The sequence below is a fragment of the Cydia amplana genome, chromosome 3 (assembly GCF_948474715.1).
Source record: "Cydia amplana chromosome 3, ilCydAmpl1.1, whole genome shotgun sequence".
Lineage (NCBI taxonomy): Eukaryota > Metazoa > Arthropoda > Insecta > Lepidoptera > Tortricidae > Cydia > Cydia amplana.
In genome coordinates, this window is record NC_086071.1 from 5,142,325 (window position 1) to 5,270,381 (window position 128,057).

The window sequence follows — 128,057 nt, forward strand, 5'->3', positions numbered from 1 at the left end:
TATCGTTGTCTGAGAACCCACAGCACAAGCCCTCTTGAGCTTACTGTGTAAGAATGTCATATAATATTTATTTATTTTATCCGAAAATCGGACATACAATTAAAGTTCGGAAACTATGGGAAAAAATAAACAATAAAATGAATAATTTAAGAGTATTTATTTGGCTCTCTTAACTATTTATTAGGTTAACAATATTAACATCACGCAATTTTTCGTCAATGCATTTTTGGAGATAAAAACTACATAGGTATAAAAAGCATTTTGTTGTGTATTCTATATATCACGATCGTTTTACACTGAGATTCCATCTCCAAATATACGTATACATTTCAATATGGAGACCCCACATTTTTACTGTAAGTACCAAGAACACAGACCATTTCGCTTTTGCACTAACAGATCTAAATGAAGTATTCCTATTCAAGTTAGGTCCCCACTGAAAATCAGCGTTGCGGCTTACCGTACCATTACTCTGAGTGGGGGGTCCTTTTTAACGTCCATCTCATCTATGGCTTCTATGTAATTCTGGTTTGGTTTGACGTTAATAAATGTATTTTCTTTCTTTCTATTAGCTCTCTCAAACACTCGGTGAAAGTAATGGGACTTTTTTCCAATAATAATTACCTCAACAGGGACAAAAGCGGACATCTGGTAAATGCGTCCTCTCTCTATCTCCTTTCTGTGTGAATAAAATATGACGTTTACTGTGCAGAGTTAGATTAGACGGACTCTAGAGTTACGATAATTTGGCCCATTCCGTAGCGGAATGTCTTCACCATGGACGCAATTATCCCGGCTAAGCTAAACTCTAACTCTGAAGCTTAAACAGTATTTTACAGCACGCACCAGGCATTTGTATAATTTAACAGTAGCAGTAGTGGGAATAGAGTAGTCTAACGAATATAATTAGATGCGGATATCTGAACTTCACGCGCAGATGTGTTTCTACTTAATCAAAATATATCTACACATAACAGGTAACTCAGGGCAAGTGGAATAAATAGTTGCTACAATTAGGTATTAGTTGCTAAAATATATTGTTATAATTTACTAATAAATGGATGTTATAAGTACAATGGTGTATCAGAGACCAATTATCGTCATCAGTCATCACACTCACAGTCATGTAGTTATAAACTATTTTATTAGTATAACACCCATTTCTATTAAGTATCGTAAACTCAATAAATTCAGACGCAGAAGTGAGAACAGAAAATGATTTGTTACCTTAAATTCCAAGCAACATATATTTACCTACTTCGTTTAGAGTCGTAAAATCAACTTCAATATAAAAGTAGCTTCCATAGCTTTATTATTGTTTACAAAAACTGGATAGAAGTCAAGTACCAAGTATTTCGAAACCTTAACAACCTTCGAAGAAATCATATTAACCGCGACAGTTGCCGATTGTTTTAACAACTTGTTAAGGTATTGTTTTGATACTGCCTTGGCACGCTAATTGGTCCCCGGGCGCGCGTCAGTCGTGTCATTAGGTATTGCGCTCACACTTTGTACGCGTGAGATACACTGCGGCACACTGCTGTCTGCGAGCTGTCTAGGTCGTATCATAACAAGATAAAAAAACCCGGCCAAGTGCGAGTCGGACTCGCGCACAAAGGGTTCCGCACCATCAACAATAAATGAGCAAAAAAATCGTGTTTGTTGTATGGGATTAAATATTTATTTTATTTTATTTTTAGTATTTGTTGTTATAGCGGCAACAGAGATACATCATTTGTATTTCTATCGCGGTTCATGAGATACAGCCTGGTGACAGACGGACGGACGGACAGCGAAGTCTTAGTAATACGGTCCCGTTGTTTACCCTTTGGGTACGGAACCCTAAAAACTATAACAAACTGTTTAATTGGCTACTTTCCTACTAGTCAAATCAGCTTCTTTTTTAGAACTGTCAAAATAATTTTCTAATATGGAATTTATATGAAAACGTGTGTAGTGACGTGAGGTTGACCGTGAGGTCAACTCACCTACTTTTTATATTTCAATCCGAATTATTAAATAGAAATAGTATTTAAAAATAACTGATGACTATGTTTTTCTAATAATTATCTGGTGCTTTATTTCGTGCACGGTGTGAAATAATTTATTTTAAGTAGAGGAAAGTACCCAATTAGACTCAGCTTTAGATACTTTTATCCTTATCAATGCAAATATTTTGTCGTTGAATGAAGGGAGTTTTAGCTAATAGAGTTGTTGTTTAAAAGCGGCGCCGAATCCTCCGACTCTGACTTTTCACTGTCACTCGTCACTGGAAAAATAAAAATACTATAAAAGTAAATGTACCTAAATATATATAACTAATTATATTGATTACTGATTAGTAAGCTCATGCAATAGGAAGTTAATAATCATGCAAAAACAAGCAATAAACTAAATACAAAAGAAACCCAACAAATAAATATACTCTAGTTAGTCATACGAAGTACTCTGCGTGTGACATAGATAAAAAACGTTGGCTCAATACTGAAAAGGTTCTCACACACCTAGGACCTACTTACTAAATTACATTATAGGTATTTTCTAACATCATATTCTAAAGAACGTTACTAGAACTAAGCTCAGTATATACATAAAAATGGCTGTCTTACTTATTACCAAACAGCATTTGAACAGCCGAAAAATGTGACCGTATATATGTATCTTTTCTTTTTTTTTTATTAACCAACGATGTGGTTAAGTATGATCTATTTATTAATTCCTTAGTTTTAAAAATGGTGAATTTTCTTAGTTATATTATAAGCTTTTCCCACCTGTGGGCAATCTCAGGCAATTATAAAACTGAATCCAGTAACGTTCTCAGATTATATAGCTGTCTTAGCAAAGTGACTAGCGGTCCAAAACTCAAAACACGAAGTGCAAAGCGATAACTCCACTGACCTTGCCCGTCGTGTAGTGAACAACGATCCAACTGGGATGTGCTGTATTTCACTACTATTTTAGGGGATTTCTATATAAAGTTTACAAATATATATCATGTGTTTACCTAGCATAAAAGGCGCTGTAACTACTCTTTTATATAATACTCTATTATCCTGTACCTATTAAAGTAGGGATTTCTGAGGGTAAAACAATGATATTATGTAGTCATTGCTTGTTATTTAATTTGTCATTATACTTCAATCTCGAAATATTGTTGTGCTTGGTGTGCTTGTAAACATCAAGTAAACATACATAGACACAAATCACATACAATTGAAAAAAATATTTCAAAGTAGTGTTGTGAAATAGAGGACTACAATGAAACAAGACTTAAATATGTACATTTGCTTATATTTCACATAAAAAACACGTCATACGATACAGCCGGCTCGTGACATTACACAATATATAACATATGTATATACAGTTCTCCTACCTACCGGAACAAGCTTGAGCGACCCTGCCAAGGGATCCGATTTTGTCTGTAACTCTGTACATAACTTCGCAACCCTAAATGTCTTGTCCGTACAGAAGACATGTCAGTTATAAAGTAACAATACCTTTGAAAACAATAACCAATAGAACACTAACAATGTGATTCTACTAAAAATTCTCACAACAAAAAGCAATAGCCCGTTTAGCGCTATTGCAACAACTGGTAACACAACTTTGATACATTATCAAGTAAAACAGACTTGGACAACGCTTGGTAATAAAGCAACCGACTAACCTCGAAATAAATATCGTAAGACTAGACAGAGAATGGACTGAAGACCTAATCGCAAGCTGCACGCACACATTGATGCTGGCCTCGATAATATAGCGCTATACATATATATAGAAGTGATAATAAACACTTATACAAGCAAAAGCTGTTTAAAGATATTATTTACACACTGAAGTTAAGCAAATTATTCGAAATAATAACGAAATTGTGTGGCAACCCTTACGCTTAATGCCAGGGCCGGAAAGGAAGTGTAGATTCACTTGTATGCGTGTTTATTACGAGGGATGCAGCCAACACCACAGCGTCTCAAGTATTAATTAGAAGATAGAATAGCAGAGAAATGTCCGCGTCCTCATTTTAGTCATTAACTTGTTCGATGCGGGTATTAGCTTAACTGCGGTATTGACCATATTTATACGGGGTCGAGTAGACCCCGTACCGCAGTGAACGTTTCTGGAATTAACAATGAAAGCGCGAACATTAAAGTTAGTTTAGCAACTTATAGGCTAGAATTAGATAATTTACAGGCATTTTCCTAGGTCACTCTCGTGAAATTATATGTAATTACCTAGATAAACACAAACAACAGGGATCTACCTATTTAGATAGCTTTTGCAAGAATATGATGTTACTAGATTTAGCGTCTAACTAGCCAATTGACTACTTACATATAATTAGCTAGAATATAGACAGGTCTGATTTTTATTGTATTCTTTAAGGTAGCAGTTTACCTATACAGTTATGTCTAACAACATGTTAAGTTTCAGCTAGATCACACGCACTTACTGCTCGTAGCTCCCTATGAATATTTCGCAATTACTACCCTCTACCCGCTGGATATCTAAAACAACCGTTCAGTGTCAAAAGCTTACAATAGAGTCAATATTTCTCAGCATATATCTCATGACTATACACCCATGGACAAATTTAGAGGAGCGCAAAAAACAGTTTAATAACTCATTTTGAAATTACTTTAGTGATTAAACCTTTTTTTGCGTTCCTCTAAATTTGTCCATGAGTATATTTTCTTACATCTCTTCGCGGGATTACTTAAATTATTTTACTTCAAGATAGATTTTCCTTGACAATGAAGACTACCTAACTAAGGCTAATATCGTTTGAAAAAGAAGTTGCTTATAACGCTCTCTACGTTTAATAAAGTAGGTATTTACAGCTAATTATACAAAAAACGACAATGTAAACATCAACCTACGCTCGTTCGGCTCGTAGCAAAAATATTTGGATATTTTAATTTATCGACTATCTAATATACTTATGATAGGTATATACAGAGTCTTCCGATCTACTGTTTTAATAACCGTGGACTCAGAGAGCATTTGAGCGAGGTAGTTCACTGTGTTGCTAGCTGCTATTGTTTTTCAGCATTAAGGAATAAATGATAACGTATTAAATTATAGTTTCACTAAGTCTCATTTTAAAATTTTATTTAAAAACTTGTGTTCAAAAGAAACAAAATATTGAAATGTTTACACTATTCGGAATAAATTATAATGAAATCTATAGATTTGACAATATCTCCAAACGAACGATAGATTTAAACTACATCTTTTTTCCTAAGTACGTCACTAACATATATCTGGTCTAATGATACAAAGGTACACGTATTGTATAGCTAGTTATTGCTATAGAGTTGTGCATAGTTTGAAACATTCTCCGTCATGCTTCAGCTTAGGATCGGGATCGAGCAACTGTTTTGGTATTCTATAAGTAATAAATTAAGCATTATAACTAACACCAATATTGTCGGGTGACATGACCACCCTAGGCTTAGATCCAGAGACCAGAGGTTAGACAAAATAATCACGTAAAATGTTGCTAATGTACAGACGTAATTAGCTGTGGGCTAATGCGTGCTGCCTTAGAGGATATAACCAAACGGAGTAGCCATTAACCTTTTGGACGCCAATGTCCGATATATCCGCACCGTAGGTTCAACGCCAAAGACCGATTAATCGGTCACAGACCACAGAGCAACATCGACCTACGTGCATATACATAAAGTTGAACTTCAGTTTTGACACTTCAATGATGTTGCGTCTGAGTGACAGCTTTTGTGTTTGACACGGCGTGGAAAAGGTTAACAGGCGTTCCCATCTGTCGAAAATAGGCGGCCAATGGTCATACAAAATGTATGGACAGACGTTTATCTGACATGGTTATTTTGACGTTACGCATACAGTTGAGGTGCCCCTCCCCCGCAAAAATAGGCAGACTGTTTTGTACAGAAATTTACAGACAAGGCGTCTCCGTTTGGTTATATCCTCTAAGCGTGCTGCCCTCGTTTTTTGAGTATTATATTTTTGTCTCCGATAACGCGATATAACTTGGCGGTTTTTCTACCTGCATATTTTCTTCTGGGACTAAATATTACTAGTTTAAATCGACTTTAGATTTTACCATAATGATTTTCGCTTGGCGTAAACGTGTAACTGGTGACTGATGCTTTTATAATAATTTTTCATGATATTTATACATTCTCTTTGGCCGTGTTATTGAACTTGAAAAATTAAACTTTCAACTCGTTTTGATGACAGATTATGACGATCGAATAGAGTCCATCTAAGCTAACTCTGCACTGATTTCTCTCACACACTGTCACTGCAAGTCTGTGCTTACAAGCTAAGTCCGACTCCAGTCTAAAATGTCATATAGATCGAAGTGGCAATCTTTAGGTCCGGCCGATTATGGGCGTTTTCTAAAATAAATATTGAAAACCCGATTCTCCCAGATCCTGGTGTTTTTGGGTTCTTTCAACTCAGAATCACTAGCATATTCAATCCTGATGATAAAAAAAATTGTCCCAAAATTTTGTATGAAAATTGTACATTCCACTACGTCACGTTACATACAAGTGAAAAATTTTCTCATACTAAAAACGTGACGTAATGGAATGGACATTTTGGGACATCTTTTTTTAATGGTAGGATGGAGAGTGCTGTCGATTCTGAGTAGAATGAGCCCAAGAATGTTCAGATTTGAAAGAATCGGGTTTTTGATATTTATTTTAGAAAAAGCCCTTATACAAAATAATGTCATTAAGTATGAAAAAGTAGCGCACCGCAACTTCTATTATACAGTAGCTACCCGAGGCCGATATCAACGTTATAAACGGGCGAGACTGCAACGCCCATCGCTGCGGCGTGCGGTGTTAGTCAAGGCATGATTTAAGAACTTTAACCTACATTTAACTAAACCGATTAAATTCGACAGGCAGAGCGGAGGGCGGGTGAGTGAGTAAATGTGGGCTTTGCAACCAGCCTCGGATGGATATTATTGTATTTAACCAGTTTTAATGGCTCTAACAGGTTCTAATGAAAAATTTTAACCCAGGACAAGATTTAAAAAAAAACACTATTCAAGCTCCATTGCCATTTCTAAATTCATAAAGATACTTAACCCTTAAATACATGATTTTTTCGTTTTGCCCGAAATTAATATATATATCACATAATTGTTTGCCGTTTCTAGGAAAAATAGTAAAAAAAAAATATCATCGATTTTCACTGGAAAATCAGTGTTATAAGTTGCATAGTCTAAATCATATTTTTGGAAATATATAGCTATTAGTAAGGGGTATAGGAAAAATCTTAACTGCCAACAGAAAGGTACACTATTTGTGATGTTCCTATGATAAAATTTGTAAATATAAAATAATTACAAACCCCGAAAAATCTGCCCAAAATCACATACTAAAAATCATCAACTTCCAGGTTTTTCCAAGTTTTCCGACATTTCGTCTATAAACAAATGTAACTTTTATAAATTAAAATACTGCGTAAATTTATGTAATAATTCGGAAAATTTATTACTTTTACTATTGAAATAATATACAAGAACAAATAGAATTTGTTTAATAATGCATAACATTTGACGTTTATGTTGTGTGTATAAATGCATCACTATGCATTTAAGGGTTAAGGTAGTAGATGGTATCCTACAAAGGGTTGAAATTGAAATGGAAAGGTTTTACATCAAGCCGTTAGGCCCAAGATACACTTGTAAGTTTTACTTACGTAAGTAGGGAAAAAGCTATTTGTTAGAATGAGATAACGATATTTATCTCTCATTCTGCAGTATAGCCACACGGCTACACGGCTACGGCACGGCTAGTAGGGACACCCCTACTTACGTAAGTAAAACTTACAAGTGTATCTTGGGCCTTATAATATTAAACTTGGGCACTGACAATCCAACCTCTAGACTGAGCTTAGGCCAATTCTTTCATGAAACCGATGCTGCCAAAAATACGGGTGTGCGGGGGGACGAGGTGAGCGAATCCCGTGCCGTGATTGGCCCGTTCAAAGACACGGACCAATCACGGCACGGGATTGACTCGAAGATGGAGTAACGCTACCGTATGTGTGGCAGAGGGGGTAGCGCGACTATGCTATGTCTAGAGGTTGGATTGTCTGTGAACTTGGGCATCCGAGGCTTGTTATTTTATTATTTACCCCCGCACACCGCAACGGGCGGCGTCAATATCAATTGAACACGAGCCTAGACTCTAGCACAAAATAGATACAGTACAGAAGTCAATCACATGTATGTACTTCACTTTTCATACCTACGCTCGGCGGTCGCTCTAGGGTTGTCAACTATGATTTATGCACAAAAAACTATCGTGATGACTCGTATCTAGTAGTGGCCGGGGCGGGGTGCATATCTACCTACCTAACTGTTCTGTTTAACGTTAAAACGAACCATCGAAATACAAGCAGATACCTACTTACCTCTCTGAAACCACTGGTAGCTTAAAAAACGACAATTCACCGTTTAATGTTGAATTTAAACAACCGTCCACTGAACAGTTATAATAACTTTTTTTTTTGTTTCTCCATTATTGCACAAAAAAATTCACAGACGCGTGTCTCAAGCGGATGGCACTCGCGCTCGCACTGGTCCCAACCGGTCCGAGATATCGTGTCCGTGAGCAGTGTCTATGTGTGCGTTGCTCGAGCGCACTTTGTATGTAGATTGATTTCTGTACTGTATCTATTTTGTGACTCTAGTGCGTTCTACGAGTGTTGTGTTCTCTTACGCGCGGACACGCGGCGGGCCGTACCGTTGGCGGGGGCTGCGGGGGCTGCGGGGGGTGCGGGCGGGGGGTGGATGCGGAATAGCGCGATCTTCAGGTGCGCGCAGATCTCCATGCAGACCTGCCCGCAGTAGCGCACCAGGTCCACGCACACCCATATCTGCAACGAACGGTTCATTTTAACCCTTAAATGCATGATTTTTAGGGTTCCGTACCCAAAGGGTAAAAACGGGACCCTATTACTAAGACTCCGCTGTCCGTCCGTCCGTCCGTCTGTCACCAGGCTGTATCTCACGAACCGTGATAGCTAGACAGTTGAAATTTTCACAGATGATGTATTTCTGTTGCCGCTATAACAACAAATACTAAAAACAGAATAATATAAAGATTTAAGTGGGGCTCCCATACACAAACGTGATTTTTGACCGAAGTTAAGCAACGTCGGGCGGCTCGGAATAATAAACCAACAGGAACCGCCATTAACAGGCGTTCCCCTCTGCCAATAGTCGGCGGCCGCCGGTCAAGGACGTTATATAAAACTAGTTGCCATACGTCATACGCCATTCAGCAAACGTCAGTCTAAGCGGAATATTAGGAGCAGAAAATGCCGAATTGTAGCGTTTTCTCCTGTAAAAACCGATCGGAAACATCTAGCGTACTTAAAAAACACGTTTCTTTTCATATGTAAGTACTATTACATGTAAATATTATGAAATAGTGCACTAATTTAGCAAAAAACTAAAAAACATTGTCAATCTGAAAGTGATACCACTTCATGGTACTAGATCTAATTTAGGGTAAAATTTAAAGAAGACTTTCTAAATATTCATTCATTAGGTATACCTAACTTCTAATTTGTGTTGCTTATTGTTGTATAATTTAATTTATATAACACCTTATTTTTATATCAACATAATCCATTCAATGAAATAAATAGTATAAATCATAAATAACGTGATATTACCGATATAGGGTCATTGTGCTAGTTTCCGTCCATGCTCTAGTCTCTAGTTTTCGTCCACATGACAGATTAGCAAATAACATATTTGATATTTAATTTGCTACTTGCCAAATACATTTTTTATGTAGATAGATTTATTGTCTCGACATTAAGGATTGCATTAAGTCCAAATTTGTGCAGCAATGTAGATTTATATTCAATTTCGTCAAGTGGACGAAAACTAGAGCTGGACGAAAACTAACGCACCTACCCTACTACTGTTTGAAAATTCATTTTTGTCTTAGTTTCTATCGTATATTTTTTATTTGACATGTCCAATGTTTGTATTGTAATTTATTTATTTTAAGGTATTTACTGCCGTCATTTTCCATAAATAGGCACTTTTAATTTATTACTCTGGTATCACTCTACCATAGTTAGTGATGGGACACCATAAAAACCAATATCGATAAAATCTATATGAACATTATAAATATATTGTTTTTTTGATTTATTTTTTTAGATTTCCAAAAGATGCAATAAATTTTAAACATAAGTAGTTTTCAGCTTACCAAGCCATCGAAAACCTAAAAATATTGCAATATCAGTCACGTTTTAAATATCTAAGAACTGCATAAGTATACTTGGTCAACCAGATCTTGACAGTAGAAAAAGGCGGCAAATTTGAAAAATGTAGGCGCAAAGGGATATCGTCTCATAGAAAATTTGAATTTCGCGCCTTTTTCTACTGACAAGATTTGCTTGACCATCTATAAGTTTGTAATTCCATATAAATATATGCTATTACAACGTTACTGTTGCAGTTCCTACAAATAGTAGGTAAAGGTACACTACGATGTATGTACGATGTGAGTATGAATAAAGATGTGTTTAGCTATGATATGTGTATACATATACTTGGTCAACCAGATCTTGACAGTAGGAAAAGGCGGCAAATTTGAAAAATGTAGGCGCGAAGGGATATCGTCCCATAGAAAATTTGAATTTCGCGCCTTTTTTTACTGACAAGATTTGGTTGACCAGCTATAGTATGGGTATGAGTACCCGAAAGAAGGACTGTCTACAAAAAGAGATGAGATCCCATCAAAAACATTACATGTAAAAAGGCGCAAGTCTCGCAACGCTTTTACTACAAAAAAGTTTTGAGATGTAATGTGAAACCAAGTCGGTTATTTTAATCAGTGCCAGGGGGTGTTAAAACCGTATCAATAAGATATCTTTAATTTGTAATACATATAATGACTTGGCAATCGCACATAATGCTTTACTCGTACCGTACTCGTAAATATGTGTAATGCTCAAACTGCAATTAGCGCTAGCGTTATGTTCAATTAGAATTATTTTTAATAGGTGACGATGATCCTTTTGTCATTATGCAGCCGTGCGATGGCCAAGTCATTATACGTATTACAAATTAAAGATATCTTATTGATACGGTTTTAAACGTCCCGCGCCGAAAACGGCAGAATTTTTCACATAGAAATTAGTGCGTGTCACCACTCCATATTGGATTATTACTCCGAGTCGGGCGGGGTCAGTACTTGGATGGGTGACCGTTTTTTTGCTTGTTTTCTTGTTGATGGTGCGGAACCCTCCGTGCGCGAGTCCGACTCGCACTTGGCCGGTTTTTCTTTTTGCCCGAAATTAATATATGTATCACATAATTGTTTCTAGGAAAAATAGTAAAAAAAATTACATCACCGATTTTCACTGCGATATCAGTGTTAAAAGTTGCATAGGCTAAATCATATTTTTGGAAATATTTCTATTAGTAAGGGGTATAGGAAAAATCTTAACTGCCATCAGAAAGGTAAACTATTTATGATGTTCCTATGATAAAGTTTGTAAATATAAAATAATTACAAACCCCGAAAAATCTGCCCAAAATCACATACGAAAAATCATCAACTTCCAGGTTTTTCCAAGTTTTCCGACATTTCGTCTATAAAGAAATGTAATTTTTATAAATTAAAATACTGCGTAAATTTATGTAATAATTCGGAAAATTTATAAGTTTTACTACTGAAATAATAAACAGGAACACATAGAATTTGTTTTACCTTTAATCTGTGAGCTGTCTAATGCTTGGTAGACATTTGGCAACACTATGTATTTAAGGGTTAAATTTAGTTATTTTGGTCCACTTGCAGCAATCAGTAACAACAGTAACCGGTTAAACCGAGAGTTACCATGGTTACCAGTACAATTTGACACTGCGTTTACGGTTTAACCGCTTAACCCCGGGTTAGCGAGACGGTGCAAGTGGGCCTTAGACGCGTACTTTATTTTTATGTACAGAATGCCTTTTATCGTAACATGGAATTCATAAAATGTGGAGAAATAGACCCTAAATTGGATCGTAAAAGCAAAAATAAAGGATTTGCACTTACAATAGAAAATGATACGTTCAAATCATGACTAACTGGAGTAGATCCCGTATTTTGTATCAACGACATTACCCCATTCATGTCAGTGAATGAGTAAATCACCTGGTGATTTTTGTTTGTTGGTCATTCTGCGAGCGATGGTCCTAGTTATTTAGGCTTTCCGAAAGTCGTGCGGTCCTAGCTCGTACCAATACCATTTGATTATGATGATAATCACTTTTTCAAGATGTATTTGAGCCCGCTTTGTGTCAGCGTGTGTAAGCCCAATCCCTCTCGTGTATGAGAGGTCTGTGCTCAGCAGAGGGACGTATATTATAACCTGAATTTGTTAGCTCACCGTGCAAAGCCATAGCACGTAATACTCGGGTATGGCGTTGTTGAAGTACTGGTTAAGGAACAGCATGGCCGGGCCCAGCAGCGACCAGTCGTATAAGTCCATCTCGCTCTTCGTCATGTGCGCCACCTGTGGTAGAAGGAGACGGTCGATTAACATGCATTTCTTAAATACCAAATTCACAGAATCGAACTCGATAACGAGTTCAAAAGGGCAGTGTATTTTTCCAAATATAGGTGCTTGACAATTTCAGTAGGCACTAACAACTTCTCATCGTGTTTGAAAAATACAATAAACCATTTTCAATCGGAACCGAGTTTCAGTTCTCTTGTTTCGTTCTATTTCAAAACAAGAGAAAATCAATCATAATTTCTTTCCTATATTTCTATTGTACCAATAGCAACACACTTAACCGTCCATCGATGGACCTTATGCCTTTTGTAATAAGGTTTACGGACTGTAAGTTAACAGTGTGGGTGATGGCAAGATAGGCCTTCGGCCATTGCGTGACCGCTAATAAGGGCTGATTTAGACGGCGCGCAAACTGGCATGCGATTTTAGTTACATTGCTGACTGTTGGTTACGTCCAATTCAACCGACCGATCAAAACCCGCAATGTAATGAACTCGCATGCGAATTCTCGCATCGTCTAAATGGGCCAAGTAAGAAGTGACTCACCACCAATCTATTAGTGACCTTGGCGGCCACCATCCCAAAGGCAAGTATGTAGAGCGCGGGATGGTTCTCGTACACGTGTGACTCAGACTTCTGGAAGATGATGAAGGCTGGCACCACCACCAGCGAGAACGGGATCACCGGCGACAGGATGCTCGTGCCCTGGGGGGTGGCAGAGGTGTACCGTGGCCTTGGGGGGGGAGGGGTGCGACATAGTACTAGTGATCATCTTTCGCAGATCTCAACCAACAAATTTAGTATTGGAGCGCGACCGCTCACAAATATCAGTTGTAGAAGGCTTTCAAAATATATTTAATCTTCATTTTAACTAACTACATAATAATAAAGCTTTATGCGAAAAATAAATACATTGCAATATGATATAGATAAATAATTACGTAACATTCAATAAGTAGTTAATTTAACATAATTAGATTAATTAATTTACCAAAATAGTTATAATTGATTAAAATTTAATCTAGATTAATTTTTGAATGGACCCCCTTTGGGTAAACTAACTACATACACAGATGTATATATAATGCGTGTAACTTTCAAGTTATAATTAATTATATTATACTTAGAATTTAAAATGCGATACATAATTATTTATAAAGAATTTTCGCACCTGGGAAAGATTTGCAGCTCTAATCAAGACCACATCAATACTAAGACATTTAAAAAGAAATTAAAAATTGATAGTAACTTTAAATTCAGGGGATCAATAAAATAACTTATATCTACCATGCATTACTAAACAAAATCATGCGATTAGAAGCAATGGTGACGGCGGGATGAGTAAGCGACACAACGTTATTGACGACTAAGTACACAACGTACTATGTTCGAAGAACCATGGTTATATATTTGCTACGAGAACTAGATACACTAACGACCTATTCATATATTTCTACAAACCAACTTATTGTACGAATTTGTCAATGATTTCTTACAGTTACTTACAGACATTTTAGGCCTCTACTAAATAGCTTTAACTAGATAATGAGTATAAATAGAATGATAAAATCGTGAAAAACATCGGCTTTCAATAATTTTCTCAATATTTTGTTGGTTTTGTAGAATAAGTATGACATTCAAAATGAAATGCACGTTTACCTCGAAAAAATTTAATAAATAAAATTATAAAACTACGGTAACAGGCTTTCCAACTCGTATCATGCAATGTTAGAGCGAATAGGCTACATTCCTACTAGTCAAATCAGCTTCTTTTTTAGAACTGTCAAAACGATTTGCTAATATGAAATTTATATGAAAACGAATGTAGTGACGTCACGGTAAACTCACCTACTTTTTATATTTCAATCCGATTTATTAAATACAAATTGTGTTTAAAAATAGCTGCTGTCTATGTTTTTCTAATAATTATCTGGTGCTTTATTTCGTGCACTGTTTGAAATAATTTATTTTAAGTACAGGAAATATCCCTATAGGCAAAACCGTCATCAAAAAAATATAACCATGGCCCATGGACCCTAACCAAATCGCACAGCCGGAGTAGCAAAAACAATGAAAAACTCGTGCCGTGAATTTTCCCTATTATTTACGCATATTGATAGTAGCTTTTTAATTTATACATTCGTAATACATAGTCCCAGATTGCAATAAAATGCATTAAATGAAATCTTCACGGCACGATTTTTAATTTGATTTTAGCAGACCTCTCCAACCTCGGCCCCCAACCGAAGCCCCAACCCGACCTGACAGACACACACACATGAACACAGCACAAACTACAACTAGCCTCGATCTTCGCGCGGTAACAGAGACGAGCCAATAATTCAGACTGCTAATCTTCACACATAGTTGCATCTATTGTTATTGTAGATTGCACATCACTTTGGCTGGGTCTCAACCGTAGATGTATATACCTATTCATATAACGCTATCTAAAATGCTTTATTATGAGGGATACGGAATATGTGGAATCGAGACTCACTAAATTAAAACCGTTTAGAGTCTTAATTTGAGGATTCTCACCACGCAAGGTGCAAAAACATCAAAAGTTTTATGGCCAAGACTTAAAAGGGCCTTCTAGTGTTTCTGTGTTTCATTACAATATAATCTGTCATTCCTGATACAAGTATTATTAACTTGATCAAAAGTCTTGGGTCAAAGTTTAAGGATTGTTTTAAACTATTTGCATAAAGTGTAAAATTCTTAAAATGTACAATTGATGAAAGCCTCAATATATTTATTGAACTGGTAATAATTCACATCTTACTAGCCAATCACAGCACTGACACTACTGACAGTTAATTAATTTTGACAAGTCAGGGAGAGTAACAGAGCTCTGGTAGGTTTAATGGCATTTAATTAAGATTTTGGTTATAATAATAATGAACGCAACTATGTACGGAGATAGGCACGGTTTTGTACGCACATAGCTTTTAGGCTTTGGTCTTCCGTTGACGCCGTGCGTACGTACAGCGTTCCTTTCTATACTAATGTTGTCTCCCCATACAATGTGACGCTCTACACAGCGTACGCATCAATCGGACACTGAAGCTTATAGGCCTTTGGTCTCCTATTGACACCGTCTGCTGCATACGCCGTCACACTGTGACAGCAACAGATCTACAATGGCTTAACGATAATTGACGCGTGCCAAAGGGAAGCCATCACGTATATGAACACTTAATGAGTGCAAAACAGGCAGACTCCGCAGACTACAAAGAAAAAAATGTGACCGTTTTGAGCCTCATAACGGCTGCTTGGTAAGGGTAAGGTTGGCGGATTGGAAAATATAATATTTTGCGTAATTAGGTATATGTTATTCCTGAATTCAATGATTCGAATGGCACTTGACATCATTTCGATTTTCGTCGCACTTTTGATATTTGACACGTAATCTTGCACATTGTAGATCTGTCTGTCACATTGTAGTCAGGGTCAATGGAAGACCAAGCCCGAATTATTCCTCGAATCTGGCGTTAGTAAACAAACTGTGCGCTGTTATGATCGTGTTAACAAGGCGTAGTGATCAGTCTTACTGCAACGGTGGAGCCGTTTTTCCCCACTCCGCCCCTCATAATGACATTAATGTATCCCAGTATGAGGTAGAGAGACATTAGGACGACCGCGATATTGGAGGCCAGACGCACGTCGAGGCCCAGCGGTAACTGCGCCATGCGGCCAGGACAGAAACAAGATATAGAACATGCGTTAATTATTGGGCCTTTCCTGACTTGTCGGTGTGGAATCGGGGGGCTAAAAACATTAATTTTTACGAAAAAACTATCAACTTTTGGGTTTTTCGACTCAGAATGACGAGGGCATTGATTAATAAAAGTGTCCGAAGTTTTTCATACTATTTTAGGTGTCAGTTTTGTCACTTTCAATACAAAATGTACCTATGTAAAAAGGCGTCACAAAACTGACTTTTTTTTCGAACACTATTTTGTCACTTTTTAAATTATTAGTCCTCGTGATTCTGAGTGGAAATAACCTAAAAATTCATAGTTATTCGATAAAACATAATGGTACAGATGCGTTGGAGTACTGCATTATCGGCAATCAGGTAGCATTACTGATAACGTACCGATTCCTTATTATTCCCAAGTCAGGGAGGTCCTTAGACTATCGTCGGTACAATGTGCTGTCTTCACTCATTGTTTGCTTAAGCGCCTTTTGATATGGAGGTATAAAATACGAACAAATGATAAGAGCACGTGCACGTTGGCGTTTCTTTCCAGTCATTATGTTTAAAGCACTGGTGATCGATTTTGCATGGAACCATCGCAGCGCCGTCATTGAGAAATATCACTCACAGCATCTTAAGAGTCATAAGACTGCTACTCTATATATATATACATTGCGTTATTTAATAACTTATTTTTGGCGTTATACACTACGTAGGTATACTGTACCATCTAGTGAAAAACTGAACATTTTCGAGAAGTGTCACCATGATAAAAGAGATCGAGCGCTATAAAAATACAAGGAGCCTGTTATAGTCACGAAATTTCTACTTCGGATCAACGCAACTTTGTGTACAGATTAGCAGTCTTCATTTCTTATTCGTCGCTGTAAGAACCGTAATGTATTTACCTTATAAAATATCCCACGCTTGGTCCATGATTTAGGTGTTTTAAATAAATTGCAAAAGTTCAAATTCACAAAAACCCCTTTGCGCTACATTACATTTGCTACATTTTCGCCCTCCATGACTTTTCCCAGTATATTTTACATGTTTTTTGTACAGGGATTGGTATGTACAAGGATTGCATTGCACCGAAACCACGCGGGCTACTGGCCTCCATAAATACGTATACATCTTATACTGTATACAGGATGTTAACTACCCAAGCACCCAGATTACATTATCGCTTGCTTCTCTCGCGATCACGGCAAGGTTAAAGCAAACCTTGCACCTCGATGGAAGTAATTTTTTAATGAAGGGTTTTTTACTGCCACCGGGAAGACGTGAATTGTGATTTTGCGGGTTTGAACTGCTATATTACTTAACTAGCTAGGAAACTTATACAATTCCCATCGTATTCATTTTAAGCACTTGTGGATAAAGAAAACAATACAAAATATATTTTATAGCGAGTTTAGCGAGCGGTTGAAAAAATACCCCGTAATCATTAATTTAATTTATAGTTCTGAATAATTTATTCGTCGTTCAACGACTGCGTCTTTTATTTATTTATGTAAATTAAATGACGTCCTTATTCTTTATTAAATATCTGCGAGCCGCAGCATATGCCTAGGTCAAAAATAGGTGACCATGGTTTAATCTTGTAGGTATTTATTTATTTGAAAAAGTTTTGTGTAATTAACAGGTAGAAAAGGTGATAGCAAATTATATATGTTACTTCACCGTGCTGTATGCCCGAATGTAGCCGTAGTTTTCTAATAAGCAAGTTTTACTATTTATCTCATGTATTTTTAGTTACTCGCGCAACATGTTTCGAAAGCCTAGTTCTTCACTGACAGTGCTGAGCATCGGTTCTCGGTACCCGCGCGTCGGATACCGTTAAATTAGTTTAATTAATGTCCCTTTTCTCAATAAAATTATCAATAATTTGTATTGATTTCTTTACATATTTACACCGCAACCCCTCGCATCCCTGACCCTTACAGCGACGGTGGATCCGTTTTTCCCCGCGCCCCTCACGCGGAAGGTGGCACCGAAGCCCAGCACAAGGTTGAGCTGCGCCAAGAAACACGCGCTGGTGACTATCAGCGCGCACGGCGCCGATGTATACGGGATCTGCGTCGACCAATCACATGATAAAACGTCATCTTATTGTCTACTCAACTACTGCCATTGGGAAACGGTACGCTGTCAGAGAGGGAATGAAATTCAAATGATTCACTTTTGTAAAGAATGATAGTCAGCGCACACGGCACTGATGTGTATAGGCGACCAATCACAAGATTACGTCATGCTTGTCTGTTATCAGCATTGGTTGCGACCAATCACAACACAATAAGATTTTTGTTGTACTGTATATCAAAAGAGGTGGAGAGAGGATTCAAATGATTCATGTGTAACGGATTGAGCTTTAAAAATTAAGTTAGGATTTTATTTTGTGAATAATTTTTTAACGCCAAATTCGTACATTTAAGGCCAAATATGCTGACACAATCGAAGTTCACTTCACATATATTTCAGGAAAAATGTACTTCCTTCGGGGGGAATACTAAATAATTACCTATGGGAATTCAAATGGTAGACCAAATAAAATGTTACCACATGATAAGTGCAGTAGCAAAGTGCATTGATATCCGTGTATCGTTAGCACCTTGGTGACTAATGAAAACAATCTAGTCAACATTCTAATGACACTATAGATATTGTAAAACCGTTGTCAATATTATAATTAAGTCACATAGGTACTACTTACTTGTGTACTTACTTGTGGACCGACACAAGTAAGTACAGACAGTAACAAATAACAATTATATGAGATCTCTACCAGCTTTCATATTGATTGTCATTGTGACAAGGTACCAAGCGTTACAAAAATCAAATTCCTAGACTTTACCACAGTTTTCAGTTACAGTTAATCCATGTGTTCTCAATGAGTGAAGACCCACAACACAAGAAAGGTGAGATCAAAACCGACGACGCGTAAGTATTATATAAATAACTAACACATGACATTTGAATACCAAAACCTACATATAATGAGTAGGTACTCAGGCATGCCACTACTTTTGACTCGTGACAAAACTGATGATGATGATACAGACGCAGTTCGGTCATGTATCCGATTCGGTAAGATTCCGAAGCACATAGGTACGTTTAGTTTGATTAAAAAAAAAACAGATTTTGTCACGTTTCAAAACATACTTCTATTCAAAAGAAAATGGCTATGGACTAAAGGCACTACTTTTCGTTTGAATAAAATGTACAGGCTAGCCTGCTATAGTGAAAATTCAAATTGTACCTTATCATTAATAACAAACAGGATTAATTTCAACAACCGACATTTGAATTTTCCCTTTAAGTATATTATACTTGCTCATGTTAAAAATCAAAATAACAGGAGCGCTAATAAACCAACTGTTGGACTAAATGAACGGGACATGCTATTAAAAAAACCCACATGATAAGAAGCGATGAACTATAATCTTAATCGACAAATAAAATAAGCGATTCCTAAGATGCCGTTTACACACGAAAAATGTTTTAGTAAGAAATAATTACTATTCACTATGCCTCAGCATAAAACTAGGTTGTTACTAAACGTTGCCGTTACTTTATTTGGTGTGTAAGCGTCAATATTTTAACAAACTAACGTACCTAACTATCCTGCCTAGCTACCAATTGAGTATTAATACGCTATGTTAATTAAATAAGTATTTAAGGAAATAAATTAAACCCAACGCATTCTCGACCTTAGTTCTGATTGGTGGCGTGGGAGATACATGACTTTACAGGAACCACATTACTCGTATTATCTCCGTCCGTCTATAAACCATGCGAATTTGTCTATTCATAGTGTTCGTGAGTGCTGCTGTCCGTCCGTTAGTTCATCCGTAATTGAATCCACTCGTCCGATATCTGTACGTGTGTCCGCCTTTCAGTGGCAGCGCGTCAAACATATCCATAGGCAAGCCGGGGCTAATTTGACTTACATATTTCCTTTACAACTCTGCTCAAACGTTCAAAAATAGGCAAGCCGGTGGGAGTCGGCTTTTATGGACGCGCCGCCACTGCCGCCTTTCCATAATTGTTAGTTGCCTGTCCGTAAGATCCATGCATCCGGTATGTCCGTATGTCGGTCTATTTTGTTCGTCAGTGTCTGTGAGCGCTGTTACCCATACGTTAGTTCGTCCGTAATTAAATTCACTCGTCCATATGCAAGTCCATCTATTTCAACGCGAGTTTATCCGTCCAAATGTGTTCTTGAGTGTCCTTAATTTATCCATCTGTATGTCAGCCCGTAAGTAAATACTTATTTTGCTAAGCTAGTTCGTCAGTCTACAAGTGTCATTCACAGTCGTATTTTTGTAAGCTTGCTTGTAAACCGTATTTTTATGCGATATATAGTCTGCTTACCGTATGTGATACACATAAGAGAGTCCATCTATTACGAATGTACGTCAGACCGTCTGTTTACCTGACGGGATTATGTATAATCATATCAAATCAAAAGTACAAGTTTTACTATAAGTAGTCCAAGTCCAATGTATGCGTCTGGCCTCAGCGTGACGTCATGTATCTCCGTGCCGGGTCCGGAGTAGACAGTAGAGTATGCTCACAGCGACGGTGGAGCCGTTCTTGCCGACGCCGCCGCGCAGGATGGCGGCGGCGAGCGCGGCCAGCGTGAGCGCCACGCCCGCCACCGCGCACAGCGCCAGGCTGTACCGCAGCTCCACGCCGCCCCCGATCTGCACCACCACACCGTCTCTCGAGTGACACGTCACCTCACCCGCTCACAGCGACCCCGCGCGCGAGTATCCACAGTTCACGCACCAAGTCTTACGGGCAGTTGCACCAACCACAATCACAGATCAATGCCGTCAGAGATTACAATTGTTTTGTACTAGTTGTAGGTAATTTCTTATTATAGTCTGTATGCTTTTAATGAATTTCATAGTGCATTAGTCTGTAATACCTACTTACTGTAATAGGTACAATAAAAGTTACCGAACGTTTTAAAACTCACAGACGGTCGGTCTGGTGCGAACGACCCTTATTAGGATGCTTCCTCGAATGTCTCGAATTTGAAACGAAGCTACGATTTCTGGGACTTGGCGCGTGAACGGTAGGCATTTTAACTTTGTAAGAACCGAGGCTCGGAACCGGCATATTTCGAATTTACTGCAAACTTTTTTTGAAAACGCGCACTAAAAAAAATCTTAACTAAATTAACATGTTTATTTACTGATTTGATCTGAATTGCTGAAATAAAAAACTTATAGGCGAGCTTAACAGTTCAAAAATTGTACCGGTATCCGAGCCTTAGTCTTTACGTCTTTAGTCTAAACGCGATCTCATGAAACGTACGTTCCATGGGATTCATTTCGTATAGGCTCTAAATGATCCACTTTCATACATACGGAAGATGTTGTTCTACCACTTGGAAAATCACAGACAATGTTGGCTTTTGACCTAACTTGGAGGGTTCCTTTAACAAAACCTCAATGTTCTGAGACCTAAAATACCGAAGCTCAAAAGCTTGTTACTTGTAATACAAGCGGATGTCACTTTTTGACAGCTTTTGTAAGAAAGGGACTTCCACTTGTATTACAAGTTACAAGCTTTTGAGAAACGGTTTCCAGATGTGACTAGGCAGTGAGGCACATATCTCTTATAAAATAAACGCCGCTTTACCGTTGGTTTACAAAGCTTATGCTTATTCTTATGTTATCTTAAGCTTATGATTTCATACAAAAATGTAATGCTTTTTGGATCAGGAATATTCTGGAAATATACATTTCTAACATTGAACATTAATTCTCGGTTAATAATACATTGTTATAATAATTACTTGTTTAGATTTTTTTAAATCTTTTCACCCAATGGGTAAGAATGTTATTTTAGGGATATTAAAAAAAAAGTATGTTGATCCTTGCTTACACATCAATTTTAAGATGATTTCAATCTATTTTATATCAATTACGGAGTCATGTCACGGATGTCAGAGAGAGATACCTAATGTATATTAATAATGTATTGTTAGCCGGTACTGTAGCAGTTTCTGTGTGAAATGTTACATATCACCTTTATTTATATACCTATCGATTGTGTTACCTAAAAAAAATCTTTTAGCTGTCTGACTATCTAATTAGGATCTATAAATTACTTCAAAGTGTTGCCTAACTTTTCATAAAACACTTTTCCTATGCAGTCAGTTAATATTACTTTATACATATACACATATTAATTTAAGATAGTAACTACTTACGATAATATATTCTTAGTCTGACAGAGTAGGTACGACTATCGTGCTGAATTGTGTATATTAACTGATCTCATGTGGGTATTTTTAAATTAACCCTATTTTGGATATGTATTATAAGTTAACATTTTCGATACACACTTTGTACCAAGTATATTATTAGATTATAAATGATTAAGATTTTTTTTGAAACAAAAACAAGGACATTTCACAAAATCAAAATCTAGTGATGACAATCAATCTATGTGAGATTGACAGTACCTATTAACGTCCGAATTTTTATTCCTAAAAAATATTTGCCAGATGTAACATTACCATAGTCTAATAAAACATGGTCTTCTCTTCCCAGAGTGACACAAGCCTACGTCACAATAACATTGCCACTTTATATAGCGCTATCGCATATTATCATATAGCGCTGTCGCGTGATGACGTAGGCTTGTGTCAGTCACGTGGTCAAGGTCAAGTCGGAAGAGAGTACCAGGCGGAGTATATTATTATACCATGTAACATTACGATTGTCAGATTTAGCAAACTTTCCACTTTGTCTACTGCCATATACACGGACTACGGACGATACCCTCAAGACTTATATTGCTATACCCTTTAGTCTCGTCTCGTCTGTATAATAGTAGCAACTATGACTTTTCATGATTTTATTTCACGGCATTTAGTTTATTTCAAGGATTTTTTTAGAAAAGATAATGTTCAATTATGTTTTTTAATGGAACTTTAAATATGTAGTCATTATTGTTATGATATTTTTGAAAAAGTTAAATGTAAAGTTACATCCAGCAACAATATAAATTAGACACATTTGAAACACTTAAAATGGACATCCCGAATCATCTTGGTGACAAGTGAGACACACACGTTACCTAACTCTGTGTATTCTACGTGTTTACAAAATGGAACTCAAATGGGAGTTTTGACAAATCTAACGTTAGATTTTGGAGTATGTAAATGTCTAACACGAAGGAACAAAGTTCGATGCAAAATGGAAAGAAAAAAGATAATGAACGTGGTTGTTCGATGTTTCATGTTGAGAATTTGACTCTACTAAAGATGCTTCGAGACGTCTTAGTTACTTGTTAGACAGTTATCTAAATTCGCATATAAGGTTTAGTCCGGACCCTGAACCGATAGAATGCTTGAATAGAATTAACAAATAAAATTACCTTTATTAGGTCGTCTCTCATTTTTTTAAACATCAATATAAATACACGTTGTGAAAATAGGTTAAAGTGAATTCGAGCATGCTTGAAGCTCATTCATTCTGGTTAGGAATAAAAATGCAAAAGTAGGGTCAAAACTATGTTATTCCTGACCTACGTAAATACATCATATTTGCTTATCGATTTCAAACTTTCTATCGGTTCAGACTTAAGATTCAGCGAGTGGTGTCATAATATTTTTCAACTCTTAATATCGCAACAATTTCGCCTATCAAATGTCATTTCATTTCATCTTAATTTTATTGCCAGGTAAGGCTTGTTAATGTCAGCTGAATTCGGGCAATAGGTAACGGGTAAAACAGACTTCATTATGATAGTAATTACCTATGAGTGATTTACGAAATTACCCAAATTTTTCAAGTGCTTTTGACCCGAATACACCATTTTTTGTGACACCACAAGCTGGCCACTTTACCAACATTCAAGAACAGGTGTAATCCGAGGGCCACGGAACGCACGCTCGACGCTAAGGTCGGCCTGCCGGCGTCAGCGTCTAGCCTGTGTTCCGTGGCCGACGCGCGAGTGACGTTAGATCAAAGATGTTACATTACCTGCGTGGACCAGAAGCGGGCGCCGAGCGTGGCGGACACGAGGTGGATGGCGATGATGGAGTACTGCGCCTCCGTGACGTCGACGCGGCCCATACGCAGCGTGCCCGTCACGTACGCCTGCCAGTGCGCGCAGTAGAACAACGTCATTGCGCAGAAGCACTGGAATAATCATAATTATCATTTATTAATAGTACATTATTGCAGAGGCCGGGAAAGGGCAATCCGTGGATGAGTTTCGATTTTGTCGGACGACGCGAAGCGGAGTCCGACAAAGAAGATGAATCCACGAATTGCTATTCCTGCCGAGGCATATATAGTGCTTTTCTCCAAACATGCGAGGAAATAAGGTAAAATAATAATTATTTAAGCATCAAGCATGACTCAAATCGAACCTTCACATCAAAAATGTCAAAAACAATTTCCCTCTAAAATTAATTTTTAATAGTTAAGGGCACAAAGTTATTCTGCCATTCAGTACCATTCAATATTCGTTCATTCAATATAATTGTGCAATATAGTTGGTCAAACCAATTTGTCAGTCAGTAAGAACCAGGAAAACTATACCCATCCTTTTCTTTTGGGTACTAGTACTAGTGTAAGACAAAGATAGTATGATTCTCTCTGTCTATGTTTGAAATGAGAAAGTCCTTTGACAAACTATATAAACTTTATGTACACGGATGAGATCCTTAAAAAAATATAAAAATAATCTTTTATTTTATTAAGCAGTATTCGCGCGATCATACACGAGCACAACGGTCTTGTAAGAACGAGACAAATAAGGTCGTTTATCTTACTATCTCACTCTATCCTATAGCTTGAAATGATAGCTGATCGGGTCGTGTAGACGCGGCTCGCGGCTTTAATAATTGGCTGTTAGCGTTTTTTATTTTTAAAATGTAAAAAACACTACAGTAATAAGTTATTACTGTAGTGTTTTTTTCATTCCCGTCCGCTAGAACAGGACAGCGATAGTTTGATTTTTTTAAATTAAAGTTTGACAATAACGTTGAACTTCCTGTACTATTTTTGCTACAATAAGGTGAACATTTCCGAGCATATTGGAGAAATAATACAATACATGTCGTATAGGTGTCGGCGGCCGATCGTAAGATCAGGCATATCGTGAAACGTGAAAATCTTTGACCCGTCCCTGAGTCGACGGAGCCCCGCTACGCGGGGCTCTTATATCTGGGCAGTTTGCCCTTCGGGCATCTAAAGCAACCTAACGAACCTATCCTACCTATACTCGTATATTGGTTTAATGTCACTATCGTCAAAAAATTACACAGGAACATTACGATCTGCCTGATCTTAAGATCGGCCGCCGACATAGGTACTACAGAATGGTATTACATAATATTATTCTTATTCTATGACCTATAATTTTTCTTGGAAATATGTCAAGTTCCTTTTCTTAAATCTTTGGACTCCAAGAACGACTAAGGTCGTGAGTAAAGTAAGAGAGCGGTTTTAATTGCAAAAACATGCAGATGGATGGCGTTACCACTCTTGCTTTTTTGATTTTATAATGTGGCAACATCATCATAAAAATCAAATTTCCTACGAAAATAAACTAAAACGGACTTTATTGCTCAGTATCTTCTTACCTGTGTGACGATTATGTCGAATAAGCTTCATTATCTAATTTACCTGCGTAATCTAGGCCATAACAACCGCCATATAAATAGGTAATTCCGGTTTTGGTAAAAACCAAACACTGACTAATACATTTGGCGGCCAGCCAGGCAAGTTTTCGAAGCACAGTGATAATACCAAGCAGTTTTTTATTTGATGTAGAAGTTTTTCTTAGGTTCGTCTATTAGTGCGGGGACATATATTTTCTACTAAACGTGGTTTAGGTAAACACATTTTTTATTAAATCTAATTATTGAAGCATCTTTAATAAATTTTTAGATCCGTCCAATCCATCTGGCCACCCTGTGTGCACTGTGCAGCGTGGCAGCACAAATGCTCTCGGGCTGTCATGAAAGTGAAATAATATATTACTGTAGTAGTACTTATTAAAAATATTGTACATATAAGGTTCACAAAAGGTCAGTGAAGACTGAAGAGTGTTGCTGTCAGTTTAGAATTTTATGAGCGCGGTTGCTAACATTGAGCTAACACCCGTGTTTTTACATGTCGGAATGTGTTATGTTTTTTGAGTTAAGATGCTGGTTGGTGCCGTTTATACCGCGGCACTGGCATCTGTGCTTGGCACTTGGCAGCAAGCCGCTGAGAAATTTCCAAAAGCGCTCTATTGTGTAACGATTATACTTGCTAGACTGTCTTGAAATACACTGATATTTTGTGCAAATGAGATATAGCTTGCCCTAGCTTCTAAGAGTAGGAAGAAATATAATAAAATATAATAAAATAGGGAAATAAGTATAATAAAATAGGTATTTTTTTTTTTTTTCAATTTTAGTTGGTTCGAGTCCCGGGCGAGGCAAGCGAGTTTTAGAAAATCTTTAAATGCAGTTTTGTTTCTTTTTAAAAATAAAGGAATGTCTCCTTTAAGTAAAATGAGCCAGCTTAAGGATTAAGGTAGTTTCCCTCCAGGGCCCGACTTATCTTTCCACACTGTATATTAGTGTATGGCGTCAATGGGACTAATGTGTAAAGGTTCAAGGAGTTCTTACTAATTTCTGCAAGATGATTATGTTGTTCAACAGGTCAAGCGCAAACAACGTTACCTACTTACCGCTACTTTCAAGAGAATCACCCTGCAAAAACAGACAAAGAGCAATTTCAACGTACTAATGTCTTCAACATCAATATTTCGCTCTCATGAAATAGGGAGAAATGGCATGAAAAGGCTACACACAGAGCATAAACCGCAAATTACGACCAGCATATACAGGGTGGATTTTCTTTTTGGGTCAGTGAGGGCAGCTATCAGATCCCGGACAGCTACGCGAAATTGGTCTTAGGAGACCTTCCCTCGATTTCAAATTGATGAAGATTGCTGGTTACAGATTTTGGAAAAAAACATACAGGATGTGAGAAAAAGGTCATTTTTGATAATCTTTTTTTTTTATGCCAGACGATTCCATTCCTATTGAGGATCAAAAGCTTGTATGGAACCAAAAAAAATTTCCGGCTAGAAAAGCCACAAATCGAGGAAAACATTTTCCATACATTTACTATGGAGAAAACGTGAAATTTAATTCACAGTTTTCTATCTGGCCAATCAGTCCTGTTACATTTAAGAACCATAATACTGTTGTATGAAGACATTGCTGTAGGACTGATGGGCGAGGTAGAAAATTGTGAATAAAATTTCACATTTTCTCCATAGTAAATGTATGGAGAAAGTTGTTATTAATTTGTGGCTTTTTAGTACATTACCGTAAGATGACCCCTAGGAAACTATAGGAATGGAATCGATTGGCATACAAAAATAGCATGTGAAAAATAAAACTTTTCATCTTCATACAAATTGTATGGGAAAAGTTTTCCTCGATTTGTGGCTTTTCTAGCCGGAAATTTTCTATAAGGCCTAGTTTCCCCTCTGGGTTGGAAGGTCAGATGGCAGTCGCTTTCGTAAAAACTAGAGCCTACGTCAATTCTTAGGATTAGTTGTCAAGCGGACCCCAGGCTCCCATGAGCCGTGGCAAAATGCCAGGATAACGCGAGGAAGAAGAAGAGTCGAGATGCCGTTTTATACGAAATAAAATGTTCGATCAAAATATTTCGGAGACGTTACAGACAGAGCAATGATTCCGCAATGCCGAGCATAACATGTAGTTCCCGAATACTACGAGCTTAAATTATTTGTGTGTTATCTACACACAAACAGTGTATATTGGCAATTAGGCATTAGAACACTCGTGTGATCCAACTATCAAAACCCACTTCGTTCATTTCTTAAACCCACACTCCATTATGTAGCATGCCTTTCATTATGTAGCAGTCAACATAAACTACTATTAAAGGACTTGTCCATAAGTTTTAACAAGTGTTATTGCAATCACCACGTGGGTGACTAAAGGTAAAAGGTCATGTGCAAATGAATTAAACAGGCTGGTCGTGGCTTTGCAACCGTTCGAATTACGATCTTATGAAAAGAGAAATAAAGTCGAGATTAGTTCAGGCCGCGTTATAGTAAACACACTTGAAAATTTAAGCATGAATTTGGTCATGAAAGTATGTCGCTCAACACATTACTATAATACATGCAAATTACTATGTACAAATATGTCACGTTAATAGTACAGATCCAATACTTTTTATGACTTTACAGTACATACTTTTCCGCACTAGTGCGTAAAATAGCACTTTTCGTGCGTATGTCGAAACTTTAAAGTGCCATATGTACTGTAAAACGTTGTTCGATACACGTGCGAATAGGTAATTTGCAACTCGTGTCGATTTAAAACACTCCCTTCGGTCGTGTTTTAATTTATCGCCACTCGTTTCGAATTACCTATTTTTCGCACTTGTATCGAAAATAACTATAACGATGCTTTTATTTCCATGGTTCTACTCCTTCACAAGAAGACATAATAGGGATGATGACACATGTTGAATTTTATAACAAAATCTAGTAAAATAGATAGCAGACGAGCAATTTATCACAATAATGTGGATATTAAAATAAAATATTGAAAAATTACAAAATTACAGGACCTGAAAGTTTCAAAATTTAAGTTTTTTTTAACTTCCAAAAACGATAAAAATAAGGGTACCATTCGATTCCTTACATTTCATCCAAAAAAATATTGTATAGCAACTATATACATAAACGCAATATTTCACCGACAAAAACGCAATTTTCTTGTTTTGTCCATACTACAAGATGGGCGATGACGTCACGGCCTCTGGCCGTTTTGTATAGGGCGTTTCGCGAGTGAAGTGCGACTGTCGGACTTTGACTACAATTTCTGACTTTTGTGTTACTTTAATGCAATGGGTCCCATATAGACATTTGATCCTAGAAACAAACCCGATCGATTGATACCATAAAAAAAAATTAGTCATGTAGCCTATTGAACAAGTTACCTGGAAGAACATCCACGTGGGGTATTCCCCCAAGTTGACGGCGGTGCAGGCGCCGAGCGCGATGAACACCGTGGAGATGGAGTCGCAGCCGTGGTCGAACAGCTCGCCCAGCGGCGACTGGCTGCCCGTGCGCCGCGCCTGCTTGCCGTCGATGGCGTCGAGGCTCTGGTAGACGAACACGCCGACCGCGCACAGCAGGCACGCCCACCGGGGCGGGTCTGTGCGCGCGTCTGGGCTGTACCTGCAACAAGACAATGTACATTTGATTTAATTCTATAGTAATTTAAATTGTATTTTTCTACTCGTCGACTGCAATGCTTGAATTAAGACTTCGTATACCAAAGTGAAATCGCATACTTTTTCCACTATGGGACCCCAACTCAACTATAATATTCATTTCGATACAGTTTAGTCAAGTATAATATTCATTTCGATACAGTTTAGTCTTATAATATTCATTCAATCATCTTATAACTTAAAAAATTCGTATTTTATACAATAGTGATATAATCAAGCTTTTCAATCTCGTACCTTCCTTAGGCAACTCAGCAAGCTTCGTTGCCTAAACACGGTACTCGACTGAAAAGCTCTCCATTATATCACGATTGTATAAAATACTAATTTTTTAAGTTATAAGATGATTTGAAAATATGTGTCCCGAGTATCTTCCTGGTCCCATATTGGGTTACCCTTTGCCCTCCTACAATTTAGGAGAGATTAAAATCTTCTTGGGTCAGAGGGGTAGGGTTGGTGCTGGTGTATCTTAATTTGATGTTCATAGGCACATTGTAATAATGGCAACTTTAGAAATAAACTACCTATCTTTTATCTTTATCTAGTTTTTAACCCCAAGCACATACCACTAAGTTATAAATAGATAGATAGATAGAATATTCTTTATTGGCACACCTCAGTAAAAAGATACAAAAGAAAAGAAAGAACAATTGAGTTAAATGTAGAGGCAGCCATCAGGCGGTCTTATCAGTCAAAGAGCGATCTCTTCCAGACAACCTACCTTCCTTTCTTTAATCTAAGACCTTATTTTAGCGAAATCAATAATCCTGATCTGATTTCTTTATTCTATATACAAAGAAAACCAAGACTGATTAAATAGTAATCAGATTTGATGCCTATTAATCACAATGATAATTATTTTTTTTCTTTTTGTAGATAAAATAAAATATAACATAAACAATATACAACAAAGGAAAAATTATGGTTCGTATATAATCAGTAAAGCATGCGGTTTCAAAACCAAGAACTGTGTATTCAAACCTGTCACACCAATGAGTTTTCTTTAAAACTACATATGTACAGTCAACATTTTAGTTTGTCTAATTGGAATTGCAATATTGTACTAAATTACCCTTTAAAGTACTTGTATAAAACCAAATGATTTGTTTCATAACATAATAATTGTTTATATATTAACAATGCTAACAAACACTTGTGACACCACCACTTATTTACTCTTTTGTTAATGTAAATAATTGTTTTGACTAACAATACATTCTTAGGAAGCCTGAGAGCAATACACTTCAATGCTCTTCTTACAAATCAGTCATTTGTCATAACCCTTTAGTAAGTTCATGTGTTTTTAGGATTACAAGACATTTTTGGTTATACATATTCAGGATCACAAGCACTATCAATTCTACTAAGAGAAACAAGTTTCTGCAAAAACTTCAATTTTTAAAAACACTTAATTTATTGCCAACTGTACTCAACAGTCAACACATTCACTGCCAATGTTTTTGTAGTGCTACGCTCGTAGCAGATTGAAGCGTTGTCTGATTTTTAGAGAAATGTGACTACAAACAGAGAACCCACCAAGAGGGTTCCCAGTCCTCCATGTGTTTAATACCCACAAAGAAATGGACTTGTCAAAACGAATCTTAAGGAATCTACTAGTAACCACTGAAGAGTTCCACAATCCATCTTCTGCTTCCATCATTAGATAATCTACTTTATACCAGATATTGTATAGTCATATGCATTTTATATGTACAGTCGACTCTTGTTAATTCAAACCTGCGATAATTCGAACCTCTCTATAATTCGAAGTTATCACGCGTTCCCTAGAACATCTCTTTATATTTCGAAATAAATCAATACATTTTTAAGCTCTTGGTAATTCGAACAAAAATAATCAACGCTAACTAACAAAACGAAGCGTTAATTCGAACTCATAGTCGTCAAACACTCTACAATTCAAAGTTATCAGACTGCAGACCTCACAGAGGTAATAATAAACCGCACATTTTGAGACAAGTTCAAGTTCGTCGTTGCACTCTTTCGTTGGTTATGTGTACAGATTAAAAGTTAGTGTTAGTTATGAGTTATGAGTCCTAAAAAGTATAAATGCTTGATGATTGCTGAAAAGAAGGAGTTAATCGTAAAAATGGAGGTAAGGTAGGAAGACAAGACTTGTGATGTTGCAAAAGTATTTTCAGATCAGTCTCAGCAATGTGCATTGAACAGTGCACTTTTTGATATTGTAAAAAAATTAGCAGTTAATCAATATTTGATCTCTCAAAAATTTCGAACCATTTGATATTTCAAACTCTCGATAATTCATAATATTTTAAAAGTCCTTTGAGTTTTGAATTAACGAGAGTCGACTGTATATGTATATTTTATATGTAGGTATATTGTAAGTGAATTTAGGAACAGAAAATGCTATTACACAAATTACTCTCGACTCGCACAAACACTAATAAACTTTAGTGGAACAAGTAGCACGAAGGTCTCTGTGTCAGCTTGGACAAAAAGCTTTCGTATGTCTGGATGTTCTCCTCTATAGGTTCATTTCTCAACCGATTCTAGAGACATTTTGTAAGCATGTTTGATAATTATATACATTTTTATTGTCGGTTCACTTTTTGTAATGTTTTCAAAATGGCAGAGCCATGGGGTTTCACAAGGTCTACAGCTCACAGAGCCACTAATTATAGTTGCATTACTCAGTAACATAATATAAGCATTAGCCATGATGTTGCAAACAATCCAAATCATATCTACTACATTCCAGTATATATGTCTTAGATAGACAGCAAAATATTCATCAACAACTAGAAATAGTTAACCAGGGCAATTATTATGACATAAAATTGTTATTTTAGTAAATAAACCACATTATTCTTGCATATTTTCGTATCACCTAGACATAACCTTTAAAGTCAAACATTTGATAGAATCAATCTTAATTACTTTTGCTACCTATATCAATATAATACCCCAAGACATATATCTTGATTACTCATGTCCACATTCAATTACGCCAGACACATGAGACGTTGTCTTCAAGTGTATCTTATCACGAATGGTCCGAGACAACCGACCAATCGTAGGGACACGATACCACACGGGCACCTTGTAAACAATAATCGAAAGCTCAAATCAATGAAACTAAGATATTGGCACGCTAATAAACCACTTAACGTGCCAAATGAAGACCTAAGTAGGTTAATAGAAAGTGGCCAATGCAAAAACGAAAGTCGTTCCGCAAGCTTGACGCTAGAACTTCCTCGCACTTACCAGATTAATATGAGTGTGGTGACGATATTAACTATTAATCCTAATATTGTAATGAGATTCGGTGCTAGCCATAGCGGAGTCTTCGACACCAACCAGCACCACCAGGGCTGGAGCCATGCATCCAAAATACTGCTACTCGTACACGAGTATTTGTGTTCACTGAGTTTTTTTAATTGTGCGGCATTTAAAATCCTCTCCTTATAGAACTGCATTTTCACTGTCACGACATTAAAACCTAGAACTGCACTGAACTAGTTCCACTTAAACTATGTCTTCAACGTCTTCAACGATCACGATGTTTTAATAAAATCGAAAACGCACGACGTTCATTATCACATCACACCATGAGAGAGATGAGTGAGTGGCATAGACACATTAGACATAGTAGAATTACTTTTTTAGTCCATTTTCTGCAAGGTTTTGACGTTTGCCATAGACAGTAGGCGGTAGGTAGAGTCCAACCGAGAAAAGTCTGCAGCGATTTTGATAGCCCACGCAGTGCAAGTGTTATTTTAAACGTCAAACTTCTATGAATTTATGACGTGTAAATAACACTTGCACTGCGTGGGCTATCAAAATCGCTGCAGACTTTTCTTGGTCTAACTCTAGTACACTTAAAGCCATTATACACTACCGCACCGCACCAAAATCACAGTGCGCCGCACCCATAAGTGAGAGCGAGAAAAAGATATCTGTTTCTATATGGGCGCGGTGCACCAAGGCAAAAAGTAACACCAAGGTCGCGGTGTGGTGCGGTAGTGTATTACGGACCATAGAGTACACTACCCAAGATCAAAGAGTAAAGTAAGTATCCATGATACAATGATGATACCAAAGAGTAGTATAATCTGTATAATATATATATAATATATATATATATATATGATACACATGATATTATTTTATTATTTATCTGTGAGTACACGTGTGGCGTTCTGACGTTTGGACAGCGTTTGGAGTAAAAATGTTGCTAGTCTATTTTTTTATTCGGTAGACTGAAATGACAGTTAATAGTATGGACATGAAATGTCATTTCATACTATTAACTGTCATTTCAGTCTACCGAATAAAAAAATAGACTTTAGTTAACCCTTAATCAAACGGAAAACTTTTTATGAGATTTTTGAAAACTAAGAATGGTTTTTAGGTAATTTGGGTGCGTAGATTACGAAAAAATATTTAAAAAATTAAGTGGGGGGAAAGGGGGGTTTTGCGGTGGGAAATAATTTCCCGTTATCCGTTACGGAATAGCAAAATGTTGAATGAAGTGAGAAATAGTTTCCCATTGTCCTATACGGTTACGAACTTTTTACTAGTTAATAGCTCCCCCCGGCTTTGCTTGGAATTCAAGTATGATTTTGTTAAAAAAATGAACATGCAGGCCTAAAACGAAAGATTGTTATTATCTATTTATTATCTTATTACAAGAAGTTGGGAATACAAATGAAAGATTATTATTCCATTTCTCTTTACTAGAAATAAATAAAAATAAAATAAATGAAACAAAAAGAAAATCAAAGAAAGAAATAAAAAGAAAATCGAAGAAATAAATAAAAAGAAAATCAAAGAAATAAATAAAAGAAAATACTTGAAATAAGAAAACAAAATAAGACACAGTTTTTTTTGTATATAACAGACAAACGGGCATATATTTTTATATATGGAATCAAATTAAAATTTAGGTGGAGAACAAACACTGGGAAATAATTTCCCACTTACTAAAACCTTAAAATCTTGGCTAAATCATATCGTTATCACAATTCTTTTCAAGCAAAACACAGGGAAAATAAGTCTAGTTTATGATAGTATTCAGTGTATGCACTTACAAGATTTTTTTCGCATTTAACCTCAAAACACTAAAAAAACTGTTGTTATTGCAAAAAAAATTACGACAACTGACATTGAGTTTGACGTATGGTCACAAATGGCGGCTATTAGAAAAGTGTTGCCGTTTTTCAAATTCAAAATGTTACTAAGATAAAAAAAGATAAAAAATATTTCGTAAATTAGAATAAAGTGGGAAATAACTTCCCGTTATCTGGGGGCACGGCAGTGCCCCCGCCAAGTCGAGCAAAACAAAGAGACACGGCCGTACCATCCTTTTCTCGAAACGATTCAGGCCATTTTCGACGTCCTCTAATTTTGTGCTGGCTGAAGCTAGAACCCTGAATTTTCAGTAATATATAGGGCTTAACATGCTTAAGATATATTCTCAAAAACATTAAATCGGAGCTTGTAGTTTAAGAATTATTGTACGTCAAAGTTCCTTATTTTCGACACTGACACACTCACGATCATCATAATTCTAAGGTACTTCTAGCATACTCACAAGCTTCAAATTTTAAACATAAGTAGTTTTCAGCTTATCAAGCCATAGAAAACCTAGAAATATTGCAATATCAGTCACGTTTTAAAGATCTAAGAACTGCATAAGTAAGTTCGTAATCCCATATAAATATATGCTATTACAAAGTTACTGTTGCAGTTCCTAAAAATAGTAGGTAAAGGTACACTACGATGCACGATGTGAGTATGAATGAAGATGTGTTTAGTTATGATATGTGTATACATAGTATGGGTATGAGTACTCGAAAAGGAGGACTGCCTACAAAAAGAGATGAGATCCTATCAAAAACATTACATGTAAAAAGGTGCAAGTCTCGCAACGCTTCTACTACAAAAAAGTTTTGAGATGTAATGTGAAACCAAGTCGGTTATTTTAATCAGTGCCAGGGGGTGTTAAAACCGTATCAATAAGATCAGATATAATGACTTGGCAATCGCACATAATGCTTTACTCGTACCGTACTCGTATATATGTGTAATGCTCAAACTGCAATTAGCGCTAGCGTTATGTTCAATTAGAATTATTTTTAATAGGTGACGATGATCCTTATGTCATTATGCAGCCGTGCGATGGCCAAGTCATTATACCAATTGGTAAATTCTGTCTGGAACTCAATAAGGGTCTGCTGGTTTTCTATATGTTAAATAGTAAAAAATGTGCATGTTTCATTCAAGCTTTGGATTAGAATAAAAACTTAATATAAACGTAAAGCTTTATTTCAACAATAATTACACTTTTTATTACAGACTTACAAATTGCGTTAAATATTAATATTGTAGGTATTATGATGAATATTTTTATTTAAAACATTTTTCAGGTCATGTATAATACCTATAATTATGTTTTATAGTAGGTACTTGTTCCTTATAAACTACTTATCTACAAGTCTGATTACAGTTACAGTCATGTGTTTTTGATAAACTTCGAACGAAACCAAAAACTAAAAGAACCAAGGTAAAATTTAAGTTTTAAGATGTCATTAATTTTGAAAATAAGTAGGGAATATTATGCGAAACTCTGAGTAGGGGGCGCCACTGCCACAATTAATCACAATCTGAGGGTCTACCGCCAACGAGAGAGACGAAATTTTGTTATTTAACCTCTCTATCACTCTTGCATATTCGAGCGATAAACAGTCAGATAGCAGAGTTTCGATTGTCTGGTTTCCCGGTAGTAGGCCCTTTGTAAACAAACCGCCTTGATGTATCAATGTCATATTTTATTTTTTGTGAAAACTTAACAAAAAAAAAACAGTTTAAGGCACGGTATGTATAAGTTACTCTATGGTTTACTATGGGTGCTAGTGCTGCACACAGGCGGCAGAATATTGCAGTAATACGCCTTATAATGTTGATAAGTTTTAGGAAAAAAAATACGGATTTAAAAATTAGAGGGGTGTAATACACTATGTTGTACTATTTACTGTCAATGCATATTACTTTACTTACAGCATCGTAAATGCTATTTTACATAATTATTAGTTTTCACCACACCAGCTCCGAAAAGGGTCTATTCTTCTAAAACTGATGAGAATAAAGTTGCATTTAATCCACAAGAGTGGCAAAGTAGTATATTGTATATAGTTGGCTGGTGGAATTGACTTTAAAGTGATGCTGATGATTTTGAATTATAAAATATTTAGGTAATAGCGTCAATTTGGATTTGATTTGTAATGTTTCAGTGTATTTTCCTCGCGTTGGTGTGGTGAAAAGTGTTGTATTTTACGCGGTTAGGTAAGTTTTTTTAACCCTCGTGCCTTGAAACCCTCGCGACGCTCATGATTCTACTTTTAGAAGTTAAAATTTTGGAATATTTTTCTTGCTCGGGTATCAATATAAGCACGAGGAGCAAAACAACAACTTTGCCGCCTTGTGAACAAAATAACGATTATCTTATTTTAAAAATCATAATAAAATTTATTGTCGTTGTCTAGTGTTGCCAGTTGCTATCTGCTTTTAGCCTGACTCTTCCTAGCCTCAACTCTCTTTTGCAGGGTAGTGAGCAGAGCGCCCAGAACGTTGTGGCCGGGCAGTCGTTTGCCGAAGAGCAGTCTCTTCACCGAGTCGTCATACGTTAGGAGAGCTACCATGTTCTGAAGCAGGAATCCTTGACAGTATTCTAGAAGCTGCGTTGCTCCATAAACCTGGAATTCGAAATTAATCAAATTGAATGAGCAGTTTTCATAAAAAGTGGCAGATCTAAACTCCGAGTCGTAATTAGATTCCAAAAAAAGTAAGACAATGTTTCCACTTTTTACTAACGCGTCTTGTATTTATGTAAAAATAAGTAAATAAAAGTACTTTTTTTAAATCGTAGGAGTAAAATTACCAATAAATAAATTATCTTAGCGTGTTTATTTATAAAAAGAATTTACTATTTTACAATCAAATTATTGCAGTGGCAACATTCTCTTACTTTTTTAGGAATCTAATTACGACTCGGAGATTAGGATTTTGATTTAGTTGGAGTTTGAACCCAATGACGGTCATCAACTCGTCACAGAATCTCATTCATACAAAATTGACGTTTATATTCAAAAGAAAAACTGAATGGCCATGAATCGATTATCTAATAAAAGTTATAAATGAACGGTCAATAAAAGAAAAAGAACAATAGCAATGATGCTCACAATATTGCTTACCTACTAAAACACTTGTATTGATACAAAATATGTAATTTTGTCGCTGGTTTTTTGTGGAGACCAATCCAAAATATCACTTAAGACCAAAATTGAATCACCAATTAAAATTGAAACTGAAAAACAAAAATTTTTTTGTAGGCTAAACTAAAGCCCCCTCCAGACTATGTACGTGAATCTCGGCTTCGCACCGCGATTCGCGCACGAGTGTGGAGGGCCCTTAAACAGACTTTATTATTACCACAGATCATATAATACTTTGTGACGTAACGTACCTTGGCATGGATGTACACGGAGACAAGGTTGTGCAGCCCCACGGACTTGGCTGCGCGCGCCTCGCAGTGCCGCTGCAGCGGCAGCAGCTGGAAGAAGGACGCCGCGGCCAGCACTTCCAGCACGTCCGTGTCGGGGATCTCCAGCCCGCCGCAGCCGCCCGAGTACAGGTACTTCATTACTTGCTGTCAAATACATCTCACACGCTTAGGTATGTTTAACTTTACTCCGTATTTAGGGTGGGTGTCATTCTGAATCCCTAACAACGTTTGTCCTAAAGTCACTTGCCCCAACTGGTTTGTCCTAATGGGCACATGCCCTAATAACTATCAATTGTCATAACAATTATTTTCCATAATGTAAGGTTCTGAAAAATGGTTAGGTTTTAGAACTTGCTGCCACCAAAGTGGGTTAGGTTAGGGTTAGAACTGCGAGCCTCGCAAAAATAAAATATGCTTAATAACATTAGGATAAGCAATCAATAATTAGGGAAACCAAAATTAGGGTTTTTAGTGTTAGGACAACTGATCATTATGACAAACAATATTAGGGAATGCAAAGATAGGAGAAAAGACTAGGGATTCAGATATAGATCCATTTAGGGTAGGTATGTTTAAAAATCAAAATCCATTATAACGGATAATACCTAATGGTTTAAAGACAACCGATAATAGTTATTGCTTGTTTGAAAACTACATCAGATCTGTAAAGTGTACGTGTAGGTAGGTACCTAATAACTGTTTTGTTTTTTGTTTATAAAGTTTTCTTAATCCAATTTCAAAAGTTTTTGATTCGTTTTCTGGTGTCTCATCGAGCTAAATATCCATAATTTGGGCTAATCAGGCCTCAGGGCTACTTAGGTATTATAGGGACTGGTATTATGTACCTAGGTATATTCGTGGCGGTAGTTACATGCGCACCACTGGCGGCCTGGATAGAAGCAAATAGACGATATACTGGGTCAAGCAAATCTTGTCAGTAGAAAAAGCGGCAAATTTGAAAAATGTAGGCGCGAAAGTATATCGTCCCATAGAAAATTTGAATTTCGCGCCTTTATCTACTGACAAGATTTGCTTGACCATCTATAGGTTGATAATGGAATTTCAACTCTTGCGTTAACTAACTTCGAAGATGTCGTATCGTATATCGTTGATCTGCACAAGCGGCGGCGCGGCGGGCGCGGGCGCGGACGCGGACGCGGAGGCGGACGCGTCGCCGGGCGCGCGCGGCGCCAGCATCGCACGCAGGCGCGCCGACTCCGACACCAGCACTATCTTGTGCCCGTAGAACAGGCGACCTTCCACTCTGAACAATAAATAGTACATTACATACTTAGGGAGGTGAATTCGTGAATGCTCCAGATCGCAGGTGTTTGTGGCCCGAACCGAAGGTGAGGTCCATAAATATGCGATCTGGGGCGTTACGAATTACTGCCCGTGGTTTGTCTAAAGTTTTACGTCTTGCCTTGGTCGGGAAGTGAGATTTTCTCCTCGCGTAGCGGGGCCTAGGGTGACGTAAATATCTATGTTCATCACCATAATTATTGAGAAAGCTGTCCATACCAGCACAGTTAGGGCTCATTTAGACGGTGCGAGAACTCGCATGCGAGTTTAATTATATTGCGTCATTTGATCGGTCGGCTGAATTGATGTAACCTCAATGGTCCGCAATGTAACTAAAATCGTATACGAGTTCGCGCGCCGTCTAAATGAGCCTAGTGTTATTTATACTCAGAATCACAAGTTCTATCTTTCCTGAGAGGAGAAATAAAAAAAAGTCCCTGAATTTCCATACTTACATTTTCGTCAACCAATCCATTGCAGTCATGTAGTCTAAATATTAAAAATGTTAATGGGAAGGAGAAAAAACTTGGTGCACTTTTTTAATTATAAAACAGATTTGAATCGTTTTTAGGCCGTATGTTAATAAGTAGGTATAGGCATAGAGAAAAAAATACATAGAGTGCTCACTCCATACAACAGGTTTAGTACCAAAAATACTATTAGCATCTAGCATCGAGTAGCCGGAACTCTCAGTATACTGCTACTTGACAATAGATGTAGCACCGACCGGAAAGTCTTATTCTGTTGAGATAAGACTTTCCGGTCGGTGCTACATCTATTGTCAAGTAGCAGTACTGATAGTTCCGCAAGTCGATGCTGGATGTAGACTGAAATTAATAGTCTGAACTGATGTATGGAGTGAGCACTCTTGTCTTACTATACATATTTCTCTATGGTATAGGTAGGTTTGAGTTGAACTATACCTAGGTATAAGCAGGTATAAGTATAGTTCACAATGTTACCTGAATGTGACGTCGGCGAGCGAGGGGTTGTTGACATAGGAGGGGTCGACGCGGGCGGGGGTGGGCGCGGCCGCGGGCGGCGGCTCTAGCACGCTCGGCACCGGCTCCCACCCGTAGCACGCGCACAGGATGTCCGCTAGCAACAGCACTGTGCCCTCCTTCTAGCCGAACGAATGTTTTTTTTTATGGACTTGAGGGCGGTGTCGAACGAATGTTGATAAAGAATCAAGGATATTTATAGCCAGCTTAAACTCTCGCGCGAGCCACGAGACGAGCCGCGAGCCGCGTCACGAGACGTGAGTGTAAGCGGTGGGCTCGCGGCTCGTCTCGTGGCTCGCAAGCTCGTCGAGCTAATATAATTTAAACACTAACGGCACGGCATAAGGTTTATAACCGAATGACAAGCCGAACGCGAGTGTAAGCGGTGGACTCGCGTCTCGTGGCGCGGCTCGCGGCTCGTCTCGTGGCTCGCGCGAGAGTTTAAACTGGCTATTACAGTTAACGTTGCCACTGTGTCAAGTTTAGAAAAGGTCACACTCTAAAGAAATTGTGACTTTGATTAGGTACCACGCTTAAATGATTAATTATTTTTGATTTTGAATCTGAAAGTTATTTTCAAATATGCAGCAACACTGACTAGAGTTTGTAAATTATTCGGTCATCAAATTTAAAGCTTTTAGTTGTAACCTTAAAATAATTAAGTATATGGCCAAGTAAATCTTTTTCGAATTTTCCGTGATTATGTATATGTATTCCAATATTACTTACCAATTACCTACCTAATTATTATTTACCTTGCTGTATCGTAGAATGTTGAACAGCAATGGTAGGCACTCGTAAATGAACTGCTTGCTGTAGTGACTATCGTCCGACGGACACACCTGTAAAAATATTAGAATTAAATGTTGTTACCAATAATTTATAAAAATCTGGGCAACTTTATCCCACTGCGCATTGCAGCCGTCACAGCTTAAACAACTATTGGAAAACTATAAACAAGATTTATTCCGGGAACTCGAACAAACGTAAGCGGAAACTTAACCATTAGCACAGAATAAATAATAGTACTAAGTACTTACAGAAGACTCACTCTCTAACAAAACGCGTCTGTTACGATCAGCACAGATATGGCCGCTAGGTGGCGACAGCGCCACGCGCGGCTTATGGCTTTCCCCAAAATTGGGGCCGAACGGATGTACTTTTAGCTACCTGTAGCAAAGCGACGAAATCGCGGAGTGAGACACGCCTGCCATTAGCACTATTGCATCTAAGCTGCGTCGAGCTTTACCTACGCTTTTATCCCCATTGAATGGTTTGGCAAAGACTGTCACGGCTGTTAGATATGCGTAGGTATTAGGGCAGAGGGCCTACCGCAAACACGAAATTCTTAATTTGAATCTCTCTGTCACTCTTGAATATTTGAGCGATAGAGCGGCAGATAATGCCCTCAGAGGAGGCAGGTAGCGCTGAACGAGTTTAATCCTGTTTTCCCCTAGGTATAACTTAGCGCTAGTTATAGCTACTTACTTCTTGGTCGCCATTGGTAAAACACCTACTGTTTAATGTGTATAATGCTGACTCCAAAAACAGAAAAATAAAAGGGTAGTACCTGCAAAAAGTCCTGCAGCAGTTGGTCTATGACATGGTCCAATGAAGCTTCCGCAGCGGCCGCCAAAGACAACGTCCACGCGTGGAGAGACCAGGGCACGCCTAAGGCTCGCAGTTCTAACGTAATATCTGAAAGATTGAAGACCTTTTGTTTTTAGAATGTTGTTTACAACCTTAGAGAAATTAGTAAGCTTATTTATTTCTCTACACTTATAGCTGTAGACCATCACAGAAAAATCTGTGTGACACATAAAAAGCAAATGTTAAAAACAAGAAAGTAAAGATATGAAAAGTTCCAGCATCAAAATAAAATCATCTTTCATCATCAAATCATCAGAGCTCTCCTTAGAGCTCATTTAGACGGTGCGCGGTGCGAGAACTCGCATGCGAGTTTCATTACATTGCGTCATTTGATCGATGGGCTGAATCGACGTAACCTCAATGGTCCGTAATGTAACTAAAATCGTATGTACGTGTTCGCGCGCCGTCTAAATGAGCCCTTAGTTTAAGGCCTGAGTGGACGCTCGAAGCGGAGCGTTCGGCGGGGCGTGCAGCGTGGCGTCGGGGTCAGGAGTAATTTGAGCAGCATGCACTAAGGCCGCTCCTATACGCCTGAATTTGTTTAACATGCAGGCAGGCATGTAGGCCTTACATTTAGGGTCGGTTGCACCAAACTGTTCGTATCGTTAAAGAGTTCGCTAAATTTTTATGTATGGAAAGTTTCATAGTAAAAGTTGATCAGTCTGTCAAATGTGGTTGGTGCAACCGGCCCTTAGTCAGCGAAATATTAGGATAGTAAAGGCGAGCTACCCAAGTGGTCGGTCTCGGCCGCGTAGTACATGGCGTCCTGCAGCGCGCGCTGCTGCTGCTTGGTGAAGGCGGGGCGCGCGGCGGGCGGCGCGCCCTCGGCCAGCACCTCCTCCAGCGACAGCACGGCGCCGGCGCGCGCGCCGCCGCCGCCGCCGCGCACGCACGAGCGCAGGCACGAGCGCGCACCGTGCGTGCAGCACACCGCTACGGCGCTGGACACATATAACAGTTCACATATTATTCAATTTTTAAATATCTGAGGACGGATCTGAGGAAACACATCTGTTGTGCCTAATTCCCGTCGTGTACAGCCAGCAGCAGAAGTTTGTAAGCGGGCGAGGTGTTCAAAATGATCTTGACACGCTCCTATTCTCTTAACGGCGACGTCGCGTCAAGATAATTTTGAACACATCGCCCGCTTAGCGACCTCTGCTGCTGACTGTTTACATCGTGTATTTAATTTGTTCGCCAGATAAATTGACGGACGCATTGTACGCATATTCCTAGTTAATGCCGGCCCGCGGGTTGGATCCGGCTCGCTTACTTGTTGCCCGCAAACGGGAAACAAGATACCGAAGGACTATTCCATCCGTCCTGCGAAAAGAATAGAAGAGCCAAAGGCCCGGCCGTATTAGCTTTCAGATCAAAAAAATTGGAGACCCGGAATAGTTAAATGGCCTATCCATTTAACTATTCCGGGTCTCCAATTTTAGAGAATTAGCAACTTTAATGATCATAATACAAAATAATACTAAAATAATTTTATGTAATTAATTACATAATATAGTAAAATATAAAACAAAACACCATAAAACAATACCTATAGCATCCATACTGAGCTGCAGCACTATAGCACAAAGCGTCATTCAGCTGCGTGGAAAGGAACGGGTCCGCTCCGTGGGACAGCAGGAGTTGCACCAACTCTTGGTTACCGGCACCACATGCCACCTGCAACATAATATGTACATTTTGATGCCGGTGCGCAAAGTATCAAGTACCTACTTACATCATCGACCACGATACCACAACCACATGAAACGTGTTTTTTTTAGTGTTCCGTACAAAACTTTCACTTTCTCCTCTCATCTACTCAAAGGTTAACTGGAAGAGATCCCTCAAAGGGATAAGTTCGCCTTTGTACTTCTTACTAATTGTATGTTATTTTTAATATGTCTTTTTGTACAATAAAGAGTTTACTACTACTACTACTACTAAAACTTTGTTCACGGAACACTTATGGGATCACATCACTTCGGTCTTGTTGCAAGAAAATGGCAATAAACCTGATTTTTTTTACCTACCTAGTGCTGTCATGTTATCAATATTGTCACAGTTAAATTTATAATATTCTAGTAGATAATCCGATACCGAATTCAGTTTATTGTTGTGGCCAGCTGAGCTTAATTAAGAGGAGAGAGAAAAAAGTAGAGAGCGTGTGGACATCCTCGCCCCGCGGCTTCGACCCTCATGCCGGCGCCGAGCAGCTTGTGGGCGCTCCACCACTGCACATGCACAGAGCCACCAGCCTGTAACGTTACCTGCAGAGGCGTGAGCGTGCAGACGTCCTCGCCCCGCGCCGGCGCACCGTCGACCCTCGCGCCGGCGCCGAGCAGCTTGCGCGCGCACTCCACCGCGCCGCCGCCGCCCGCGCCGCTGCACGCGTACACTAGTGCCGTCCAGCCTGTAAGATATCACCAGGATGATTAAGCTAAAAAAGCGGGAGTGGTGCTTTTCAAACCCGCATATAAAAAAATACATGTAATTCCATAGAAATATGACATTAACGACGAGCTTAGTCCTTTAGCCGAGAAAATATAGTACGATAGCGTTGGTCTTGGAGGCAAAGGAGGTAGCTTCAATGTGTCCAATATCAAAGGTACAAACTAGTAGTAGGAAGCAAGCTGCCGACTAGCTGCCGATGCCGGTTGCATCGTCAGGTATACAGGTGTGACATAAAAGATGTGACACTATCAAAGGCACACAAACCAGCAGTAGGAGGGGTGTAAGCAGGCGACTGGTTGCCGGCGGGGGAGGGGGTGGCGGCCCCGTGCGGGGAGCGCGGGGACAGGAGTGACGCGTGCGGCGCCGCCACACCCGGCGTCTCGATGTTCGGGTCCGCACCCGACTCCAACAGCATCTACAAAAGTGGAAAATTATTTGACAATAGCAGATATATAGTGGACGACCGCTTTAGTGATTGTATCTTTTTCCTAACCAATTAGGACATTTTAGCGTTCGAAACTTACTTACCTAATTGGCTATTTTATGCTCTCTAAAAAGGAAACAGACCACCACGATCTTCCATGTAAGCATCGAGAGCGGCAAGGCATCGGTAACGTCGAGCTCTGCTTGTGGCAGCAGCGTCTTATGCCACCTAGCAAGGCGGGCCGCCCGGAATATTATCAAGAAAACTTACGGCTACAATCTGATCGTCCCCAGCGAGCGCCGCTTTCATGAGCACTGTTAGCCCCGCAGCGTCGGTAGCGTCGAGCCCCGCTTGCGGCAGCAGCGACTTCACGCTGCCGAGCAGGTCGGGCCGGCCGCTCAGAAGCGCACGCTGCGCGAGTCCTAGCGCGGCGCGGGACAGCTCGTCCGTGGCGCGCGTGCAGCGGGACCACGCTGGTTCTATTGCTTCTTCCAATCTGAGAAAGAATAGTACAAAAATTTGTTTAGTGCGTAAGCGTTGACATGCCTGACATGTTACTTACGTGACAGGTCTGGGCAGTGAGCGTCAGGCACCGCAGGTGGGGGCCGTAGTCTGCATGCACCATGGGTACTTACGTAACGGGTCTGGGTGGACAGTCGGCGTGCGGCAGCAGCAGCCGGGCGGCCTGCAGCACGTCGTCGGCGTCTGGCACGGCTGGCGGGGGCCGTAGCGCCGCATGCGCTCTGGGAATATTATCAAGTTCATTTCGGATTATGGAGTTAGACCAAGATAACTCTGCAACGATTTTGATAGAATGTAAATACTAATATGTAGACTGTGCAATTGTTATTTATAGATCATAATTTCATTGAAGTTTGACGTTTAAAGTAAGTAACACTTCTAGTGGTAAAGATTACCGGCTCTAGATTTGGCTTTAATGGAGATTCTGGGCTTTGCAGGTAACAGCTTATTTCATGATAATGAGATTTTATCTACTTAAGTATTCCTAATTTGAATTGTTGAGGTTTTACTATACTATACTAGGTACTATAAAGTATAAGGCCAACTTGCACCATCCCTCTAAATCGGGGTTAAGCGGTTAAACCGTTAACCCAGTGTTCAATTTGTAACCTCCCACTACCAACTTACTTACTTACTTAACTAACCATGATATAAACACCCTCTTTAGACCTACCCCTAGAATATGGCCATGTGATTTAGTCGTGATCGTCTAGTCTAGCGTTAGGACCCCTCGAAGTGAACCGCGGTACCCTAAGTTCTTTAATGAATATCAGCTATATTTTGGACTCTGATTTAATATACAATTACCTGGACTTTAGGATAAATATATTATGAAATTGGAAGCACGTTTATTATGATGTTAACGAATAACTTACTAGAAAAATTTATTAAAATACTAGAATTTAGTACCTAAAGTCAATAGATTTTATTAGTGTAATGCCAATGGCGTTATATTTTACTTCAAATGATATTATTTAGGTAAATGCAGCATATATGATAATACCAATATAAAAGAAATATATTTGATAAAATGAGTTTAAAAATGGGGTTGGTAAAAGCCTGCTACAATCTATTAAGCCTCCGGGATAACATATGAGTAGCACTCCTGGGGTAAGCCCATTTACATCTAGCATTTCAAGTTAATATTATTAACTATCAGCTTCTATACGAAATATGCTACCCATACGCTCGATGCAGGATTGGGGGCTCCTAGTCCAATCAGCAAGGTCAATTGGAACTCCTACCCTACCTTTTAGCCAGACGGGCTATGACCAACACTTCGGAACCTATGCGTACCTAGATGGCTATGGAAAGAAGTGTCAAAGTATCCATCAGTCATCAAAATTACTATTCTTTTTTATTTCAAAAACTAGGGATGCGAATCCCATTTCCATTCCCCAGAACTAAAATATAAACTGTATTTCTAGTATTTTAGAAGTATAAACGAAGTACTAAGTTTATTTGTTAAAAATATATTATATTTTACGAGACTGAAATATCAAGATGAGCATTATTTCACTCAAATTATCCTTTGGATTACTCTTGCCTGCCAAAGGTTCCCTAAAACAGCTAGACGTCGATTTTCTATCTCCGAATAGACTGTGTTCCTAATCCCAACTTGATATTTAAGATTTAATTGTGTAAATACCTTAGAAACATGATTGTAATACTCAGTACCTCGTCTTTACACCAGAAAACCAGAATTTCATAAATAAAAATGGAGATAAGATTTTACATTAATTATTTTTCCCAAATAAATGAAAATATTGGAAGATTTTAGCAGTTGAAACCCTTTACCTATTAACGCACAATTTTAGTATAGTGAAACCGTAGTTGAAGTCCCTTAAAAAGAAGAAATATATCAGTTTTACAGACCAAGACTAAAACGAACCCTAAATTCCGAATAATTAGTGTGTGATTTTACCCTAAACCTACCCTTGTCCCTACTCTAGTATAACCAAAGCACAGTTCGTACTTACCATCGACCTGGTACTTTGGAATATACGCAAGTGTATCCCTACTAAGAAGCTGTAAGAGTTCGGCGAGCGATTCCGAGAATGCAACCTAACAGCTCGTGGACTTGTCTCCCCCCATGGCGGGTTGCACAAAGGCAGGGTGGCAACATGGGTAAGACAGGGCCCTATTATGTATATAAGTGGTATAAATAAATATATTTAATATACGAAGCCTCCAAATACTGTAGATTTCAAATGGGCCCAGATTACTCCGGATGATGCGCACGGCACATCCCCATTATTCATCTAACAGCTGGACATTGGAGAGCTAAGGAGGGAGACGTTTTTCACCTTCTATGTTGGTAAAGAGAAGGTGCCAAGATAACCCTCATCTTGGAGCAAAAAGACTCCTAGACAGCTCACATTTAACACCGCAAGGGGTGAGCGGTCCAGTCGGACAAACAGTCAGTCCAAACAATGATCTGGTTTTAAACTATATAGCAAAAGACCCCATAGTAAAACACTAAAAATAACTAGGTTCAATTTTTACGAACCAAACTACTCACAAAATCAAACTAACTAAACACAGAAGTGAAATTCCCTTAAACACCGCTATCTAAGTTCAGTTTTATGACGATATTGTCCCCACAAAACCAAACACAGACACGCTTTCCAAGCCCCTGTTATGCAACGATATTGTCCCTGCATAACGTGACGGCACTTAGAAAACACAGTGTAGAAAACTTCACTATAACAACACACAGCAGCAAAGAATCCCCGCAATAGCCTGAGTTCAGTTTTACGACGATATTGTCCCCGTAAAACTAAACACAGACACGCTTTCCAAGTCCCTGCTATGCAACGATATTGTCCCTGCATAACGTGGCGGCACTTAGAAAATCACTGCGTAGGAAACTTCACTATATTTAAATCCCGTACACGGTAACAAAGAATCTCCACAAAAGTCTAAGATCAGCTTTACGACGATATTGTCCCCGTAAAACCAAACACAGACACCATTTCCACGTTTAAATTCACCAGGATAATTCCCGGCAAAAACAAACATAGTAACAGTAGTAGAGGAACTTTGCTCACCGAATATTTAAACGCCCGAGAACCAGAGTCACTGCTAGCCGATGGTTGAAGAATGAATGAATACCGGCGGTCCGCTCCTGCCTTTTATACTCTTTTACTGGCGACATACTGGCGACATAATGGCGACATACTGGCGACATAACGGCGACATACTGGCGACATAATGGCGACATAACGGCGACATAATGGCGACATAATGGCGACATACTGGCGACATACTGGCGACACAATGGCGACATACTGGCGACATAACGGCGACATACTGGCGACATAATGGCGACTGGCGACATACTGGCGACATAATGGCGACTGGCGACATAATGGCGACATAACGGCGACACAATGGCGACATAACGGCGACATACTGGCGACATAACGGCGACATACTGGCGACATAATGGCGACATACTGGCGACATAATGGCGACATAATGGCGACACAATGGCGACACAATGGCGACATAACGGCGACACAATGGCGACATAACGGCGACATAATGGCGACATACTGGCGACATAATGGCGACATAACGGCGACATAACGGCGACACAACGGCGACATAATGGCGACACAATGGCGACATACTGGCGACACAATGGCGACACAATGGCGACATACTGGCGACATAATGGCGACTGGCGACATAATGGCGACACAATGGCGACATACTGGCGACACAATGGCGACATAATGGCGACATACTGGCGACATACTGGCGACATAACGGCGACATACTGGCGACACAATGGCGACATACTGGCGACATAACGGCGACATACTGGCGACATAATGGCGACTGGCGACATACTGGCGACATAATGGCGACTGGCGACATACTGGCGACATAATGGCGACATAACGGCGACACAATGGCGACATAACGGCGACATACTGGCGACATAACGGCGACATACTGGCGACATAATGGCGACATAATGGCGACATACTGGCGACATAATGGCGACATAATGGCGACACAATGGCGACATAACGGCGACATAATGGCGACATACTGGCGACATAATGGCGACATAACGGCGACACAACGGCGACATAATGGCGACACAATGGCGACATACTGGCGACACAATGGCGACATACTGGCGACATAATGGCGACATAACGGCGACATAATGGCGACATAACGGCGACACAACGGCAACATAATGGCGACATACTGGCGACACAATGGCGACATAACGGCGACACAATGGCGACACAACGGCGACACAATGGCGACATAACGGCGACATAACGGCGACATAATGGCGACATAACGGCGACATACTGGCGACATAATGGCGACATACTGGCGACACAATGGCGACATAACGGCGACACAATGGCGACACAACGGCGACACAATGGCGACATAACGGCGACATAACGGCGACATAATGGCGACATACTGGCGACATACTGGGACAAACATTAATCAGAAAGTACCAGGATACCATGACTGAGGAAGAGGTTATTTGCCCCGTACCTATTAGCGATATGCAACCGACGACCAGTGATTTATTAAGACAAATGTTTACCAAAAGTACCAGGCTACCATAACCGAGGAAGAGGTCAAAAGTCGTAAAGTTCGATGCTACCAAGATCTATCCCTTTCACGCTTGCGTCTTAGAGAAAGACGGAGATATTCTCAATGACGTCTACGCACACATTCACAGGCAATAATCGGGTAGTCAGTTTGAGTAGACTAAATTGTAATAAAAAGGAACGCTTTATGGCCCCTCTACACGCACGAACCTGCAAGCATTATTTTACTTTGGGATACTTTTAGTCTCTTTCCGAAAAACACTCCCGTGTGGAAGTATTCTATGTTCACCAGTAGCAAACATACTCAAAACATAGCGGGAAGTTTAAAATCTTAGGAGTTTTTGGACTGTTTGTATTAACGCTGTACTAGGAGTTCAGACTTCAATATGACCGAACGTCACGCTGTCAATGTCACTGTTATTCTAATGCCAAAAGTTCACATATTTGGGTTAGTTTCAACTTGTGATGGTTATTTTACGTAAGTTATTAATCTAAATAGCAAAAAATTTATAGTGGGTTATATATTTAACGAGACCACAAGTGGCAAAAGCTTCAAGTTGTAATTGTTACACTATCCATTGGAATCATGTACGAAATACGCGACTGAAGGGGATCTTAGTATTCAAGGTATTTCTTTCTAGTTTGCGGGTTTTGTAATGAACAATTTAGGTTAATATTAGGCAATAGGTATACGACCAGCCACAAATTGTACTGGTAACCGTGGTAACTCCAGGTTTAACCGGTTAACCCCGGCTAGTGGAATGGTGCAAGTGCCGCTAAGAAACACACCTGATAACCCGGACCCATTCGCCGAGCGGAGGCAGGGCGCCGGCGCCGCGCTCGCCCCACAGCCCGGTAGCACAACTGGCCGTTGATGCTGCGTTCGAATTGTGTTCCAACTGTAACAGTCACAATCACCACAGATTGTAAGACGAATTATTTCAAGATAGGCATGATTTTCTTACGCACGCCGTAATTTATTAATTTATTAAAAAAAATAGGCAACAACGTCCATATTACAATTAATACCTTAGGGCCACCCCACATCGGGCGTCTTTCGGGCGTCGGCGTCGGTCAGCGCTATGGAAAATTACGTCGCTGCGCAGTTGCGTCGACGTTGCGTCAAGCAGGGCCATAGAGTTGTAGACGCCGACGAGACGCCGACGCTCGAAAGACGCTAGATGTGGGGTACCCTTACCCTTACATAGGTATATAAGAACATAGGTATATGAATTTTACAAATTTAAAAACTAAACACTATTTTAGGCGACCAAACGGCGTGGCTCCGTTGAATCGTCCGGCCTCGTGTCGGATTCGGTAGTTTGCCCCGGAACCTCTAGTAATGGTGGTAGTTTAGTGATAGGACCACTCATTCATTGACTTTCAATGGACGTCCCTACAATGGCTAGCCTGCCACTGGTGGTACGTGGTCAGGGCCAGGAATTGATGCCGATGTTAAAGTAGGAGACAATGGTAGCACGGCACACAGCTCGGCTCATATGGGCAGCAGTGTGCTGACGGTACAGTACCTGCGAGCAGCGCATGAAGTAGTAGAGCGCGCGCTCGGCCGCGGGCGACAGCGGCGCGTGACGTGGCGCGACGCGGCGCAGCACGGCGCGTAGCTCGGCGGCGGAGCCCGCGCAGGTAGTCAGCAGCACCGACGCGCCTGATCCAGTGCTGCCGTTGGATCCGGCGGAGGTGCCTGAACCGCCTGCGAACATAGTGGCAGCTTTAGCGATAGGGCTTCTTTGGAACCATATTAAATGATACGTGTATGTTTACTTCACGATAACGAATTATGGTCCAATGGCAAGTTTATTTTTCCTGGAGTTACCTACATAATATCTTACTTACCAGCAGTGGCAGCGCGTCAAACATATCCATAGGCAAGCCGGGGCTAATTTGGCTTACATATATTAGGTACATATTTCCTTTACAACTCTGCTGAAACGTCCAAAAACAGGCAAGCCGGTGGGAATGGGCTTTTATGGACGCGCCGCCACTGCTTACCAGTAAGATAACGTTAGAGTTACAAAAAACAACTGAAAAATTAAAATGAAAGAGATGCCTGACTAGCGTCTAATAGACGCCGTCTGCTGTTATCTCGGAGAGAACCGTCATATATAATATTATTTACGTTCCCATAACCAGCGGTTTGGTGCAACCTGCTCTAAGTGTTAAGATGACGTACCAGAACCATTAGTGGTGATGCCCGAATCGTGGCTGAGTCCCAACTGCCTGTGCTCTGGGCGGCAGGGGCCAGACGATGAGCCCGAACCCATCGAGCTCATGGACTCCCAGCGAGAAATAGACAGTGCTCCTGTAAACACAAAAGCATTTAAAGTGAAATGTCAGAAACGCACGTTTCTTTCCGCAAATGCCTCAGCTGTGAAATGAATTTCCTGCCAAGTTTTTATCGATTGATTACAGTGGCAGTTTCTTCAAAAAACAAAGAAGTGTACTGGTTTTTAAAGGGTCTGCTCATGTAGGTATTATGCTTGATTGCCAGGGGTGCCACCAACGTGGTTTTTAAAGAGGTGGCCTTTCACATCCTATCGTTGTATGTACAAACTTACAGTTAATATGACTCGGCGGTGTGAACTCCTATACATTTAACGATTGCTCATCAGCCTATAACAAAGCTGATCGACTTATTTCTAGACTATGTAGAGTGCTGGTGATACCTAGGAGTGCAACGTTCACCTAACGTTCTTATTCACATTGCTGAGGGTTGTTTATCGGTGTTGGTATTGTTCCAGAACGATCTCCAGTTACCTGAGGCGACGCGGCCGGCATTCAGGTGGCTGTAGGGCTGCAGCAGGCCCCACAGGTCCGCGCAGTTGGCGACGGCGTGGTCCACCGCCGCCGGCGTCACCGGCCCGGTGCCGCCGCCCGCGGACAGGGTGATCTCTTCTAAGAGCGTTTCCATACCAGCGCAGAGGTAGATCGCCGCGTATCTAAAACATTTTAATACGAATGTATTTTATGACTTTAGAATTAGAATTAGAGTGCAGCCCTAGTAGCACGGTCGCATTTTTATCATTTATCACCATGCCTGTCACGTTCTAACAAGTATGTAAGTGCGAAAGAGACGGGCTTAGTGATAGTGGATAAAAAATGGAACCGTGCTGAGCCCGCAGGGCAGCAGGGTGGGGGTTGATAACTTGATAGTATGGAAGTATTTTGACGAAGCTTGTTCGCGACCATTTGGTTTTTGTTTACGGTTACGTACCTTGAGATCTTGATGAGGCTTTTACCGATTACTGTTGTTTTAAGCTAAGATGACGAAGCGTATGGAAGAATATATTGCATGTGAATTGATTTTTTTTTGGACCAAAATTTCAAACAAATTCTGAGGCCTGGAGACTCTTTAGTCTCCAGGCATCCGAATTCTCATTTTAAATAAGAAGAGAAGACTTACTCGTGTACGAAGGAGGCTACGCGCACGTCCAACATCCAGCGCTGGAAGCGGCCCGGGGCCAGGCTGGTGCGCGCGCGCGCCGCCGAGCCGAGCCGCCGCGCCGCGCTGCCCGATGTCGCGTACATCGTGGCTGCGCGTTGACAACCCTGGACCAAGATAGATAGATAAAATACTCATTATTGACCTCAAAAAAAGTTTCAAAAATACACAATGGACTAAATATAGAGGCAGATAACAGGCGGTCTTATTGCTAAAAAGCAAACACAAGAAGGCAGACAGAGAAGTTAGTGGAATAATTAATAAGTCATTATTTTAGCGTTTGTTCTGAGTCAAGTCTAAAACAAATAAATTCGTGCTCCGAATTTCGAATTTGACAACTACTTAATGAAGATAACGCTGTGGTATGTCTATGTAGACTATGTAATAATTCTGATCAATCGGTAACGTTTAACAGTCCAGCGATCAAAAAATATGATACAGTACAGCTGCTACAGATCATCTATTTCAGCTGTCATATTAGACATGATATTTCCTTAGGTACACTTTCTTTGTACAATCAATGCCCTTTGCTTTGATCAATGATCAATTTACCTATGATTTGACCATTACCTGCGGACCCTGTATTCAAGAGTAGAGCGATTATGATGATTACCTTGATGCAAGTATCAGCGAGCGACGTGCTGAGTACAATCCTGAAGGCCCCGGCGACTTCGTGCTTGGAGCAGAAGCCGAAGTTCTGCGACAGTCGTTGGGCTTCCCGCGATATTCGGACTAAGGCTCTAGAAACAACAAAAGTGCAATTGGCGTTAGAATTGTACCTGCCTGACTAACTCGTCCTCTACACTCCTGCTGACTGTCTCAGCACAATAAGTACAGTCAGCAGCAGAAGTTGCTAAGCGGGCGAAGTGTTCAAAATTACCTTGACCCACTCTTATTCTCTTAACAATAAAGTCGCGTCAAGATCATTTTGGACACCTCGCCCGCTTAGCAACTTCTGATCCTGACTGTACCTATCTCATAGGTATTGTGCCAAGTATACTCGTAATTTAATGCGTGTCAATTTCAGTCAATATAACAACCTTTTCTACAACGTTGCCATTATTACGCTAAATAATTTCAACATACGGCTCTTATGGAACTCGCACACAAACACATTGACGCGTATACAGACATGTGAGTACATATCTATATAGGCACTCAAAAGATTTCGGTACGATGGCGTGTCCACCCCGTGGTCTCGGTATTACTAGACGACGTACCTCTGCAGCAGGTAGGCGAGTCTCGGCGGCGCGTCGGGAGCGAGCCTCGGGGCCAACTCCTTGCAGCGGCCGCTCTGCAGCGCGCGGCTCATCTCGCTCGCCGTCCACGGTACACAGCGCAGCTCAACTAATCTGGGTCAGAAGACAGGTTTTTGCATCAAACAACTTTCCCGCTCTTGTGGATAAAACGCAACTTTCTCGTCCGTTTTTGGTGTGGTAGGAACATTTTTATTTCGAAGGATCTAAAATTTCATCTCAGTCTTAGGTTCCGATTTCTTGCGTCTTTTAAAAAACGTAGAGGACATAATAATATATATACCTTGCGTGTATTTGGAAGACTAGCTAACGAAAACGCGAATTCCTCGTGAAGTTAAACGTGTGCTACATCAGCTACATGGTAGCATCAAGCAAGCTTCCTGGCTGGCTAAAGTCAACCTGACCTTGGTAGTAAGGTTTAATACAATTAGGTTGCCAACCTCCTGCCACCTACTACACGGTCGGAGTGTTCGGAAGCCTGGTTGCCGACCGTATGGTAAGGGCGTAAGAGAATCACCTGTTATGTGAATCCACCCACACGAACTCGTCGGCGCTGGTGACGTTGGTGCACACGGTGTCCAAAGATGGCTGTCGCACGAGCGGCGCCCGGCGGCGGCGGGCTTCTGCTGCGCTGCCGGTCTCTGAAATTAATTTAAGGCTTTCGTGAAAAATAGAAAGGTATGAAATTCAACAACAGTGAATAAATAGGTAGCCACAAATAGCCTAACTCACACATTTTAGGCGCCGGTGTAAAAAAAAAAACAGAAACGTCAAGCTCAGAACCCCTAATTAACTATTTCCATTAGGTTTACGTTAATATAGTGATAAGCAGATCTTGTCAGTAGAAAAAGGCGGCAAATTTGAAAAATGTAGGCGCGAAGGGATATCGTCCCATAGAAAATTTAAATTTCGCGCCTTTTTTACTGTCAAGATTTGCTTGACCAGCTATAAGTAGTTAAGTTATCTTGTGACCCTCACAGCGGAAAATCGAAGTTCCATCAAGGGGCTCCTACAATCAATTACTTACCAGGTTCTACGAATCCCTATACCCTCGCTCAACCCCTTCTTCCACCCACTTCAACGAGTCGGTTTTTAGCGTGCGGGCATTTTAGTTAAGCCAACCGCTTCCCGAATGTTCGTGTTCGCGGTCGTCACGTTCCCTCCAGTGTGCGAGCGCCACGAGCGGGACATTGCTATCACCATAGCGGCGGATCCGCATCTGGGTGATATATGAGCCCCCATACCTTGAGCCCCATTTCCACTGGAGGCGCCGCTGGTAGCCGTGCTGCTGCTATCTCTGGAGCGCAGCGTCAGCTGCTTGATGGCCGACCTGATGTCCTCGAGCCCCCCGCCTCCCGGCCACGGTGACTGCAACTAAGGTTTTCAGCAGCATTAGTCTTGAAACAATCGGGTCGTGTGGTCAAGAAAGACTTACTGATAAAGTATTGTTAATTTTAGAGGATTCATGAACGATAATGATGAGGAGTGCATGAAAGTAAACTGAGATTAGCTAAAGCGTGTGAAAGACATAATGTATACGGATAGAAACACGGAGTGGGATAAGAAAATCTGTCGTGGTAAATTTATAAACGCTAAAGTCATAACGCCCAGTGCTGTTGCCTCAATTTCCTTCCGCCCCCCTAATCAAATTAAAATCATCATTTATTTTCAGATAGGCTTTCCATCTCAAATGCTTTAAGTGTGATAAGGACGTTTTCATCTGATATTTCAACAGAAATTCTGATAGAAAGGTCCTTATTGCAGATAAAGCATAAAAACTCTTCTCTGATGGATGCCACAAAAAATCTTAAAAGCTAAAGATCATTTTAGCGACATAACAGTTTTAATTCTGTTGCGTCACCTGTTCCGGTGTAGGATTTGGCAGTTTCCCACGGACTCTACTACCTAAGTCCTAGTACTTGGTTCCAGCTGTCATAAACCCTTCTATCAGTGAACACACCTTGTTGTGCGGCCTGTGCTTTCCCCGCACGTGCGGCTGCTGGCGGCTCCGCCGGGGCTCCTCCCGCCCCGCGTCCCCCGCGCCGCCGCTGTCTGACATTGACGCGTGCCCCGAAGACCTGTTCTCATCGGAACTGCTGTTGCAGTCGCGGACCCCATTCTGAAAAAGAAGTTTCCTTGTGAAGTTTCACCCAAAATCAAAGCATATGGAAATTTATGTGAGGACCCTATATGGGCCTATCGGACACTTCGAAAACGAAATTTCGCTATCTCTCTGTCTCTAATCACAAATGCACATTCAAATGAAAAAGGGCAAATAGACGAAAGAACGAATGAAAAGGTTCACGGTAAGGCCCTCTAAAGTTGCGTTGCAAGTGTTCATGAAAGTAGTAATATAAAATAGAAAGGTTATAATTGATCAATTACGGTTTGTTTCTGACCAATGAGCCAAAACCACACATAAATCAACACAAATGATTCTACATTAGTTAGTCATATTACGAAACTCGTCCACAAACTTAAAGATACGCCCATTGTCGCTCACTTTCGCTTTCAGCTTAACTTTTAATGTTTCCCACCGATTACGCTTTTCCCTATCAAGAGATCGTGGGAGTCGGGTAAAGACAATGGTAGTTTTTGCTTGCAACACTTTCCCTGTTACGTGAGTAAATAATTGTTGTAATAATTACGCTGTTTAATTAGAATCAGGATGAACAATTGGATGAATCAAAATAAATTAAGATAACGGCAAAAAGGCATGTAAATTTTGCATACCCACAATTAGTTTTGATTTTTAATAGGTATGCAAATTCTACAATCTCCAATTTGTATTGGTAAGCTAGAAATAATAAGAAAATTGGAATTGTTTAATGATATAGTCGAAATAGGGTTTACTACGGGAGTGCGACAGCATCGCACACTTGTGGTCGCACTTATGTAGTAATCCCGTCGAAATAGGTAGTTCATAATTCATAATTTTTTATTGCATGAAAGTGAGTACAAAAGGTGTTAGTACAGTAGTTATACAAAAACTCCATCACAATCTACCGAGGTCCAGCACGCAATATTTCTTAAATCTAAAACTACAACTAAATTAATTTAGCTATATAACTATAAAACAGCAAATTAATAAATAACATAATATGTAGTCATTAAATTATTAAAAACGTGCTACTACAAACCTTTACATTCCAAATTATATTCTTTTAGGGAGTAAAATTGTTTGTTCATAAGCCATTCGTGTAATTTTCTAGAGAATAGTGGTTGTTGGTTTTCTCTTATTTCTATTGGAATGTTGTTAAACACTTTTATTGCCATGCAGTAACAACCTAACCTACCACCATGTACCATGTAGTTACCTAATTAATTATACTAACTTCGTTAAGCAGTAAGTTATAACTTCATTTGATGGGCGGCATTTTGGCGGCAGGTTCGTGTTTTACTTATGGAGACTGGTTTATAACTCAATTTTACTTTTTATTTTCGCTGGTATACTTACTATTTTTAAACAACGCAACGTTTAAGTGCGTTTTCTACCAATAATGTTACAGTATAGCTAAACCGCAGTAACGTATAACATGCGGTTTTGCCTCTGTCATTTACTTGTTTCAATCGCCTGCCGAGTTTATCGCTCGGGTAAACCAGTATAACGTACCCACATTTACGTCAACCGGAGCGGGCCGAACCGCGCTTTATGTATGTAGATGCTAAAAGAATTTTAAGCCTATGTAAGTATACTCGTATAAAAAGTCTGTGCGGAAAGAGAAGTGTCATAGAATGCATAGGATCCCTAATATTCCACGACTCTTCTCTTTCCACACAGACTCACTCCACTCGGACGGAACATTCCTTGAACATTCCACAATACGCGTCCGCTCTACCATTAGGAACACAAGGCTTGTTGAGTTGCTGTCATGACTGGCCTGACCATAAACACAGTAACTATGAGCTGTAACCTGTAACGCTTGCGGTCGTGTTCAAATTAGATACTTGTTTGTTTTGGGTGGCCTTTGCTTTCGTAAGACCATTTCGGTAAATACCTGCAATCAGTTTACGTAACTTCAGTATTCACTAGCGGCTCTGAGAGTTGTAGATTTCGCAAACCTCCATAGACTTGTACCATGAAAAGTTTCCAAAAATTTCTAATTTGGATTTAGGTTTAAAGCCCATATAGGGTGCTTCAAAAATATCATTGGTTTTACTTTAATATCCGACGTTGCAGCAGAGTTGCACTACTTAGGTACATGTCTCTTTCGCACTCATGAAATCTTCATATAGCTATTAGTATTACGTGATGGGCTTCCCTTTTGCACACTTCAATTATCTTTGAGTGTAAGGGTTCTAGATCTGTGACTTGAACTGACCTGAGCAGGTTGCGCGTCGGGCGGGCGATGGTGGTGGTCGTGGCGTGGCCGCCGCTCGAGCGCGTAGCTTGTCTGCGGCGGCGCGCCGCGTACCGGCGCCGACGCCGCCGTCAGCGGCGACACGCCGCTCACGGTCTTCAGCGCCACGGCGCCGTTTGCCGGCTCTTTGTGGCTGGTCAGGGCTGCAATAAACAACGAGTTCATTTGTTGTTTTTGAAATTTGATTATTGTGGTATTTTATTCTCTTCATTCATTTTCATTTAGTAGGTAATTTAATTATGGAGGGAAGGGTCGAAATTCAGTGCAAATTTTGAATTTTGCGCCTTATCTACTGACAAGTTTACTAGACTAAAGTTGATACAGGACTAGAAAGAAGACGTTGTTTAAAATTTCCAGGACTATTATCAGCCCTGGTCTGTCACGATAACTCCCGGGAAGGCATTAATCACTCACCCTTGGTGTCGGGATCCACCGGCGGCGGGGTGGAAGCGCGGCGCGCGGGCGGCGGCGGCGACAGACGGCGCGCGTGCGCGGGCGCGGGCGCGTCGGCCGCCGCGCACACGCGCACACGCAGCGCGCGCGCGCCCGCCACGCCACACCACTCGTCGGGCCGCCCGCCGCTCGACGGTCTGTGGACACACAGCTACATTAACCCACTTAAGATACCGAATGCACCAGCACTACATGAGGCCATTAAGATTAACAATTTGTTATGGTTTTGATACGACCTTGATGATAGCGTACTCTGATTGGTGGGAACGAAATACACACAAACTCTTTAAGTTTTTAGCTTACTGGGTACTGGGCAGTTGGCTCTTAATTCTAGATGTATCATTTCCGTGATTCATTTACCTACATACATACGACATCAACGAAAGCTTTGCCTTTGTCATTCGTTGTCCTTATAAATAGCTTGTCCTAGTTTAGTAACTGCCAATGTCTGTCATGGAACAAACCACAGTAAGTATGTAGTAAATAAGCTAAAAACCTTAAGAATCGTAACGGTAGTTCTGCGTGCGCAATGAAAAAGTCTTATGTTTTAGGACATCGGCTAGTTTTAGGGCATTTCGTAAAGTAAGCGTCCCACTGCGTGGCCAAAGCGAACGTGAGGCAAAGGCTACCGGAGCGGGACTAATTTACGAGTAGCCATGCCTTGCTAACAGTTAATTTATTACTAATCATACTCTTCCTCTGGCATAGGTACAGTCGCCATCAGATATATCGGAGCGGCCAAGGTGCTCACAAATGTCTGAACACGCCTCTATTGTCAAGGCTTAAGAGTGCGTGTTCAGATATTTTAGAGCGCCTCGGCCGCTCCGATATATCTAATGGCGACTGTACCTAAGTTCAAATTAAACAACCTGAACTTAGGTAGCTACCTACGCTAAAGGCGCCGATTCTTAAGAAAATTGTGGACGACCGTTTCTCCATACAAACATAGTCCCCATTTTCCACTCTGGATATTGACGTAATGTATTGTTATATTAACCAAAGCATCGATGGACTTTTTTCGTATTTTTTTTTAATAATGGAGCGTAACTTCGATTGTATGGCGGCGGCGGCAAGGTTCGTGTGACTCTTAAACAAAGGAAGTAAACATGACATAACTAATCACACGTCCGGAGAAAGCTCTGCAAGCTCAACCCAATATCGCTCTTAATACTACAAGAATAAGCCGTTAATCTGCTCGAATACAATTACATTAAGGAGAATTTACAAACTGGGAATGTTGAATAATTCGCGGTTTACACGTTAATGTAAAAAAAAACCGGCCAAGTGCGAGTAGGACTCGCGCACGGAGGGTTCCGCACCATCAACAAAAAATAGAGCAAAACAAGCAAAAAAACGGTCACCCATCCAAGTACTGACCCCGCCCGACGTTGCTTAACTTCGGTCAAAAATCACGTTTGTTGTATGGGAGCCCCACTTAAATCTTTATTTTATTCTGTTTTTAGTACCTATTTGTTGTTATAGCGGCAACAGAAATACATCATCTGTGAAAATTTCAACTGTCTAGCTATCACGGTTCGTAAGATACAGCCTGGTGACAGACGGACGGACGGACGGACGGACGGATGGCTGGACAGACGGACGGACGGACGGATGGATGGACGGACGGACGGACGGACGGATGGATGGACGGACGGACGGACAGCGGAGTCTTAGTAATAGGGTCCCGTTTTTACCCTTTGGGTACGGAACCCTAAAAACGCAAGTTATTTTCATATTAAAATCAAGTTTTGATCTTATATCTGACGTCCATAACGTACTTAATGTAATGGTTGGCTATATATTTACTTGACGAGTTCAAAGTAAATGCAAATGGTTTGCGGTGCCGCTAATACAGTGTTCAGCACGGCTACCACGAGTTGGCATTTAACAGTTACGTTAGCGGTTGCGTGAACTTGATCGCATTCCCTCTCTATCAGACCAATAGATCAATGCGAGCTTGATGGGCTACGATCTAGTTTACGCAGTCGCTAACGTAAACGTCAAGTGTCAACTCTTGTTAAGGCTACACTTGGCTTGAGGTAAGTAAGGGTGTGTTCACTGTTGGCGTACAAACAGGACAAACTATTAATAAGTAGGTACGGGAGTACGTTTATAATAATATTTTTAGCAGAATAGTTATGCAGGTATGTTTGTGTCGTATATGTGGAGTGTGTGTGGAGTAATCATGAATCATCGAAACTTCTGAGACTTTTTCGATTAAACTAATAACAGTTATTAGTTTTTCATAGGGGGCAAAGTTACTCTTTAACCCCCTGTGCTACTGACAAAAATAATACTTGAGCAAGCGAAACATTCCAAAATTGAACCACAAGCGTAGCTATTAAGTGGTTTGAAAAGTGGAATCTTGAACGTTGCGAGTGTTTCTAGGCACGAAGTGAGACACGAACATTTTCAGCGCACCAACTCGAGGAAAATATTACAAATCATTCAAAGTCAAAAAACGAGCAAACAACTCAAAATTGATTTGCCACTCTTGAGGCTAAAATGCAATTTCTCATCAGTAGGTATACCTATTTGAAGAATAAAGATAGTCTTTACGAGCGGGTGTATAGTGAGAAATAATTTATTCAGCTGCGTAATACTTATGTATATTTATGTTAATTAAATAATTAAAATAATAAAAAAACTTTTTTAACAATAAGAACAGCTTGAAACTAATTAATGTAGGGCCAGGCGCGGATTATCCCCACTACTACTGTAAACATTTTTGAAGTCTTAGCAGACGGTCTAGCATGACTTGCGTTCTCGCGCGCGCGAGTCCATACTTGAAGTCGCGCTAGATGTATGGAGTCGCACGCGAGAACGCAACTCATGCTAGACCGCCAGGTGCCAGCCACCTTTAGAAAATAGTGTGTAATAGGTACATTAGATAATAAGTAGCCAAAATAGGTCCACCGTAAAACACTGATACTTGACTAACTGGTGGGTCAACGTAAATCGTGTAAATGTGCCCTAATAAGTTCGCAGTTACGTATTTGAGGTGGATGAGCAAATCATCAAGCGTTTAACAACACAGCTCAGCGTCATCAGCGTGGTTTTATAAAATGACGCGATTGACCTATTTACCCAGGCACATTGATATAGTATAAAGAACTGGATACCCAATCAGCCGCCAAAAATGGCCCCACAAAAGTGATGTCAAAACAGATCATGCATTACTTTTTCGTTTAGTCTTGTTTGAAACGCTCAAATGTGAAGTTGTCAACAATTACGAAATGTGCCATTAAAATATGTAAAAATAACAATGATAAAACAAGGAAAAAGGATGGAATGTATTTCTTTCGGTTAGTTCTTTGGATAGCATTACATAATTTATGTAATCTGGTGGTAATTTTATGGTTTTGAATAAATTAATTTGTTAGTACCAAAGAAGGGATGTCAAGGAACAAAACTCTAATGAGTCGATGTGAGGTCAATATTTTTTTATATTTTTATATGGAATTCATAAGAAATAATATTATGTTTAAATTCAAGATTTCCAAGAAAACCTAAGCGACGTGCAAAGTGGACTGCTATTTAATTATAGCAAGAGATAGGGGTGATGCAGTTTTAAACAAGGCAAAACGGCACTTGTGTGTTCGGCCCATTTCTCTGTTTCCGACATATACACCACCAATAAGGGCTTATATCGACTAACTGTAAATGCTAAACCTGTCGGAACACAGTGACAACCACAGGATTTTTTTTATAAAGTATAGGTAGACTTTATAAAAAAAATCCAATCAGTATCTAAATGCACGGGGACGTGCACCCGTGCTATGAGTAAATGTAGATCTTAAATACACAGTTATTTAATAAGTAGAATTTATTTCAAGGAAATTAGTATTTAAAGACGTATACTTACGAATTAAAAATTTAATTTGTTTGAATTTGAACCACGAATTAATTTTATTTGAGCTCTCGATTAAATTAAATTTGTTTTATTTATTACTTCAATTGGTTTTTCTGTACAGTAATACATATTAAAGTGTACCAAAGTGACTCCATTCGTTCATTATTCTCGTTTGACGTTGTTTGACGTAAATACGTTACGTTTAGTGCCATCGGACTAAATTTTTTAACAGTGTTGGTACTTATGTTTGCAAATTTGACACTTAATGCTTACGACATTAAGCTCTTTTCTGTACGAAACATTTATCTTGGCTCAAAATTTACGTAAGCGTTTTTATCATCAATGCAAATGGTGCGAAACGTCATTGGGATCCACATTTCTTGACGTTTTTGTTCTGCTTTGTGTGTCTATTTCTTTTATATTAAGTCAGTGCCCAGGCACCTTGTTTTTGTAGCAGTTTTGTACCAAAATGACAGATCTGTTTGACAAATTGAGGAAATTGAACTGTTGTCGCTGACATGAATCTAGTATAGGATCCTATCCTAAGTACCATAAACCATAACACTGAACACCGAATGTTTACCTAAGGGGCCCACTGATTATCAGTCTGCCGGACGACATCAGCCTGTCAGTTAGAACAAACAGTTGACAGTTCCGAACAACTGACAGACTGATATCGTCCGGCGGACTGATAATCAGTAGGCCCGTTTACGCTGAGGCCAGGGCATACTTTACTTGTTGAAATGGTTGTATGGAGATAGTTTGAGTCCCTGGGAAGGACGTAGGATGGTTTTTATTACGGAAATTATCCCCGGGTGAAAATGGAGTTGGAATTTGGAAGTACGAATTCTACACCGACGAAGTTGCAGTTAGTTATTTTACTCGCTTAAGTTGATAGTTGTTATATAGTCCAAATAACCCTCTGTTTCATCACGGAGAGGTTGTGTCTAATTCCACAAAGGCGTTGCCAAATTGTATTGTCTATTGAATTTGTTAAAATTGTCTTTCAAAACGGCTTAGGTGGGTGTTAAATGCTAATTTTATAGCGAGTTTCAAGTAAGCTTTGTTTAGCAGAAGGATTTGTACAACGTATTTTGTAATTTTAATCAATAAGGCTCATACAAATCAAATGTAACAAATGATTGCCTGTAGGGTGCCCAACCATTGAAATTATTTTTGAAAGATAAATAAATACATATAAATATTGATAGAATAAAGTATACCTTAGGTACCGAAACGTTACAATACGCCTAGTATTAAACACACGTTGGGCTTAATTTAAAAATAATTGAACGAATGTATTTTTACCCTGTTTTATTAACCGACTTCCAAATCTCAAAGAAGGAGGTTATCAATTCGGTTGTTTTTTTTTTATTTTTTTTTTATGTTTGTTACTCCATATCTCCGTCATTACTGGACCGATTTTGAAAATTCTTTTTTTGATTGTATGTATATGCATACAGATTGGTCCCGTTTTTGTCAAAACCCAGTTCTGATGATGGGATTCATGAGGAATCGAGGGAACTCCTCAAATCTTAAAGGCATACATATAGTGATTTTTGTGTTTTTATCAACAAATCAAGCATATACATTCAAAAACGTGACATTTGATGAAGTGGAACTGCTGATGATGATCAGAATGGAACTCTTCAACGACGCATAGTTCACGTTTGGCGATTTGTCCTCTTCGTTATGTTTGTTAAGCAAGTTAAGTTTTTAAGCCACATTTTTGTCAAGCTCGAGTTCTGATGATGGGATCCATGAGGAATCGATGGAACTCTTCAAATCTTAAAGGCGTGCGCATAGAGATTTTTGTATTTTCATCAGAAAATCAAGCATTTTTATTAAAAACTGTCGCATTTGATGAAGTGGAACTGCTGATGATGATCAGAACAGAACTCTTCAACGACCTATAGTTCACGTTTGGCGATTTGTCCTCTTCGTTATGTTTGTTAAGCAAGTTAAGTTTTTAAGCCACAATTTTGTCAAGCTCGAGTTCTGATGATGGGATCCACGAGGAATCGAGGGAACTCCTCAAATCTTAAAGGCACACGTAAGTATAGAATTTTCTGTATTTCCATCATAAAATAAAGCATTAACATTTAAAACTGTCGCATTTGATGAACTGGAACTGCTGATGATGATCAGAACAGAACTCTTCAACGACGCATAGTACACGTTTGGTGATTTCGAATTACGACTTTGACTTGGACTGGGACCCGGACTCGGATCCAGATCCGGACTCGTATCCGGATCCGGTTCGGACCCGGACCCGGACCTGGACTCGGACTCGGACCTGGACTAGACCCGGACTCGGACCCGGACTCGGACACAGACCCGGACCTTGACCCGGAAAACCACTATGATACCTAAACTAAATACTTAAACCACTATGATTACCTACCATAAAATGTAGGTATAAAGTATGATGAGGCCAAACCCCTCCCGCTCAAACCCCCGTACACCGCACCGCATATGCGCTGTTAAGTGGGTTAGGTTAGGTTAGAACTGCTATCCTCACAGAACTGAACAAAAGTGGGTTAGATTAGGTTAGAACTGCGAGCCTTACAGAAACGAAATGCTACTAGAAAAGTGGGTGGTTTTACCTTCTTTTCTACATAGCGCACCATCTACAATAATCTTTCACCGGGCCGCATAGAAGTCGGTTTTTTTTCTTAAAAATTATTACCTAAATGTTACATTTCAAAAGTAAATTATTAACTTCCAAGAAATGTCTATAAAAGTTTTACTAGACAGCTACTCCATATAAAAATGAACTATCATAGGGATTAGGGACCATCATTCGACGTGAGAGGCAAAAAAAATAATAACTACTTCGTTTTGTGAGAGGTATAATTATGTATGTATGTATGTCACTTTATTGCAGATAAACAGGTTTACATAAAACGGACAAATCAAAACAAAAATAAGAATGTTATGTACAAAGGCGAACTTATCCCTAAAAGGGATATCTTCCAGCTAACCTTTGAGAAAATGCGAAAGGATCAAACACTAACAGGTGAAAGACAATTTAACATGGACAAATAGCAATATGAGAATTTATAATTATTGTAGGTCAATTACAAACGTTGGTTACTGTCTGATCGAGTTAGGCTTGCGGTTTGCTCGTTTGTTTTGACTTTTGTTGTGTCATGAGTAGAGTCAGCAGCAATAGTTGCTAAGTGGGCGAAGTGTCCAAAATGATCTTGACACGACTTTATTGTAAAGAGCGCGTCAAGGTAATTATGAACACCTCGCCCGCTTAGCAACTATAGCTGCTGACTCTACTCATGACACAACAAAAGTCAAAACAAACGAGCAAACCGCAAAACTAACTCGATCAGACAGTAACCAAAGTTTGTAATTGAAAAATGCGTGGGTGCTAATCCAGTCGCTAAATGAACGGCGAGTCGAAGTTGAAACTAACTAGAGGCCCTACCGCCAAAAGTTGAATTTTATTTTCAAAGGAGCAGGAGCGATGTCGATAGAATTATTTTTAGCAACGACAACTAAGTACCAGATATATACCTATTACCAAGTCTAGTTTCTTCATGGCATCTGCCTTTGTAGAAACGTGTAACAATTCAATATAAAAACTACAATTTTGTATTAGCCCCCTTTTAAGTGATGCTGTTAGTACCTACACGCGCCAGTCTTGGTGAACAAACTAACGTGGCGTGTAATAATTGTCACCCATGCATGAACATAATGTGTAGAGCACCGCGTAAAAAATGTTTACCCAAATTTTAACCTTATTCGTAGACAGGAGCGTGCAAAATTAAGTTTAGCAATACTTCCGCTTGTCCTTGGTAGTCCTTCACGGCCTTTTGATCTTGATTAGTTTGACCCACCTTACATGTGTGATAATTTCCATCAAAGCAGAGGGCCAGTGCTATAACCGCGAAAATCGAAGTTCGCAAATTGCGGGCGTTTTTCTCTTTCACTCTAATTACGCCTTCATTGGAGTAAAAGAGAAAGATCCCGCAATTTGAGAATTTCGGTTTTCGCGGGAGCTCCTCAGGGTGTCTTTTGAGTGTAGGTACCGTTCGCTACCGCTCGCTCAGCCGTCTAAGATAGCTAGCCGCAAGGCCTTCTTCACCCCGGCCACTGCAGTAAATGTACATATTACATTACTAATAATATTATCATTAATAAAAAAACATTTTGTTACTTAGAAGGTGTTTTAAAGACTTTGTACGAGTGTTAGATGTGTGATTTTATCGCCGATAATAATCAAATAATTGTAGTTACACAACCTATGTTGTTGCCGCTATTATGTTATGTTGTTTTTAATTAAATCTGTTGGTGGGCAAATCTGAAAGATTTTAAAGACCGGATATTTAGTGGTAGAGTAGGCTCACTACACAGATTCGACTATGATGAAAACTACGTTTTAAGGTAAGTATATATGTATTTCGTAGACTCAACACCTTTTATTAGTTTAAATTTAAGTCTGTGTAGTACAAAATAAAGTCTCTAATCCTTTTACCATTTCTATAAGCAAAAGAAATATATTATTGAGCCTTAATTTAATTCTCCGAAGTGATTATATAAAAATATCGAAATCTAATCAGCTTAAATGTATGAATCAGACACTTTTCGGCAGGTTTGTCTCTTAAATAGGTACCTATCTGATTTTTTTTGTACAAAAACGATGGCCAAAAACGCATTGGCCAAACATCAAATCGTTCACATTGAGTATAAATGTAAAAAAAAAATAGAATCGCGCTTACAAATCTACTAATTAGAGAATGCAATCTGAACTCCCTACGAGCAAGATAATTAATTCGTAACAGCATTAATTAAACAAGAAAGTGTTGATAATGAATTAGACGGTGACTCCGTAAGAAATGTTAAGACAAGAAAACCCAAGTAAAGTTGTTCATTATAAAACGACGCTCTCAAGGAAGCTAAGTATCGACAAAGCAGCGTCAGGAAATCATGTAACAGATTGACAGAACAAAAGAATATCTCAATATTTTAGCAGGATCTTTAGTGTTGAACTTGAGGCACGAAAGCTTTATAAAATAAGGTTGAAAGTTGTGTAATTTATAGTGGAGAGGACGATTGGTATGTAAAAAAGCAGAAGCTCGCACGAGTTCATCGACCGTCGATTGTTATCAAAAGAATTGCTATGCAATTAATGGTTGCTTCCCGCAGACGCTGCGAAGAAAGGCCAAGAATAACTGTCTTATAGTTCCCATTGCAGCTACTAATGTTCAAGCCTTAACACGCATGAGTTATTTACGCAAATGAAATGACTTTGTCTATAGTAATAAAATTGTTAGTACTAATGGGATGGGACGTGTTGCGAACTCCTTATATGTTTTAATGACAGATATTTAAATTTGTATTTTTTTATGTTTTTAATATGTCACTCTGTAAATAAATGGCGATACGTTCAGTCGTTGTTTTCTTTTCTCGGGCTATATTCAATGTAATTTCCTACATCTGGCGACCGTGACAGGACAATTGAATTATTTACTCGTATAATTATACTAGATTAGCCAAAATGGACGATCTAGTTAAAGACGGGTACAATCTAAACGCAGATGGAAGAATCAGATAGTTACAGCTAAAATTAAAATAGTACTTAGATTACATCTCTCTCTACTACTATCACTTTTAGCTACCTACTTAATGTTAACTAACCTAACCTAATAGTTTTTTTTCTAGTATCACTTTAAAATTAACTTTTATTGTGTTGATCCTATTATTTTTATTGCGCCCATAGGCTACGGTGTCTGCTTAACATCAGGCAGGCTGCACGCTTATTTGCCGCCGTTGTGGTATAAAAAAAAGGTAAGTTAAGGTGTTACATATATTACAAACCGTTTAAAGCCTGGAAACCGGAACGCTAAGCTAATGACTTAACAGCTGAGTTTACCTTTATCTTTACACAAAAGATCGTAAACGTTATCTCGTATGCGCGCGCGCTTCCCGAATGAGAAATTAACCGTTCTCCACTACTAACTGTTCCGTACACCGTAACACGCGAGGTTAGTATATTGTAACCTTCCAAATCCGGGTCGAACAATAAAACAGCTAACTTACCGTTTACGCCAATCTTGGATGAAGCTCCAGTCACAGTTTTCGTCTTCGTCCAGCACTGTAGCCTCATGATGGTCAGTCCCTCCGTGCACCATGTCCACTAACTGCCGGGCCCTCTCGAAATTACCCTCAAACTCGACTATCAGGAATCCGTCCGAACTCATAGTCTCGAACGCATCTTTCTTGTACGTCGCGTCGTTGATGGTCACCATTTCCGACGGATCCCTGTTTTCACCCGATTTAATCTCTGAATAAATCGCTTCCGGCACTTCGACTTCGGAGACGAGCTGCGTTCCTCCTTTATCCACTTCCCTGCTGAGCCCTAAATTCCCGGTCTCATCTAAGAGACGATTTGCATAAATGACTTCCTCCTTGTGGGGTGTTTCTTCATTAATATTTTTTTCTACTGTGATCCTTTGCTCACCGTGTTTTCGGATGATAGAATCTCCAAAATATATCACCACTTTATTATTATTCTGTGTTATTTTATTAGCCAAACCACCCTCAGTAAGAGGAAGGCTTGGTTTTTTCATATTTTCCTGTGAAAGCCTTAGTGCTAACTCCTCGTAGCACGCCGGTCGACTACTATACATTTTCCTCTCAGCAATCGATCCTTTATCTTCCTTTATTTTCTCAACACTTTGGTATACTGGAGGCCGGCAACAGTCGTCAAACTGGGAGGTCCAGGGCCTTGGCTCACTGTAGATGTGTTCCACTAGAGACGCCTGCGGGAGAGGAACATACTTCTCGTGAATATTTTTAGAGTTAGGCTGGTCATTCTTCCTGAAATTTAGGACACTGCGTCGCACTTTAGATTCAGATGCATCACTGCTGTTTACTTTTTTGTGACGCGAGTTTCCAAGCAACTTGAATACACTTTTGTGCTCGGATTGGGGTTTGACGCGATCCGTACTCGGAGCCCTTCTCATCCCGAACATTCCCTCTTCTTCTGAGGGATGTGGGTATAGCTGTTCGCAGCTGGTGGACTTGTGGGCGGCGAGCCTGGTCTTGACCGGGGTAGCCGGCTCCCTATTCTGCCAGTGTCGGACCGACAGCCTCGCGGCTCCGCGAATGAACTTCATCGGCTCCCACGCCTCCGCTTTCTTCAGGATGAAGTTGTCGCACATCTTGTTGGGCGGCTTGCGGGCGTCGGCGGCGCGGCAGGACTGCAGCTCGCGACACAGGAAGCAGGAGCACCGCGCGGGGCACAGCATATTCGCGCGAGCGTGCCGGGCGCACTGTCGCCGGCGCACTATTGTTGCCACCACTGCTGCCTGCGTCCCACCATCGTGCGCGGCCGCGGCGCCGTTCAAAGCTTGTGGTTTTCGATCGTGACCGCATCGCACAAATTTTGGAACAGATACCGATTTCACGGTACCGTGAAGATAACTGACAGGTTAAAAATCCGTTGCTCGATTAAACGTTGTACAATAATCTTGTTTAAAATAATCTCATTTTATGTGCATCTGCTCATTATCACATTAAGTGCATCTGGTCTGATCATGAAGCCATCGACTCATGCATGGATACGCATTAGGAGGTGAACGGAACCATCGGTCGTACGCTAAATATAGAGCGCACTCGAACAGGGGCAATTACGAACCGCTCGACAACATAATCATACGCGACTGTTGAACTCGCATAAAACAAATCGTCCGCCGTTACACGTACCTACTGCAATGTTTATTTCTTTATATGAACGAAAATGTTTTGGCTTCATTGAAATAACTTTATCGCGTGTTTCGGGGTCGTAAACTTGTCATTGCCTTTATGATATTTTGACGATAATTGAAATATATATTTTTATTCGTTTAATCACGTTTAGCCCTGTCGCCTGGCGCCTGTTGTCTCTACATTTAAGTACCGTAAAATGGGATGAGTAGGGGCAAAACTGACATTCAAACCTCAATAACATTTTATTTTTACATATGCAAACTGAATGGTGTACCTATATAATAAGTGTTCCGGACGTTTTTATTTTAGTTTTTTTTTTGGGTATTTTATTTTGGGTAGTTCCATTTCATAACTTTGACGATAAACAGGAAATCCCAACTCACCCCGTAGTCCCTCGTAATTGGGGTGAGATGGGATTTCATAGAAAGGTGATTTTGGAAGATTGCTGGATCGATTTTTTTTATTATGAGTATTAATAGCTCCATTAAATTGGAATACTTACATTATTTTTGTAGCAGTAGCCTTAAAATCCCATGTCACCCCCTTTTCATCCCTTCTCTCCCCATTCATAACCCAACTCTCCCCGCGAACCCTACTCACCCCATTTTACGGTATTTTCTACATTTAAGTAAGTTCTTTTCTTTTTTATCTTTTTACTGAGGTGTGCCAATAAAGAAAATGACAACTTCACACTTTGTTCAGTGTTAGCTTAGATGGACTCGTAAATGAGGGTCGAATGAAATATTGTAATCGCGACAGCAATGCAGTAACGACAACAAGGCGACTTATCAACGAGATTAACAGTGGTATTGCCCGCCTCAATACTGCAGAGCAGGGATGTTGCGAATATCCGCATCCGCCTCCGCAACCGCGGAACTTCCGCATTATTTTCAACATTCGCATCTGCATGCGCATCCGCATAAAATCGATGCGGAGTTTAATGCGGATGCGGATGTGGAACAAGTCGGTACAGGAACGTCTTAGCATCGGCGTAAGTTACGACTGCTAGGTAATTTAGTCATTAGCCAAAAAAAAACTACTTATTAGAAATGAGCAGTCAAGTGTGAGTGGGACTTAATGTACGGAACCCTTGGAACGCGAGTCCGACTCGCACTTGGCCGGTTTTTTGAAATAAAAATTACTAAAATGTAATGTTTGACGTTTTTTATGTAGGGCCATTTTTACGTGTCCAAGTTATTGAATTTACTGTTCAATAAATCTGAATTAATTCAGGCATGATTTTCAGCATATATTCTGTCTGGGACACTATCAAACTATTTATTTATTATTTATATAATACATTAAAAAAATATCTAAATGCGAAAAATGATGTCCGGTGGGCGTGTCCCGCGCCCAGATTTTTTGAAACAAAAAATTATTACTCAAGATGGGGCATTATATCGGAGTTATTATCGGTGTTCACGCATAAGGTATTAGTTAACTGATCATATTCTATATATAAAAATAATGTGTTTGCTCAACACATTGAATAAAACCAAATTTACGATGTGTCCCGGGCTATTGACCGATTTCGGTGTAATTTACAAACCATGTCGGTACTCTTACAAAGTTGTAGACCAGGAACTCAGTGGCTCAAACAAAGTATGCTTTAGTTGTGCCTTAACCGTTGAATAAAGTAGAGGTGCAGTCACAGTATACTAAGGTAGTTTTTTAAATGTTTCTCTGTCATTCGGTGGATTTGGTTCTATGTTTTTTTGAGATCGGTGGTGCAATTTTCTCCCACAGTTTTAGTGCATTTATCGCTATGCAAGTGATTAAGAAATCCTCGAAAGTACCTAAACCCATCATTATTTCATCTCCTCTGTATCATTCATGCTATTTCTGTAATTGCTAAAAAGCGATTAGTTTTGACATCACTGGTGTTGATTTCCTTGGTTTCGGTGGATTTTTTGACTACCGATATCAAGAAAGTGATAACTGAAATCAAATCCAGCTTTGTAAACTAGTTTGTTGTACTTTATTTTCTAACTTATTACACCTAAAAAGTTCAAGATACGCTTTATAAACGTAAAACTATGCTTGTACGTAAATTAAGTCATAGTATAAGTAAACAAAATCACTAGTTTACAATGAGTAGTGTTTTTTTTTTCACGAGACGTATGTTGAAAATCGTAGATCCAATGTTTCTTTCTCTCTTTTCGCTGTTATCTATAAATCAAGACAACAGCGAAAAGAGAGAAAGAAACATTGGATCTACGATTTTCAACATACGTCTCATGAAAAAAAAAAAAACACTACTCATTGTGAACTAACCAAACCAATGGAGTATATTATGTGAATTTGTCCTCTGTATCACTTGAGACCCTACAACACGTACCTTTAAACGTGTCAGCCATATTAAATAAATGCAGTTAATTAGATCCCACTTCGTTTAAAATAACTTGTGTTTTTACATACTATGCAAGGTGCACCCACAAAACAAGGGATTAAAAATAAAGTGGCCTTCTATTGTCGAGATCGCTTCAAAGGCACTGAACGTATACCTACCTACTGATCAATATTTCTAAAGCATAGCCATGAACACAAATTCAACATAGCCAATGTTTTAACAATCCTCAATGTCTGATGTATTTATGTTTAAATATCGGAGTTACAAATTCAACATAGCCAATGTTTTAACAATCCTCAATGTCTGATGTATTTATTTATGTTTAAATATCGGAGTTACAATTTAGCTCAAGTGTGTGAGGGTGCAGGAGATCATAATTAATAGGTGATTTGATCTTTAAGCATTAGTCAACAACTTCAAATAGTTTTAAATTGAGGGAGTTCACGCTTTAAACCTCTGTCATTCAAAAATACTACATACATATTTATAAGTCTAGCAAAATACTCGTTTTCCGTATTGTTTACATTGTTTTATAAGTGCATTAAATATTTTTGAGTATTGAACACCACTCAAAAGTATCTTGTTTATCGGGTGTAGGTAACATAAGTTTCTTTTTGATGAGTGTGCCGTTGGATTGTGTGAAACAAACATTTTCTTCTTCATAGCACTTATGTGCGAATTTATGGTCGACATGTCTGAAACTCGTTTCAGGACCATACATCGCCCTATTGTATGAGGATAGTCAATTAGTGTGGGATATCTTCTAGAGATGTTGTTTCATAAGCCGCAACTTGGTTATTTTAAAATCTTAAGTAAACAAAGGTACTATTTATTAAATTTATGTAAGCTATGCTATATCAATTATATCATTAGCCTCGCTACATCGCTTATCATCAAATAAGAATAAAAAATATTAATAAAGTGAAAAATAAAATTCGGCACCGAAGTCAGGCACCGAACGTCATCTCTGAGAATCGCCCGTATCTATCTTGACATCTGAATCCACATCCGCGTCCGCGGATGTCAAAAAATCGGCATCCGCAAAATCCCTGCTGCAAAGGCATTAGCAGTAACGTTGCTGCTGCGGTTGCCATCCGAATGTAACCTTCAGATAAACAAGTGAGAGTCATTAAACCATCAACGCATATCGAGAAATTAAGAAAGTACTCGTATTTTCCAAAAGCTCGTCTCTTACACAATAACTAGGTACAATAAGCGAATGTGAAGTGACTTTCATTGCATCAAGTCCCAAGTATTGTTGCGAGGTTCCCATCCCAAGGTTGGCGAAAGCGAGCATTGTGCGCGCATCAGCCCAGGTAATTTAATAAGATGCGCAAGCGCAGCAGAGTCGAGTTTCCTGCGGTGCCAGTGTAACGCGGCCTTACCCACAGATTGTAATAGGTATTAACTGTCATTTGTTTTGGTACCCTAGAAAAGTCTGTAGTGTGTGTATGTTTGTCTGTATTTATGAGTAGGTATTTATGAGCTTCGCACCGGTCACACAAATCCTTAACAAATTATATACATAAACCTTCCTCAATAATCACTCTATTGATAGGTGAAAACCGCATGAAAATCCGGTCAGTAATAGTTATTGAGTTTATCGCGAAGATACATACACATAAACAGACAGACGCGGCGGGGGACTTTGTTTTATAAAGTGTTATGTAGTGATAATACATTGTACATTTTGAGGTATTTTTATTCGGGCCTTCGGGCGTCTGAAGCTACCTAACGAACATATCCTACCTATCTATAGAGAACTTTACGATCGGCCTGATTTTATGATCGGCCGCCGACATACATATTGTTCACTGGTAGCAAAGCCTGGTGAAACTCCCGGCTACGAGGTGGTTGCCCGATCGAAAGTGCACTAATAGCTAAGTAGCAGGCCTAATAGGTAACTAGGCTGGCTGGGTTTCTAAACAATAGTACCTAACCTACGCACCATAATGCAGTGATGGCATTTTGTGGCTCATATTGGTAATGCTCAGATGAATTTAAAGGAGGGTGGACAAATTGGCCTAAGTATATGACCAATAAGGACAAGCAATATGTCACTGGATAGCTTATTCTAAGTTCTAATACTTTTAATATGGCAGATAGTCCCAAATCTTTGTGTGAAAAAACAACGGGGTGCACTCCAGGAGTGCCGACAGAAGTGAAAACTCAATGACTTGTCCAAAATGTCTGCAGCACTATGTATAATTGACCCATCCTCCTTTCTATTGAAAAACTTTAGTTCCGAAATTGCTGGCCAGTGAGCTTAAATTTGTAGCGTTAATTTTCGAATAGATATTGTAAAGTTGCAGACCTCGCATCTAAATATATTTGGTCATGATATTTTGAGTGTTATTCACCACTAGAGTTCACTTTTATTAGCGATTTCATCAAGATGTAGCTTTATTGAATTATATTGGAGAGATATAAAGTTAGAATGTAACAGTGAGATCCTCGTATTTCAGCCCGTACAAGATTAGAACATTGAGCTTTATTGCTTAATATAAAAGTCCAGTTTTAAATAATTAACCTGATTATGATACGTTATGACTAAAGTTCTTTTGTGAATAAAAACGAAACAGCAGGCTCAGGTATACATTTTCGCCGCGCCTTACGCCTTATGCTGTCTCGAGTTTAACATTTTTTTCCCATCTCAAAAAGTGCACAGCGCCGCTAAAGAAGTTTTCACTTCTATCGGCACTCCCGGAGTGCAACTGTTGTTTCTTGTTTTGTGTCATATATTTTTTAAACAAATTTGACAAGTCTCGTCATACAAAAAATGGAGTATATAAAAAACCTTTCCAATGGTATGTCGCTTATTCTTATATCTATATATATAAATGCAAGTGTCCTGACTGACTGACTGATTCATCAACGCAGAGCCGAAACTACAAAAGCTAGAAAGTTGAAATTTGCACACTAGGTTGCATTTATAAAGTGTACACGAGATAAGAAGCGAATTCGAAAAATTCAACCCCTAAGGGGGTTAAAAAGGGGATGAAAGGTTGTATGGGGAACACGTTTTATTTTAAGCTAGGAATTTGAAACTTCGTAAAAAGGTATATTATTAAAAAATAAGAAAAGTAATTTCCGCGTTTTTGAAAATTCATCCCCCAAGGTGGTGAAAAAGGGGTTGAAAGTTTGTATGCAGATCGAAAAAAAATTTGAGTGCGGGACTTTAAACTTTGTGTATGGGCATATTATTAAAATACAAGAAAAGTAATTTCAGCGTTCTTAAAAATTCATCCCCTAACAGGGTTAAAAAGGGGTTGAAAGATTGAATCCATTACAAATGCTTTGAAACTTCTTAGAAAGGCATAATAGACGATTACAAAAAAAAGTAATTGCGACGTTTTAGGCAATTCAACCCCTAAGGGGGTTAAAAAGGGGATGAAGTTTGTCTTGGGGTTCAAATTTTATTGTAAGCTAGGAACTTGAAACTTCGTAAAAAGGTATTATAATAAAAGAGAAGAAAACTAATTTCAGCGTTTTTGAAAATTCATCCCCCAAGGTGGTGAAAAAGGGGTTGAAAGTTTGTATGCACATCAAATATTTTTTTGAGTGCGGGGCTTGAATCTTTGTATAAGGGCATATTATAAGATGACAAGAAAAGTAATTTCAGAGTTTTTGAAAATTCATCCCCCAAGGTGGTGAAAATGGGGTTGAAAGTTTGTATGCACATCAATTATTTTTTTGAGTGCGGGACTTGAATCTTTGTACAAGGGCATATTATAAGGATACAAGAAAAGTAATTTCAGCGTTTTTGAAAATTCATCCTCCAAGGTGGTGAAAATGGGGTTGAAAGTTTGTATGCACATCAAATATTTTTTTGAGTGCGGGACTTGAATCTTTGTATAAAGACATATTATTAGAATAAAAGAAAAGTAATTTCAGTGTTTTTAAAAATTCATCCCCCAAGGTGGTGAAAAAGGGGTTGAAAGTTTGTATTCACATCAAATATTTTTTTGAGTGCGGGGCTTGAATCTTTGTATAAGGGCATATTATAAGAATAAAAGAAAAGTAATTTCAGCGTTTTTGAAAATTCATCCCCCAAGGTGGTGAAAAAGGGGTTGAAAGTTTGTATGCACAGCAAATATTTTTTCGAGTGCGGGACTTGAATCTATGTATAAGGGCATATTATAAGAATACAAGAAAAGTAATTTCAGCGTTTTTGAAAATTGATCCCCCAAGGTGGTGAAAAGGGGGTTGAAAGTTTGTATGCACATCATATATTTTTTTAAGTGCGGGACTTGAATCTTTGTATAAGGGCATATTATATGAATACAAGAAAAGTAATTTCAGCGTTTTTGAAAATTCATCCCCCAAGGTGGGAAATAAGAGTTGAAAATTTGTATGGAAATCAAACATTCTTTTGAGTGCGGGACTTGAATCTTTGCATAAAGGCATATTATTAGAATACACGAAAAGTGATTTCAGCGTTTTTGAAAATTCATCCCCCAAGGTGGTGAAAAAGGGGTTGAAAGTTTGTATCCACATCAAATATTTTTTTGAGTGCGGGATTTGATTCTTTGTATAAGGCCATATTATAAGAATAAACAAGAAAAGTGATTATTGTATAGTGATATGATATATTGTATATGTATATGATTGTATATGATAAGGCATATTATTAGAATACACGAAAAGTGATTTCAGCGTTTTTGAAAATTCATCCCCCAAGGTGGTGAAAAAGGGGTTGAAAGTTTGTATCCACATCAAATATTTTTTTGAGTGCGGGATTTGATTCTTTGTATAAGGCCATATTATAAGAATAAACAAGAAAAGTGATTTCAGCGTTTTTAAAAATTCATCACTTAAAAGGATTAAATAGGGGTTGAAAGTTTGTATTGAGATCAAACTTTTTTTGTGTGCGGGACTTGAATCTTTGTATAAAGGCATATTATTAGAATACAAGAAAAGTAATTTCGGCATTTTTGAAAATTCATCCCTCAAGTTGGTAAAAAAGGGGTTGAAAATTTGTATGGAGGTCAAACATTTATTTGAGTGCGGGACTTGAATCGTTGTATAAAGGCATATTATTAGAATACATGAAAAGTAATTTCAGGTTCTTTAAAAATTCATCCCCTAAAAGGTTTAAGAAGGGGTTGAAAGTTGATAGAGAGTTCAAATTGTATTTAAAGCTAGGACCTTCAAACTTCGTAAATAGGTAGTTAGGTAGTAGGTTTTACTAAACAGTCGACTTGAAAATATGCTGGGGGTTGAGAGGGATTATATCGAGAACAATTTTATTCAGTTAGGGGCTTGAAACTTCGTAACCAGGTTGTGTATAATAATTAACAAATGATTAACAGTCTCTACTGCTATATTTTGCTGCATAATGTTCTAAGCTAATGTAGAATAAATATATAACCACCAATATACAAATCCACGCGTACGAAGTCGCGGGCAACAGCTAGTTGGTTCATAGGCCAGTGTCCATACAAATCTGCCCAGCCTCCTTTTAAACATTGATTGCGACTGCGGCATGCATCAGCATTGCTGATGCAGCGTAACGGTGCCATTCAGATACAGACTGCACCAGCGTTAATGATGCAGTATGCTGTATTGCGGCTCGACGTCCTGGCCGACTGCCTGCCGCAAATGTCAAAAACACGGACTGCAACATTTATTTCATTATTTGCGGCAGCAATGCAGTACGTATATGCTGAGGAGCTACCGCGAAAACTGAAATTCGCATATTGCGGGGATCTTTCTCTTTAATTCCAATCAAGGCGTAATTAGAGTGACAGAGAAAAATGCCCGCAATCTGCGAAATTCGATTTTCGCGATAGCCCCTCAGACTGCGCCAGCGTCACTGATGCAGTATGCTGTATTGCGGCTCGATGTCCCGGCCGACTGCCTGCCGCAAATGTCAAAAACACGGACAGCAAAATTTATTTCATTATTTGCGGCAGCAATGCAGTAGTTAGGTATATACTGAGGAGCTACCGCGCGAAAACCGAAATTCGCATATTGCGGGGATCTTTCTCTTTTACTCCAATCAAGGCGTAATTAGAGTGACAGAGAAAAATGCCCGCAATTTGCGAACTTCGATTTTCGCGGTTATAGTTCTGCAGTGGTAATGCTGCCGACTGTAGTAACAATGGTGCAGTATGAGTCGAACTGTACCTCTGTTGAGTTGATGATGTATGCAGCGGGATACGTGCGTATAATTTCAGTGACAAGCATCCAAAGATTGCCTCACTAAGTATGTAGATCCCGCTTTCCAAAGCTCTAGATTTTGACTCGTTGATTGACTCCACTCACACTCTATAAAATACACAAGTATTATCTTAAGTATTACTTCAGATTGAAAACGACATGTGTGTCTCATATCTGTTCAGCCGTGTTTGCGTGAAACGGCAACAGTCATACTTTAACAACTTTCCTCACAAAAAATCGATAATATTAATCTAAAAGAAGTTTTTCTTCTTAGGGAGACTTTTATTCGAAGTTCTTGTTCGAATTAAAGAATTTCCGACATGTATAAAAATGCGGCAGGTATCCGAGATTAGGGCTATAACCGCGAAAATCGAAGTTCGCAAATTGCGGGCATTTTTCTCTGTCACTTCACGCCTTCATTGGAGTAAAAGAGTAAGATCCCCGCAATTAGCGATTTTCGGTTTTCGCCGTAGCCCCTCAGGGGCCTCAGGGCCGGTTTAAGCTCACGGCCCGCGGCACGCGGCGCACGGTAGCGGAATGCTGCAAATGACTAAATGATGCGTCTTCGCAGCCAGGGTTGTCACGAACACGTTGTAAAGGCAAAAAATATATTTGTGACTTCTTAATTATAGACAAGTTTGGAAATATCTAGTAAACTAACCATTTTGCGCCTATGAAAAGGTAGGTACATTTATGTCTTTTTAAGTTTTTTACCCCAATTAGGCAGTGAAAACTATGTTTATTGTGGTACTTAGATATGCCCGAATTCACGCTTTGCATTTGATCTCAATCGAAATACGCATTCAAATTAAATTCTTAAATTAGGAAAATTTTGCCTCACGTTCCTACAGCTTCAAATCCAGCATACAATAAAGACTTGGATCGACTGGTAGATAATGTTTTGTGGCAATAAGACCGCCTTTTGTACTGTAAAGTTTTTCTTTTTTGCAATAAAGATTTAATAAGTAAATATTTAAATAGGTAGGTACCTATATTTGTGCCAAGCTGTATGATTTTCGTCTGACAGCACCATAATTAATTTCATTTTCTAAACCTGTTCCCATGCAGCGATACAATCAAACTTTTTTCTCACTTGCCATTTTTACCGCTACAAGAACTGTATCTGCTGTTTTACGTGCTTCTATAATTTCGTATCTTACGATAGTCTCATCGCAGAAGAAATCTTGTTACATTTTGAATAGAGATCAGAATTGAAAACATAGGAAACTAAGATAAGCGCTACGGAAAGTAATTTGTGCACGGTTCGAAACAATCGAGTGAGGTTTATAAATAACGATATGTCTGCGAATGTTTTGTACACTTCTATAACTTTCCTTGATCTTTTGCACTTATACTTGCATTTTTCAAGATTACTATTTCTACAATATTTATTTTAATACTAGCCATCAGCCCATCACGCTTCAATAAAAAAAAACAACGGGTTGCACTCAGGGAGTGCCGGCAGAAGTGAAAACTGAATCACTATTGCAAAATGTCTGCAGCACTATGTACAATTGAGGTTAACGCCATCTAGCGTTATTTCGTCGCATTACTTGAAACCCCTAAGCACATCACTGTTAGTACTCGAGTTATATATTAATACCAGTTAGAGGGAAACTCACTAGATGGCATTTAAATCAATAAAGAAAAACTCAATGACATTGAAGTACTTAACAGTTTTTCGATCACCTGTTACGAGTTTAACATTTTTTCCCCATCACAAAAAGTGCACAGCGCCGCTAAAGAAGTTTTCACTTCAAAATTATTTCTATATTACACTAGAAGTTATTATCTGTATGAACAGGTTCTAATCTTACTATCGGCACTCCGCATAAAGGATGACTCACGTTAGACCGGGCCGTGTCCGGGCCGGAGCTTCCGGAGCTTCGTTTTCTATGGAAAGCATCACGTCATCACTGGTCATTCACCTTTATCTGCCATAGAAAAGTAAGCGCCATCCATTAAACTTACGATTGTTCTATCCCGGGGAGTCAGTCAGCGAGCCTGGCCGGAGTGCGCTACTCGAGATGATGGTGGGCACTATGTTTAGTGAAATTAATCGGGAGCGAGTATAATATACAGCTGTCTTGGTCCTCTTCTCGGCCTAGTCGATACGTTTAGATATTGCCAGCGCTCGGCCGAGGGCACTAAGTCGCCACTGTAATCCTTGATGTAAGCCTCTTGATCGCGCTCGTCCTCCACTTTCCTCTTAAGGTGTCTTAAGTAAACCCTTTTGGAAACGCCGAGAAAACGCGGTGCAGAAACGCTATTGTGTAAGAGCTCTTAATGCGTAGAAGCATATATAGAGAAATAGTAAGACAAGAGTGCTCACTTCATACATCAGTTTTGGTACCAAAAAGACTATTAATTTCAGTGTCTACATCTAGCATCGAGACGGAATTATCAGTACCTACTGCTACTTGACAATAGATGTAGCAGTACTGATAGTTCCGCCACTAGATGTAGACACTGAAATTAATAGTCTTTTTGGTACCAAAACTGATGTATGGAGTGAGCAATCTATGTAATTTTGAAGTGAAAACTTCTTTAGCGGCGCTGGGTACTTTTTGAGGTGGGGAAAAAATGATAAACTCGAGACAGCGTAAGGCGATCACGTGACTGTAAGGGGCGTAAGGTGATCACGTGACCGTAAGCCCCGTAAGGTAGCCACTCATAATTTAAATGGCATTTAAATCAATAAAGAAAAACTCAATGTTATTTGACATTTATGTTGCGGACTCCTTTTCAAGACTCTTTACCTATGTTCAAATAATTTGACGTTGTAATGGCAGTATGTAAATAAACATGTCAATGAAAAAGTGTGATCTTATTTGAGAATGATAATAATATAATATAATATAATAAATAAATAGAATACCTCCGCTAAACTTATGTATCGTGTTACCGGGCGTCGGTAACATAGTGAGGTGAGTTTTCACTTCTATCGGCACTTCCGGAGTGCAACCGTTGTTGCTTGTTTTCTCTATGGTAGTAGGTAGTGTTACCTCCTGGGCTTGGGGCGCAGGATCTCGTGCGGCGCAGAACGGCGCGGCGGCCAGGCGGCGCAGGCGCAGCCCCCGCCCCCCGCGGCCACCGCCCCCGCGCCCGCGCTCAGCGCCGACGGCTCCGCGCGCGGCGTGTTGCCATCCTCACTGAAAATATTTTTTCACCTCAGCAGCTCCAACAAGGGTACTTTGCTACTTAAAAACAGTGAGCAAAATCGCATTTTGCTCACTGAGACAAAATGAGCAAAATGCGATTTTGCTCACTGTTTTTAAGTAGCAAAGTACCCTTGTTCGAGCTGCTGAGGTGAAAACTTAATTGTTGGTATAAGTATCTTAAGAAAACATGAGTGAATAGAGGTAAATGATGAAGAAGGAATACATTTTCCGGGTTCTCTAATATGTTCTCACTGCTGAGGTGAAAAGTTTTGTGAACTACACGAGATCAAAGTTATTTACATCTCGTGGTGCTTTTGAGTCCCTTACTACGCTCAAGATTCTAAATTAGATTCACTCGCTACGCTCGTGAAAGTATAGAATCTTTCGCTTGCACGGGACTCAAAATAAGCACTCGAAGAAATATCAACAAACTTTGATCTCTTGTTGTACAAATAACTATTGTTAGCTGGGTAATTGTTTGAACTAAAGGGTAACTAAGTACCTTGGACTTAAGAGGGGTCAATGCAAAATTGTAGTTGTTATATAGAAATTTTAGACGTGTCATGTAAAAAAATGACAGGGAAACTATACTAAGTATAAGATAAGTTGCAAGGTTAGACTCGATAAAACCTTAAAGGCTCGATAGAGATAAATCATGAAAACATGTCTAATTTTAATTTATTTTCAGTTGTATAGCTATCGTTACCCAGGAGTCCCAGGACTGACGAGCAAAAGTCACAGCTTCGTCTGTAGCAACGTGGTCCTAGTATCAAGCTATCATCGTGTTATCCCTCCTTAACGCAGTAGTCTGGTCGTGTGACTTACGTGCAAAGAATCATTTCTAATCTAATCCCGATACAACATCAATGCATCCGAGAGTTGCCAAGCGGACCCAATAATGCTCCCATCAGCTATGGCAAAATACCGGGACAACGCGAGGAAGAGGAAGTCTTAGTAGTACAGTATTAATATTAAGCATTATCAAATTCAGATTAAATTTTAAAAGATCGAATGCCGCTTTTCCGCTGTACTTCAAATGAATGCCGTTCTAATGCAAGTGCAACTGGGTTGTATCTCAAGGGACACTCAAGCACCGGACTTGCACTTACGGAGGTAGAAACGTCTTAAGAGACAAAACATTTAGTAATTCTTAAGTCATTTTTGCAATCTGTCAACAGACAATGAATACTTAACTTGATTAATGGACCGTACCCCCGTCGCAATGGCCAGGGACCATTGGTACCGTTTTACTGAATGGGTAATCTACGATTGACTTCTAAAGCCATTGCCACATAAAACGCCATAAATTCTTAGAATCAAAAAGAGATACTATAAAATCGATGAATACTTCAGAGACTAAGAACGGCGAAGTTCCGGTCTCTAAACGTTTTACTAGAAGTTTTCCGGAGTTTTATATTTCTCATCTAGACCTTTAGTTATTTTATAAGGATTTGTATCATGGAAACTTTACGGTTTAGCCGATATAACCAAACACGTGCTTATTCTTTTTTCATGTCCTCAACATTTAGATCAAACCAGTAGGTAATTAACTAGCAATTTGCTTGAACTAAACTCTCTACAGAAGTTAGAGGTATAGGTTCACTTTTCAGTAGGTACTTTGATAGCAAGTTTTCTCAATAGGTTGCGATTGGGCAGCTCAAAAAATACGTGTCCTTATTTTAGACTACTCACTACATGATATTATTACTAGAGATGCCCCGAATAGTGGTTTTGGCCGAATACCGAATACCGAATATTCGGCCCCTCTCCCGGCCGAATACCGAATTTCGGCATGACATGCGAACATTTTGAGTCACAATTATTATGAAAACTGATCGCTAACAAAGCTCAACGTTAGATGACTTTAGCTAAGATATATTTTTGTTGAACAGCATTAATGAATAGAGTTAAACAAAAGAGACTCATGATAAAAATAAAACGTTTTTAATCAACAAAAGCTCAAAAAATGGGTCTTCGTATTTAACAACTTTCCAAGAACACATTCTAAATAAACCTACATAGTTTTTGATTATATTTATTCTGCAATTTTTCTTTTAAAGTAGGCGCAACAGATATTCGGTATTCGGCCGAATCGTAGGTAAAATTCGGCCGAATACCGAATATTCGGCAAAGTGACCGAATAGGCCGAATACCGAATAGTTGCCGAATATTCGTGGCATCTCTAATTATTACAATATTTACAATAAACGAAATCGGAGACGGACATTTGTAAGTTGCCTGATGTGATGTATTTTATAAATGTTGCTATGTATTTTTCACCTCAGCAGCTCGAACAAGGGCACTTTGCTACTTAAAAACAGTGAGCAAAATCGCATTTTGCTCACTGAGTGAGACGAAATGAGCAAAATGCTATTTTGCTCACTCAGTGAGCAAAATTCGATTTTGCTCACTGTTTTTAAGTAGCAAAGTACCCTTGTTCGAGCTGCAGAGATGAAAATTTTATTGTAAAACATGAGTGAATAGAGGTAAGTGATGAAGAAGGAATACATTTTTTGGGTTCTCTAAGGCCCACTTGCACCATCCCACTAACCCGGGGTTATGCGTTTAAACCGTTTACTCAGTGTCAACTTGTACTGGTAACCATGGAAACACCAGGTTTAACTGTTTAACCCCGGGTTAGTGGAATGGTGCAAGTGGGCCTAATATGTTCTCACTGCTGAGGTGAAAAGTTTTGTGAACTACACGAGATCAAAGTTATTTACATCTCGTGCGCTTTTGAGTCCCTTACTACGCTATAGTATAGAATCTTTCGCTTGCACGGGACTCAAAATAGGCACTCGAAGAAATATCAAACTTTGATCTCTTGTTGTACAAATAACTATTGCATGCACTGTAAGATGTAATTGTAAATGTTGTATTGACTTGTGAAAGAGCCCTTGAATTTTTAGTGTTCCGTACAAAATTTTGTTCACGGATCATTTTTTTTATTTTATTTTGTATGTTTATAGATAAACTGAGTAAATAAAAAGTACCCATACTACGCTGGATATTAACGCTAACTGGATATTTTAATGTTTCTATATTATGGTTTCCTTTTTCTGAAATGCATTTACTTCATTTGTCAAATAATTACACAACTCAAATCTTTAAAAAATCTTTAGTTTGGTCGTCAAAAAATGTTGGTAATAAAAACCAGCCAAGTCAAATCTTGAACTTTAATTATTATTCCAAGAGAACTTGGCACCTTATACTCAATTCTTTTGCCGGCAAAGACAACAATGACGCATATTCATAATTGAATTTGGCTCTCATTTCACATTTATGTGTTTGATGGGACAGCTTTTAGCTCAGCTAGAAGCTTATAGATACTTATTAATTATAGACAGTTTTCAAAATACCTACAATCTTATTTCGATTGTAAGTGATGTATCATTGAAATTTAAATAAAGTGCAGTCCCCTGTGAAATGACTCCGCAAGTTAGGTACCACTTTTCTTTTTTAGGCGTGTCGGGAAGCCGCGCCTGTGCGTGGTGTGGTGATGCGTGAAAACAATGGCACCAAACATATCATTGCCTAATTACAGTTTGCATACTATGAAACAGGGGGCCTAGCCAACTGAGCCCAGTAAAGATACGGTTGCACAAAATAAAATATTAAATTATCTACAATATGACGATTTTTTTTTCATTCTAAATAGATATCTACAAAGAATATATTCAGAAATCCTACGATCCATCCGGAAATCGGTAAATAGATAAACACAAACGCTGTTTTTTTTATTTATTAGAAACTAGTAGTAATAAGTAGTACCCAGTTTGTTTATATGCTCATTAAACGACATAGAAAACCTACGTTTAATCTACGTTTCAATATAGGTATCCAAATGCATACTTACCTGCATACCTACTAGTACCGGTTACTAAAATACGAAATGATATTATGTTGAATTCTACCTCGTATAGAATAATCGAATCAAGATATATATTTTATTTACCTAAATATATCTGTTACATCAAACAACTCGGATACCTATTATTAATATTAAAACTTAAATAATGTATGAAAATAATCACATGACTTTTCTTTGCATCTGTCGTCCGTCGTGTAAACTCTGGCATTCGAAATCTAATAATCTTATCTTGATTTGATACGAACAGGTGAAAATTAAGGTGCAATGAAACCAAAGCCAAAACAATACCTTCATGGGGGATCTAGCCTAATATAATTATAATATATTATATTATGCTAGGTGACGCAGGCCCCACCCCGGCCAAAGGGTTCTATTTCTAATAAGACTGAAAGTGTCAGGCGAAAGGATAAACAGAATAACCTCTTGATGGAGCAGAGACGGAGACTGCAACATTGTGTAGAGACTATCAGTCCTTATTATTTATAATCTCGGAACCCAGTCGCAGCCTGCACGTACGAGCTCCATAAATTAAAGAGGTGTCCATTTTAACGTATGGACCCCTAAGGAATACACTGACGATAATTTGCCAGTGGTTGATGCTACCGGTTTTGTTTAAAAAAGGTTGGATTCCACAGATCTTTTGATAAATAACAACATTAACAACGCATTAACCCTTTAACCGCCAGAGTCTGATATATAAGACATTACATATCCAGCTCATTTCGCCACAGTCTGATAAATAAGACAAAGATCTGATTTGGTTTTTACAGCACATTTATAACTCCCATAACTATGCCAACCTTACTCTGCGTGGTACAACTACTGTCGGTGGCGACACGAGCGCGCTCGATCAAAAATTTCTGGCGGTTAAAAGGTAAAAACCCATAAAATTCGAAAAATAAGTTTATGGTGCATCGTGCTTGTCTAGGTTTTGTAAAATTGAGTGTCGAGAGTCGAGAATCGTTTCGGAGGATAGTGGACGACCGCTTGTCCATTAAAACGTAGTCCTCATTTTCCACCCTGGACATTATGGAATAGGTATATTTCTAACATTTAATTATGCTTATATTATATATTTAAGTATACTTTATAATTGTATACCCCTTTGTTTGACTTTATCACATCACGTGGACCACCGAAGATAAAAATGAATGATACGTATCTAAAGATTACGATCCCAAGTGACGCATTTAAAATTAGTAGGTATACAAAAGTAGGCCTCCAGAAGACCGTAGGGAACCGACATAGTCACATGCACGGTGAAGGCAGACTTTTCAGACGTGAATGGAATCGACTTTATGTATGCCTGAGGCCCTAAAGACCTAACCAGCGATGAATAGGAAACGAACCGCATTTTAGAAAAGTAAGGAGCAGCTATAGTGGTGAGACAATTTACGTCGATACATTCTAATTATAGTATAGGTAGAAAATCAGGATGCTATTTACAAGGCCGAGTGGATTTTGTCCGATCAACCTGTATTTATGGTACAAAAATCGTACAAAGCATGACGACTGGGTAGTAAATTGGTCAATGTAACTGTCATTTTAACGTACCAATGGGATATAAAAACAGAGTTTAAGTAACAATATTTCGCTGTCATCAGTCTATAGAGCATTAAACTTCGACGTCGACCCTGGCTAAATAGTTGTCTTGTTCGCGGTAAGTGGGGCAAGCATTTGTTCCATTCTACTGGTATTTTGCTCGCTCCGCGCCTACAGCTACAGGTAGGTAAACAAATAAATAATGTGTTTACAATGGATGTTTGGCATTTAACTAATTTACAGGCTACAGAAAATCGCAGCCAAATAACACTAGACCCTACATAGTCAGAAAACGTAGTTTTTTCGTAGTTGGTCATCATTTGAGTTCTTGCTCGTCATATCCCTTGGCTATAGTAGGTACTAGCTATTTAATACTAAAATTATACTGCTATGGTAGGTACGCAGGGATTGCAGGGTAACTATATATGTACAACTGAAAATAAATGAAAACTAGAGAGGTTTTCATGATTTTTTCTATCAGCTAACTTTAACCGTTTCCGTGTGAATTTTTTCATGACATTTGCCCTTGATTTAAAACGTGTAGAAATTCAAAATAAAACACTACAATGTTGCATTAGCCTCCTCTTAATCTTTTGTTTTAGTATAGTTTTAGTGGCTAAGTCTAACTAAATAACTCCCGAGGACCATACATAGTGTCGGCATCGGACTTGTATTGTCCTTCCGGCCGTCAACCGTTGTATCAATCGTCTTAGTTTGAAAATAATAATAAAATATGCTATGCTATGTCTTCCTGCTTCTTCAAAAAAAAAAGCGAAACCGGTGCGATGGCGAGTCGGCCAATGACATCAACCGAAATTATTAACAAATATTTAACAAAACAACTGACCTCACTAAACTGTCCAACTTTAACATTCCATCATTTTATCTTCTTCATCAACAAGTTTTTCTAGAACATGAGATGGCACGTACAATATGGTAACTAATAATATATGTACCTAGTTTATATATTTAGGGAACTCTTCAAATGCTCTATTAGGCTTGTGATTTGGGCATTTAATAGTAACATTTTTGCTCCATCCCTAGACCTTATGTCTTTACAATAAGGTTTACTAATTGCAAGTTAACAGCATGGACGATGGTACATACTTCTAATAGGACTGAACCAAACTTGAGCGAAATACCATTCTGCTGTCCTATAAGTACCTATAGGTAGGTTCTAAACTGACTTTAGCAGTAAGTATTAGATTAGTAATATTCCAAATTATGCACTTTAACTTGGTCGGCGCCAAAGCTCTAGTTTGAATCATAATAATATAAAATATAACTTAGTATAAGTACTTAATTAACAAAATGTAATCGGTTCGATCAATACCACTTCCTACACCATTATTAAGGAGGCTTTAACTATTCATTGTCCTTGCAAAAATTAGAATTCTCTAAAATGTACAACACCAGCCAAGTCCCCAAAATCAGCTAATGCCAAACCTTGCCATCCATTCCAGTGGTACCACAGTACTTGCACTAAACACTTGCACTCACAAACTTTTACTTTTTCGGTCCTGGCGCGGCGGGCTGGGCGCGCGCGGGAGTCCCACTGCCGGAGCCCGCGACCGGCTCTCGAATACATTCTTTACAAGACTCGTGCGCAGCCCTGTACACTTGCGTACACCACCAAAAAGCCCTTGGAGCTTTTACCCTAAAAGCTTCGAACGAAACTTGAGCAGCTTTGTGTGACCATTTTTGACTGACTATTCTTATCAGTTTTTTTTACAACTGTCAAAACTATTTGTCACTATGGAAATGGAATCTATATTTAAAGTCAATGTAGTAAAGTCAAGTTCACACTGAGCTAAACACAATTTCATTCCATTGTGATTGCAGAAGGCGCGTTGCTGCGTGCGAAAATAAAATGTTTCTCTCTATAATCTCTATTATTATGTTAAAATTTGATAAGTACAGTGAGCTGCAAAACTACATGGACACATGAGTCTTTTAAAATTGAATGCATTCAAAAAGTGGCCATGCACTGCAGGTGCTGCAGCTGGATGTACATCTTATCAAGACTCAATGTTTACATAGAGGGTTTCTAAATTCATTCGTTTTTACTCATGTTGTATATTTATAGCTTTCCAACACAGAGGGTCCTTATGCCTCAAGTGCAATATGGATGTTTCCATCTGAAATTCCAATAAAAAATCTGATAAAAAGGTCCTTATTGCAGATGAAGCATAAGGACCCTTATCTAATGGAAAGCTACATTTTTTGAGCATCTTTTTGTTACACCTTAGCATGGACATACGTATTTATCGAATTTTATAATATCTAAACGTTGTTAACTTTAAGAACTGAACTGACAAAGATCTTGCAAACGTTTTTTGCACGTTTCATCCATAATAGATTCACTTTACAACAATTGCAGACTTCTTAATTGTGATTTGAACCCAACGAACCTTGAAATGTTCGCACATTAAGCCACGTGGTCCGCGCAACCACTTGCGCACGCGCCGGTACCGCGCCGCGCGCGCTGCCTCCGGTCGTCGCTCGAGCAACCCGTCCGACCGCATGCTCGCGTCCCGCGCGCCCCGCTTCCAAACTTTACACCACAAAAACTAAAATCAACCTACACAAGACCACCAAAGATTCAAAGTTGCTCGCTGGGTCTCGGTAATTAAGTTTTTTCGGATTGGAAGCAGTGTATCGTGGCTATTTCGTACGACATGCCATACAGGGTTCTCTATTTGTCCAAACTTGGACAATGCACTGTAAGAGGGGGCGGTAAAGCCGAATTCGGCCGACGGGGCGGCTCTGTAGGAATGCACCTGCAAACGTAAGGTAGGGTTGCGTTTGTGTTTTTTTTTTGGGTAGCTATTGATTTTTCTACTATAATAAATGTTGTCGATATAAGACAATTTGTATATAGGTATCGACCTTTATTAAGAAAAAGTGGCGTCGTCTATGTTACTGAACTACCCCAGCCGTCTGCATGTATTTGTAAACTAATCAACAATATTCTTTAATATATATTGTCTGAGTTACGTTTAGTTTACGTATGTGTGTAAAATTTAAATGTAATTTATGTTTTTCTTGTTGTACAATTTTTTTTTTCTTTCTTTCGAATAAAATGAAAGTATAAGTGTAAGTAATCGTAACGAGTTGCATCCCTACGGAGCGGCTACCGCGCGCCGCGTACGATAATATTATTGAAGTAAGTAGTGTAAGTAGGTACCATACTTTGATGGCTCCTCTACACGATGGGCCAACGTCGGCCATTCCAAGGGACGCAGCCATGCGGTAGAATAAGATAGCAATATCACTTGCTCCCTCTAACGCATAAATGCGTCCCTTGGAGTGGCCGGCGTTGGCCCATCGTGTAGAGGAGCCATGAAGTTAAAGAACGGACCAACCACGTGGGAGGACGTGTCAGTTGGTCCGTTTATTATAAATTTCTCATGTACAGAAAGTGGCTCATTGTTTATCTATGAAGTGGGTTGAAAGTGAAACGTTTCGACCCTAGGGAGTTTTACTTTCCAACTAAGGTCATGTGGGTTAAGTGAAATATCTATAGGTAGATTATTTTGCTCGGAGCAAGAGAAAAAGCGAGCAACAACAAGTGTTTTTCTAGCTCCATTGTTTTTCTTACCCCTTCTTACCTTACCACCTCCCCGGGTCACCTGTGGCCTCCCTTAGGCGTTTGCTGAGCGCCTTGTGGAGCCTCCGTGGCCCCAACCGCCACGGCCCTAGTGTCTCGATGCCAAAAGCTACAAACTCGTAGTGTGCGCCGAGACAACTATTTATTTTGAAAAAATGAAAAAGGCAGTCAAAAGCTCGATCGACCTTAAAAATCAGTTGTCATTATGACATGACGCCCACTGACATCATGACACTAGATTGTCGATTTCCGTATTATTTATGTTTACTTATTTTACGCTAATGTTTGACCAAGTTCGTGAACGCATATTTTATGGGGTCATTGATTTTCTTGACTCCATATCGTTAGAAAGCCTAAATTTATATGATAAAATAACTAACAATTTAATAACAACACTAAGGTTACAATTCTCTAAACCAAAATGCGGTGATAAATTCATGGTCTGATTTTATTTTAAATTAAAGAAAACAATTGCAAAATTTTAAGTTCTACATATATTTTATACAATGGAAAATCCGGAAACGGGAATAGAAGATCCAAAAGAAGTAGCTGAAGGTGAAGAGGCAGCCAAAGAAGTGGTTGAAGGTGAGCACACAGAAGGAGAACACGTGGAGGGCGAACACGGTGAGGGAGAACTCGGGGAAGGAGAACAAGCCGAGGGTGAACACGTAGAGGGAGAACATGTTGAGGGTGAACACGCCGAGGGCGAACAGGTCGAAGGCGAGCATGTAGAAGGCGAAGAAAAGGACAAGCAATTAGGAGAAGGGGAAGAATTAGCCGGCGAAGAAATCCCAGATTTAGAAAAAATCGAAGCCGAACAATCTGTAGTAGAGAAACCCCCCGAAGAAGAGCCTCCAATAGAGGAAGAGGAACAATATGTGGAGGAACCTCCGCCCGATCCGACAGCACCGTACAACCTATCCGACTCGCAGGAAGCGCTGAAGCCAAAGTTTGAGTTGCGGCCAGACCAGTTGGCAGAAGTGGAACAACTATGGGAGTTATATCAAGACTACACACCGGCTTATTCCAATCTCGACAATTTTATAACTGAAAAAGAACTCGTCTACATGTTAAAATGCCTCATACTTTTGCCCGTAACTCCTGAACAACTCCAAGAGCTTATAGAATACTGCGTTAGACCTCCTCATCCTGAAGGCCACATTAGCTTTGATCAATTCGTTAAAATTGTAACTCTTAGGCAACGGTCTATTGTTATCGAAGAAGAATTGCGATGTGCTTTAAAGGTGTTCGATAGGGATAACAGCGGGGAAATTAGTCGAGATGAGTTAAAAGAAGTACTTTTAAAACAAGGTCATAAATTGCCACAAAAAGTATTGGACAATCTAATAAAAGAAGTAGATTTGAGCAATGATGGTACCCTTGGTGTAGAGGACATTGTGGGCACGATGTGTATCGACTTAAACCCGGAAGATTTAATAATGTTAAGAAATATGGTTTACCCGACCGGAGAAAAGTCCAACACCGAAGAAGATTAAAACATAAATCATACATACACGTATTATCATACTATAATATGATAATATCTACTATAATTATACTATTTTAACATTTTAAATACACATTTTAAATAAAATTACTTAATTGATATTACTAAATTAAAATTACATAAATATTCCAGGATATCATTAATATAAAAGTTATAAAAACCTTGGAAACGTAAAAATACACATAACACAGATTCCCACACCTTCAGACCCCGTAGTTTCAGGTTCTTCTCTCACTCTCACTGAGCGTAAGCGTGAGCCAGATGGCTGTACGTGCCCAGAATCGCGGATATCATAATCAGTTTTTGAATTTTAAATTTTTTGTAACTTAATAACTTTTAACAAAAGAAAATATCGATTAGGTCGACCAAAAATAAAAATGCGCATTTTTAGAAGCAATGTACATATGTTTATAGCCAGAGAGCTGGTAAGACACTTGGAGTAGGTTCTTGAGGCAAGCTGAAAATTTGCCTGATATAACCTAACTCAGGACTGCAGGACTGGCTGCAGGTTAGCGGGGCTAAATTAACTCTTATATTTTGCAGCGCCACCTGCACTATCCCACTAACCTGGGGTTAAGAGGAAAGGGGACGGCCGCTGCTCAATACAAACGTAGTCCCCATTTTCCTCTATGGATATTGACATTATGGAAAATATTTTTACATAGGTAATTATCAAATTTGATGTTTATTAACAATAGCTATGCCCTTACGTTTGACATTTTTCGATTTTTTACACGACTGCCCCGAAAAAGGAGTGTAAGTATTGATTACTTACTGTAAAAATTAGGAGCGAAAAACCGAATTCATGCACGTTTTTAAATGCTTCTAACTCTTAGGAATAATAATTAAAAAATCGAAAAAAATCAAACGTAGGGAAATGGCTGTAGTTGATATAGAACAAATTGTATCAAAATATTTTCAATAATTTTAATGTCCAGAGAGTAAAACGAGGACTACGTTTGTATGAAAAGGCGATTTCGCACGGGTTCTCCACTTTCGTCTTAAAATCCTCAAAAAGTAGTTAGCAATACATAGCTATTAGCTATGGTAGCTAACCTATTGATCAAATTATGCACAAATATTTTCCATAATGTTAATTAATATTCAGAGAGTAAAATGGGGACTACGTTGGTTCGTGGTTATGGAGAAGCGGCAGTCCCCTTTCCTCTTAAGTTTTAGTACCTAATAAGAAAACATAGCACATAAAAGCGATCCTTAATATAATGTATTTTATACATATTATGTAGGTATGTAAGAGTAAATAAATTTTATGGATCTACTTCACGTAAATGAAACTTGTAGGATAATGACAAACGCATTTGTTATAATGGCGAAAATGTTGAGCAAGAGGCGCGCGTCCATGTACTCGTATCACATATTGTAAACGCAGAAGCGGGGAGGGTCGCGTTCTATTGGAATGTATGGGACCCAGGGACCCAATACAAACAAAACAAAAATTGACTTGTGAACCGCCCAAGTAGACCTAATATTATGTAGGATGAAAGTACACGTACGTGTGTGTATGTAGTTATTCACGCATACATACATAGGCACATAGTTTCGGAAGCAAATCAGGGATGGTGGTTTCAACTGAGTTTCCATAAAATACAACCAACCCCTCTGGTGTTGGGGGTGTCCATGGGCGGCGGTAATCGCTTACCATCAGGTGATCCGTCTGCTCGTTTGCCTCCTATATCATAAAAAAATGGTTCAAGAGGGCTCTCTTTACCTATTATAGGTACCTATACTTACTTTACTCTTTGGACATGACAATGTATTATTTTACCGTGGCTACATAATTCGCCTCTATTTCAAATTCTCTTTGGCCGAAATAAGCAACACTAATAGGGATGATGACACATGTTGAATTTTATAACAAAATCTAGTAAAATAGATAGCAAACGAGCAATTTATCACAATAATGTGGATATTAAAATAAAATATTGAAAAATTACAAAATTACAGGACCTGAAAGTTTCAAAATTTAAGTTTTTTTTAACTTCCAAAAACGATAAAAGTAAGGGTACCATTCGATTCCTTACATGTCACCAAAAAAAATATTGTATAGCAACTATATACATAAACGCAATATTTCACCGACAAAAACGCAATTTTCTTGTTTTGTCCATACTACAAGATGAGCGATGACGTCACGGCCTCTGGCCGTTTTGTATAGGTGTTTCGCGAGTGAAGTGCGACTGTCGGACTTTGACTACAATTTCTGACTTTTGTGTTAATTACTTTAATGCAATGGGTCCCATATAGATATTTGATCCTAAAAACAAACCCGATCGATTGATACCATAAAAAAAAATTAGTCATGTAGCCTATTTGTCAAATTTTCATGACCTGACAAAAATTTTATGATTTGAATCCAAGGTCGAAATAAATGGCTATTTTATTTTATTTTATTTTATTTATTATAAATGAAACCTACATAATTAATGATAATGGCAATCTAAACAACAATAACATATACATTCTACATGATATTAAAGCTCTCCAAAGCCTATCAAAAGACCGGGATTTATAGGCCCGTGAAATCCAACATGAAGATAATATAATATTAAAAAAAATAACGTTGTAATGCCATGCTTCTCTTAAATTTTTTCCTTCAATTATTAATTTCAGTAGGTTGTAGGTATTTATTGTTTATATTTAGGTATATGTCCAAAATATGCTGCTATCCTTTTTTTAATTGTTGATACTACTTCTAAGCCATTTTCATGATTTCCAAAAGAGAATGACGGCATATAATATGTATCTCTGTACGAATACCACCAGTTTGACACAGACATACACTTATACGCTAGCGTGTGTGTAACTTACTTTCTATGCATCTCGCTCATACTCGCTATAGGTATGTAAGTGCGAAGAAAGTAAGTTACGCAGACGCTAGACGTTAGCGAATATATCAGTTTGACATTGCTAAGGCAGTCGTGGTAAGCGGGTGGCAAGGTAACATATACGCATATACTAAACGCTCTCTATTCTATTCTATTCTTTTTTTATTTTATTTTTTCAATTTAATTAATTATATGTCAATGTGTATTCTATTCTAGTCTATTCTATTCTATTCTATATAGGTATGACATTTAACAACACCCAAACATCGAATGACATTTACCAATCTTACTTGCTACTTTAACATTTTATCATGCTTACAGGCTATGTGATATACCTACTTATATAATATTAGGTGGGCAAATTAAAGTTATAAATATATATTTTTTCCATATCGAATTATGAATGTACTCGTACTTACAGTCAGCAGCAGAAGTGGATGCTAGGCGGGCGTGGTGTTTAATCAAATGATCTTGATGATATTTTATTGTTAAGGGAATAAGAGCGTGTCAAGGTAATATTGAATACCTCGCCCGCTTAGCAACTTCTGCTGCTGACTGTATTACATAACGAAACATTCACACAACAAAATAGATAAACGTGATTTCATCCCTTTAAGGGGACGGTTAATGACGTTTTCGATTTAGACCTCACTTTGTGCAATCAATTTGTTCAAGAAATGTTTAATAACTGCATTAAATTATACGTAAATTTGTTCACGAAGAAGCCGTGTACCGACTCTTCACGCCATAATATTTTTTAGGGTTCCGTCGCCAAATGGCAAATAACGGAACCCTTATAGATTCGTCATGTCTGTCTGTCTGTCCGTCTGTCTGTCCGTCCGTATGTCACAGCCACTTTTCTCCGAAACTATAAGAACTATACTGTTGAAACTTGGTAAGTAGATGTATTCTGTGAACCGCATTAAGATTTTCACACAAAAATAGAAAAAAAACAATAAATTTTTGAAGTTCCCCATACTTCGAACTGAAACTCAAAAATTTTTTTTTCATCAAACCCATACGTGTGGGGTATCTATGGATAGGTCTTCAATGATATTGAGGTTTCTAATATCATTTTTTTCTAAACTGAATAGTTTGCGCCAGAGACACTTCCAAAGTGGTAAAATGTGTGTCCCCCCCCCCGTAACTTCTAAAATAAGAGAATGATAAAACTAAAAAAAAATATATGATGTACATTACCATGTAAACTTCCACCGAAAATTGGTTTGAACGAGATCTAGTAAGTAGTTTTTTTTTATACGTCTTAAATCGCCTAAATACGGAACCCTTCATGGGCGAGTCCGACTCGCACTTGGCCGCTTTTTCATTATTTGCTGTAATTCTCTAAAAATCGACACTAAAAGTATCCAAAATTCAAAATATGGAGTTCCGTTTGAGCAAGACGCATTACAGTTTTGTCTTTGACAGTAATTGAGTTGTTGTGTGATTTTGAAGACTAGATAACTAAACTAGCAAATTATTATCTGCTTATATTTTTACTCACAAATACAACACAGAAATTCAATCCCAAATGTAAACTTTCGTACAATTTCCATACATTGACGACATCACTCAAAATTCTTCTTCGAGTCAGATGGCCTGGCGGGAAGTGCGTTATGACGATCGCGTGGACATAGTGAGTGCTGGACGTCAGTCGATACAGCCACCCTACCAAACCTTCACGTGACAACTCCGGATACGGAGTGCACCGCGCCCCCCGCCCCCGCCCTGTCAGCGCGCGCGCAACGAGCGACGAGGCGGGCGGCGCGATCAGTGCACGATTTGCAGTCACCACGAGCACTCGAGCCTGAGGATGGACCCCCGAAGGGCCCGAAACATGTCGCCAATAGCGACTAAAAATTCAAGTGAGTGAAACCGTTGTCGTATAAACAGTTTAAAATATGTCTCACGAAAGTTTAATATCGATTAACAATAATGCTTAAATTAAACTAAAACCTAAATATCTGGGTAATTTAATTGACATCGACCTACTTAAGTAATTATCAATTACACCTTTAACATGTAAAATTTTAATGTGAATTAATGAATAATGAATCACCAAATCTGTTAAAAGGCTGTAAATTTTTTAATGGATCCCAAGCGCCAGGTGGCGTCGATGTCGTGCACATCGCTGGCAATCCACGTTCCATTTCCATGTAAGAATAGAATGTGAAAATTGAATTGAATTAGGTTTTTTTCAGACATTTTGAGCGTCGACCCCGGATCACTCGCCGGCCGAGCGGGCCGGCCTCGCCATCGCCGATGGCGTTCGCTCTGACGCTCCGGCCGGCCTCGCCATCGCCGGTGGCGTTCGCTGTGACGCTCGGCCGAAGTGCTATCTCCAATTGTTCCTCTTCGTCCGAAACATACATGCGGGTTAGGTCTGATGCGACGGATGCCGTTTCGATGTCGCTATAACAATAAAAAAATATGTATGTTATAAATATAGCGAGACAGCGACTGACGGCAGTCTGCTCTCTCATCCCGATTATCATTTTCGATTTGTACGGTTCGGTTTTCTTTAATAAATTAGACACAGGTAAAAAGATACCAAGGGTGTAAAAATGTTTTTCGGAAATCATTCTGTGAATTCTTAGTTTGACATGTCTGTTCACCAAAATAAAGCAAGTGATCATCATAAACGGGACTGTTGCCCGATTCTATCGTGGAGTGGGATATTATCTATTGCATGTGGTCACAGAAACAGTTCATGTTACCTGTTGTTATCCTCCAACTCCGGTAGCTAAGCGATGTAGCCCTTGGGGCGTCCGCAGCAGCGAGCAGCGTCTGCGGCCTTTCTGCACGAAGACATGCCTTGCCTATGTTCTTGGGTAGGAAGGCCGCGGACGCCGCTCGCTGCACGCTGCCGGCACCTTCGACTGCGTTAGCCCCTCGACGTTTTCCAGCGGTGGTTCAATTTTTATCGCTGTTACTATACCTGTCTCGCACTACATACCTAGTTGTTAGAACGAGATAGGCATGGTGGCAGGTGATAAAAATGCGACCGTGCTACGGCCGCAGAACACTTAAAAATGTACACCTATATAGTACAAACTTCAACATTTATTCAGCAAATAGGTCACAAGGGCACTTTTACACGTCAACATTGAATTTAGATACAAGCAAAAAAGTAGTTTTCGTTTAATATCTTAAGCTCTATTTCTACGATTTTTCCATATTTTTTAGACCCATGGTTCAAAAGTTAGAGGGGAGGACACATCTAAGTTAATCATTTGATGATTATCGTTTGTCCCTCTCTATGGCACAAGGCCAGATAGGGACAAACGACGCCGACGATCATCTACTGATTAAGTTAGCAGCCGTTTATGAATAACGCCATTTATTTATTTTTACAAGCGTTTATTGAACTTGCAATGTTTGTACATATGTATACTTAGGTAAAAAAACTTTTCTAAAGCCGTTAACGGAACTGTTTCCGATACTATGTTGGAGTGGACAGACGCAGTTTTTTTTTATTTAATCCAAAACAAAATTACAGTGTAGCTATTGCACTTATCTGCCAAACTGCATAACAGTTTGTTGGCAGAAAAACTAAGTCTACCTTCCACCATATTCGTAATCGTATACTAGTGTTATAAAACTTATAATTATTAATACAGCAGTCTTTTTTTTATGTATCTTAACTTAGTCTTACATACGAGTGGGGTCTGTTATTGAACACAGGTCATTGTATTTACATATGTTTCAGGTTAACAATAACCTAACATTATAAGTACAACCAGGCAAACCGGTCCGTGGGGCTACCATAGAACGTTCTCACATAAAGTGTCATGATAATTTTACTTTTACATTATAGTAGGTTAAGTGAACATTGTTTACAGCTTAGTTATTTATGTTTGAGTCAGTTATTCTGCTCGACTCTGTCCATGAGTGATTTCTTTAGCCTTTTCTTAATTTCTTAATTAAGTTAATGTTACCTGTTGTTATCCTCCAACTCCTGAGCGACGAGGTCCTTGGGAGGCAGGTCAGGCAGGACGGGCGCGGACGCCGCTCGCTGCACCGCCGGCACCTTCGACTGCGTCAGCTCCTCCACGTTTTCCAGGACGCTGTTTAACAAATTTACATACACGTCTATTTTTACAAGCTTTTATTTAACTTGCAATGTATAGGTAAAGAAACTTGTCTAAAGCAGTTAACGGGACTGTTTCTGTTCACGTTGTATACATAAGTATAGATGGTCATGCAAATCTTGTCAGTAGAAAAAGGCGCGAAATTCAAATTTTCTATGGGATGATATCCCTTCGCGCCTACATTTTTCAATTTTGCCGCCTTTTTCTACTGACAAGATCTGCTTGCCCATCTACATATATTTTAAACTTTCGCGCCATCAATATTATTCTCGATGCTTTCCGATTGGATAGCGTAGATCGTTGGTCTACATCTGTGGTCGCTTAGAAAGAGATGCAAGATCTACGCGCAACCTGTGCGCGAGTGAGACAACTCACGCCGAAGTTTTAATCTTCTCGCTGACTCCGTTTTGAAATCTCAACGTGTTTGAATCAAAATTGCATTAGGTATCTCTAAACGTAAATTCTAATGGAATGTCCGAAATTGAACTATTCAGTGTTACATAATAGTGTTCTCGCCGGCCGGCATACAAATCTCTCAAACACCGTGTAAGGAACGTGCAGATGGAAGACGCTGCAGTTCACAGTTCCTTGATTATGTGGACTCCGAACACTCCAGCTCCATCATCAGCTCTCAGGTTAGTGGCTGCAGTGTACATATCATTTTCGGTTTAAGCATCATATCTAATGTTTTATGTCGCGCAGTTAATTTTTTTGTTCATTTTCAAATTACCCAATTGTATCAAATCAACCAACAGTTTCCTATTCTACAGGTTGGTCCAAATCTTGACGTCCAAAAATTTTTTTTAGATTCCTCACGTCGTGGGCTATCAGAATATACCCCCATGTATGTTAGCCGATTTTTCGTGGTTTTCAAGTTATGATTTTTTAACCTTTTAACTTTTGTTATGAAATTCCGGGGTTCCCATACAGAGTGGCTAAAAAATAACTGCATTCCCATTGCCAGGGAGGTGTTGGGATTATACTGAGCAACTTTTACTATGGGACCAACCCCGAAATCGCGAAAAAAAAATTTTACCCTTCCATAGAAAATGGACCAGCCAAAATGTATGAAACAGCCAAATTTTTTTTCGCTATTTCGGGGTTGGTCCCATAGTAAAAGTTGCTCAGTATAATCCCAACACCTCCCTGGCAATGGGAATGCAGTTATTTTTAGCCACTCTGTATGGAAACCCCGGAATTTCATAACAAAAGTTAAAAGTTTAAAAAATCATAACTCGAAAACTACGAAAAATCGGCTAACATACATGGGGTATATTCTGACAGCCCACGACGTGAGGAATCTAAAAATCATTTTTGGACGTCAATGTTTGGACCACCCTGTATATTGGAGTGGACAGACCCAGTTAATGTTACCTGTTGTTATCCTCCAACTCCTGAGCGATGAAGTTCTTGGGAGGCAGGACGGGCGCGGACGCCGTTCGCTGCACCGCCGCCGGCACCTTCGACTGCGTCAGCTCCACCACGTCTTTCAGGACACTTTTGGATAGACAATAGGCTACATGACTAATTTTTTTTATGGTATCAATCGATCGGGTTTGGTTTTAGGATCAAATGTCTATATGGGACCCATTGCATTAAAGTAACACAAAAGTCAGAAATTGTAGTCAAAGTCCGACAGTCGCACTTCACTCGCGAAACGCCCTATACAAAACGGCCAGAGGCCGTGACGTCATTGCCCATCTTGTAGAATGGACAAAACAAGAAAATTGCGTTTTTGTCGGTGAAATATTGCGTTTATGTATATAGTTGCTATACAATATTTTTTTGGATGAAATGTAAGGAATCGAATGGTACCCTTACTTTTATCGTTTTTGGAAGTTAAAAAAAACTTAAATATTGAAACTTTCAGGTCTTGTAATTTTGTAATTTTTCAATATTTTATTTTAATACCCACATTATTGTGATAAATTGCTCGTTTGATATCTATTTTACTAGATTTTGTTATAAAATTCAACATGTGTCATCATCCCTATTTTACATAGGTACAAAATGTAACTTCTAAGGCGAACTATCAGAGGATAGTTTGTTACACAATAACTTAAGTAAATTTGTTCGTATTTAAAAAACATTACTTAGGCAATGGTGTAGTTGAGGCAGAGAGAAAAAGTGCCTCTAGCCAGCCGTGTGTTCCAAGTTAAATGTAGCTAAGAACTTCGCTCGCTCATTCTAATACGTACTATACAAGATAAAAATACTTACAAAGTAATTACAGAATGCTAATGAAAGCCTTATTACGCTTATGGACTTCAAAACATCATATATTCTAATGTATAATGTATAGCTCGCTTACCTTCCCACGTTACAGGTCAATTTAAGCTCTCGAGATTGTTGCACTACTGCCAGCCAACTAAGTTTGCTTTCGTTTTGAACATCCGTGTGGAACGACGTACCCGGCCTGGAATTCATTCAAGATTAGTTAATAACGTCACTTGAATCACGCCAGCTATATTTTATGTGCTTTATTATTTTATTAGCAATAGCATCTACCATATACTTTCTGCTAATTAAATTAAAGTCTAATCGAGTCAATTCTATTGAGTTTCGTAAGGGCCCCCTGATTTGGGTCATATTGCGGTATCTGATCGATCAATTGAATTCATTCGAATGCGATATTGCAAGGTCTGTTGAGGCCTTATAGAAAAAAAGTCTGGCTACCTACTGAAATATTACACAAATGTTTGGCGGGAAATTCAAAGTCTTGGGCTGGTCACACTCTGTGTAGTAGGAATTATAGTTTTGATACTAGAAAATATTTTTGATTTTCTGTGCACACGTAAGGTACTAAGGATATAAGTTAAATATACGTTGACGTGCACTCAAAGTCAGCTCACATAATTTCTACCACTATGTAAAATACAGTCAACGATATACACATATGTTTACACTTTCTCACCATATACCATAGTAACAAGGCGAAAAATGAAATGTAGTGTAAATAAAACCTAGCTCGATAATACCGTAATATTAATCCATCACCAAAAAAATTACATAAGTACTATGCCAAATATGCTAAATGCTAAGTATCAAAATATTTATAGAGCACCAACCTCCTAATTTGTTTACATTTGTTTAGGACTTGTAAACATTGCAGTTTTTCGTTATACAACGCTACACGTCGACTTCGCACATTGTCGTAATTATTTACGAGCTTAAATAATAGTTTGCCGACCTCATTCAGTACAGACATTATTCATAATATTTAAAATAAACCCCTTATAAACCGCAAACAATTCGAATGAATGACATAAATTGACAACTGACTTTTAGCTTTTTTTTAAATCATAGACAATTGGTGATACAACAACGAAATATCTGTCAAAAATTTTTGGCTAGCCAGACTACCTAAATGCTAAATGTTATGGTGCGGTAAAAATCTAAAAATACCTACTGGTGAGTGAATTTACCCATAGAATAAAATATGAACCAGCGTCTCTTACCTAGGCGTATAATTCGTAATAGCCACGAGGTGTTTCTGCTTGTGTATCTGATAGAAGTTCTCTGGCGCGGCGATCGTCGACGTGACGTCCTGGGTGGGCGTCGACAGCGGCGAGCTGCACTGCTGCTTAGCGTTCTTAGACCCACTACTAGTTATATCGGTGATGGAGAATTTTAGTTTTGCTTGAAACAATTACAAAATATCTGATTAGCATAAAAAAAACAATTGAGAAAATTACGTTGGGGGATAATTGACCGAGCGTCAGCGAAGCTGAGGAGTTCAGGGATAGCGTTTTGGACGTAAAGCGTATAAGCGACCGCCTTATGGTTGTGGAGGTGCTTATCGAAGGGGTCGTGACCAATTTGATAAGTGCCTACGCCCCACAGGCCGGTTGTAGCGATGCGGACAAGGCGATGTTCTGGGAGCAACTCGGGGAACTGCTGCGTAGCATCCCGTTGTCGCAGAGTGTTGTTGTGGGTGGCGATCTGAACGGTCATGTGGGTGAGAAGTGTGAGGAGTTTGGGCGTGTTCACGGTGGTTTTGGTTTCGGGAGCCGTAACCCCGAAGGGGAAGAAATTCTCCGGACGTGTACGGCTGCTGATCTAGCCGTCGTGAACACGTTTTTCAAAAAGAAATCCGAGCATCTGATCACCTACAGGAGTGGGAGGAGCGCCACTCAGATCGATTACTTTCTCACTCGGAGAGACTATATCGGCAAAGTAGCCACCTGTAAAGTCATACCGGGAGAGAGTCTCACTGCCCAACACCGAGTCCTTGTGATGGACCTGCTCGTCAAGCCCCGAGGCACATACCGGGAGCAGTGCCGTCCCCAAACCCGGTGGTGGCTGCTCGAAGGAACCAAGTCCCATGAGTTTGCTGCCGCTGTCAACGACCTCAGTGTTGTGACGGATGGCCATTCCGTACAGCAAATCTGGGATAAAATTCAGGCAGCCATCACACGGGCGGCGAAGGCGGTGCTGGGGGTGTCTAAAGGGGGTCGCAGGCTTGACAAGGAGACTTGGTGGTGGGACGCCACAGTCCAGAGGGAGACTAGGGAGAAAAAAGCCCTTTTTAAAAAGTGGCAAACGTCCAGATCTCCAGAAGACCACGCGGCATACAGGGATGCCAAACGTGCCACTAAACGAGCTGTAGCCAGAGCCAGACGAAACCACTTGCGCCCTCTGTACGATAAGTTGGAGTCGTCTGAGGGGCAGAAGTTAATTTATAAGTTGGCACGATCGAGGGTCAAAGCGGCGCAGGACATCTCCATGTGCCGCTGCGTAAATGACCCTCACGGTAACCTGCTATGCGAGGATCGCGCGGTAAAGGAGAGATGGCGCTCTTACTTCCACAACCTGCTGAATAACCAGCACAAAGAGGTGCAACCTCCGGATCTCCCTCCGAATCAAGGACTAGTGCCACTGATAACGCCAGAGGAAGTCGAGGCGGCCCTTCGCCGCATGAAGAATCGGAAAGCTGTCGGAGCCGACGGAATCGCTATAGAGGCGTGGAAGTCGATGGGCTCTCGGGGTGTGAGCATACTCACGGATATTTATAACCGCATACTCCTCACCGGGAAGATACCCAACCAGTGGAGGCTGAGTATCATTACTCCAGTTTTCAAAGGTAAGGGCTCGGTGCGGGAGTGTAGCAAGTATCGCGGTATAAAGGTTATGTCTCACACCATGAAGCTCTTTGAGCGCATAATCGATGCTCGGCTCCGACAGGAGTGTAGAGTCTCGGGATGTCAGTAGGGGTTTCGGCCAGGGTGCGGAACGATGGATCCTGTATTTGCTCTGAGGATCCTCATGGAGGGATACAGAGCAAAGAACACGCCTCTACATTTCCTGTTTCTGGATATGGAAAAGGCCTTTGACTGTGTCCCTCATGAGATGATCTGGTGGGCGCTGCGGTCCAAGGCTGTACCTGAGACCTATATTGACACTATCCGGGACATGTACCGCGATTCCGATTCAATAGTCAGGACCGCTGTTGGTGGCACCAACCCCTTTTCTGTCACCGTTGGAGTACATCAGGGCTCTGTGCTCAGCCCGTTTCTGTTTAGCGTGATATTAGACGCCCTGTCAGCCAGCATCCGAGACTACCATGAGCAGCCACCGTGGCTATTTATGTATGCTGATGATATCGCGCTGACAGACTCTGATAAGGGCCGACTTGTCCAGCGGGTGAACAGATGGAGGGGGTCGCTAGAGAACGGCGGTCTTAAACTAAATGTGGCGAAGACAGAGTACATGGCCTGCAATAGTACAGATCCTCTACCCGTCCGCATAGGCGGGGACATGGTCAAGCGCACGGATCAAGTTCGCACGGAGCACTACCGGGGACATCGACAGCGACGTCAAAGCGACACACACACACACACACACACACACACACACACACACACACACTTAATTTAGTTTGTAAGATTTACATTCAAGTATATTTTCGGTTACCTACTTTGTATGTAACTTTGGTAGGAAGAGCGGGATCTCCTGCCACAAGTATAATTATACTTACTTGGAGATTACAACCATAATTTGTTGTAGGTACCTACACAATATTGTAACCAATAAACGCTTTTTCATTTTCATTTTTCATTTACAAAAGCATTTTAAGGGTCACTTGGGTACGGTGACAGAGCTGTCCCCGTACCTACCCAATCTATGTGAAAATTAGGTACTCGTATGTAATAGGCCCTATGTCGGAATTAGCCACATTGAGGTCAAACTGTTATACTCGTAATATAACAGATGTATAAATGAAGCTCTCGTAGGCTTAGCAGAATAGCAAACCAACGAACGTAGGTACTTGGTAAACAAACGCAACATCGTTTAGTTATTTATGGCATAATCCACGCATAGATAATCATTACAGTTCCATAATTTTGCTGAGCCCTGAGCCTCTTTTGAGCGATTTGACACAAAAAGGGGAATTTCTGTAAATATCTAAATGTAATAGGTACCTCTACAAATACGCGTTTTATTTAGGAAGATAGGTCAACCTCAGTGTAACGTCAATAGAAGTAAGCTTACTTGTGTCAATAACAGCGACTTTGCCAGCCACTTCGTACAAGACATCAGCTGACCAGACGTGCGGTATCCTTATGAATACTTTGCCGGTGTCAACCGGCATTTGGAACCCCAATTTATGCAGCAGTTGCAAAAACTTTAAATCCTTGCACATCGCAGCTTGTTCACAATTCCAGGGTACCAGGGGCACACACTGATTAAGAACTGAAAAGATAATGGATATTGAACTAGTAATAAATATTAAAGAATGTACCTAACATCGAGTGATACATAGGTATAAAAAAGAAAGTCATAATTATGTACTTATACTATACCTAATTATAAATATCTGGGAGACCGAGCTTTGCTCGGAAAACATATAAAAACTCAAAAATGCGCGTTTTTTCAGAGATAAGACCTAGCTAGATCGATTTTTCGCCCCGAATATTCCTCCGAGATCCTCGAAATATATATATACTTATATATATGTACATATTACATACTAATATACAGGGTGGATTTTCTTTTTGGGTCAGTGAGGGCAGCTACCAGATCCAAATTAAATTTCACATTTTCTCCATAGTAAATGTATGGAAAAAGTTTTTATTAATTTGTGGCTTTTTAGTACATTACCGTAAGTTGGCCCCAAAGAAACTATTGATACATAGAAGGTAGCATCCTATAGAAGTGGTCTACTCGTGCCTCCGTGAGGGACAAAACATATAAATTCGACCAATCATAGCGTCGCATTATGGTGGGCAACAAATGAATTCGACCAATCACGGTGGTCAATTTACGGTGGGGAATAAAACAAGATGTGAGACTGTGACAAGGACAAACAATAATAGCGCTTTCGCTGCTACTCCTACTGAAAGATACATAAGACTATCCCGTTCTGCCAGTTATCCCCACCACTCATGCCCAATCCAGTTATACTAGATTCATGTATTGATACTAGATAGGAATGGAATCGATTGGAATACAAAAATAGCATGTGAAAAATAAAAGTTTTAATTTTCATACAAATTGTATGGAAAAAGTTTTCCTCGATTTGTGGCTTTTCTAGCCGGAATTTTTTTTTTGGTTCCATACAAGCTTTTGATCCTTTGAAAGTTTGTCAAAAATTACCTTTTTCTCGCACCCTGTATGTTTTTTCCAAAATCTGTAAAAGCCAATCTTCATTAATTTGAAATCGAGGGAAGGTCTTCTAAGACCGTTTTCTCGTCGCAGCACGGGATCTGGTAGCTGCCCTCACTGACCCAAAAAGAAAATCCACCCTGTATAGTATATATACCTATATATGAGACATAGATATAGATAAAAGAACTGCTCCTTTAAAGATATCAGATAGAATTCAATCTAAAAAAAACCGGCCAAGTGCGAGTCGGACTCGCGCACGAAGGGTGCCGTACCATTACGCAAAAAAACGGCACAAAAATCACGTTTGTTGCGTGCGGAGTCTTAGTAATCGAGTCCCGTTTTTACCCTTTGGGTACGGAACCCTAAAAAACGAGACTACATACATACTTACGTAGAGCGTGATAGGACACAGGAGACATCACTGGCGAAATGTTCCCTTGATTGAACAACTTGAACTGACGGGTACCCGTTTGGCCCGCGCGGGCCGCGGTCGGGCCGCATTCGCTACGGTACCTCTTCTCGATTTGCAATTTTACATAACAAGTTTCAAGTAAAACTTGTTGAACCCAGTCCAAATATTTCGTTTTTCCGTTTTGTCTTAATTGCTCACAAAACTTTCCAATCTCGACATCCCTCATTTCTTTTTTCATCTTAGCGGTATCGGCATTAACTTCACACTTAGACAGTTTTTCATATTCCTCTTTGTTTATTACATTTTGCTTGTATAATTCTCTGATCACAGAATATCTTGACTTAACTGTACCGTATTCTTTAAGGCATCTTAATATTTTGCCGATTGTATCCGGATGAGTGTTGTTGCCTTTCAGATAATTCCAAGTTAAAGTTGACAGTTCATCTTTAGTCCATCTGCAAAACAAAATCATATTTAAGAACAAAAACAGTAATGCTAAAATAAAGGTGGCTCGTCTGTTTGCAGTGTCTTATCGGTCAGTAGACAAGTCAACATAATTTACCTATTATAAGAAATATTGCTGGTATCTAGTAGACTACAAAGTAGTTTAATTAGTAATTTAATTACAAAGTAGTTTAATTTGTAGAAATAAAAGATATTTGATTAGTAATTAGGAACCCTACAACCAAGAAAAGTCTGCAACGATTTTGATAGCATACGTAAATCTATCTAAGTTGTATTTTCAGAGTTAAGTTAGACATAAAACCTGTATAAATATAATATCGATACGTAACCAACCCATTCATGTACAAGTTTTTACTCAAAATTTAATTTTTTTTATGGCTAACCCATTTTATGTTTTTACGCTCTTCTGTAAAATTTGGTCTGAAGCACTTACTAGGTTTTGACATGCGACAGCCGGTCTGCCTCTTCTGGTTAAGGACATCATAGAACTTAGAAGTAGTGTAAGTTAGACTGTTATAGTTTTTATTAGAGAGTCACTAAGAGGGTGGCATTGTTAAAACACCCTCAATAAACAAATAAAGATTTTGTTTTTTTTTTAAACAGAACTCGTATTTTTTTAATTTAATTTTCCTAAAATGTTATGTTACTACAATGTAATTACCTTTCTTTAGATGAGCGACTCGCACTGCTATGTACGGACTTTTTCTTCCTCCCTTCTGCCGCATGCTGGAAATCTTTCTTTGCAGACGCAACGTCTGCTTGGTACTCGGTTAGAACTTGCTTGTCGTTAAATATCTGTGTGTCCATTCTAAAACAGTGTCTTATACTGTCAGTTAACAGCACTTCATGCTTCCTTGTGAATGTGTTTATCACGTATTGTATTAAATCAGACCAATCCTGTAAAAAACAATCAAATTAATTCATAAATATCAATAATATTAACATTAAGCTTTGTTCGCTTAACTTGGACATGCAGTTATTAAAACATGTATGCCTATAAGTACATATAATTTGCGGGATCCTTAAGGGATCAATTACAATAAATGTAAAAAATCACTTTGATAATAAAACGATGCCTATTAAGAGTATTAAGTTAGGTGAAATAAATTAATATCTTTCACTTACGTCGCAAACCTCAAACTCAGATTTCCAAATATAAGTGAACGTCTTCAATATCTTAGGTTGATATAAACTGGTCAAACTGTCCAGCTCCCCTGCCACGTGGTGCATGATCGTGAACACGCAGTCGTTGACGAACTCCCCGTTCACCGCGTACTCTTCTAGCAATAACCCGTATTGGCATATAATTTCAGGGGCCGCGAACCTGTGTCAAAACTCCTTTGAAAGTTTGAAAGCGCGAATCAATCAAGACACTAAACACGAGTTGATCAATAGTGTTGGATAACAAAAGTTGATTGTTTAGTTAGACTTATAGGTATTCGCGATAACGATAACACTGCGTCGGCGTTGACTCGAAGTTTTGTAAAGGGACATGTTTCTATTACAAATTAGCCTTTTCTTCTGTTAAACAATTATTAGATACAGCTTGTACCCATTTAATCATTGTTTTTGTTGCTCGTGGTAACGCTATGTAGTAGGTACTACATAGAGTTTTAGAGCTAGACCAAGCTAAGTTGGCAGCGATTTTGATAGCTAAGGCTGTGCAAGTGTTATTTTAAACGTCAAACTTCTATGAAATTATGACTTTTAAATAACACTTGCACAGTCTGGGCTATCAACACTTAGCTTGGTCTAACTCTAATGACTTCAATACAATTTCAATAATTTTCAATTGGGCCTGAGTCACATTTATTTTGTTTCATTCGGTTTTATAGTGAAAGACATATCCTTAAGTATATCCTATAATATTAATTTCAATTCAACAGCAGATTTTTCTAGTATGTAGTGTATAATAGTTCTTAGGGAGATAATGATTGCTTAGCTTAGTTTTTAGGAGGAAGAGAGACGTTTTATGCAATATCCGCTCACCAGTCACATTATTAGGCACATAAAGTAAGAACGCAACAAACTGATTAATCCGTGGGCAGTCGGCAGTCTAACCAAAGCAGTAAGCAAGTACCTACTACATACATCAATATTAAATTTAATGATGTCCATTGTCCAGGTAACATGAGGTAAATAGTTTGTATACCGTGGTGAATAAGGAACGACAAGAAATGTTAACATACATGAAATAAAACCTACACTGAGAGAAAAGACCGCATGAATTCAGAAGGAATTTCCTTCTTTTTTGACTATTAATGGACGGTAAAATCAGGAAGGTATTATTACCTTCTAAATATACTTTGGTAGGTAAGGTAAGGACGGAAAACCTGAAAGTTATTTGGATGGTAATTTGAAAAATATCTTTCCTAATTACCTGATAATCCGGAAGGAAAATACGGAAGGTTTGTGTTTAAATCGGTAAGTAAAATTTGATTTTCCTTCCAGTCCTTACAATTACCCATAGAATGTAGCGAAGCGAAGCTATATAACAAATCAGGAAGAAAATTCATGATTTCCCACTAATTTATCCAATTTTCTTCCTGATTACCCCGTATTGCGGAAGGAAAATACGGAAGGCTTGTGTTTAAATCGGTAAGTAAAATTAGATTTTCCTTCCAGTCCTTACAATTACCCATCGAATGTAGAAGGTAATGAGCGAAGGTAAATAACAAATCAGGAAGGAAATTCATGATTTCCCTCCAATTTCTCCAATAACCTTCCTAATTACCCCCTATTGCGGAAGGAAAATACGGAAGGCTTGTATTTGAATCGGTAGGTCAAATTTGATTTTCCTTCCAGTCCTTACCATTACCCATCGAATGTAGAAGGTAATCAGCGAAGGTAAATAACAAATTGGGGAGAAAATTCATGATTTCCCTCCAATTTCTCCAATAACCTTCCTAATTACCCCCTATTGCGGAAGGAAAATACGGAAGGCTTGTTTTTGAATCGGTAGGTATAGTACGGCACTTCTGAGGTGAACTTTTCGCTTCAAACCGTAATCTTTCAAACTGAGGCCATTGTCTCTATTATCGCAAAAGCGCTTGCTCCCGACTTGGCACGTGCCAGTACAACATTCATATTGAAAAACAACCGGTATCGTCATAGTATTAAGGTTCAAATTTAATGTCACTGATATTCTAGATATTACGTTTTGGTAGTGTAGGACGATAAACCGCCCCGAAGCGATACGGCGCTCATATTATTTTGATACTTAGTGTGGTGTTAAAAATGAAACGCGGTTATTTATTATATTGTTTTATTTAAATTATTAGCTTGCGGTGGTAAATGTAATAATTTACAAAGGTGCAGCTGCAAGCATTGTTATTTTTTCTTATCTTTAAAATAACGATACTGTGAAATTAGCACCTCTGATGTGATGCCGACCCATAGTAACAATAAAAACACTGATAAGGCAAACGTGGAGCTTTGAAGCGTACAGCTTTTCTAACAAAACGTCACGTGTCAACGGTCAGAAGAAAGGTCGGTTATAATATAAGAAAGAAATTGATTATATCTGATTTTTTATGACACGATTTTATCTAGTAGTACGTATAACTGTTTATATACCTACACGGAAAAATTTTGATTATACCTATGTTAAACCTATTAATCTTAAATTTACATTGTTACCTTAGATTTTGTTATATAACAAATATACAACGCTTTATCATACATAACCGTGTTTCATTTTTAACACCACACTAAGTATCAAAATAATATGAGTGCCGTATCGCTTCGGGGCGGTCTATCCTCCTACACTACCAAAACGTAATATATAGAATATCAGTGACATTAAATTTGAACCTTAATACTATGACGATACCGGTTGTTTTTCAATATGAATGTTGTACTGGCACGTGCCAAGTCGGGAGCAAGCGCTTTTGCGATAATAGAGACAATGGCCTTTGTTTGAAAGATTACGGTTTGAAGCGAAAAGTTCACCTCAGAAGAGCCGTACTATAAAATTTGATTTTCCTTCCAGTCCTAACAATTACCCATCGAATGTAGAAGGTAATCAGCGAAGGTAAATAACAAATTAGGAAGGAAATTCATGATTTCCCTCTAATTTCTCCAATAACCTTCCTAATTACCCCCTATTGCGGAAGGAAAATACAAAAGGCTTGTGTTTGCAGCCTTCCTACCAGCAGACATAAGAAAACAACTCAAAATTTGCATTTGATTACTTTGCCTCACATGTGAATAAAATGCAACTTTGCTATCAGTTTTTGAACAATCAAGAGAGCCTTTACCAGTTGATGTGGTGAAAATTAAATTTTACTTGCAGGTTAAAACTCAAGCCTTCCGTATTTTCCGTCCGCAATAGGGGGTAATGGGGTTGGCCGGTCAAAGTATTTAGCAGATGGCGCCATCATATTAGCTTGCCCTGTCAATCCCTACAATTGTGTAAAATTATTGTTTTTTTAATGCCAGCCTTTTAAGCCAAATCTCATAGAAACCGGGGCAAGCTATGATGGTGCCATCTATGCAAACCTTTGACAGTTGCCAACCCCATTAGGAAGGTAAGTGGAGAAATTGTATGGAAATCATGAATTTCTTTCGTAATTTGTTACTTACCTTCGCTCATTCATTACCTTCTATATTCGATGGATAATTGTAAGAACTGGAAGAAAAATAAAATTTTACCTACCGATTCAAACACAAGCCTTCCGTATTTTCCTTCCGCAATTGGGGATAAGTAGTTTATTGGGGAATTTGGAGGGAAATCATGTATTTCCTTCCTAATTTGTTATTTATCTTCGCTGGCTACCTTCTACATTCGTAAGGCGATTCAAGTCTGGAAGGAAAATAAACATTGAATATTTTAACTTACAATAGTAGGTAGGTATTAAATAGTAAATCACGCGCCACGGCACGGCATGCGTCTACAAAAATATATCACTACATATTGTGTCTGCGATATCTAACGATATAAGTACCTACTGCATAAGATAGGGAATATGTGTATGTACGTACTGTTTAATGTGTTCTACAATGTCGGTAGAACCGGTGTAGTTTGGATTTTTCATGGCGCTATCCAAAAATGTCAGCAGTATGTGGTTTGTTATAACGAGGTCCTGTAAAACATATGGAACAAAATTAACAATTAGAATTTAGAACATAAAATGCCGGCAGTCGTTCGGTTTTAGGTTAGGACCCGGGACGTCCAACGCGGAGAGCGGCGCGGCGGAGGCCGCCACCGCTGTTGTCCAAAACAGTTTATCATTCAAGTCTATACATTTTTATCGTGCCGCTCGGATACGTGCGGTGCGGGCGGTGGTTCCCTCGGCACCCAACCATATTACCCCGCGTGCCTATAATGCACAGGGTCTCTTACACCTCCGGATGTCGAAGCAACCTGAAGACTACCGTAGCTTCCCGAAAACTGCCTAGGCTTCTTTATAGATATGCCTTACTCTGCCGAAGTAACCCAACGGCTGTCAGCTGTATGCCGGAGCTGCCGCATGAGCCGCGCCGTACTTTCCAAAAATAAAAGCTGTTAGCTATATTTTGAGTATGTTGACTGACAGCTCGAGAAAAGAGAAGAGATTATAAATATTCGATAAGAGACCATCAGTTCTGTTATCTTTCGATTTCTTAGTGTCGTGTTCCATATTCACGCAACATTTGCTTATTTGGAAATATTGGTGGAATTGACGCGTGACCAGAGGGCTGGGTCATATCTAGCACAGCGGATCAGCATTGCCATACAACGTGACAATGCTGCCAGCCTTCTGGGCACGCTGCCAATGGACGGCGATTTGGGCCAATTTTTTTATATATATAGTTTATTTTTATGCTTAGTTTGTAATTTTTATTTTAAGGCTTTTTATTATTTCCCAAAAGCATTTGTGAAATCTTCCCGGTTTACGTCAATAGATACATGAAATTAATGTAATCACCTTGTACAGTCAGCAGCAGAAGTTGCTATCCGGGCGAGGTGTTTATAATTGCCTTGACACGCTCTTGTTCTCTTAATAAGTAATAAAGTTGCGTTAAGATCATTTTGAACACCTGGCCCGCTAAGCAACTTCTGCTGCTGACTGTACACACTTCATCGTGTAAGATGTTGGTAGTTTGTATGTAGGTAGGTAGATGTGTGCTATCTAGACTTAGGTACACCTAATTGTCCTAAGCTCTTTTGGGATAGTTATAAATAGTAGCACTAATGTAAAATTGTACAAAGCGTTTAGAGCCTAAAAACAATTTTTCACACAACACGTTAACGTTAAATACGTTATTCTACTGTTTATTACATTTTTAGGCCTAGTTTATGAAAAACGATTATACAGACATAACTGATATAACATTACCTTTACACAAAACAATAAATAAAATTGATTTAAAACAGAAATATTTACATATACCGATGTGTCAGTGTATAAATAGAATACCTACTTATTGTTTAGAATAACTTGTGTTTCATATTTCCTCTCGTTGTCTACAATCCTGCACCAACTACAAGTTTTTTTTTGACCCAATTGTAGACTGTTAGAGAATGCCTGAAGGCATTATGTCCGCCATTTGTACAATTTTATGTTGTGCAATAAAGTTTAAATAACTAAATAAAATATTGTTCACATAAAAAGCTCTTAATTTATACCTTTAAATACTGCTTGGAATGGTATTTTGGATTATAGTGACGCAACAGCAACACTAAAAGCGATCTCAATTCATCGGCTTCACACATTTTGTTTTGTAATGATATAAGGGCGTCTTTTTGAACGGTACAAATATGCGGAAACTTCTTGTATACTTCAATAGTTTGTACAAACTCTCTAATGGCTGTAACAACCTGAAAAGTCAAAGTTTTTAAGTGTTTATCATACAAGAACAAGACTACTATAAAAACAGTATCATATGACATCTAAACACTTACCAGATGAAGACGCCGGCTACTTGACGTCCAGTTATTTCTGTCTAGCTTAACAGCCAGTTCAAATTGTTCACACAAATTGACACCCTCAGCGGTCAAATACGATACTATATCAAAGGATATTACACCGGAAATGTATTGTAAATCCAACTCGATTTGGGTAGCAAATTTCAGGAAATACGTCAGTAACCAGAAAAAATGTGACGTGTCGATTTCCAACATTACGTTTGTGAGGATTTGACTATATAGTGTGTGTACCAAGGAGTTGTAACCTTTGAGTAAAAAGTCAACAGTAAATTCTTTAAATACATAGGATAAATCATCATCTGTTGGAGATTCGTGATTGAGCTCTTGTATGTTTATGCTAAAATAACGAATTCGTTTTTCACTGAAATGCAATGAATTAAGAATTTATTAAATTATTTAATGTAATGTACATACCTAAATTAAACAAAATCATGCAATAATTCACTTACATGTTCGCTTTACTCCTTTTATTTATCTTTTTACGCTTTCTCTCTTCTAATGTTGTTATAATAGAAGTCCGTGCCTTGGTGTTCACTCTTTGTTTAGGATGGTGAGGTTTTTGATGAACTGGTTTTTTAAAAGGTATCTCGTCATCATTGCTTGAAGTTGAAATTGTCTCTTGATTTTCGATTTCATATAATGTCCCTTTTCTCTTCATCTCAGCTTTTGCTGATTGTTGATCATTACTTGTCTCGGTTGGTGCATATTCTGACATCACTTTTTCTTCCTGGAATATTTTTTTAAGTTACATCAACAAATTCAACAGTCATGATTTCATTTATAAATAGGTACTAAACATCTAATTTCAATAATAAAAACGAATCATACATTATCAGACTTCATATTTTCATCGCCAGTCGATGCGTCTTGGTCCCTCATGTGAATGTCATTCTCATCAGGTAACGGAGGTTGAAACTGTTGATTGTAATATTTCATTGTATTCATTGTTTCCGGACATTCCCCATCCATTGGTCTCCGAATCTGGTTCATCGTTACTTTTTTCGGAACCAACGTTAGTTCCGAAAAAAGTACTTAACGATGAACCAAATTCGAGGCCAATGGATGGGGAATGTCCGAAAATAATTAATAGAGTCTGGCTATTGAAATATTACACAAATTTTTGGCGGGAAATTATAAAAATCTTGGGCTGGTCACAATTTGTGTAGTAGGAATTATAGTTTTGATAGGTACTAGAAAGTTAGAAACTATTTTTGATTTTCTGTGCACACTTAAGGTAACTAAGGATATAAGTTAAATATACGTTGACGTGCACTTAAAGTCAGCTCACATAATTTCTACCACTATGTAGAGTCAACGATAAACACATATGTTTAGGTACACTTTCTCACCATATACCATTGTAACAAGGCGAAAAATGAAATGTAGTGTAAATAAGACCTAGCTCGATAATGCCGTAATATTAATCCATCACAAAAAAATTACATATCCAAATATCCAAATATTTATAGAGCACCAACCTCCTAATTTGTTTACATTTGTTTAGGACTTGTAAACATTGCAGTTTTTCGTTATACAACGCTACACGTCGACTTCGCACATTGTCGTAATTATTTACGAGCTTAAATAATAGTTTGCCGACCTCACTCCAGTATAGACATTATTAATATTACCTATTTAAAATAAACCCCTTATAAACCGCAAACAATTTGAATGAATGACATGAATTGACAACTGACTTTTAGCTTTTTTTTAATCATAGACAATTGGTGATACAACAACGAAATCTCTGTCAACAATTTTTGGCTAGCCAGACTCTATACTGGGTCAACCAAATCTTGTCAGTAAATAGGAACATAAAAAACTATACTCATCCTTTTCTTTTGGGTGCTAGTACTAGTGTAAGACAAAGATAGTGTGATTCTCTCTGTCTATGTTTGAATGAAAGATGACAATCAACATACCGGATCTAACGAATCTGACGTCGGATCTGATGTCAGCATAGGTGACGAATCTTCACTACCTAAAACAATATGTTATACGTTTTTAATGTTAGTACTGGTGGTAGGTACCTACACCTAGGTACCTACTTAATACATCTCATATAGCGTTGAACGTCTATATTATAACTTGACTTTATTTATTACCCGCTCCGGCTTCGCACGGGTTAACAAATTATACATAAACCTTCCTCTTGAATCACACTGTTTAAAAAAACCGCATCAAAATCCGTTGCGTAGTTTTAAAGATCTAAGCATAAGTACATAGGGACAGACAGACAGCGGGAAGCGACTTTGTTTTATACTATGTAGTGAAGTACCTTTATCCCATGGAGAAGTGTTACTTTCATTGTCTTCTGAACTCTCAGAATGACAGGACTCCAGCCACGTATTGAGGAGTTTGTGCAACGTAACAACACGCTGATCTTTATACATGAGTGCTACAAGTTGTACCATTGTGGCTCCCCAATTAGTCTGAAATATAAAATAAGTATGTACAAACATGTATGTACAAACCAGACACCTAATCTCATTGTAGATCGCATTATATACATTATATTATTTTTATTAGAATTTAAACTGTCGCGTCATACTAACACTAAGCTAAACTCACGTATTTATCCGAAACACGTCGCGCTACTGACTAAAAACACTGTATTATTAGCTTAGTGTCTTTTATATTTTTCACACCACCTATTCGGAAAAGAGCCTTCTCTGCTAGGAGGGATCAAAATGGCACTTTTCCTCCCTGCTAGGAGGGATCAAAGTAACACTTTTCTGTTCAAGCACACTAGTTAATAAATTTTTTTGCACATTATTTTTTTAGCTTAAATAATCTGTTTAAGCATCAGATTGTGTCAACACTAAGATTCCTTTATTTTCCTCATAGTTGATGTGAAAAGCAGTATGTGTCACACGGTATCAAAATTATTTCGTCTTGGGCGTTAACACTTGAATCCCTCATTACGCTCAGGATTCTACTTTAGAATCCATCGCTTCATTCAGGATTCAATGTACGCCCTTGACGGAAATATATCATTTTGATCCCTTACAACACAAACCACTATTAACAATTTAAAGCATACAACAGGAAAAAAAAATCACAGCTGTACTGAGGCATAAGTACTTTTATTTATTTTTTCTACTCCAGCACTTAAATGTGTCAATTAAATGACTGACAGTGATATCTAAAGCAATGTCATTTGAATGATTTGTCTATAGGCTCATAAGATGACTGCTAGCAGTCATCTTATGAGTATAATACAACTGCTTTATTTTTTTTAAAGATACAAGTTCCGATCATCTTGATTGAAAGAGGTATGTTTTCATTTACAATAATAACTCTTTTTTTTTTTAATAATAACTCAATTTTTTTTAAATAATAACTCTTTTTTTTTAATAATAACTCTTTTTTTTTGCTGCAGCTGTCATAGAAAAAGTAATGTATGCAACAGCTCATAATTGGTTCTTAAAATTCTCGGGTCTTTTTTTACAAAACTCGACTACGTCTCGTTTTGTAACTTCGACCCTTGAATTTTAAGAACCCTTATTATATCACTGTTGCATAAACTACTATTATATTGTACAAAATGTAAGAGCTCTTTAAGTGTTTATTGAACACTATCTTCTAAAATTAAAAATTAGAAAGTGTCCCCGATATTTGTAAGTGAGAAGTTTATAGAACCACTAGGAGAATATACCTACATTCTGGCAGGCAGTCGTGTGTAAAAGTCATCGTACAGACCAAAAAGGCGTTGAACGGAAGAGCAGAGGCATCAGCGGCAGCGCGGTGCTGGAGCACGGGACCCGCCATCGCAGGCGCAGGACGCATCGTTACGTTAACCCTCGGCGTTAACCCAATCACGTAACACAAAGTCTGTGGTCACTAATGACTTGGAAAATATCCGCGTGGGCATCCAAATTCAATTTTAATTACTTAATCATTTTGGTTTCGTTTTAATTTTAACTACTTTTGACAATACTTATATGTTCAACTGTATTTTTAACTTTATTTATTGTATTGCTAGCATTGCTAGAAATCGAATCTATAATTTTATTATGATCGGATATTTTTTTTGTCATTGGAAGTACCTACCATATTGCACAATTCGAATTCGATAGCTTTGTATGCTGGTACTATACTTATTTTATTTTACTTTATTATGTACCTACCTACACTAAACAGGTATCGTAGCAATAAATCGAACCATACGATCGGGAACTGCTTTTAATTAACAAAGCAAACAAGCATTTTGCGAGATTCTAAAGCAAATGTTTAAACATCACTTACCGCTTCCGGTATAATCATAAGCTTAATCAGTACTTTATCAACGTTTTGGCCAAACATGTTCCAGAGAATCTGATTTTGCACGGCGTGACCAGATCCATGGTTGCCTGAAATAGGGCTTTCACCTTCCTCTGGTATATGCAGTATGTTTCTGAATAACAGAAGACTGTTACTTATATTTGTGCATTGTTCCAGTGACACATTTGGTTGATCAGGATCCACATTTTTCTTTAAAAAGTCAACAACTACTTTTGTTGTTTTCGGACCAGTAAAAGCCGTTTTTGCGGCGGTCAGTAACTGATTTAATTCAAATATCATATGCAAACCAAAACCTGATTGCGATGTTACTTCCACTGATAGCAAGCACTCGATGGGTATTGACAAATTGACTAGTATTCTCACTAGTAATTCTATAGTTGTATCTTCCTTAGCGTGTATCAAAAGAGGTATTAAGTCTTTTTTTATGTTTTGCCCGATATTGATGTTCCTGCGATATGTCCGTAGATACTTGTCTTCAGTTATAATGTTGTGTAAGATAGTTTCAAGGGCAGCTGAAAAAAAAATTAAGTTATTAATTCCTTGTAATCTTACTGCGTACCTAATGAATAACAACTTTCTAAGCTTTCGCTGCGACTCCTATTGAAAGATACATAAGACTATCCCGTTCGGTCATTTCCCCCCACCCCTCATGCCTGATCCAGTTAAAATACTAGATTCATGGATAGCACAGACCAATCCAATATTTTAAACGGCTATAAAAAAATCACAATACATAACTTATTCCGCAGGCCTTTGTCCTTTAGTACCTACGTACCTACACCTGCATGAAATAAGATACTTTTCGAGCATGTGTGGTGAAAAATACGTAAATCAACTTACACCATCGACGTTACGTTTGTAGTTGAGTTTAAGTGTAAAAAATATATATCAAACATTGAATATTTTCGGAATTATAAATATCATGTTACAAGATAGTTAATATTTCTGGGGCAACACAACAACATACCTACACAACGACAATATACCTACATTAAAGCTTAAATAAAAATTAAATAAACGAACTACGAGGGGTGTTCAAAATATTCTCGGTATGAGAATGAAAACAAACAAGTACGAAAAGTTTGATATTTTTATTTTTCAATATACTCCCCCCCTATGTTCATACACTTAAAAGATCGATCAATTATTTTTTTTAATCCCTCGTAAAAATATTTTTTATCTTTCGTGTAAAAATGCTCCTCCACTGCCGCCTTCAATGCTTCATCGTCAGAAAATTTATTTCCACGCAGATCCTTTTTAAGATTGGGGAGCAAAAAGAAGTCGCTGGGGGCTAAGTCCGGACTATACGGTGGGTGAGTAACAGTTTTAAACCCACATTCAACAATAGCTGCCTTGGCAATATGAGCAGTATGGACGGGGGCGTTGTCATGCAGAAGCAGAATACCTTTGGTTAACTTTCCTCGCCTCTTTTCTTTAATTACATCCTTTAATTGACGTAGAATGTTAGCGTAGTACTGTCCTGTGATATTTACACCTTTTTCTTTATAATCGATTAGTAATACTCCTTCACAATCCCAAAATATCGTGGCCATGACCTTGCCAGCTGAAGGGATGACCTTGAACTTCTTGGGATGAGCTGAACCCTTAATGTGCCACTGCATGGACTCTTGTTAACTCTCTGGGTCATAATGATGAACCCAGGTTTCATCTCCAGTAACTATTCTTTGCAGCACCTCATCAGGATTTTCACCGCACAGGTCAATAAAATCGGAACAACAAGCTACACGCATGTCTTTTTGAAGCCGAGTCAGCATTCGCGGAACCCATCTTGCACTTACTTTTGACATATTAAGATGGTCATGTATAATATCATGTACGGTACCAATAGAGAGATTGGTTACTTGTGCTATAGATTTTACCTTCACTCGACCATCTTCCAATATAAGTTTTTCCACTTTATCAATATTTTCTTGTGAAGTAGGTCATCTTCAATACTCTCCCTTCCGCGTTTAAACTCGCTTGACCACTTTTGAATGGTAGATAAAGAAGGAGCAGACTCACGGTAAACACAATCCATTTCCTCTTTTATGGTTTTTTGATTTTTACCCTGTTTTGTCAAGAATTTTATCACGCATCGATGTTCTAATTTAGTTAACATTGTCAATTCGCACAGTATGTTCATGTTTGTTCAGCAATTGCAGAAAAACAAAAGACTATCTCGGTTCGAATTATACTTTTTTTTAATGTCAATGAATAAACCTTAGCGGCCAGTAACGAAAGAAATTTTAGAAGAGGTCGTAAGATATCAATACCGAGAATATTTTGAACGCCCCTCGTAAACATTAAACCTTTACTAGAACTTTAAATAGGTAAATTTATAAAGTTGTTTTTTTTTAAATAATTATAATGAACCAATAAATTGAACTCACCATTACAGTTGTCATTTACGTGATATCCACCTGCGTGCTTAAAGCCAAGATTGCTGAATAAGCTATGGAACTGTGGATTCTTAACAACCCACTCCATATTTTTATCTGCAGCAAAAAAAAATAAGTGTCCGAGGAGTTTAGTCCTGTAGGGCTGGCTATATTTTGAGCCGTAAGTTTCAAGAATAAATGTCAAAAGTCTAAAAGTCAATTATTTTTAACCGACTTCAAAAAAGGAGGAGCTCATTAATTCGACCGAATATTTTGTGTATATAAAGGATGTCCCAAAAAGGACGCAAGATTTCAATTTGCCGCCATTTTTGTGTTTTAGTGCTGACAACCCTGAAAAAAAACACTATTTGACAACTGAATGTTTAGGGTTTGTCCTCCTCATGTTCATGGTTAGCCTCATGATCATGGACAGCGAAGAGAGTTCGTTGAATGGATTATCGACCGCCAAAACAGGGATGCAGATTTTTCAAACAAAATCATCTTTAGCGACGAAGCACATTTTCATCTCGATGGCTTTGTTAATCGTCAGAATTGCCGCATTTGGGGCTCAGAGAACCCACATGTGATTGTTCAAAAACAAATGCATCCACAACGGGTCACTGTTTGGTGCGGATTTTGGGCTGGAGGCATTATTAGACCATATTTTTTTCAAAATGAGACCGGTCAAGCAGTTACTGTTAATGGAGCTCGATATCGCGACATGATAACAAGGTTTTTTCTAGCCGAATTAGAGGATATCGATGTGGAAGCAATGTGGTTTCAACAAGACGGGGCCACTTGCCACACAGCCAGAGAAACGATGCAATTACTGCATGAAACATTTCCTAGTCGTGTGATCTCCCGATTCGGTGATCAGAATTGGCCCCCTAGATCTTGCGATTTAACGGCTTTAGACTTCTTTTTAAGGGGTTATTTAAAGTCCAAAGTCTATGCTGTCTATGCCAATAAGCCCACAACCACTCATGCTTTAAAAGAGGAAATTCGACGCTGCATTGGAGAAATTCAGCCGCATCTATGCAAAATGGTCATAGAAAATTTTGACAAAAGAGTGCGTATGTGCCAGCAAAGCGTAGGAGGACATTTGCCTGACGTATTATTCCACAAATAACCCTATTTTATGTATTTCAAGATTTTATATACAAATATATTACAACGAAAAAAATAATGTGTTTTTCATCAATTTCAAATCTTGCGACCTTTTTGGGACACTCTTTATTATGTTACCTCAGAACTCCGTCATTTCTGAACCGATTTGGAAAATTACTTTTATGTTTGAATGTACATTATGCAGTCCTTAGTTGGTCCCGTTTTTGTTAAGTTTTGATGATGGGATCCATGAAGAATCCAGGGAACTCCTCAATTCTTATAAGGTATACATTTATCATTTTAAGTATTTTCATTAACAAACTAAGCACTTTCATCCAAAACATTGCCATTTGTTAATGAACCAGAACGAGACTAACAAGTTAACAACTCATATTAGTACTTATTTCAATTTCGGTGTTTGTCCTCTTCATTACCTACGTTTGTAAAACAAGTAAGTTCTGAAGGAAAATTTGTGTTAAGGCCTAGTTCTAATAATGGGTTCCATGAGGTCCAACTCCTCAAGTCTTGATGGTTTCAGGTCCAGACCTTGAGACTTGAAACGTACCCGAAGCGCAAAAATGTTTAGTGACATGACATTTTGACCAGACAGGAACGAGTCTTACAGAAAAACTTAAACTAAAAATGGAAAAATAAAAAAAATCTAAAAAATAAGTAAAACCGACTTCAAAAGTCGGTGCAAAGGCAAAATTTTAAGAGCCTCACCCCGTCAAATCGATTGCCAACCCTGCAGTTTGATAAGAAAGAAAGAACCATTATATACAGGGTGACACCCAAGACGTAATACAAAATAAGTAATTCTGATTTTATTGAAGATCGAGAACACGATGCACTAATATTATTTTGATTATTATTTTGCGGATGCGGTTATTATTTTGATTAACTTTAAGAATTCATTTTGTGGGTACTAATATTGTTAATATTTTTTCTTTAAATTAGTTGACGTGTGTGTAGTTTAGGTTTAATTAGTTTTAGATGTGTGTGTGTGCGTGTGTTTTATTTTTGTATGTTATTGACGTGTACGTTTACACCGTATTAAACGAATTGAATTGAATTTTTAGTAATTTTCTAACAAAATAATTAATTAAAATCTCGAAGTGTGGGCGGATGTTTTTTTTTGTTGTCCCCTACACTTTTTTTTCAAATTTGGGATTTTTTATGTTATTTCTACTAAGAATCACGAGCTCTTTCTATCCTAATAGGAGAAAAAAAGTGTCCCAAAATTTCCATACATTTTTCGATCTTTCCATTCCGCAACCGCCATACAAAGTCTATGAAAAATGGTGACCTTAGGACACTTTTTTTCTCCTATTAGGATAGAAAGAGCTCGTGATTCTGAGTAGAAATAACTTAAAAAATCCTAAATTTGAAAAAAAAGTGTAGGGTACAACAAAAAAAAAACGCCCGGACACACTGTCGTGTGGCACCTATTTGTCATGTTAACTAATTCTGACATTTAAAACATAAAACTACACTCATATGATCTACACTCGAAAGCAATGAAAATACTTTTTATGGTGATTCTCATAGAAGGAGACCGTTTTTGTTGCTCTTGAGTGCAGTAACATTCTTTTGTACATTATGTCTAATAATGTCATAATTTAGCGATAAGTAAGTACTTGTTTAAAAGATTTTATTGCAAATAAATCAGACAAATCCAAAGTTTACACGTATTTCAACAAATGTTCGAAGTGACCACCAACTTGCGCTTCACATTATTCTGCACGACGTCGAAGATTCCTCCTTACTGATTGGCAAACTGGCTGGCATTCAGAACTTCCTATCCAACGCTCGGGAAAAGTTTGGTCAAGGTAATTTCGTACCCGCAAAGAAAAATGTGCTGGAGCCCCATCTTGTTGAAAATACAGATTCTGTGGCTTCTAGGTGTCGGATAAAATACCTTAAGCACCTGTGTTCGAAACGCCCCCGAGTATCTTGGGCGTCGAGCTCTACGTTGGGCATGAACTGGGACTGTAAATTGCCCATGGTCTCTCATGGCTCCTCTACACGATGGGCCAACGCCGGCCACTCCAAGGGACGCAGCCATGCGGTAGAATGAGATAGCAATATCACTTGCTCCCTCTAACGCATAAATGCGTCCTTTGGAGTGGCCGGTGTTGGCCCATCGTGAAGAGGAGCCATCAGATTTCGTACGAGTATGTAGGAGTTGATCAATTGCCGTGTTGGAATTAGGCACTCTGCACCGTTCGTGAAAAAGTGCTTGTGTCCGCACCGTACTCCGCGATGTAAAGTACATTTCTGCCATGACAACTTGCTGGATATTTGTAAATGGATGGGGGAGGCATTATTCATTTAATACCACGAGTTCGCTACAATGACAGGCTAGCTAACCAAAATTTGTTATGACAAGCGATTTCAATAATGTGTCAAACTGCATGTTATTCATAAATTATCGGTCGAGATAATCAAAAAAACCGGCCAAGTGCGAGTCGGACTCGCGCACGGAGGGTTCCGCACCATCAACAAAAAATAGAGCAAAACAAGCAAAAAAACGGTCACCCATCCAAGTACTGACCCCGCTCGACGTTGCTTAACTTCAGTCAAAAATCACGTTTGTTGTATGGGAGCCCCACTTAAATCTTTATTTTATTCTGTTTTTAGTATTTGTTGTTATAGCGGCAACAGAAATACATCATCTGTGAAAATTTCAGCTGTCTAGCTATCACGGTTCGTGAGATACAGCCTGGTGACAGACGGACGGACAGACGGACGGACAGCGGAGTCTTAGTAATAGGGTCCCGTTTTTACCCTTTGGGTACGGAACCCTAAAAAGGTGAGTGTTTACTACGAAAGTGGTTACAAACTTTTTTTCCATTTTAAGTAGGTAGGATAACCATACTGAGCTTAAAAATTAGAGATAAAATTAAACCAATGATGTTAATGTTAATGATTACTTTAACAACAGGAGACCTAGCAGGGGCTTATAACACCAGGAAAATGAGTTCGAAAAACATATTTTGTATTACGTCTTAAGTGTCACCCTAACCAGTATCGTAACTATTTGGCTTGGCACCAACTACAAACGTTTCAGTTGCTACTGTTAGCGCATATAAAACTGGATAATATTTTATTTTGTCTTTTTGAAGTCAGTTTACTATTTTTAAAGATTAATCTAGAAAAAAATGGTAATAAATTAAATATCAATACATATTCCTTTTATTATGTTTACATTAAAACAACATTAAACGTAATAAAAACTAGAAAAAAAAGGACATGTTTTACTTACGTTAAACGCGAGATTGGGGCAACAACCTTTGCTTGCTGCGGTCACGCACGTACTAAATATCTCCAAATTGCAAAAATACAGACGCGAGAAACGGGGGGGCGGTTTTAGGATGCTTGGCCTTGACAAAGGTACCTACCGTTTTCAAGTAATTACGGATTTTTCGCGGTGGGCGGGCCGGCGGGGCGGCAAATGCTCATAGCGCGGGCGCGCGCACTCTATAGGTAGGGTTAAGAGGCAACAGAAGTGGTTATTTCTCCATACAAACGTACTCGACTGTTTCCTCCGTGGGTTTTGAGGCTTGAGCAATGATTTTTTTCAACACAGATTCATTATCTTCCTCGTGTTGTCCCGGCATTTTGCCACGGCTCATGGGAGCCTGGGGTCCGCTTGGCAACTAATCCCAGTAATTGGCATGGGCACTAGTTTTTACGAAAGCGACTGCCATCTGACCTTCCTTTTTTTTTCAACACAGATTATTTTTATTAATATCTGTGTCGGACTGTTTTGCTTTTTGAAGTGAAAACTTCTTTAGCGTCGCTGTGCACTTTTTGAGGTGGGGAAAAAATGTTAAACTCGAGACAGCGTAAGACGATCACGTGACCGTAAGACGGACACGTGACCTGATCGAAAAACTGTTACATGTAATGTCATTGAGTTTTTCTTTATTGGTTTAAATGCCATCTAGTGAGTTTCGCTCTAACTGTAATTAATATAACTCGAGTACTAACAGTGATGTGCTTAGGGGTTTCAAGTAATTAACGCTAATGCTAGATGGCGTTAACCTCAATTATACATAGTGCATTTTGCACTAGGTAGTCATTGAGTTTTCACTTCTGCCGGCACTCCCTGAGTGCAACCCGTTGTTTTTTTTTGATATTTTTGTTTTTTTAAGGCGCTAGAGCACTTCAAATATTCGCAAAAACGGCCTAATTTACTAGGCCGCAAAGAGAAGCATGGTATTCAAAACTGACATCAATTAGCCTAAAAAGCAAAACAATCCTACAAAGATAATTTCATTACCATTTAGATCTCCAAATTTCGTTACATTTGGTTAAGTTTTGGGGGAGGAAACAGTCGAGTACGAAACCACCTCGTTTTTTGAGAATTTTATGCAGGATTTTTCGCCTTGTCCTTATCGCACTAGATTTAGGAGCCGCTTCTATTAATGAGACGGGTATATTACCTAAAATATTTAAATCTCGGCTCCCGTATCCTCAAATCATAAGGAATTAAAATTGGAAAACGCTAAAATGTTTTTTCTTGTTTTCGAATATTATGGTTTTAAGAACTTTGAAATCACATTTATTAATATAATAACTAACTATAAATTAAATATTTAAAAACTA

The 128,057-nt window shown here is 38.9% G+C and overlaps 4 protein-coding genes across 8 annotated transcripts; 1 reads left to right on the forward strand and 3 right to left on the reverse strand.

Moving 5' to 3' along the window:
• Positions 1-2,160: 2,160 nt before the first annotated feature.
• Positions 2,161-33,152, reverse strand: LOC134662434 (cholinephosphotransferase 1). 5 transcript variants are annotated; one of them, XM_063518656.1, is made up of 9 exons: positions 32,791-33,152; positions 29,254-29,494; positions 24,247-24,405; positions 18,185-18,316; positions 16,092-16,220; positions 13,084-13,242; positions 12,409-12,534; positions 8,727-8,883; positions 2,161-2,269 (listed from the first exon to the last, which is right to left on the reverse strand). In XM_063518656.1, the coding sequence occupies exons 1-9, from the start codon at positions 33,000-33,002 to the stop codon at positions 2,199-2,201; spliced, it is 1,386 nt and encodes a 461-aa protein (XP_063374726.1). In that variant the 5' UTR covers positions 33,003-33,152; the 3' UTR covers positions 2,161-2,198. The 5 variants fall into 5 exon arrangements, with proteins under 5 accessions (XP_063374726.1, XP_063374728.1, XP_063374727.1 ...); XM_063518658.1 differs by lacking the exon at positions 18,185-18,316 and having other exon boundaries at positions 32,791-33,151; XM_063518657.1 differs by lacking the exon at positions 16,092-16,220 and having other exon boundaries at positions 32,791-33,151.
• A 3,908-nt stretch (positions 33,153-37,060) lies between these two features.
• Positions 37,061-70,824, reverse strand: LOC134662411 (ankyrin repeat and BTB/POZ domain-containing protein 2). The gene is made up of 25 exons (XM_063518625.1): positions 69,472-70,824; positions 59,526-59,701; positions 59,073-59,254; positions 56,711-56,869; positions 55,995-56,124; positions 55,268-55,391; positions 54,715-54,846; positions 54,108-54,234; positions 53,456-53,601; positions 52,810-52,991; positions 52,226-52,354; positions 51,564-51,745; positions 50,824-50,933; positions 45,553-45,660; positions 45,188-45,413; positions 44,758-44,908; positions 44,310-44,452; positions 43,592-43,719; positions 42,772-42,983; positions 41,963-42,090; positions 41,148-41,234; positions 40,354-40,514; positions 39,173-39,353; positions 38,051-38,233; positions 37,061-37,280 (listed from the first exon to the last, which is right to left on the reverse strand). Exons 1-25 carry the CDS (start codon positions 70,680-70,682, stop codon positions 37,083-37,085), a joined length of 4,896 nt encoding a protein of 1,631 aa, XP_063374695.1. The 5' UTR covers positions 70,683-70,824; the 3' UTR covers positions 37,061-37,082.
• Positions 70,825-92,074: 21,250 nt separating this feature from the next.
• On the forward strand, positions 92,075-93,373 carry LOC134662895 (involucrin-like). The gene has a single exon (XM_063519202.1). The coding sequence runs from the start codon at positions 92,345-92,347 to the stop codon at positions 93,332-93,334; it is 990 nt and encodes a 329-aa protein (XP_063375272.1). The 5' UTR covers positions 92,075-92,344; the 3' UTR covers positions 93,335-93,373.
• A 5,004-nt stretch (positions 93,374-98,377) lies between these two features.
• LOC134662651 (protein timeless-like) lies at positions 98,378-122,448 on the reverse strand. The gene is made up of 17 exons (XM_063518924.1): positions 122,352-122,448; positions 119,926-120,473; positions 117,956-118,109; positions 117,596-117,658; positions 116,506-116,672; positions 116,127-116,404; positions 115,654-116,014; positions 115,378-115,569; positions 113,751-113,851; positions 109,893-110,091; positions 109,429-109,664; positions 108,282-108,757; positions 106,775-106,975; positions 103,741-103,921; positions 102,594-102,698; positions 100,130-100,258; positions 98,378-98,603 (listed from the first exon to the last, which is right to left on the reverse strand). Exons 1-17 carry the CDS (start codon positions 122,446-122,448, stop codon positions 98,378-98,380), a joined length of 3,714 nt encoding a protein of 1,237 aa, XP_063374994.1.
• Between the last annotated feature and the right edge of the window lie 5,609 nt (positions 122,449-128,057).

Excerpts from the sequence above, each read along its gene's own strand:
- LOC134662434 (XM_063518656.1), bottom strand. The coding sequence starts at position 33,002 with ATGCAGTTCTATAAGGAGAGGATTTTAAATGCCGCACAATTAAAAAAA. Across the intron at positions 24,406-29,253 it reads CCACGTGGATGTTCTTCCAG|TGCTTCTGCGCAATGACGTT; the intron begins GTAACTTGTTCA and ends TGATTATTCCAG. Across the intron at positions 18,317-24,246 it reads CCCGCTTCTGGTCCACGCAG|ATCCCGTATACATCGGCGCC; the intron begins GTAATGTAACAT and ends TGGTCGACGCAG.
- LOC134662411 (XM_063518625.1), bottom strand. The coding sequence starts at position 70,682 with ATGCTGTGCCCCGCGCGGTGCTCCTGCTTCCTGTGTCGCGAGCTGCAG. Across the intron at positions 56,870-59,072 it reads CCGACGCGCAACCTGCTCAG|AATGGGGTCCGCGACTGCAA; the intron begins GTCAGTTCAAGT and ends CTTCTTTTTCAG. Across the intron at positions 41,235-41,962 it reads TGCTGCAGGACTTTTTGCAG|GTGTGTCCGTCGGACGATAG; the intron begins GTACTACCCTTT and ends ATATTTTTACAG.
- LOC134662895 (XM_063519202.1), top strand. The coding sequence starts at position 92,345 with ATGGAAAATCCGGAAACGGGAATAGAAGATCCAAAAGAAGTAGCTGAA.
- LOC134662651 (XM_063518924.1), bottom strand. The coding sequence starts at position 122,448 with ATGGAGTGGGTTGTTAAGAATCCACAGTTCCATAGCTTATTCAGCAAT. Across the intron at positions 110,092-113,750 it reads ATTGTAGAACACATTAAACA|GTTCGCGGCCCCTGAAATTA; the intron begins GTACGTACATAC and ends GTTTTGACACAG. Across the intron at positions 102,699-103,740 it reads ATTACGAATTATACGCCTAG|GCCGGGTACGTCGTTCCACA; the intron begins GTAAGAGACGCT and ends AATGAATTCCAG.